The 144179-nt window shown below is 37.5% G+C and overlaps 1 protein-coding gene across 2 annotated transcripts; it reads left to right on the top strand.

Moving 5' to 3' along the window:
• The first annotated feature begins 45920 nt into the window (after window positions 1-45920).
• Window positions 45921-112652, top strand: GLRA3 (glycine receptor alpha 3). 2 transcript variants are annotated; one of them, XM_054169000.1, is made up of 10 exons: window positions 45921-46377; window positions 64492-64619; window positions 70675-70742; window positions 87126-87349; window positions 91217-91299; window positions 99299-99436; window positions 103189-103403; window positions 105241-105387; window positions 109629-109748; window positions 112283-112652. In XM_054169000.1, exons 1-10 carry the CDS (start codon window positions 46259-46261, stop codon window positions 112550-112552), a joined length of 1512 nt encoding a protein of 503 aa, XP_054024975.1. In that variant the 5' UTR covers window positions 45921-46258; the 3' UTR covers window positions 112553-112652. The 2 variants fall into 2 exon arrangements, with proteins under 2 accessions (XP_054024975.1, XP_054024910.1); XM_054168935.1 differs by lacking the exon at window positions 109629-109748.
• Window positions 112653-144179: the final 31527 nt, after the last annotated feature.

The raw sequence follows: 144179 nt of genomic DNA, 5'->3' as shown, positions 1-144179 counted from the left end.
ATCAATGAATTTGTCTTAAAAACCTAGCTACATGCTTGGCTTTAATCTCAACAGGCTACTCATTTATACAGTGAAATGCTCAGAAGCTGACTAATCACATTACAAATTCCCATCAGAATATATTTATAAATGCATGCTTCTTTTAAAACAACAGTGCATGTGGAAGCCACTGTAATCACCTGCAGCACAATATCACAACTTAAAGATGATTTATTGGAAGTTGCAAGCAGGCACAGCTGGAAGCAATTGTGAGAACTAGCCAGTCAGAATTTGCCTGCCTTCCCACTCCTTATTCAGTGATAGCCATATAAAATAAGATTGAAGGAAAAGCAAACATTTTACTTCTGCAATGATCATTACCACACATCTCAATGCAAAACAACATTCTAAGCAAAATCTTCAATATCTATACAAATAAACAAAAATGACCAAGCAGGTATGCTTCAGCTCTCTGGTTTCTCCAACAGCTATTGAGATCTTTTCATAGACACAGGCACTGAGCAAGGTGTGAATCACACCTATTTCAACAGTGCTGGAAACAGCTAAGACAAGTTAGGAAAGCCTGTGACAGCCTGAACAATAACCAACTTATCAGTCTTTATGACTTTCCTATATAACCAGCTAAAGCTTAAAAGCATACTAGATGTAAATAACATGGGTCAGAAAGTAGAATAAACACAGGAAGAAGGAATATAACTGAGAAGTAAATGAACTGTCGATAAAAATTCATGAAGTAAAGAGCTAACAAACAAACACATGAAAAAGAAATTGTCCAAGACTGGTGAAGCACACAAAATCATTATTTGCCATTTGTAAATATGAATCGAGTCTGTGCTTAACTGATAAAAATCACTGAGCAAGTGGGATGCCCAGAACATTTAAAGTGGCAGATTCTGGGACAGAGAGTAGCTCAATATCTAAGAAACATCTCTCCTTAAACTTATTCTTTTGTGGAAAAACTGCTATCCTTCCACCCCCCATTGTCATTATTTTCTATGTCAATGTCCATCAACAGCCATTAATACCTCTTCCCTAGCTTGCTGAGGTTGAATACCTACATTTCAGCCTTTTAATTCACTGTATTAGAAATTAACATTAAATTTATATTGTTTACAAATAATAAAATAAATTTTAAGTTATATAATCTAAATTGACAGTTTGGTGCAAGAGAAAGCTCTTGGGGGGGGAAAAAACAGCACCAACAAAAAACGTGAGATGGGTGGTCTACAGACAGTTAATATTCCCTTACAGAAGTGAGATACCAACAGAATGGGTTTCACCCTTTGTTATAAATTTGCACTTACTATTAGTCAAATGCATTCTTTGATTATGAAGCTTCATTGTGAAGCTATACAGCAAAAGTAAAAACACCTTAGCAACCACTAAAGTAATCGACAAAAGGAGAGCAGTAGGGTTAGATGAAATTTATTAAGCTTTAATAGTGTTCTGAATATGTTTCATAGGGATAAAATATTGACTCAGGGCAAGCAGCTTAAATCATAATAAATATTATTCAGTACATAGACAGCAAAGAGTAGGAAAAACAATTATGAATTCAGTTTCTTACCAGCATTCACTAAGAGCAAGTGCACAAAGAGAAATCAATATAAGAGATTGACTGAAGAAACGTAATCATGTCTTGCTGAGCTATTTAAAAATTATATGCCAGGCCATCAGTTCTGACAACTAAATTTAAAAACCAACAGAACCCCACAACAAATCAACACCACCAAACCTCAATACAAACACAACAGATACAACCTGTTGCTGTACAGCCCTGGAGGAATGATTTTAAACAATGAAAAACCACACACGCGAAAACACAACCACAAAACCCCACCAAAGCAAGCCCACAAATAAAACAAAACAGAACATTTACAAAAATAAACCCAAAACAACCAAATCAAACAACAACCAAAAAGAACCAAAACACCAAATTAAACAAAAACAAACCTTTCAACTGACAATGCATGACAATACAGATGAACACACTTAAGGCTCAGCAGTACCTGAAAATTAGAATCCTGTTTACTCCAACCAATACATCACTTTCTGCTCCATAGCATTACTTCTATAGAAGGAAGCCAGTATCTTATCTAACTCTATTCTGGAAACAAGTTTTTTGGTTTGGTTTGGTTGGTTGGCTGCTTTATTTCATTGCTGTTGCTGTTCAAACTGCTTTCAGTGACCAAAAATCTGAATACATAAACACCAGGGCTTAGCACCATGACTATAACTAACATAGAATAATTTAGTCAATCTTTTTCATTCTGTTCCCAGATGACATTGTTGGAGGTGATACTGTCACAAAAAACCCCAACTGTTAACACTAAGTTGATAAAGTCATGAGTGTCAACCAGTAGACTTCATCATGAATACCCATAGTTTTTACTACATTGAATAGTACAGAGGCTTTGGACACACCGGCAGTCAAAATGAGGTTGATGCCCATAAACAGAAAAAGGAACATGAAAGGTCATGTTGAATAAAAACATGTGCCATGTAATATCCAAATCTTAGCCAAGACCCAGGAAATGTAAGTCAAATCAAGTAACAAGATGTCTCCATTGCAAGGTCCTGTGTCCCATTATACTTTGTAACTGATATTTCAGAAGATTTTTCAAGTAGTTGTCTACAGACTTGCATAATTGCTCATAATACACTTTCTCCAAGAGCCACACAACTACTTTGCCACCACTAGCTGCTTTATAAGTCTTATACTCAACATAAGCCTTCAAAGTTTACATCAGAATCAACAGCTAATATCAGCATAGTTTAAGCATAGCTTAAAGTTTTTTATTCTGAAGACTAGGAATCTATGTTTTTTTAAAAACTCCCCCTTTTGAATCACTTTGAATTATTCTCTTCTGTGCTGGAATACATCTCTTTCAATTGAATCCCCTTAACTGAGCAGAAAATCATGTTAAGTGTCTGCTGTTACTGAACTTTATGTACTGGATACATCTCATCAAAATTTAATGATTTAAAAATAGAGTGCCCCCTGTAAGTTAGTCAAATAGTGGAAAAAGACTGGAGTTTCTCAGTTCATTGATTTTTCACAGCCATATATTCTCTATGGTAAGTTAACTTTATGAAGGTGCTTTTCCCTCCTTCCACAATTACAGCCTAAATCATGAGATTTGGTAAACTAGCAAAAATGTTAAGCATTTTATGTCAGTGAAGATAATTCTTATGTACAGTACTTAGAGCAACTATTCACATCAATATTTTATTGAGTGGAAAAAGTGACATTTTCAAGATGACATAGATGTTTGGAGCAATAACAGATGTGTGGAAACAAATCTAAGCAAATAAGTGTAATTAATATAGTAATTACTTTTTCCTATAGCAGATACCCAAACCCAAGGATTTTTGGCCAGCAAAGAAAACCTAAGTAAACATGTAATATATATAGAAACTCCAACTCTTATTTGCTTGTTTAGATTTGGTGTTTCCCACTAGAACACAACAGCTTCTTAGGGAAACATTTTAAATTTCCAGTGTTGAATATTGGATGTACAGTATATACATCATTTCCAGAAACCTTGTTTTAAAGGGTTAATTAAAGGAAACTGGCCCAAAAGTGCCATTTACACTGGTGAGAATACCACAGGCATTCCTGAACAGCCACTGTTCTCAATATCACACTGAACTTGCTGCCTCAGAGCAAAACCCTTCTATATAGTTCTGTGATAGGTTATAGAAGCATGGAACTGCTTCAATTGCAAAAGACCTCTAGGACCACCATGGCCATTAAACCATGTCCTTAAGTACCATGTCTACACATTTTTTTTAACACCTCCAGGGATGGTAACTCTATCATCTCCCTGAGCATCCTATTCCAATGGCTGACCACTATTTCAGTAACTTTTCCCAATATCCAATCTAAACAAGCCTTGGCACAATCTGAGGTTGTTTCCTTTCATTCTATCACTTGTAAGGGCATAGAACTGGAGAAATGCTGCAGTGACAACATCTCTGATGACTATGCTTATAGATTTAAGGTATATCACTCTGATTTTTAAACATCTGCCTCTTTTAGTTATATTTATCTCTTGCACCTAAGTGAAGGGAGACTTTCTAAGGTTTACATTGTAATTTGTCTTGGTATCTTATTACCCAGTAAAAGATGTAGCTGCCTTTCTACAGGATATGTGTACGACTTTGTCATTAATTCTGGGCTTCAGAGCAATTGCTTGTTGGGTGGAGAGCCCCAACTCATGCTCATCACTGCTAATAAAACTGTGTGTTGGTGTCATGGTCTTCACATATCTGACACACTATGAAATCATTTTGTCCCCTTGTGCAGATGCAATATCTACCCTCATCCTGCAACAACTATCAACAGCAGTATGTGCTCATGTGGTCAAAATGGGCAACAAACTCCCACTTCACAAGGTTTACAGCTCAGCAGCTCTCAGTAGCTGCAGCTTATTTCAAATGCTACAGCATGCTTTCCCAGTGATTTGAACAACTGATTTGCTATGCAAACCTACACACTTCTGTTTCCTTTTAATGTAATCTAAAGTACTGCAATTGGGTTAATCAGTTACTACCCCTTGAGCAGTTATCATAGGTAAATCATATTTTAATTTTTTTTAATGGGTAGGATGAATAATTTTTAAATTTTTTTAAAGTCTTTGCTATCTCAGGTCCTTAGGTATTTTTAGGTCCTATGTTAAGCACACAATCACACTTATCCACAAATGTAAAATTTCCTATTATCCATATTGATTGCAAATGAGTGCATTTTTCAGGACACGACAAGTACAAGGTCAAACAAGCCACTAAGTGACACAACTTATACCAAAAAAACTTATCTTGCATAAAGTGTAAAAATAGCCTTTTTACCTCATCAACCATCTATAGGCAGGATGCTTCCCAGATTCTATCTGCCAAATGTAGTTCCCTACATCCTTGAAGCAAGCCAGTCTTCAGTTGTGTCCACAATTTTGTACTGTTCCTATCTGGATTATTCATGGGCCCTAACAGAGGGCAAAGACAACTGTTGAAATCCTCATGACTCAGAACAAACCAGGAAGGACTTTTAGCATGATAAATGGGCCCTGGGAGAAGAAAACTATGCAAAGACAGCTTGGCAAATTTGGGTGCAAGAGGAAAACCACAGACTCAGAATAGGTTCTCAACTGTGTTTTAGTGTGAGGATGAAGGCTACATACTAACAAAACTTGAGAAAAACTAACAGCAAACACAGAAACAAAAAATATTAAGCACTTTACTTGCTCTGATGCAAAAATGGTTTTGGGTACTGCAAAGTAAACTGTACACTCCCTGGTCACTTGGAACAAGTGCAGAAATTACACACATAGGTACCATCTTACAAGTACTTTTATACAAAACCAAGACAACTATAACTCTCTGATGAGTCCCACACAGGGAAGTGTTCACAACTGGCATCTACCAACACCAATCTTTAATATGCCTATCTCATGAAAACTTTCTTTACAAAGTGATTTTTAGAGTTTGGCAGCTGCTATGGTTTTAGTACCAACCAATCTTCTTATATAGAGAAACACAATTACTATCTACAGTAATTATAGCTAGCAATGGCTACCACTGGCTACCACCCCTTTCCTAAAAACAACTGCAGAGGGAAATGAAATAATTTGAGATATTTGAATAGCCTACCCAAGCCCAGGTGGATCAAGTTATTCACATTGATCAGTAATGTTAGGTTTAAGATGCTTGTTTCTCCAAGATTATAGTCCATGCATATGAGCATGAGTTTGACAGTTTAAATATAGTACCACAGAAATCTGACAATTGCCTAAAGCACTATTAATTATTCTATTGTAAGAAAGCTTCACTTTCAGTCCCAGTTGCAAAATTTTAAATACCAAAATAAAGTCTTCTCTATTACCTGCTGAAAAACCTTCATTTAAAAAAATAAAGTACATAAATTTTTATTTTGTTGAATGAGATAATTTGGGACAAGTGTGTGAGGACAGAAAACATAAATGCTTTATTCTGCAAGTTGTTATTGCTGTGCTAGGGTTAGTTGGCAACACTAAAGAGAACAGTTCCGAGGTCATAGAGTCCCTGAAGATCTACCTATAATGCCCAATTTGTTGATGTATCAATTTTTTTTAAATTACATCTTCACACTGCTATGGCACTTTGACCCAAAGGATGAGAAATGGAAAAAACAAAAAACCAAAAAACTAACAGATCTTTATTTGTTTCACTGCCCTGAATCTATTTGTGAGCTTTGGTAAAATTTCCTCCCAAAGATAAGTCTCTTCGCACAAAGAAACAGACCAAAAGCCTTTATTTTACCTTTACACAGCTCCTGGTAGCCACTGAAATCAACTGAAGGGAACCAGAGACATCAGAAAGCACAAGAACTGTTATCTTCACTTGTTTGCATTAGAAAACAACTGTCACAAGTGGGGCACTAAGGAATACACTGCACAGTTCATGATTTCCTATCAGTTAATTATAAATCTCATTTATAAGTATCTTCTTCCTGAAGAAGAGTCATTAGGTCCTCTGTATCATCTCAACCACTTGCAGTCTATTATCATGCTGAAAATAAATTGGAAAAGATAAAAATTGGCAAATAAATCATACAGTGTTAAGCTGCAGACTTAAAATCAGTCTTCACAAAGGAAATTATTTTTTCCTATAAAAAGTTATTCTGATTCCAGAGTTGTGTTATCTTACAATGAAAACACAAACACAAACAAACAGAAGAGTAGCCTCTGTGATGCTAGAAGAAATAATTCATGATATTTCCTGTATTTATTCTTCATTGTACTATTTATATTCTGGACACTAGTTTTGCATTAATTTAGAGAACATTACTTTTGTTTGGTTGGGTTTTTTTCTGGTTTGGTTCCACTCCCTTAAGCATTTTTGTGGCTCTGCTCTGGACTCTTTCAAGCAGTTCCTTGTCCTTCTTGAATTGAGGGGCCCAGAACTGGACACAATATTCCAGATGCAGCCTCATCAGGGCAAAGCAGAGGGGGAGGAGAACCTCTTTTGACCTACTAACCACAGCCCTTCTAATACACCCCAGAATGGCATTGCCCTTCATGGCCACAAGAGCACATTGCTGGCTCATGGTCAACCTTCCATCCACTAGGACCTCCATGTCCTTTTTGCCTTCACTGCTCTCCAGCAGGTCAGTCCCCAACCTATACTGCTCCATGGGATTGTTCTTTCCCAGGTGCAAGACTCTACACTTGCCCTTGTTGAATTTGATTAAATTTCTCCCCACCAACTCTCCAGCCTAAGTGTTATTGAATAGCAGCACAACCAGAACTGGTTGTGTAAATAAAAAGATTGTGTCATCTTAATGAAATAAAGTAGGTAGAGCAGATGGCACAGAGATTGACTCTCACTTGTCAAGTAAGGTGGGGAAATATAGAGGTTGTATTTTGGATCTGTGAAAACAGTTTTCCTCAAGAGAAGCCTGTATGCTGTGTGGGGCACACAGACTGACTCTCTTCCAGAATGCGCTGTTGTACATACACATTTGCAGTTCCTCACTAAGATACTTGCAATTCCTCAGTGCAACTCTTCTGTGATACCAGACAAGCAAAGTCAAATTCAGGAAAACCCCCTGAGACATTTTATCTACAACTGAACTATAGGGGGTTTAACCAAATAAGGTTCAGTTGTCACTGTTGATTCAACTGTCAAATAAAAGGAGGCCTGTTTGGTGAAGTAAGCTGACTTTGCCAAAAGCAAGAGCAAATAATGGACAGGGGTTCATTGTCTGTTTTAAAATAGCATAGTCACTTATAAAGATAGAGTCTAAATAGCATTGTTTTATAGGTTGTTTAATCAAAGGCAAAATAGTGCTCTACCTTCTGATATAGAATCGAGTCCAAATATTATTCAGTTGCTCCAAGTTATTCTACCTGAAATAGCTTTCAAGTATCTAGCCTGGTACAGGCTATTTACTACTGTAAATGCTTAGAAGCTTTAAGGACATGAGACTAGATAGCTCACACTATTGTGGATAATTCTTTTGTAAACAGAACACAAGTGGATTTTTGTTCAGCTTTCATTATTTGTCAGTTGTGAATCTTAGCACTGTTTGGTATCATCACCAGCTGTGAAGGAAGAAATTAAAAGACAACAGCTCTACACCATTCAGGATTTTTCTGAATAGTGGCTTTCTTCCTGACAGGATATTTGATGTTGCTTTTAACCTCTGATACTCTGATATACAGTAAATGGGGAAAAGTGATGCAGAAAATACATCTGTTAGCAAGCTTTACTTTCTGATATCAGAAATCTGATTTTTTTCCCCCCAAACCATATTAAAAGCTACTTTCTGAGAGCAATGCTTTAAAAAAAAAAAAAAAACATATATATATACATATATACTCACACTTTGTTAACTGCTTTGTTAAAATAGGATCTTGAAGAAACCAGATTACTTTCTTCTTCGATTTGTAGCTCCAGAAACTTTTCAGAAGAATCAGATTTTTCATGGTAGTCAGACTTTCAAACATTAGGCTATGAAGTTCCCACTTTTAAAGCCTGTAAAGAAAATTCTCTTCTAACAGCAGTACCCAGAGCCTCATTTATGTGTTGGGGTCACTAAGTCTAGCAGGAACTAACAGGTTGCATTTACCAAGCACTTTGTTTAAAAGACTTCAACACTAGGAGTTCGAGATAGAACAAGAGTGAGCTAATTAAAATTGAGAGCATTTATGAATTGAGAGAAACATTCTTTTAACCCAAAAATTGGCTTGAAAGGTCAATGATGGCTCTATTTTCACAATGGAACTTTTGAAAGAGAAAGCTTCTAGTTTACATTCATGTTAATCCTGCAGTAAAAATCTGGCTTTATGTTTGTGCTGTGTTACCAAGTTCATATTCACACTATTTAAATAATATTAAATTTTACACTTATTATTTCAATATACTCAGAAAAGAGTACCATGGATTCCAATACTAATTTTAGGTTATTAAATACCATGACATCAGGATCCATGAGTACCTGGAGGGGCATTTTTAATGTGATGGCAATACAGAAGGCACTGAATTTTCCTCAAGCAGAGCTAAGTACCATTATGAGTATTACTGACCTTTAAAGATATATTTTCACCCCTTTACCCTTTTTTCTCTCTTCACATCATTATATCTTAGACCTACAACCTTCCTAATTAGCTGAAATGGACATCTTTACAGACATAGTATATCTGTTTTCTGTACTTTATGCAGTATGTAATTTTACTGAATTTGTTGCAGCTGGAAAAATAGATGTCAGATGTGTCTAAGCACCCCTACAATTATCATACATTCACCTATGGTCTGCAGGCAAGGGACATGTTTTACAAATGCATTCTTTTTGCATCAACCTCACTTAAGCAGGATACATAAAGTGGTCTGTGGTCCTCACTGAACCAGCTAAATTCCAGAAAACTTCATTGGTGCAACTTCATCAGCAGAAGTTACTCCAGGAACAGAGACTGTCTTTGAAAACCAAATGCAAGTTCAGTAACGGGTTAAAAAGCATCTTCCAAAGTTGGCATAGCTATAGCTTAAGCCATACAATATGAAAAAGCCACTGCAGGTGCCTTGTTATGTACTATTTTGCTGCTTACACTCTGTAATGATAAGTGTTTAGAATAAGCTTTTCTGATGAAGTAGAAGTAAAAGAAAATTTTAAGAAACTGACCTTTCAGACACATAGTATCCGAAAGCAACACCAAAAAAGACCTTACAAACATCTGCAAAGTGGACTATTGAAGTTATTCAAGCATAGGATTATTGTATAGGTAAGTCAGATAATTTTTACGCTGACATTTTATCTCTCTATAAGATTCTATTTATCCGTCTACACCACAAATCTGAATGTAGAATCAATGCCTAAGCACAAAAAGTCTGTAAATTAAACAACACAAATATTCCCTAAAGGCTTACAGAGCACATCGTGTTTTAGGACAACAAAGAATGTTCTTCTCACATTATAGGCTACAGAAGTTTTCTTTCACCACAGATTTTGTGGTGCTTTTGACTTTTCTGAACTGTGGTGTTTGGAGTTTGTGTGACTTTTAACTCCATAAACTGTTTTCACTAGTGAAGCATAATGGACAGTCATCAGAATGTCTATACTGTAGGCTATTCCTACTGAAGTCAAAAACATTGTGTTGTGTTTGAAAGTCATGGCTCTGTTGAACGGAGGCATTAAACAGAGGCTCAAGGAACTAGCAACAGCTATTGGCAGATACCAACAGTATCTTTTTAAACCTAGAGGCCTCCACTGGTTTAAACAGAAAGAGCTTTGGAGTCCCCAGTTCCAGGCAGAAGTTTTGCAAGTAGACTATTTTATAAAATTAAAACTGCCTTCACTGTCTCCTTAGTAATACTAATAATACTTTAACTCAAAGTTTCACATAGCCCATCTAATTAATTAAAGCAGATAATTTTACTGGGTTTTTAATTACAAATATACACACACACACATATATATACACACATACAAGAAAATCAGAGAATTAGGTGAACTAATTCTTTGCATTAAAAAAAAACAACACCCAAACCACTACAAAACTGATACAAATCACTATTTGTCTACAGATGTAGCTCAGCCAGTGTATTTTTTGACATAATCACTGAGGTGTGAAATTAACAATTGAACCAATAAATTGGACTTTTTATCTTCTTAGCTTCCAGAATATTTCTTATAAAGCTTTATCAGTAGAACAAACCAAAATAGTAGAGTGCTACAATGGGAAAAAGAGACTAAAGGTCCTTTAGCAACCTTCAAAAGCAGTGATTACCAAGGAAAAATAACATTAGATTTCTTTTAGTTTAGCAGCAGTTGGCTCCCTTTAGATTTCCCAAGTGCAGGTCTTAAAAGAAAAGCCTTTCTAGCAGTGGTAGAGCTTCTACCAACTATGATTCATAGCCTTGAAGTTTTTATTTAGCTGGGCTGCATAAAAGGATAAAAACAAAACAGAAAATAAAACTGACAACAACCACCACAAGAAAAAAAAGGTGAAAAAACAACTCTTTTGTGTGCCTTGAGGTAAGGGTAAACTGATTACTGTTGTTCAATATAACCATATACTTAGTTTGGTTAGAAGACCAATCAATGTGATGACACCTATGTTCATAGGAGATGCACTTCTATTAAAAGAAACCACTCAAATAAAACCCCACAAAACTAAACCTCCCCACTTTTATATCTTGTAGCCATTCTTCTCCCCTGCTGCCAGTATCTGCAAAAATGAACCATTACACTGCCACAAATCTGATACATTTCAGACTCCAATATGACTAAAACTGTATCTTTAGCTTTTATCCAAATATTGTGACTGCTTTTGTAACATCACAAAAAGGACAAAACTGAATCTACACACACCAGAGTTGGTAACTAGCTGAAAACTCACCAGGAAGACACCAGCACCACCAGGTTAAAATCTCTCCTTTCCTTTGTAAAATGTAGCTTTATCAATTTTGCACCACACAAAACCATACTGCATGAAAGCACCACTTTTATTCACTAGCCACATTTGAGTCATTTAGCTTTTTGTGAATGGTGCTTTGTGCATCAGAAGCTGCAGCAGGAAAAAGTGATTCTATTCTTCAGATACTGGAATATTTATTGGACATTTGTCCCTGTAAGGTAGCTTTCATTCAGCTACACTAGAAATTGCAGATATATGGTTCAAAATGCACCAGAGCTTGCCTTGGGTATGTGTTAGACTGTCCTGATTATATAATGTCTTCAGCACTGCCATTTAACTACATGCCTGTGGTCCCAATCATGATGCAAGAAAGCTTTCCTCTTTCATTGCATTTCCAGATGAGAAAAACAGAAGTCAAACTGATTTACCTCTAGCTGATATTGTAGTACAGTTCCCTTTCTTAGAGGCTAAAAATCTCAGACTTTGTGATGAGCAGTAAAAATAGGTAGTTCCTTACTTGTAAAGGCTATCCTAGATGAGACAGAGCTGTTTTAATCTGACCTCTTCCAAATGTGAGAGTTCATTATCAGACCTCAGGTTTAGTACTATGAATATCAGTGTCACCTTGCCTCAAACAACCTTTGTGGGATTGTCTGAGCAGTACTGTGATGGTGCTTGGCTGGCTGATCCGTTTCATCAAAAGACTCAGTGACATATACATTAGGTAACAGTATGTTCCTTTAATAGCTGCTGTAATATATTAGGACACTCTCCTTTTATCACATCAACCTATTTTAAAGCATTATTTCCACTTGAATGACATAGAGCAAGACTATACTTGCCTAAGGTAATATGAATATATTATCTTGTGGTAGCATTAAGATAAATGTGTGACACCTTTTTGAGCAATACTCTGCAATGAGACTGTATAAACAAGAGCTGCAAGCCATTTGCTTTGAAAAGTTCAGGACCTGCAGCAGTCTAGAAGGAATTACAGGGAAAGTCAAAGAAAAGAGCTAAATAGGTTGGGTTTGAGGGGGGAAGGAAAAAAAAAGGAGAGCAGAGGAAAGAAAGGTGTACAAGTAATAAGTTCTTTAGAGACAGTAAAACTCATTAAATCCTGAATAAACCCAAAAGTCTTCATGAATAAAAACTTTATAGAAAATCTTTCATTTAAGAGTGCTACCAAATGGAGAAGCATAAGCAGAGACCATTTCTACCAGATGCTATAATACAGAGGACTTCACATTTCTCACAGGTATCTTGGCTTTAGGAAAAAAAATGCTGCTTGCTTTGGGAAAGCAAAAATAGCAGCCCCTGAATACTGTAAACACAGGCAGAGTGAGAGCATGGAGGCAGTCGTGATGCCACTAATGATGAATGACTTGAGGTCTGAAATGGTCCAAAGAGCCCAGATTTCTCTCTTAAAGCTTCATAATGTGCATGAGTTTCCCAGACAACAGAGCAAGAGTGCTTCCTCTGCTCCACTGAGGCTCTGAGCACTCATGCAAATACTACAGGTCTGTGCTATCTCTCCAGGTCATGTTACCCCACCAACTTCTGAGGATCTGCATTCTTCACGCTATGCATCTATGCCAGTTCAGATCATTGCTAATGATTTTTACGTTCAGTTTGTCCTATTAAATAAAATTAGATTCTATTCATGTGGACTCAAGTGAAAAAAGTAGCCACCTAATTCAATAACATTGCTGTCATACCACTTTTATTCACTAGCCTCATGTTGCAGAAGGCTTGAAAAAAAAAAAAAGTCAATAATTCATTCTGTTTTCTAACAATTTCTAGGGATGATGAAAATCATTTAGTGAAATTGTCAGATATATTGTATTAGTTCACATGATATTATTCTGCAACCAAGGAACTTACAAAATTTGATTCTTGTGTATTAATATTGTTTATTAATATTACATCTAAGGCACCAATTAAACCAATATAGATAGAGTCAATGACTAAAATTTACATCTGTCCCTAACTGGGGCTGTGTTGCTGACACTATAGCTAGAAAGCTACAGAGCTGAAGCAAAACATTTGAGAACCACTTACTGTGTTTTCCTGACAAAAACCTAGGCATTGCTTGGAGCAGGTTAGCAAAATAAAACACATTTTAATGGTTGTGTGACAGGAACTGGGCACAAAGTAAATGCCTGTGTGCAGAATTCCTTTTGTCTTCTGCTGCTGTTATCCTTGCAGTATCCTCTGGCAACACCCTTTGGGTGTTCCTCCTTACCTTAACTGCCAGCACCCATGTCTGTTTGCAATAATTTTAACATTTTGTAAGCCCACAAGTTTCTTCTAGGTTATTCTCCTCATAACCTCTCGGTCTTTCAGCTGCTTTTTGCTGATGGTTTCTTAGCTTCGTGAAAACATAAGTCCTACAGCTGCTCTTTGTTAACACTTCTCACATCTTCATACTTCTTTTCTTTCCGTTTCATACCATCATCATCTTCATAATTTTCAGGACACATTAAAAACAAGTATGCTGTTAATTGTACCAGCAGCTCCTTTGAGAGTATGGAGTGGAGTGAGATTTCACCTCACAATCCCCAATTTGTTCCTCAAGATCTACAGAAAGACATCAAAACCGCATTTGCCTACAGTTTCAGCTTACCCAAAGAGAAACATTTTCTCTATGCTACACTCATCTTAGGACTCACTGTTTTACAGTGTTTGCATGTAGAAAAAAAGGGTACCACCAAGACTGCCAAATTATTCACCATTTTTACTGATATTTTCCCAAATTCCCTCTATTCCCATATCAATAAAAAGAGTTAATAATTTTGTATTAATATGCTGCCAGGATACAAGGCCTCTCATGAACTTTATTTCAGGTTATTAATATTGCTGTCACATGCAGTCATCCCATTCCTAAAACATTCTATACATGAAGGAAAAAAAAAAAGGGGTGGGGGTGGGGGTGGGAAATAACCTGTAGCAAAACCAGAGCAGAAGTCTTAGAAAATCTCATGGGAAAAAGAAACACAAAACCTGCACCTAAGATGATGCACATCAGCCTGCCATGAAAGTGTCAGTGGAAGAGAAATTCTGGAAAAGTTCACACTAAATTACTGCCAGGTGGAAGGATTAGCAAAAGCAAGACCACACCTCCTATATAGGTTCCTTTCCTTCTACTATTGCTTATATTTTTATATATAACAGGCACACACATAATATACGTCAGATATTAAATACACTTTTGTTCTGCACTGTGAGTGCAAGATTTGTCTTTATGATAACATTTTATGCTAGGAAATCAGACATAATTTACTCATAAACTTGATTTTTGAGGATGGTGTTTGAAGACTAATAAAAAATCAGTTTTAAAATCTCAAATTGTTCACAAAGTCATACAGAATCATAGAATTGCCTGGTTGGAAAAGACCTTATCATCCAATCCAGCCATAACCTAACATCTCCCTGTACATAACTGTAAGACTACGTCCATAAGCTCCTCATCCAAATGTCTTTTAAACGCCTCCAGTGATGACACCACCACTATCCTGGGCAGCTTTTTCCAGGGTCTGATGACCCTTTTGGTGATGAAATTTTTCCTAACATTCAGACTAAACCTCCCTAGATGCAATTCGCATTAATTGCCTCTCATTTTATCACTTGTTACCTGGGAGAAGCAGTTGGCCCCACTTCACTACAACCTCCTTTCTGGTAGTTGTGGAGAGCAATGAGATCTCCCATCAGCCTCCTTTAAAAGGTAGTGTAGTCCAACACCCTCACAGTGAGCAGGGACATCTTTAACTAGATGAGGTTGATCAGAGCCCCATCCAACCTGACCTTCGATGTTTCCAGGTATTTGGGGTTTCTACCACCTCGTGAGCAACATGTTCCAGTGTTTTGCCAACCTCATTGTAAAAAAAATGTCTTCCTTGTAACTAGTTTAAGTATCATAGTATCAGTCTACGCTTCTTTAGTTTAAAAAGATTACAGGCCCTGCTATAAAGATTGTCTCCATCTTGAAGTACTGAAGGCCTCAATAAGGTCTTCTCAGAGCCTTCCCCAGGATGAACAATCCTAACTTTCCCATCCTTTCTCTATAGGAGAGGTGTGCCATTCCTTCAATAATTTCTGTGGCCCTCCTCTGGGCCCACTCCTGACTTGTAGAATAGGTTTCAGCCTGTAGAGGATGTGGGAGTACTGGGGGATAAGCAGGTGGACATGAGCTGGCAATGTGCTTACAGCCCAAAAGGCCATCCCTACCATGGGCTGCACCAAAAGAACTGAGGCCAGCTGGCTAACAGAGGCAATTCTGATGCTCTGCTGAAACTCTACCTGGATCAGTAGTGACAGTGATGTAATCTCCATTGAGTGATTTGGGTTGATATTAATTTGGTATGTATTTTATTGCTGTTCTTTTCATTAAAGCTCACTTAGTTTTCTTTTTCCAGTCCATAAATTTTTCTCCCTATTTCCCGTTTCAAAGGGAGAGGGGTTAATAGAGAGCATCTGTCATTTCTCTAGTGGCTGGCCCAAACCTAAGCTTTGACATATATTTTTGTCATTTGGGAGCTAACAGAGACAAATATTTAAGATCTTCAGATCTGTGTAATTAAGTTGCATCAATATATTTCAGTACAATTGTAGAATATCTACAGCTAGCTGAAAATATTTTTCATTAGGAGGACACAAGCATTGCATTGACCTAAAATGGCAAATTGTTTTATTTGAGCAAGCTCAATTAAAAAAACAAGCCAACATACAAATCACACAAAACAAACTCACAAATACGCCTTTCCTAGTACAACAGGTGTTACCCTTCCCATACACTGAAGTACAGATACTGGAATCTAGCTTTGCTTTCTCTTACGTAACATACTCAACACTTGTCCAGCATAATAAAACTCCTAAATCTTTTCAATTTATGTAACATATGAGTTCTTGAAATTACATTTGAGATTATGAGTAATCTCAAATCAAATCCTGCTGATATATGTTGGGCCTCTGTCTCGGTCCAAAGAGGAAAAGAGACTCAGTTCTTTTTGAACGTTCCCGTGTTATGAAATTAGAGGCACAAATGAGCCCAAAATATCAACAGTGAGGCTGTTCATTAACAGAATAAAGTGGGTGGAACAGAAGAAGGGAGAAAGGGGGAAACAGAGAGACAGAGAATAGGAAAGGAATTACATTACCACCACCACCCCCAACCCAGACCCAAGATGATTTGGGTTAGTGGAGGAAGGGTGCTGCCGCTTTGACTTGGAGGAGATGTCATCCTTGTTGGCTTGTGCTGTCCACCCTGGAGGATGGGAGGGAGAGATCCCAAAGTCCAAGTCCTTCTCTGAGCATCCTCCAACATGTAGTCTCTTCAGTAAAGATGTCTTTTCCCTTCTCCATGAGTTATAGCAGACATAATTTAGGGCATGGCTTTGCTGGTTGTGGTGAAGAGAGGGTTCCTGGACTGTTTCCAGGCAGCAAGAGGTCTTCTCCAGACCAGGCATTGCTCAGGTCTTTTATACAGTTGTTTAGTTCTTCACATTTTACCTGCCCATACACATGTTACACATCAGGGGCTTATCATGCCAGGTCCATTGCCCTTTTCACCACCCTCCCTTTCTGGGGTAGCTGATGGGTAGAGATTTTTTTGTCTATGCACATTCCAGAGAGTTGTTATCCAGTGGCATCAGCCCACTACACATCAGCTATTGTCTGGGTGAGGAGCAAAGGTAATTTTATCTTTGTTGATTCACATCAAGAGAGACAAGATTTAGTCTCTTACAGCCTCCTTAAAAGTCAGTAGTATGCTACAGGAGACATTTTTCCCCATAATGATTGTTAAATTATGGATAGAAATCAAATTAAAGGTTTCATGTTAGAAACTTTAGTAACAGATATTTCTTACACAGGGGATGAACAATCTTGGTGTAGAGGTGAGAAGAGATTAAGGGGAGAAAGGCTAAACATGAATGGCAACCCATGAGAAAAGAAGAGTTTGTATGCGTGTCATCAAGGAGGCTGCCCTCTGCTCTTCCAAGAGGTGCAGGAGCCAGACTGTGACAGTTTTAGGCTGCGCCTTTTATGTGGTGGGAGGATTAAACCTTCACACTACCAAACTGACACTGGTTGTTTTTTCAGAAAGTTTTTCCAGCCTGTTCTCAGTGTACATATTATCAATCTCTTTAAAACACTAGTAGTCCCTGGCACTGGGAATATATTCAAACCCACATTTCAGTTGCAGAAAGTAGCAGGCTGCTAATAGCCAAGCAAAAGACCGTGCTTCATAATAGAAAGCAGTGGTTATGTCAGCAAAAACATCCGTGTTTGTACAAAATGCAGATGCTTCTATCTAAGGAAGAGGAGAAGAAAAAGACTGTAACAACTTGGGAAGGTGGATAAGAAATATATTCATAAATAGATGTGTGAGAATATAAGTAAGAAACAAGATGATATTCATCCTACTAAGCTGTGAAACAGCTTCACAAAAGAAAGTTATGGTCTTATCTCTTCATTGTTTTTTTTCCCCTGCCAGTTGTTTCACAAAGGGTTTATGTGGGTATGCCTTATTAGATACTTCTGTGTACCGTTAGCCTGGAAAACCAGATTTAGGCCACTGTAGTTAACCCTCCTATGTTCTGGGTTTTTTTGAAAGGGAAATTTGATTTCTGATGTCCTAGATGTTTCAGACTTCAGCTCTGAGTGCTCTTTAGAAAGCCAAATATTCATCAACTCGATCACAAATTCCTATGGTTGTAATTATCACTAAGCAGCAATTTCAGTAATTTTTCTTCAAATCCTTGGTGTGTCAGGGGAGGCTTTCTTTGCTTGTTTCCAGCTTTACTTTGAGCTAATAACACCCAAATAATACCATTGGTAGAAATGTTAGCCTGGAGAAAATTTCCTCCCTGCTCAAAGTCTATACACAGAATTCTTTCCCTGGCTAATATTAAGACCACTCATGAACAATCTCTCATAAAACTCTTATACTTCCAACTGAACTGAAATTTCCCAAATGGTTCACTAGTCCCTGAGCACTCAGAAGACCAACACAGAACTGACTGCATGACCACAAAAATATTAAGCCTCAATTTTTCATAATAAAGTTTTAAAATGTCAGTGAAATAAATGACAACTGATTTAGCATCAGCTATTAAGATGTGATTAAGCCATGAATCATTGCAACAATAAACAAGTCTGACCTATACTCATTTCTTGTTGTGCCTGCCTTGTGGCTACTGAGCAGTAATTTTCTTTTTGTATCTCACCTGTTTGTGATCCTGGACCTTGCAATGGAGTGCTAAATCTGGCTCATTAATCATTCACCTATTCCAACATTTATTCAAAAAAAGGTATTACATGATATTTGAAATGTACTAAAAGCAAATCTAAGCCAAACTACTGGATGGAAGGTTTCATTCTTCACATATAAAAAAAAAAAACTTCCTTCACATATTCTTTCTAAAAACATTTTTTCAGAAAAGAAAAAAAAAATGTTTAAGAATTTATTTACTTTCAAAATTTTGCTACTGTGGCAGTTTGGGCTGGGTGCCTCCTGCTGCTGCCACATGGGGTGCACCTCCGGTGCTCTGGGTGTCCAGCCCAGTGGGTGGACACAGGAAGCTGCATATTTCGTTCCCATAATGTCCTGCTCCCTACAAATCTATCAGCAAGGTCTTACACTTCTTCTTTCTTCCCTCGCGGCTCCTGTGGGAGATGCTCCCTATCTGGTAATGGAGGGGGAGTTATCTCAAGGACTCTTGGGCCTGGCTAAGCCTAATGCCATTCCCCCCCTTCTCCTCCTGGCAATCTCAGACCTGGCCAGCTGAGATTAGCCTAACAGCGGGGAGTGGGGAAGAAAGAGCCCTGAGGGTTTTGGGTATACCCTCAGATAGGGAGAAGGGAAATGCTGGGATATTTCTGGGTGTGCTGTAAGGGACTCTGTATGCTTTGGGATCTCTTTTGTCACTGTGCTTGTAGCTCTCTGTAAAACATTCACTGCTTTTCCATTTAAATTTTCCATCACTTCTGTAATTCGTTTGTGTGAGTCTCATTTTTAATTATCTGGTGGGAGGCAAGAGAGGATCGGCCTTCCAGCCTGGTACAGCCGCTCAGCACAGAGCTTTATATTGCTATAAGATTGTATACATGATGTTAAGATTCAGGGCTCAAAACCAGAAATAGCTTGCTGGAATACATCTTTGTCTTATAGTTGTGCCATACTGAAACTTGTCAGAAGCAAGACCAAGCTCAACAAGGACTTGCCACAAAATGTATCTTAGAGATTACATGAGGTTTCCCAAAGTAAATGGGGAGGAAGTCTGTTTTTCTGATGTAAAACATGATTTAGTAGATTCTGCATGTGGCCAAGAGGCAGCTGTGTGATGTTTTATAAAGATAGACATCTTCATTTATTCTGCTGGACTATATAGCATAGAAGGGTTTCAATATGGTTATACACTGACTTGCTAGCAGCCTTGAAAAACTTTCTGGATTTTGATTAATAGTAAGGGATATTTTTCAACAGCTAGTTGTATATCACTTGTTTTGGTAACTATAGAGCTACACCAACAAGTTGGAGGAAGTCCTAAGCAGCAAACATTTCCATTTTAATCTGCTCTGGAGCAAGCTATGAAACTCTTTATTTTCCCCTAGTAAGGGATTTGACCTAGCAAAATCAGGTCAGAGGGAACACAGAAAGAACGTGAGATTGTCAGATTGACACACAAGTGCATTTAATAACAGTGAAATTCACTGAGCTGTTGTTAAGCACTTCAGATTACTTTGGTAAATCTGGATAAAAGTAAATACAAATAAACTCATAGCTCTCTTCCTTTACTACAAGGCATAGCTCGCTCATTTCATAAATAATTCTGGGGCCAGCAATCACCATTTCCTACAAGGAATCACTGGTAACCCCAAAACCATGTAACAGTGGAAAAAGGTTTTTTTGCCAAAAGTTTTTATAGTATTTCCAGTTCCTAAAGAGCATACCTGAAGGCTCTGTTGGGGAAAAAATAACCACTCATTAACAAACATTGTCTGTTCTACTACACAGAATAATATATAATAGGTGGTTAAATGTATTTCTAGATTTTGCTTGGTAAAGCACTACCTTGCAGACCTATCTATGACCAGGACTATCTTGGGAAAAAAGATAATGTACAGAAGTACTCAGAAGAGTAAGTTTAAATATCAATCACAGCATTTATATGAAAGTGCAAATAAAGTAGAATCTATATGAAAGCCTGGAAAGAGGAATAATTTCAAAAAAAGCAGTGTGCACAACTTTTCTCCCATTTCAAAATACTTGTATTCTAGTGAGACAACAGAGGGCCATAAAAAGATAGTGGAAATTAAGTTGCCTTTCCTCTATCAGCTTAAAGCAGAAGAAATGAAAGAAAATTTCTCCCCCTATCATTGTGCACATTCCTATTATTCCTATCACTTCTGTTCAATGCAAGAATTTCCACCAGCATAAGAAGTAACTGTAGAAATGTATTAATTATTATAAATCATTTAGCTTTTCACAAATACAAACACACTTAATGTGTTATAAAAACCCAGGCTGTTATAAATTATTAATTTGTAGAAGGAACCATTTGGAAGATCCTAAATATCACCATTTTAAGAGTGTTTCATGTCATGTCCACTTGCAGATACACTTGCTGGTCTAAATCTGTCAGTTACCAACATGATATAGTAGTATCCCAGAATAACAAGTTTAAAAGATTTTTAGATCATCTAAACCCTTATCTTAGTCTCTACCAAGTTTTTATTTGAAAATTAACAGAGTTTACTTTTTGTGTGTGTGTGTAAACTCCTGTAGCCAAGATAGGTATTAAAATCCTCAGTTGGAATAACCTTTGTTTTTTTCAGGTTTTGGGACTTAACCTACCAGCATCACATGTTCAAGTGTACCTGTTAACTCAATTCTGGATAGGGTACCTGAGTCACATTTACCTGGCAGTAGAGATGTCAACAACATTGACAAATAAGGCTATCAAAGACAACCTATGCATTTGCAAATCAAGATGCAATCAAGAATTACTCCAGGGCAGAGGACTCAGAATAAAGTGAACATTCACTGAGGAACATTAACTGAAGACCACAGCTGATATGCACAGTTGACTTCCTGGGGATTCCGTATGGAGTAACGAAAATATAATACAGAAGGACAGTTGCATAAAAAAGTTAATGAGTTAAGTTCTTAATATACCCAAATTGGGTAATTTATTTGCTATTGTGCACTTAAATGACTTAGGAGTCTGGAACAGTATAAGAGCAGCAATAGAAAGGGTTTCTGCTAGCTAGGAATAACTGCTGCAAAGGGAAACCACTATTGACCTGGGGTATTTCACTGGTGCTATCACAGAAACAGTGCAATTTTCCAATAAGGAGCACAGCTTCCATGGCAATTAAGAAAGAGACCAATGTGAATAACAACTATAGTCTCTTTTGCATTGTGGTGTTCACATAGATCTGTGTGTGGCCAAGAGGTAGTACTGGTCATTACAATTCAAGCCTCGGTACCATGATGAGATATAGATTGCATACTAGTAGACAGTATGATCTATGATAACCGCCTGCAGCTGAAATACTACATTCAGTTGCCTCATTTCAGCAAAAGTCAACCTTAGGTTAAGGTCATTTGCAAAGCTGGGTAAAGAGATTCATACACAAAGACTGCTTGTCAAGTCCCCAGACTACACACAGAAGTATCATAGCAAGTTCTATGTAGCAGGTCTACTGAAAATAAGTACTTTCCCTTCATCAACTCCCACAGGGTAATGCCTGATTTCAGGTTAGAACTCGTTGCATTTACTGTTTCCTAAAATGACCACAGTTGCAGGGTAGTGCAGATCAGGCTGAATAGGGAAGAAAACCACACACACACACACACACAAAAAAAAGCAACCAAAAAACCCCATCCAAACTAACAACAATATGAAAAACAAACAAAACCTGACAATGAAACAAAACAAATAAAACAACAACAAAAACAAACACCATCACCAAAACCAAACCTTCAAACAAGCCAACCAAAAAAACCCCAAACAAACAATACCACCACAACCCCAACACCATACCAAATGCAACCAAATTCTCCCTAGACACTTCCCTTTTCTTCCATTTTATATTGTCTTTTTAGTATGGACTCTGAAATTCCCTCTTCTTTCTTCAGTGCCTTCACCTTGTTTGGTCTCTCTGAATGAAGCTTAAGAAGTTTCAAATGTGTAGGGTTTTTTTCCTTCTTTTTAATTAAATAAGCCTTGCCTCTTAGTTACCAACCAAAAGAAAGTTGCAGCAAAAGATTTTTCAGACCTACTACAAAAATAATCAACAACCAAACAAGAAAAAAAGAAAAAACAGCATGTATCTTTCAGTATGATTTTAAAATGCTCTTACATTAATCTCATTACTACCCTTTCAATTAAAACACTCTGTTCATTTGTTAGAGTATAATCTCTAAGGGAAAGAAAAAAAAAAGAAAAAAGCTTTAAAGAAGCATGAAAACAAATAGAAAACAAAAACACGATCACAAGAAGCATTTCCACTGGCTGTGAAAGACACTCCAAAATGAACTGTCTGGTCATGAAATGAAATCTCTTTGAAATTCATTAAGTCAGACACTATCAGCCCAGTTCTACAATTCTGACTCAGGCAAAACTGTCATTGACGTCAGTGAAAGCTTTGCCTTTATGAAAAAGTGAGAATGGATTTCAGGACTGAAACCTAGTTGTGTTTCATTTCATTACCATCTTACCTCACAAACAAAAATCCCATTAAAATCAGAATGATATTCTGGTCTAAAGGAAAAACTGCACATCCACAGAACACAAAACAAGCCTCCTATGAGCTGCAGTGGAATTTTATTGTGGCCTTTATTTTAACTTTCCGTTAGATGTCAGGACAGTGCAGAAATCAACATATATTTTCTTTATGAGTGTTGGCTTCTCTCAAAGTGATTTATGAAAACAGATCTGCTACTAGAAGTGCTGTAGGGTAGACAGAAGGTTGTAGGGAACACACCAACACACTAAAGAAGAGACTAAAGAAAAATGGGCAAGAACAAAGCATGTATAAAAAAAAGGGGGGGGGGGGAGTATAGGGATATTCAAGTATTTAACATTTTCTTAAGAGTCCATGAACACAGAAGCAGCCATTCCATTTTGCACTTATGGTAAGGAAAAAGGTAGAGTAGCTATTCAATTAAAAGGACTTTCTTCCAGAACTCAGATAATATTTGTGATTATAGACCTTTACCTTTCAAGAATTCAGCGTTTGATGATTGTTTAACTTGCAGCTATGCCAGGTGATTTTAAAATTAACAACTCCACAGAGCTGCAATAGCGTGCTCTATGATATTTTCAAAGACATTTTGTTAAAGATTTTCAACCCCCCCCCCAAACATGGGCATCAATAGTGTCAGTATGACAAGTTTAAGATTCACGCCACTGTATACAAGCCTGTTACTTTCTTGAATGTGCAAGATCAAAATAGAAATACAACAAAACACAAAATGCAACTTAAAAAAATAAAACTCTATAAAAGGTATTTTTACGTGCATCTTAGATACTCTATGTCCAGAAACTGAAAACAAACAAACAAACAAACAACAAACAATAAAAAGTTTGAGGGCACATAATCAAGTTAAGCAAAAAGTTACTTGGCAACCTTAAAATAAGTTTGTTTAGAAAGCTGCTCATTGTAACAGAAAATTTAATTAATTTAAAGGATGTATTCACTTGTTAACTTCAAAGGAAAAAATTGTATTTCGATTATCTCTTGGAGACAATTCTCTTCTTTGGACAGAGTTCTAAGTAATTATTTCAGTCCTTTGTACTGTTTGATGTTCAGTATATTCCTGCTTCCTTGATATATCTGTTTTCACCATGTATTTTTCAATATCTGCTGGAGGAGGGAAAGAAATAAAGCTGGAGAAGAACTTAGTATTTTCAGCAGTTACTTGATGATCTATTCACATGAAGAAATCAAATAGTGATTAAAAAAGTATACTTAGTAGATCTTATAAGTTGAACTCAGTCTTTTGTGTCCTAAGGTAAATTGAGGCACTTTGTATCTTGAGAGAGACAGCTTCCCTTATTTTGTTTCATTGCTTATATATCCTTTAGAGAGGGGCTTATCCCAGGGAATTCTTCTACAATATACTGTAAAGCAGAGCCAGGTTAAGGAAACAATATAGGAATATACAACAAGTCCTCTTTGAATTGATACAAGCCAGGGGGTGTTGCTGAGCAGCTAGAATCTTTAATAAAATGCTTTTCTATGCAACTCACAGACATAATCTCCACAACAGTGTGCCTTCCAGCACTTGTTCTGCAAAGGAATACCTAGCAGGCATTTCTTTGTTATGTTGTTTGCCCAGAGAAGTGGTAGTCTCCATCCTTAGAAATATTCAAAAGCTTTCTGGATATGGTCCTAGGCAATCTACTGGACCTGGCAAATTTCAGAGGTCCTGAGACTAAAATTCAACAGTTAATGATGATCAAATAACACTCCGGTATCTGGATTATTTTCCCTTCTGAAGTGAAGTACTGGGAACTATCTTATTAGTATTTCTAGTCTGATGTGTACTGCTTTTCCAAAATTTGTTTTATATATGCACATTTATTTCTACATAGATACCACAATTGTAAATCTTTAATGCATGTCTCTCAAAACCTGAGAAAAGAGGCACTTATTTGGCATTTGTCTCCCCACACCACCTCAGTACAGTTATTCAAGTTTTGTCTGGTAGAAGATCCATTCAATACATCCTAAGCTGTAATGCAACTGTATCTGTGTGACCAATGTGTTAGTATTAATTCTTGAGGCAGATCAGCCAGTTTCTTCTTCCTGTTTAGCTAAATAAAAGTCTGTCTTTGTGTATCATGTTGCTATGTGCATAGAGATTGCTCATGGGAAGCATAAGCACATGAAATCAAAGGACATTGTTATAAACTAGCTCAGTATTTCACTCCACAGCCACTAAACTGTTATAAGTAGATTCCCTTCCAATAATATTTAATCCTGCTGAATTCCATTATATTTCTCACCCTGGGAATTATCTGTGTTTTGCCTGCATTAGACTGCAGTACAGCACTCCTGAAGCAGGAAAGCAAAGATTTCAGTTACCCAGCTGAGAATTTGCTTAGTTACATACTTAGAATTGAGAATAGCAGTAACACCTGCAGCAGGTGGAGATCTGGCAGTCTTGGTTATTTTGCAAGTTTGAAACCTTTTGCCTGTCAGAGGCAAGCTGTGACTTCTTCCACATGTACTGGTACAAAGCTGCTGTTTCTACTCAGACAGCATAGATGCTGTTTAGCCAAAAGCTTGAACAGGCATCTCACTGAACACACTGGAGAAATCACTTCAGATAATAACCCATCCTCTTAAAGGGATTTTATAAACTCATAGCACATTAACAGCTTTCCCTGTTACATACTACTTGAAAATTGGCCGTCAGGCAACAGTGTCCGCAATCTCAAGTGCAACACCACATTAGAGTCCAGTTAGAAGTAGCAATAACAACAGATAAGTGCTTACAGTCTCCAACAGGCAGAAACTCCTGAGTATATGGGGAATCAGTACACACTAATTTTTACAGGATTTGAAGAAGTTCCTCCAAGGCTTTGGTGAAATATTTTTGCATTAAATCTCATTTACACTATCCAGGAAAAGAAAAACAAACAAACCAACCAACCCAAAAACCTGACATGAAGACATTTCAGGATTTGCTTGCATTTTTCTCTCTCTATCCCTCAGCTGAAAATCAAGCATTGGGAATTCTTTTCGCAGACCTCATAAGCCATTGAAAATTGCAGACATGTTTTCTCTTTGGGAAGGGAAGCTTTGTGAATCTGACAGATTTTTGGATAGTGACAAATCTCATTTGTAAGAGGATAACATCAAAGAAAGAACTCAATCAATTTTCCTAGATTAAATAAAGTACATTCAGCACCTTTCAGCTGCTGTTTAGCTTTTTCATTAGACTTTGTCCTACCATCTGCTGGATGCTAAGTAGAGGACAAATATATATTTTTCAAAGCTAGTTCACATCTCTTCTTTCTGAGGAAATGTGTACAAATGCTTACAAGTTTCCCCAATGGACTAACTTCATGTTTAATAGTCATTACTTCTTCAGCTCCTGTTTTCCACTAGAGAAAACAAAAAGTAACAACTTTGCTAAGAAAAACTACAGAGAAAGCACATTATTTTCCCAGTCAGTTCACTTTGCTAAATGCAGAGATGCTTGCTTTGTATCTACTTAGTGTCCTCAGCAGTTTGGTGTAAGAACCACACAATATAAATTAGCTTTCACAAAGTAAGAGATGCAAAAAAATTATCTGGGAAATAATCTTCTACTGAAAGGTAAACTATGAGTCTCTTAGAGTCCCTCATTTTAAATGCATAATTAATTTCACAGGCTGCTTTGGAAAGCCACTCTCAGACTTTATCTGGACTCACCTTGCCTAAAGTTTTTTGTTTCTCAGTTATTTTTATGAGCTGGCAAGGAGTTCTATTCAGCATTGCCATGGCAGAATGGTCCTATCTTAGAGCTAGTTAGATAAGGGAAATAGTACAAGCATTTCTGTGAACAAATAGAGCTGACACAAAATGGGCAGTTTGTAGCTCGTTTCACTATCTGCAAAGCAAATGATCTCAGGTAAGTATTCAATTGGTCTTCAATTATAGTTGAGTGACAAGTTACCAGTGGGAAAAAAAAACCACAACAAAACCACACAAACAAAGCAACAACAAAACAAAAAAAAAAAAGTCCAACCCCAAAGCAACCTACAAAAAAAAAAACACAAATAAAAAAACCAACCCCACAACAAAAACAACAAACCCCACACACCAAAAATAACCAAACCAGATTTCAAAACTGTTATCTTAAGAAAAGCTTTCTCTAGCCTCTGCAGTAAACAACCAACCTTCAGAAGTCACTAACAGGAATGATCAACAGCTAAAAATAGTCAGCATGAACCCCAATACAGAACAAATCTTGTAAAGGTTATTTTTTTCACAGGAATCATAGAAAAGCTCAGGTTGGAAGGGACCTTGATAGATCATCTGGTCTTGCCTTTTATGCAGAAGGAAGCCTAGATGAGATTAACTAGGTCCTGTACAGTTACAGCATAAAAATCATCAGTGATGAGAACCATCACATTCCTGGAGAGGTTGATCCTAGAATCATAGGGATATTCACACAAGAATTCTGAAATTCCTCCCATTTGCCTTCTTCCAATAAATAGTAGGTATAGGAGAGAAAGGAAAAAACAACACACACAAGCAACAACCAACACACAACACCACAAAAAACCTTTATATAGTTTGACACATTTATATACCATAGTTGTATCTTTAAACCATTTTGAATACTATGATGAATAAAAGAAAACTGTAGGGCACTGAGCCATCTTCCTTATTGTATCACAGAACCACCAAGGTTGGAAGAGACCCCAAAGATCATCAAGTCCAACCTGTCACCCAAGACCTCATGACTAAACCACGGCACAAAGTACCATGTCCAATCCCCTCTTGAACACCTCCAGGGATGGTGACTCCACCACCTCCCTGGGCAGCCCATTCCAATGCCTAACAACTCTCTCGGTGACTTTCTCCTCACCTCAAGTCTAAACTTCTGTTAAGATGAGCTCCTTGCAAATAACTTATTTTCACCAAAAAAAAAAAAGTTTCAAAGAGCTGATTTTGCCCTTCTTAAGGCTAGAAAAATCTAGTTCCCTGTAATGTTAAGATCCAAAGGTATACTGATTTCAGAGAGAACTTTATTTCCCTCTCACAAACTTTGTGAGATGTCCACACTGTAAGCTGAGGATGGCATCCAGACATTCATCCTTCCCATAAGACATTATGGCTAAATAATCCAAATAGCCACCGAGTACCTTTGCTATTGATTCTAGTAACCCAACAATTCTTCCACTTCACATTTGTTTCACCTAACAGCCTTCACTTATTTAAAACAGGTTGCTACAGGTACCTAGGCATACATGATACTTAGAACACATTGTTCTTAAATAATAATCCAAAATGTACTACCTTTAAGAAAGAGTACTGGGAGACAAGAATCAAACTGGTTATATTGAATAGAAAGGTGTTTTTTTTCCTCAAAGCACACTGCTTGATCTCACCTTCCATCAATTTTAAATACAATCATTTAAATAAAACATAACAGTAAAAACATAACAGCCAGGCTAAGCAGACAGACTTCTAAAGCTTTCCTTCTCTCTGTACCCACTATAGCATTATGGAAAAAATATTTAGCATCCTGCTTTAATATTGAAAGACAAATAATTATTACAGTGGAATTCTTTATTGCTCAGGTATTTGGAACAGCATTTTTTGGTGATATTCACAGATTTCAGTAACACCTATATTTACTCTAGTCATTGCTAACCTTTGTGAGATACTGAAATGGATTCCAAAACAAGTAAACAATTTACTAATGCCTGGGGAAGTAAAGAATTGAGATGCTTTCAAAAATCTGGTACAAATTATGATGGATTTGGTTTTATGTGTATTTTGTATTAGCACTTCCTTACAAACATAGCACATGGGGTTTTTTGCCCCCCCCCCCGCCCCCCCTTTTTTGTGTGTGTGTGTGTGTGCTAATAGAGCTCATGAAAATTTGTCTGTTACTACCACTGCCAAATGCTGTTCAATGAAGTAGAGGTAGTATTCATTTTTCCTAAATGTTTTGCCTTATCTGCTATCAAGGATGTCTTGAAAGCTTCAACAGTTTTGATGAATGTGATTTTTTTTTTTTCCCCCAAGCAGTTTCTATACAGCAAAAACATCTTCTCTAGGATAAGTATCTTGACATTCATGAAAAATGTGTAGTGTTTCTAGCAGGTCAGACCTACCTGGAAGTCCTATGTATTAGTAATATCTCATAGAGGGATTTCTTTCATCCATCATTGGGGATGTATTCAAAAAGCTGAATAGATCTTGCATCTATATTCAGTCAGCTATGCCAGGAAGCAGATAAATTTTAGTACCATTTTAGACTTTGGAATGGAAAAAATGAAATAACAATGCATTATAACAGATTTTTAAATAAAACTATACAGATTCTCGTTATTAGAGAGCATTACTGTTCAAATGATTTGGAGACAATTAGGTGGTTCTGAGAAATAAAAAACTACACCTTTGCTAACTTCCATATTTCATTCTATTTTCCTACAAGTGGCATGAAGCAGTGCCAAAGAGACAAGAATAAAACTATTGACAGCATCAGTTTCAGTCTGCACTCCTGAAGATTACATTCTAACCCTACTGAGGCCCAAGAAATGCACAGCAGCCTAATTTACTTTTTGCCATTACTGCACTCCTGTTCCCTTGGAAATAAGCCTCGTATTGTTACACAGCTTAAGTGCCAAAGTGACATGCTACATCTATAATGTAAAGCTATTTACATTTGTATTGATGTTTTCATACTGCTTCTTTTATTTCAAGGAAGAGGTCACAAAATCCACTACAGGATTACTCACCAGCCTCAGACTATTTGAACTCTGTACATTTACATCTCCAGAAAGTATGACTCACTTTACAACATTTCTGCACACAGATCACAGCTCCCTATCACCAGGTATGAAAGGATTTGAAACTAATCCATCATAGTCTCGTCTGTTCCAACACCTGAAATTTTGGGGAGATAAAGTTGGACTCATGTGAAGATGCACATTAAGACTTCTCTATTCTGTAGAAAATAAAACAACTTGCCAAGCAAATAGCACATAAATATTATTTTTAAAAACAATGAAAAATAAACATGGTTAAGTGGTCAAGCATTAAAAGAGACTTCTGTGACAATCACTGAGTCTACTGAATATATAAACAACACATCACAAGTGAATGGTTCCCTCCTCTGCCTTCAAACTATCACAAACATCTCATAAGTAGGTGACAAGCAGTATGAGTTTTTTTGCAAGGAAGAGGTGTGTATATAAGGGAGTTAATGCAAAAGAGTCACAGAATTTGTGCCAGCCCATTAATCATACCTCTTCATTGTGCACAGCCATCAGAAGTGTCCATCTTGCTGTGCAATTTGTTTTAGTGACTAAAGAAATACTTAAGTTGATGATAGCAGCAACTAAATCAAACTCCATTACCTGAAGTATTAAAGTCACAGCAAAATGCAGCCCATGGAGTCTCACTGTTCAAAACATGCCATGTGAAAACATCCTCTGAAATAGCACTCAATGACTGTGCAACTGTTTGCACACAGAGCAGACCACACTTCCTTCTCCATGAGGCACTACCACAGAGGCTTTCATATGCCTCTGCTTTGCAAGTACCTACACAATGGCAAAGCAGATATATTCTGAGTACAGGAAAAAAATGCGTAAGTGGGAGTCCACTTCCCAGCATTTATCCTTTTAAAGTAGTTACATTAATAAGTTCACAACTTAGTTTTATCTATTAATGTAAAAATCTCAATGAAGATACTACCATTCTTCACCATAGGAAAACATTTGTTTAAATGAAGCATTGAAATAAGAAATCTCAGCTGCCCTGCAATTTTGTACTACCTAATGAGCTTACTACAAATTAAAGAATGCACTTCTGTAAATTTTCCATGCAGTGCCTGCTGGTTTCTGAAATTCAGCAAAGTCAGTTCACACACTTACTTTCTTAATAAGTTAGAAAGCTGATGTGGAACAAGAATGTGTGAAATACATAAAATATGTCATTTACTGAAAGGGCATGTGTCTGTATGTGTCATTTGCTGCTTCTACAGAGTCTTTGAACTAATGTTGCAATTACGGCAAAAAAGGGACGTGCAAATTCTAAAATTATCTCCATTCAGTATCACATAGAAGCAACAGAAAATAAGTACTTCCTTGCAAACATGAAAAATCATTAATTCAAGATGAGGTGTTCCCCCCCCCCCCCCCCCCCCCCCCCCCCCCCCCCCCCCTTTGTTTAATGGCATTTCAGATAGAACTTGGTGCTACATCGCACTTAAGCATACAGCATACATGTATCCAAATCGCAAATACACACAATTCAGGCCATGTAACTAAGACAGGTAGTACAAGCTATCCCAACTCTCTTCTGCCTACACTTTCAGTCTACTGACTACAGTCCAGTGCTGCATAGCCGCCCCAGACTCCTCCCCTTAACTGTCTGAGGGTCACTCAAACCTCCTGCTGGTGAAGTATCTAGGAGCATCAAGTTCAGTAACTGGATCATCCAAGATCAAAATAATTGTTATACTGGATCATAAAATAGGCATAGCGACATGAAAGTAAGTATTTTTATTCACTTATATTATCCTAAAAGTCAACTCAATGAGACACAGTTTCTAGATGCTTTAAAAGGTGGGATGCATCACAAGCATTACCAGCACATACATGTAGGAAATACTGGCGAACAGAGACTTAAAAAACAACAACACAACACTACTATACATAAAACAATACAATTATCTATTTTATACAACAAGGAATAGTAGTTGGGAAATGAGACGAGTACCATCACTGGAGGTGTTCAGGAAGAGACTGGATGGGGTGCTTGGTGCCATGGTTTAGTTGATGAGATAGTGTTGGATGATAGGTTGGACTTTGGACTCAATGATCTCAAAGGTCTTTTCCAACCTGGTTAATTCTTTTCTATTCTAAGGGAAAAGCCTTTGGCTACAGTGCATTTGGAGGGAAAAAACAGTTTCTCCATCACTTTATCTTCAAGCACATACAAGTTACAGGAACAGCAGTTAGCCTTTAGATCTGTGCGTTTTAAGACAAACACAAAAGAAAAAGAAAAGAAAAAGTTTCATTATCTTGCTTGTTAACAATGTAATCTTTAACCCGTAAATGTATCAGAAAGCATACTTATGAAGTCACATTTTAAAGAATGAAACAAGATATAAATAATAAGAGCTACTCTGTAATCAACATCTGATAGAGTGCCATTACTGAAAAAACTTCTTCGCTTCAATCTTAAGAAAACCCCACACAAATCCAAGCCACTGTAAGAGTAATATGCCAAATATGCAAGCACAATAGTTTTCCTCTGTCCTTCCTCTTAAAATATTACAATGAATTGCACATCTGACTGAACATAAGATTATTTATTGGATAGGGACTTATCCAGACATATCAGAATCACCAATCAGGAAAGGATTATAATCTTCACAATTTTATGAAGACAGCTATTGACTTTGAATTACTTCCAGCTATACAGTTTCTTATCAGTAAGATTTTGGATTCAGCAACTTCATGTTCATGACCACTTGGGCTCCAAACTGAACTTTAAAAACACATTTCATATTTGATTAAATGTTTTAAATATGCATGCTCAACAGTTTATGAAATGTTTTCAATTTCATAAAATTGTTTGGGTTAAGATCATCAAGTACAACCATAAATATAACATTGCCAAGTCCACCATTAAACCACATACCTAAGCACCATATCTACACATCTCTTAAATAACTACAGGGACGGCAATTCCACCAATTCCCTGGGAAGCCTGTTGCAATGCTAGACAACCCTTTCAATGAATAAGGTTTTTCTAGTAATCAATTTGAACCTTTCTTGGTGCAGCTCAAAGCCGTCTCCTCTTGTCCTATCACTAGTTACTTGGGATTAGACATCCACACCCACCTCACTATAACCTCCACTCAGGTAGCTGTAGACAATGAGAAGGTCTCCCCTCAGCCTACTTTGCTCCAGACTAAGCAACCCCAGTTCCCTCAGCTGCTCCCTTGCCCCTATAACACCTGTTCTCTAGACCCTTCATCAACTTCATTACCCTTTTTTTCAGAACCCTCCAGCACTTTGAGATCTTCCTTACAGTGAGGGCTCTAAACCTGAACACATTAATTGAGGTGCAGCCTCACCAGTGCCAAGTCTGAGGAGGATGACCACTTCCCTAGTCATGCTGGCCACACTACCAGTGCAATCTAGTGTTTAATACTTAAAGCTAAATCCTACATGTTTTGTTTTTTTATGCACAAGAGCTGAAGAACTGTCCCACAGGCCACATGTCTCAATCCTAGAGGAGTGAGCCTTACAAGGTGGACAGACTTGTTCTATAACACAAGTGAAACAAGTCACTTGGAGTAGCAGGTCAATCTCAGTTCTTTCAATTTTCTAATATTAAAAACTCTTTGTGCACAAACCCTTCAACAGCTTTAACATTCCAGAAAGTTTAAGCTTTCAACATTTGCAGGATGTTTTCGAATTATACCCCTACATGACACAACTACACAATGCACTACCCCTCCCTCCTTCCCAGATAGGCACAGCTATAAAAAAAATCCCATTAAAATACAATTATTTGGCAGTCCTTAAGTCAAACAAAGAGAAACGATATAGAAATGTATCGACGATGGAGATTGGAGTCAATACAGCTGACCAATATGATCGAGTATTGTTCCTTTATTGTTCCAGTATTGGTGGGGGTGGGGAGGGGAGGGAGTACTTCTACAACTTATATAAACTCAGCCTTGTTGGCATGGCTTCATTGGTTCCCTGTGAGTGACCACACATGGCACTATTATAGATTATTGGTCCAACTATTAACAACACGCAAGGTTGTTGATGCAGGTGCATGTCCTGTTGTCGCAAGATAACTTTCTATGTTTATAGCTATCAGTGTCCTGCTTTAGTTACATGCTGCAGGCACAGCACTGTTTTGCTACACTGCTACCTGGCTCTGCACTTATGCTGAGCATGGCCTACCACCATGTCAGGCTCTAGGCTTGCACTGCCAGATTGCTCACACTGCTCGTCGCTGGCATTGCCACAGAAATGCATCTTCAAAGACTTCCTTAGAACCTTCCACAAAAAAGCAATTTGCCACACACAAATAGAAATCGAACAGTGAGTGGAATGAGAGTAGCACAGCTTCTACAAACACCTAGTAGTCAATTATTGAAACAATCTTCTCCCACTAGCAAGCTGCTGTTAAGACAGACATATAGGAGCACATATGTATACGCAGCCTACCACTTCAGTTACACATCTGAGTTTTACACCATATTGTGCCTGGTCATAGGAAAGTGCCTGCACTCTGGTACCACTTTCCTGTTTGTTCACATCAGTTCAGTGACCTCTGCTTAATTCCACTTTGCTATTGTTTCCATTCAGGCTGGAAGTGAAGCCACTTTAAAAGTCTTCTTTTAGGGTAAGGGAGGAAAGGCAACAACCAGCAACTCCTACCAGAAAAAAAAATAATCAGAATATAGTTGCAAAACCAATGCAGACTTAGTTGGTGTTAATGCAGCATTTCCTAACAGCCATGTCATAAGCCTTTTCCAGTATGTTCTTCCTCTCTCCACATCTGTATTTCAGTGATGAATAGCACTGTCTGGTAGAGAGCATTACATAAGAGAAAAACCAAGCAATGAGTTTTTTTCAGGGGAAAAAAAAAATTAAAATAACCCAAACAGATAATTAAACACAATTCTTTTCACAGATATCAATTACAGATATTGCAAACACAACCTAAGGAGTAAGACAGTGAAAGCTTAAGTTAGGAGGTAGGTGAATTTGAGAATTAATATAACTAAATAAGCAAGCAGAGAAATAACAGCAGTGTGAGCAGACCTGTGCATTTTTCATAGTAGCTAGTTAAATCTTGTCAGCACAACCTCCTCTCCCATTAGCACTGCCTTCTCAGCACAGTAAGCCACAAATTGGAATAGAAAGAAAAGATGACAGGGTAGAAGAGACTTTCTCCAAACTCTTTGTACTCAAGAAACAGCTGCAACTATAACCCAGCTAACCAAGTGCCCCAACATCCAAAACTAGAATGGAATTTCTCAAGATTTCAAAACATCACTAAACTTTGTCAGAGAAGCACATTACAAGCCATCAATCCTATTAAGCTTCCTTACCTTAAAAATCATTATACATAGAAGATCTCTGTACTTCAAAGATACTCACAAAACTAAACCAAAGCATACACAGGAAGCTACCTCGTCCCAAGGGACCTTCAGAAAACCATAGAGCCAAAGAACAAATAGCAGCTCAGCAACAAGAAGCATTTCATTAAAAGCAAGCAAACAAAAACCAACAAACAAAAAAACCCACCACCACCCAAAAAACCAACCAAACAAACAAACAAAACCAAAAACACAAAAGGAAACAAAACAAACAAACCCACAACAAACCAAGCCACAAACAAACCACAAAACCATCTGTTAATTACCTTTTTGAGAGGCTGTACCACTTCAGCAGGTCAGAGCATCAGAAGAGCACACTTTATCTGTTCTTCCTTTAACACATAGAATATAGAACACATAGAATAAACCAGGTTGGAAGAGACCCTCAAGATCATCGTGTCCAACCCATGAACCTATCCACCACCTAAACAACTAACCCATGGCACCTAAAGCAATGAAAGGAGCAGTAACTGGGAGCAGGAGTTTTTAGTTACCTCATTAATTTAATTCACCTGCTGAATGTCTGATTCTTCCTGTAGTTGCATTAGCAACTGGAGTGTGAATTAGAGCAGAGTGATAGAGTGTATTTTTAGGAAGAAATAATCTGGAGACACTTTCCTCCTCCAAAAGTGAGGGTCCTTGTAATATTTTATTAGCAGTTTTTCTCAAGACCTCTTTTGTAGGAGATAAGTTTTTGCTTCAGGATGTTCAAAAATCTTAGACATGTTTTGTATAAACATCTTGAATTTTGTTCTTCCTTTGACATGATGCTTATTAAAATGTTTAAAAAGCAATATCCATCATCAATAGATTGTGGTTGTGTATGGTGCCTGTATGAGAAGCATGTCAGCATTCAAATTAGAAGAATAATATTAATAAACTCACACATTTTTGCACTATACATTTTTGCATTAATAAATATGTATTAGTATTGAAAAAAAAAAAAAGAATTTAATTCAGTCAGGCATATCAATTTGTTTAATACTTCTAGTCTGAAAACTAGACACGAATCTATACCATTGAAGCTGACAGGAGAGGAATAAACCAATGGAGAATATATTCTCTGAGAGCTGCCATCACCAGTATAATTTTCAAAGCCATCAAAGCACGGATATGGGTAAAATGAGCTGCATACAGCGTTGCCAAATATCCACAGCCTGGCCTTTTGTAGGATCAAAGTAGGTGTACAGCACTAGCATGTGAGAACAGAAGCTTCTCATACCCACTTTTCAATGCACTTTCACAGTTTTCATTTCCTAAAAGCTCAGAGGATTCCAGCAACTCATAGAGAAAGACATCATGGAGCTGTGAGGGCTGGCTGACCCTGGAGAGCCAAGGACCAAGAGCATACTCAGTGCAAATCATGACCTCTCTGATGTTCTGCAGTCCCACAGCACTTGACCGGGATGGGCATAGTCATATGGTAGTAACAAGGTCCATCAACAGTGCCAGACATGGCAAGGGGGTGAACTATGTCTAGTGGGGGGACCCAAGAGAAGACTGAAGGAAGTGCTATAGCACAGGGGCAGCCTGAAGGAGCAAGAGACAAAATCAGAGACTGATACATCTGCAACATAGCTCACTCTGGGACTGAAGGCTCAGTCAAACTTAAATGGGGCTCTTGGGCCCACATGAAGGGTTGTTCTGCATCAAGGAGGTGTTGGTTCTTTTGGGATCTCAGTGAGAAAGGCACTGACACTTAAAGCTGGCTAATGGGTTTAGTAAGTAAGAGGTGGAAATAACAGAAAAAGTCGTAGTAATCTTATGTCCCGCATGATGCTGAGTGTGGCTTGAGGCCCCACATGTCAGGGTCACTAATACTCTCTAGTACACTCAGAACCATGACCTGAACATACAGGATCACACCACACTATTCAGGGCACTTGAGAGGCCTGAAATTTTATTCCTTGCCTACTCATAATTCCCAGTCATTTGAAATGCATCAAATAAATTAAGGTCATATAGGAACACCAAAGCTTGAAGGCCGTTACACATCTGAACTGCCTTTGCTACAGTTTTGAATATGCTTTGAAAGAAACACTCTTTTTTACATCCTGACCACTTTTTCACTTTATTGTCAGCCTTATCAAACTGTAGCAGCATCTATTCATACTTGGGTTAGTGTTTTCAGTAGATTAAAACAGCAGCTAGTAGCTAAAGCAATGCAAGAGTGTCTTCCAGTCCTGCACATCAGGCATGTTTTTCCAGACATGGCTGTGGTAGAACAGGGACAGACAAGGGAGCCTTGGCCACTAGGATTTATCATTGGAAAATCAATAGAGGACTTACACAGACAATAAAATTGGCATCAAATTGAATAAAATAGCTACACCACACTATGAGCTCTGAAGAACATAAATGAAGGACTAAGATTGGCAAGATGTTCTAAATGAATACCACATATTTCCCAAATAGTGTTTTGATATTTCCTCACGTACTGAGAAAGTTATTTTTTTCAAGGAAGTACTGGTGCCTTTCTATAGAGTCCAAAACTGACCTTATGCAGAATATTGCATTTTATTCTCATAATTTATTTTTGAGAAAGAGAAATTCAAAGTGGAAAATAAGGTGAGAAAACCTGCTCAGGAGACTGGAAGAGATTGCTTCATTTGGTAAATGTATTTGCTCAGGTTAAATCAAAGGAAGGAAAAAAATAATGTTGAAAAAAATAACAAACACAAAAAAACCACCAACAACCAAACATAAAACTGTATGTGAATTTAAACATACCAGGGACTGAAATTAGAAAAAAAAATTAAATTCTAATTATGGAAAGAGAGAGATACTATCCCTGTAGGAGCAGCAGCAGAAAAGGGGTTAGATATTGTTACAAAGTATCTTATATTTGCCAAATTGTGGAAGACTTTTCATGGTGCTATTAACCCAAATAGCTGTGGACTAACACTAATGTCTCAGAAGTCAATTTCCAGATCTATGTTCAGCTTCACTCCACACACAGAAAAACCACTGTGCTGGAGAAACACAGGATCTTATTAAGTAGAGTGAGTAGTGACATCAAGGAAGTTCATATCCTGTTCCCTTCCCTCCACTTTCCTACCATGACGTATTTCAGAATGTCTCTTCTTATTGCAGGGGGTTTGGACTAGATGAACTTTAATGGTCCCTTCCAATCCAGTGCACTCTATGATTCTATAACTGGGCTAAGGCAGAGCACCACCATAGCATGTCTACTGGTGTTGCCAAGTTATTTCAAGCTGGCTCAACTATCTTTATAGTCTACTACACTGAATCTGGTAGAAGAATAGTTTGGTTTCCAATTTTGAATACCAGTGCTTATAAAGTAGACCTCCAAACTAAGCTACTCCAAGTTTTACATTTCAGACTCTCTTCCCAGATCTTTATAAAGGACCCCCTGCAAGTTAAGTCAGTCATACAGGAACTCAAAGTGTTTTTGACAGTTTATATAGCTCATAATCATCTTATTAGATTTATGTCTTTTCTCTGCCCTTATGCTAGATGTAATGCTAGCTGTAGTATGTACAGTCAGTACAAACATTGGAGCTGAGCCCAGACCATGGCAAGAAAAAGAAAGGACAGTTAGTGGGAGATTTTCCACTTTGGTCTACATCTTCAGTATTCAGCCTCTCTCTAAATTCATACTTGTGTTTGTTAACTTCCAGACCATGCTGCAAAATCTATATACTCTTCAAGGCAAATGAGAAAACTGGTGTAAAGCATAGCAGGCTGAGAAAATCTGGGCTTCCAGATTTGATTCCTTCCATTTCACATACACCAGCTGTCACTACAACTTTGCTGCATCTGTTCAATGGCACTGAGAAGTGCTTATTCAGAAGGCGGGGGGGAGGAATGGAAGAAGAGGCGAAGGGCTTAAATTTTAATGTAAAATACTCTGATGGAAATAAATTTAGTCCAACATACCTGAACCCCTGTCTCTAAGCACAAGCATCAATACAGCCTAAAATACAAAACACTGAAGTGCGCCTGTAATAATTCCACTCATGACAAGATCCACACATTTTCAGCTATACCATTAAAATGGCCTCAGCCAACACTACATTTTACACATGCAAGCAATTGTATTTCTGTCATCAAAATCCATGGGAGTTAATTTATGTAGGTACAGTTTCTCAGAATTAACTTTTTGAATCCATTACTATCCCAAGAGCAAAGAAGAAAAATCAAACAAACAAAAAACCCCCAAACCAACAAAACACTCAAATAGAAGAGACAGTTTCACACTTGGAAAATGGCAGGCTACTCCAGATATTTAAGCATTGTGCTGCAATGATTACAAGGAGTAATTAAATTTAAAAAGGGGAGTGCTCACTAACCAGCAGGAGCTGCCTCCCTTGAGGCTCGAGACAGCAAAATATTCAAAGGGCTGCTGACTCTGGTGGAACAGCTCACTTGCTTTGAGCTAAGCAGTGTTTAATGGATTAAAGCCTTGATTAAAAAACGGAGCTAATAACAAAGTATGAAATGAGTTTGAAAATCTTTCTTGGACTCTCTGCATAATGGTTCATAGCCCCCCTTTTTTTAGACCACTGTTTGTTCTGTTCTTTTTTGTAAAACAAAAAGAAAATACTAACTTCCCATTGCCTCTCCTTATCTAACAAACTTCTGTTTATATGCACATAAAGAAAAGCCCATATTTTGCTCCGAGGCACTCAAGACACTACAGTGAATATAAACATATCAGCTACACCTCAGCACTCTTTTCTAGCAATGATTACTTACAGAGTACAAATTTACACTGCATTTATATTCTTATTTGTCTTAATATAAAATGAATACATATGCACAGGTTTTGTAAACATAACGACTAATATTTAATAATGTTGTATTATTGTTAACATACATATGAAACATTAATCTGAAATATACATATTTTATTAACATTGGATAAGCTCTGGCACGTAGAGTAAAATACAGCCCATGTATTGACATTTTAATTTCTTCCATTACTACAACCTACACCCCCCCCACCCCTCATCCTCTCACTCCCCCGCCAAGATTAGCTTCTCATATAGTTTAGTACAGACAGAAGGAACATGATGGACAGGAGAATATCAGTTGTCACTGGAACTGGGGAACTCCTATCCGAATTAAGAGAGCTAAGGCTTAAGATAGAGGATTCTTGAGAGGAAACATTATCCAAAGAAAAACACATCCAATCTGTTGGTCACAGCTTGGACTGATGAATTAAATACCCATGAAGTAGAACCAATTTCTTTGTATGTATCCAGAAATCAAAGGCAACAGCAAACACTTCAGAAAAACAGACTAAAAGGTCTGTTTATTTTAGTTACCCCAAAACTTGCTTTTGAGGTAATACATTTTGAAGAATGTTATGTTACAGCCTTGTGATAAGTATGCATATTTCTTATGGAGAAATTTGCCAAATGCTCTTATGTAGGCTCCTCACTTGATATTCAGAAACTGAAATATGTTGCTAAGCCTCTTGTTGCTTATTGAAGTACACTGAACATCTACATTTATTTTTTTAAAGTGATTTTACTTCCATATTTTAAAGTTGGCCTTTCTATTTTAGGACTGTGTTTATCAAAAAGCATCTAATCTATTTGTAGTTTTGTTTTAGTAATAGGTCAAAGCCTCTGGGGTTTCACACTTGAATGAATTACATCCTGGGGAATCCTGTGTACTGAGAAAGCCAGATTAATTAACATAATCAAACATGTCTCAGTAAAACTGGGATCTAAAACTACAGTGATGTCATATCCCATCACAACACCCTCTTAAAATGCTGGAAATGTTCAAACTGGCAATGCAAGTGTGGTAAAGAGCACAAATGTGAGATCTTTATTCCTTACCATTTCAATTCTGTCGGCTTGACCAGTATTTGCAAGGTCAATTTACTGCTTTTCTAAAAATGTAAATAACTTTAACTTTGTAGTTGAATATTGTGTGTTTATAGATTCACATGTTTTAACACTGGAGCCATTGCTGAATTTAACTTCTAAATCTCAAGGCTCATCAAACTTTACCCAGCGGCTTCTGGATCAAACCCAGAACATACAGCTGACCTAAATTTAAGGACTTTAAATGGCGATCAGTACCGCTCCCTCTTTAGTTGTTTCAATCTTTAAATTGCTTCAAAGTAGGATTTTTTTTTTCTGTTCTGAATTAATCTTTTATCACTTTTCAATCTTGCTAATTTACTACCTCTACGTATTAAAAAAATTACCTTCACTTTGTAACCTTTTTTTTTCATCATGAACATGTCTAAAGACATTTCTAAACCTTTTTGCCCCCTTTTTCAAGCTAAACTGCTTTAATTTTATGTTAGGAAAAGTATTCCAAACTATAATGTTCTTGTAGCTCTTTTCAGAAACCTTTCAAATTTGTCAGCAGCTTTCTTACAGAATGATTATTTAAACATATTAAACCATAACATACTCAAGGATTTGACACACTTAAAATGACAATAACTTCTCCTGACTACTGCTATGATTAGATTGTCTTAATATTACACAAGGACTCTGTCACACCAAAAAGAACATTCAGTAATTCTTCAATCCATAGCTGCACATTGGCTTCTCCATATGAATACTGCTGCACAGCTGCATGATCTTGCATTCAGTTGTACAAATTGTGTGTCGCTAAAGTGAGCCGCTCTAAAATACTGACCTACGCTTATCTCTTGCCGAGTACAAAAATCCTTTGAGTTTTCAGGAGGGAAACATTCCTGATGGGGGTCATAACAGTAGATTACTTTGTTGTTGTTGTTTTGTTTTGTTTTAATTCCCCAAAATGGGGATGCTTGTTCTTGCAGCTTTTCCCAAAAACCTTTCAAATTTGTCAGCAGCTTTCTTCCAGAATGATTATTACATTTGGGTGCCTTGAGAAGAGTGTGACCAGCACATTGAGGGAAGTTATATTCCCTGTCTGCTTTGACCTAGTGAGGCCACATTTGGAGAACTGTGTCCAGTTCTGAGTTCTGGTCTTCCCAGATCAAGACAGACAAGGAGAGTATCCTTCTTACAAGGAGAGGCTGAGAGAGACCTAGCATTGTTTAGCCTGGAGAAGAGGGGATCTTATCAATGCTTATAAATATCTAAAAGGTGGGTGTGAAGAGGATGGGGCTGAACTTTTTTCAGCAGTGCCCAGAAACAAAACAAGGGACAACAGGTATATACTGGAGGTGTTTAGGAAGAGACTGGATGGGGTGGTTGGTGCCATGGTTTAGTTGATTAGATAGTGTTGGATGACAGGCCGGACTCGGTGATCTCAAAGGTCTTTTCCAACCTGGTTAATTCTATTCTATTCTATTCTATTCTATTCTATTATATTCTATTCTATTCTATTCTATTCTATTCTATCCTATCCTATCCTATCCTATCCTATTCTATCCTATCCTATCCTTTCTATCCTATCCTATTCTAATTCTATTCTAAACATATTTTGAGGGTGAGCACTGGTACAGGCTTCCACGGAGGTTGTGGAGTGTCTTTCTCTGGAGAGATTCAAAATCTGCCTGGACTTATTCCTGTGAAATCTGCTCTAGGTGAACCTGCTTTAGCAGGAGGTTTGGACTAGATGATCTCCAGAGGTGCCTTCCAACCCCTACCACTCTATGATTCTGTGAAGAACATTATTATCTATGGATTTAATTTTAAAATGGATGTTTAAACATATCTCACCTTTCAGTTTACTGCATCAATAAGAAGCACTTAGAGATACCATAAAGACTCAACATAGCCATCTGTTCAGCTTTGTATAACAGCAGGTAACTCTACCTGTAGTGACATAGAAAGAATAAAAAACAAGTGTGCTCTTATGGCTCCAATCTCATTGAATTGAGGAGTAAGTGCTTCAGTGCTTTCTTGGACTGGAACTTTTTGTAAATCAAAGCAAATTGTTTGAATCCACTCAGAAAAGAGTATTTTAATATTCAACAGTACCCATATGAAAATTTTAAAAAACTTGAAAACAGCATTTGTATTTAGCAGAATAAAATTATGCAATAGCAAAGTTTTTGCTTAAAGCACAAGCAAGTGTAAGTTTTTCCAGTGGGGACTTGGGGAAGTTCTAACTCTGCTTATCTGAAGTATAATCTGTACTTATAATTTATAGAACTGTTTCTATAGGAGAACTGGAGAATTTGTGCTGGTAGTTTTAACTAATTGCATCATAAGAAAAATGCACTTGCCTCAGTCCAAATAAATGAAATGTCAGACCAGTTCACTGTTGACACACATAACTGCACAAACATAAACACCACCTGGAGAAGCAAATTCATTAGTTATTTTGAGCGGAAAGATAAGAATCAATTGTTCTTAATATACAAAGGAAGTATTCCACACCAGTTCTGGGGAGCACCAGCACGGACAGACTGTCCTTAGCAAATAGAGGGCTTATTTAGTTTGTTTGCTATTATGTTTTCAGGTAAGGATTTAAATAGGTTCTTTTCATGATTACCGTTTCCACCCAGGGCTAAAGGGAGAACAAAAGGATAAACGTTTTGAAAAGTGGACCTAGAAACTCTGAATACTGAATACAGAGAGTCTTTGAACCACTACTATTAAAGGAAAAAACTTCAGGGACAGAGGAAATAAGTTAGTGATATTATACAATATTCTTCAGCTATGGACTTGATGGGTATCAACAAAGAAATCTAAACTGGATCTGAAATATGTAGCAGGTATCATTACTTAGTGATACATGCTGGAACAACCTTGAAGAGCTAAAACATTAATAAGGATATGCTAAAAATGGAAAATGTGAGTTAAGGCGCAAAAATGTAAGTTTGAAGCAAAAAGGACAACAGACTTGCAGCTGGAACGTGGGATTGCTTTAAAAGATTTCTAATTAAATACTCTATTTCTGACACATACCTTATCCTTAGAAATAAGAACTGCATAAAATCCCTGTTTCTTGTTTCTTTCCTGCATGTACTGTGCACAATGATAATCTGTTGTTTTCTATTCTGTGGAAAAAGTTGATGTATATTTCTGTCTTTCTTCTTGGGTTTTTGCTGGGTTTTTGCTGTTCTTTCCCCCTGTAATTTGTTTATTATACTTCCTTAAAATTTCAGTTTCTTTTGCTCTGCTTCATGCCTTTTATCACATCTGCTTCCTTCTTCAGCATTTGATCTCTCTTACAGCTTCATAATAGTTTAAATAAGACTCTGGCCTGAGATAATGATGTAGGCTGTGCAACTAGAGGAGCTGCAGAGCTAGTGGGGCTGTCTGACATGAATTAGTGGCTACAGGAAAAAGCATGTCAGGAAATTATACTGAGGCAAATACTGGGATATGACCAGACAGATACATTTCACATAAGCAGAGATCTGTCCCTGAACTGATCCCAGATTTCTCCTTCCATTGACTCTCCCAGACATGATAGAATCATAGAATGCACTGAGTTGGAAGAGCCCTTTAAAGGTCATCTATCTAGTCCAACCTCCCTGCAGTAAGGAGAGACATCCCCAACTAGATCAGGTTGCCTAGAGCCCCCCCAAACCTTGTTTGAATGTCTCTGGGAATGGGACCTCCCTGGGCAAGCTGTTCCAGTGTTCTACTGCCCTCATAGTAAAGAATTTCTTCCTAATTTCCAGTCTAAATCTACCCTTCACTAGTTTAAAACCTTCACCACTTGTCCTATTGCTACACACCCTTATAAACAGTCCCTCTCCAGCTTTCTTGTAGGCCCCTTTCAGATACTGGATGGCTGCTATAAGGCATCCCCAGAGCCTTCTCTTCTCCAGGCTGAACAATCCCAACTGTCTCAGCATGTAGGTGTTCAAAAGGTATTGCCTTTTAGACTCACAGAGGGTATCTCTACTTCACAATTTCAGATGTATTCTCCTCTTCTGACTCTGTCCAGGTAAAGCCCTTCCTTACAAACCTTTCATTTTACTTCATGTACAAACCACACAGATTACTGCAAGACTCTCAATACTTCCCAGTATCAACTAATAAATCCTTACCCTTTTCTAATGCAAGCAGCTCCTGGCTTGCATGAAGCGCCATTTGGGAACTCTAACTACAATCATTTACTTTTCTGCTGTCACCTGTATTCGTAACGTTGTTTCTTGTTCCTCCTTTCTCTAGTGAGTAACATTCCTGTTTTCTTACAATGTTCCTTCTCTGGTTCCCTCAGTCCCTTCCATTCTCCTCCCCAGCGAAATTAGCCAACTCTTTCGGTTTCTCTCATGGCACCAGAGCAGCTCTCTTTTCCAATTAGTGGACTAAAACAGGATATACTTTTCCTATGTCCATCAACACTCCTTTTTTCCCCCATTTCTGAAGGGGGAAAAAAAAAAAAAGCACAGCAGTAAGGCCTACAGGCAAAGTAGACAAACTTTCACCCCTCTTTTCTCAGAGACCCAAGGCACGGAGATTTCACCCGAGCCTTTGAACGCAGCTTGCCCCGCGCAGGTGTTCCCACCGGGCCCTTCTCTCCGGGCCAGGATGCGCAGACAGCGGCTGCTTTGCTCAACCAGGGACTGCTCTGACGAGCCTCAGCCAAACCCCATTCCACGCTCCCGATGAGGCCGTCTCCCCTTTCAGGGGCAGCCCTTCCAGGGCGCCCCCTCGCCGCCGCCGTCCACGGTCCCGCCCCGCCGGCCTCACCAGCTACAGCGCACTCCGAGGGGGCGGCCGTGGCCAGCCCCCGCCCCGCCGCCGGGGCCGCCGCCCCCCCCCCTCAAGTCGCCCAGGATGCGGCCGGCGGCGGGGTGCTGGCTGCTGGCAGGAGCCGGGGGCGAGCAGGCAGAGAGGTGGGGTCCCGCCGCCGCCGAGGCTCAGCGCTGCCGCCGCGGCTGGGATTAAGCTCCCACTCGGCGGCGATGCGGAGCGGCGGGGCGGGAGCGGCGGGGCCCAGCGGGAGTGCGCGGGCTGTCGCCGGGCGCTAGGAGGGCGCGGAACGGAGCCGCCGGAGCTCTCCAGGGTGCTGGGGCGCCGGCCTCCCGCGGGGAGCCGAGCTTCGCTTGCGTCCACCGCCCGAGCTGCGCCTAGTCGCGCAGCGCAGCGGAGCCCCGCCGATGCCTCGAACACGACCGCTCCAGGGCTCCACGGTGGTGCCGAGCAGCATGGCCCGGATTAGGTACCTCCGTGCTGCTGTCTCGGGATTTTATCTGTGGGAAGCCGCGGTACTGCTCAGGTGAGTTTTGCTCTTTGGGGTAGAGAAGGTACACTGGCCAGTTTTCTCGGGCGGCCGAAACGCCCGGGACTCGCGCAGCGAGCGGCTGTGGTCGCTGCCTTTCCTCGCCGCTAACGCCTGGCTACCTTCGGCAGCCAGACTGGGCACGGAAAAGGAATGCGTGGGGTTTGCGCCGTAAATGAGTTTGTAACCTTTCATTACCGCGAATTTGATTCTGCATTTTACAAGCTGAACACTGTGCATTTCCTTCAGCTGTCTGTACTCAGGGTTTCCCTATTTGATCAGTGAATTTTATCCCTGTTTTTAGCAGGAAATGTAACAGTGGTTATCTTAAAAATTCTTAACGGTGCCACGTGTCAATATTTTAAAGTTACAGGAGATAATCTGAGTTGGTAAAATACAGATTTATTGCTATTGGTTATTTTCAGTAAAGGGAAAAATGAGGGATTACATTCAGGCAGAGAAGTCTTTTACAGAAACCAAAGAAATGATCACGGAGTGAACAGAGGATATGGTCTAGGCAATTTCCCTTAAGAGGGAAAACATCTGCTGTGCCACTGACATTTGTAAAAAATGGCAACGTATCTACAAATTATGACCTGAGTTCACACTCATGTGACTGAGGTTCATACAGCTTTTTCTGCCCAGCAGCACACCTTTTCTGTCTAAAGTAATGTTATGGTATCAGTGCAATCATTCTTTTAATACATAGCTCTGAAAGTGTGGTGATAGCAGGCTAAAATAAACTTGACTCCTCCATTTAAAGGTGAGGGAAAACTTTCAAAGGAAAAATCAGATAACTAACAAAGCAGGCATGAATGTCAGCATGTATTCACTGCTAATGCAGAGTGAGGCATGTTTGTTAACATTCTAGCTCTGTGTCACAACGAACAGACTATGGCAGATAACATGACAATGCCAGATAACATGACAATGCCAGACCGTTTTAAGAATCACATTGTTACTTGACAAAGATAAAAAAGGAAACTTATGTTGGAAAAGTGGTTTTCCAAAAAGAGTTTGGAGATTTTACATGGAAGGGTTTTAATAATGGTGCACAAAGTTAAAACTGGGTCAAATGGTGTGGGATTAAATGACACTGGGAGAAAAGAGTAAATGTGTTTACATTACCATTTAAATTTTCCAGTTGCACTGAGTCTTTAATGTTCAGAGTAGATGACCAAGCCCCTGTGTAGTGTAGGCAATACAAGGAGCATGGTGTTAGTATTGCTCTACTTCAGTATACTTACAGACTTATTTTTTCTCTGCATGCTATTTAAAGGCCATCCTACTCTTGCATGATTAATCCTCTATTTTAATGATATTAAACCACATATTAGGGACTGTTAGTGACTTTAGGTCTAGCAATAATACCTGAGAAATCAGAGTCCATTCAAGACACACTACAGTCTTCACTGTGCTTTACAATGTAACAAGTGGGGGGAAAGAAGGAAAAAAACCCAAGGTTAAAAATAATAAAACCTGTAAAATTCCTGGAGCAATTACTTCTAGTTCTTTTACAACTTAAGCCTTGTGAAATTATTTCCATTAGTGCAAATGGAACAGGGAATAGCGAGACTCAGCTTCCACTCTCTGTGCAACACACAGCCCCCAACCTTAGCACCTATATAATACTCTGAATGAAACGATGAATGTGCTGCAAATTCCTAGGTGCAAACCTCGTTTTACTTCCTCAAACACTGTAGAAAAAAGGAATGTATCTTCTCTTACATTGTACAGCATCAAAATGTTTCTGCTTTTCATTAACACACACTGAAGGCTGTGTGAAAAGACTGAATGAACCTGACAGTAAAAACTCTTATTTCTTGTCCAACAGCCCCGAGGCTGTTTAAAGTGATCATTTAAATCTTAGGCTTGCCTGTGAAGACAGATGTTTAGTTTTGTTTTCAATATGGGTCAGTGGTGTATTTGAGGACTGGGAGAAAAGCTATAATCAGGCCTAAATAAAAAAAATAAAATAATAAATAAAGTATTTATTAATGACTTCCAGGCCAAGTCCCAGTGTGATACTGAGAGTAGAAATGCAAAAATGAGGGTGAAAGCTAGGGGACATAATTTAATAGAGCCTAAAAATAACTGTAATTCACTACCAGAAAAGGAAAATGAAGCTGTAATAATCTCTAAGACTGAATATTCCTATGAATTTTCATTAAAGTAATAGCATAAACAAAAATTCCTCTAGATTTGCATGGCAAGAGGTCATGCTGAGAGCAAGATCATACTCGTAGAGTCAACATGAAGATCATATTTATGAGCACGTTTCATGACATCTCTCAAACTTGCATGGACAACAGCACAGATCTATTAGAACTACACAGTTAGTTCTTTCTGGGGACTCTGCTTTCTCCTTAAAGCATGTAGCTATTTTATATGCACACCTGTGTATGGGGAAAGCACAGAATGAAAAGGTAGGTGGCACTGTGTAAATGCAAAATAGATTCTCCCTATATAATATTTCTTTAGTTATGCAAATTAGCATACACCAATTTTCAGGCTATGACTAGGTTATTACCTCTTTCCTTGTTCTGTTCACTGCCCCATTGCCTTTATTTTGAAGAAAAGAGTATCACAGAGATAGATAATGGCACTTAGAGACCAGATTCTTGTGGAAAAGATCTTCGCACTATTTAACTCTGGGGCACATCTCAGCTCACAGTTAACTGCTTTTGAAATTATTCCTGCATTACATTGCAAATTTATTTCAGATGAATAGCTTTAAGAAGCGGAAGTCAGCATTAGTTTCCCCAAATAATGAAAAATGAAAAAAGAAAACAGCTAAAAATATATTAAGTATTATATACTATCACAAATATGTTTGACGATATTTTCAGATGTTCTAATGGGAATTCAGCATCTTATTAATAATATAGAATACAGAATTAACCAGGTTGGAAAAGACCTTTGAGATCATCAAGTCCAACCTATCACCCAACACCATCTAATCAACTCAACCATGGCACCAAGTGCCTCATCCAGGCTCTTCCTAAACACCTCCAGGGATGGTGACTCCACCACCTCCCTGGGCAGTACATTCCCATGGCCAATCTCTCTTGCTGGGAAGAATTTCTTCCTCACCTCCAGCCTAAACCTTCCCTGGCACAGCTTGAGACTGTGTCCTCTTGTTCTGGTGCTGGTTGCCTCATCCAGTCTCTTTTTAAATGCCTCCAGTGATGGTGACTCCACCACCTCCCTGGGCAGCACATTTCAATGGCCAGTAACTCTTTCTGTAAAGACCTTCTTCCTAACATCCAGCCTAAACTTCCCCTGGTGCAGCTTGAGATTGTGTCCTCTTGTTCTGTCACAGGCTGTCTGGGAGAAGAGACCAACCCCCACCTGGCTACAATCACCCTTCAGGTAGTTGTAGATGGCAATAAGGTCTCCCCTGAACCTCCTCTTCTCCAGGCTAAACAATCCCAGCTCCCTCAGCCTCTCCTCATAGGATTTGTGCTCCAAACCCCTCACCAGCTTTGTTGCCCTTCTCTGGATATGTTCCAGCAAGTCAGAATCTTTCCTAAACTGAGGGGGCCCAGAACTGGACACAGTACTCGAGGTGTGGCTTAACCAGAGCTGAGTACAGGGGCACAATGACTTCCCTGCTCCTGCTGGCCACACTATTCCTGATGCAGGCTAGGGTGCTATTGGCCTTCTTGGCCACCTAGGCACACTGCTGGCTCATGTTTAGCCTACTGTGAACCAGTACCCCCAGGTCCCTTTCTGCCTGGCCACTCTCCAACCACTCTGACCCCAGCCTGTAGCACTGCATGGAGTTGTTGTGGCCAATGTGTAGAACCTGGCACATGGATGTGTTGGACTCTGCCCATCTGTCCAGCCTCTCAAGCTCCCTCTGCAGTGCCCACCCACAGATCAACACCTGCCCCCAGCTTGGTGTCATCTGCAAACTTACTGATGATGGACTCAATCCCCTCATCCAGATCACCAATAAAGATATTGAACAGGATAGGGCCCAACACTGATCCCTGGGGGACACCACTAGTGAATGGCTGCCAGCTGGATGTGGCACCATTCACCACCACTCCCTGGGCCCAGCCCTCCAGCCAGTTCCAAACCGAGCACAGAATGCTGCTGTCCAAGCTGAAGACTGCCAGCTTGGCCAGGAGTTTGCTATGGGGCATGGTGTCAAAGGCCTTGATGAAGTCCAGGTAGAACACATCCATAGCCAGCCCCACATCCACCAGGTTGGTCACCTGAGTTATGCCTACAATATTGTCCAAGAAATAAAAGTGTCAATTAAAATCAGGATGGGAAAAAAATAGTATGTGAAAGAAAATGTCACATTTCAGGATGAGAGCACTGAGGCACAATACCTTTCCTCATCAGCCCAGACTCAGTTTGAAAAGATTTTGTAGGATAAATCAGTCAACAGAGTCCAGGTCCTAATGAAAAAGGTTTCCTATATCTCAGGGAGTGGCAAGGGAAGGGAAGGTGAGCTGGTAGTTTACCTTCACAGAAAGGCAGGCAGGAACAGGAGCCTATCAACAAAGTTTGCAGTCCTGCAGCACCTGTGCAGAAGCAGAGTAGATCCAGTACAAAAACCAGTTCAGATTTACAAGCAAAGCTGGTAGTGATGAGGCAGGTCCAAGGTTATGCCCAAAAGTCAGGACATCACATCAAGCTCCGGGTCAGAATTAGGAAGGTGGGAGGCCAGGTAAAGTTGTACTTCCACAGTAGCTTGCACAGAGACCAAAAGCATCTCACCAGCACTCTGGAGGTTAAAAATAACAATAACAAAAAAAAATTAAAATCCCAGCTCCTGAGAGAAGAGGGGTGAATCCCTGCTAAAGCTTTTACAGCTTATCAAACAGCTCTCTTTCAAAGTTGTGCTACTGTATTATTGGAGCTGGTACCCCTGGCATGAAGGATGTATGCTCAGGGTCCTTATAGATGTTAGGAGGAGAGCATTCCAGTTCCCTTGCAGGGGATGGGGGGAAAGCATAGACAGGCATTTTACTTTCCAAAATTCCAAACAAAAAGGAGGTGGGATTTCCTGTGAGCAAGAGTATGTTACTCAAATTCTCTTGTATTTCAACTATACCATTGAAAATACCGAAATCCCTTTGAATAAAATACAGGCTTTGTCATGAGTAAAAATTTAGTCAGAACTTTTGCAATCCATTCTTTATTTCTATGAAAAAAAATAGTTGTTGGTTTTTTTTAAATTTATTTTATTCCCATCTTTGTAATTTGTAGAAAGAATTAGAAGCAGATTTTTGAGTTTATAATGTTATAAACTAAGTAGATTAGCTCACACCAATTAGAAACTTGAATCCTTCAGTTTTTACTGTGCTAGTGACATTTTCTTACTTTTAACCTCTCCTAATTAGTTTCTAGACAATTGATGTTAACAACAGCTGAAAGCAAGTAATATTGTGAGATAAGTGCTATGCTTCTGTATGATGAAAAATGTAATAGCTCCTCTATCAGGTTACTCTTGTCCAGATATACTAGGAATCATGGCAATTAGAGAAAATGAAAATCTTTATAAGATTAGAGCTTCTTATTTTAACAGATTTAGCATACAAGCTTCAAATGACCTTACTGAGTATTATGTAATAATACCTATGGGGAATTATTCCCACAAATCAGCTTTTCAGCAATGAACAATGAACAGCCCTTCTGTGTAGAGTTGCATCTTCTCCTTTTCATTGCTTTTCCCACTGATCACCATAATGTTTGTTGGGAGAGTCATTAAAAGAAGTTAGTAACCGATATGTAGACATTGTGAACAGATTGAGTAAAAGGCACCTTTTGGAAGCTATCAACTCTCAAGCAAGCAGGAAAGGACACAAGTAGAAACTATATGTAACAAGAATGCAGGACCAAAGCAGAAGAATGAGAAGAGCAGTCTGCAATGTAAAGTCAAGAGAAAAGGCAAAACCCTTTGAGACTGCACTTTTTTCTAGCTTAGACTGTAAACCATCATTTTTTGTGGGTTTTGAAGCTGTATGATCCATCCTGATTTTCAGATCCTGCATTAATACAAATGCTAGGTATTGAAAGCAAAAAGAAAGAAAAGAAGTACAAATCTAGACAGCATATGATTATAAAAGAATGAATTTTGTTATTGCTCTTCCAGCTGTCTGTCTAATGAATTCCTTCAGTGTTATTCAACAGCAAATGGGGTAAATATACTTAGTCTACATTGCAGTGGACTTTCTATATAACAAACACTTTCTGTGTAATTTTGCTATACCACATACCAATCCATTATTCCTCTAGACTTACTATAGATGCACAAAATAGGCAGGGACAGTGGGTAGAGTCAGGGCAATTTCTACATAGGAACTTCCCTAAGGAAGATCAGTCCTCTTCAATATTGTTATTACTGAAGTTTCTATTTGGTGACATGAAACATTTGTGAAATGCAGTTTCCAGGGGGAACAGTTTGAGAGAACAGAAAATATAGAAAAAAATCAAGAAGGCTGTAGTCTAGGGCTGTTGAAATAGTGGAGCTGCACAGGTAATGGGGAAATAGAATAGAATAGAGTAGAGTAGAGTAGAGTAGAGTAGAGTAGAATAGAATAGAATAGAATAGAATAGAATAGAATAGAATAGAATAGAATAGAATAGAATAGAATAGAATAGACCAGGTTGGAAGAGACCTTCATGATCATCATGTCCAACCCATCAACCAATCCAACCCACCTAAACAACTAAACCATGGCATCAAGCACCCCATCAAGTCTCCTCCTGAACACCTCCAATGATGGTGACTCCACCACCTCCCCAGCCAGCCCATTCCAATGGGCAATCACTCTGTATAGAACTTCTTCCTAACATCCAGCCTAAACCTCCACTGGCACAGCAATATAAATCAATGGCTACAGGGAAAAGTAAGCCAGCAGATTAGCCTGAGACTGTCCCAGTGAAACAATAGCAAACAAAGGAGTACCGCATTATCTCAAAAATGTAAGGTTGAGTTAATTGCTATTAACCTGTATGTGATTCATATAGCAAAAACTAATTCAGAAGCTGCACCAGGGGAAGTTTAGGCTCGAGGTGAGGAGAAAGTTCTTCACTGAGACAGTTGTTAGGCATTGGAATGGGCTGCCCAGGGAGGTGGTGGAGTCACCATCCCTGGAGGTGTTCAAGAAGGGATTGGACGTGGCACTTGGTGCCCTGGTTTAGTCATGAGGTGACTGGTTGTGGTGACGGGTTGGACTTGATGATCTTTGAGGTCTCTTCCAATCCTGGGGATTCTGTGATTCTGTCATCATCAACAAAATCAGTGCAGCCATGATGCTGAAAAAAGCTAACTAGCGTTTTAACTCATCTTGATTAAAATTCAAGCTGCAGTTATAACTACACTACCTGTCTTAATATTTTGCCCTTTTCTCCATTCCATCTTTGGTATAAAATATATATAAAATAGAGTTGATATTAAAAAATGTGATAGTTGAATACCTACCCATTTCACCTTTGCCCAAGGCTTCACATAATATGTACATTTTGCATGAGACTTCACTATGGCTAGAATTTATCTTCAGTTTCTTTTTCTCCCCTTCAGAATTTTGAAAGGTGAAATATGAGCCCAATGTAATCCTTCATTGCTTCTCTGAAGATCCACAAGTACCAGAATATATAATTTCCAAGATGACTTTCTGTAAAATTATTTGATTATAAATTTGTATTAATTTTTACCTATTAACTTTAATTTCATAGCTAACCACTCAGGAGAAAAGCCTTGCACATATAGTTATACTCGACATAGTTCTTCAGAAAATCGGGGTGTTTTTAAAATTGCTACTAATTTAAGTCCTAGTGAGTGACTGCAGAGCTTAGTTTTGGGATGCAGTCAGACTTGATTAGTAAAAACATCCTGAGTTTTTGTCCTGCTAAGGCTTTTAATTTCAAAAACATTTCTAAAATGCACTGTTATCTGTTAGATGCAGTAGTACACAAGTGTGTCCATGCTCTGGGCATATGTAGGCAAAGACATACTCATCTGCAGGGACCAACTAAACTTCCAGTTTTATGAGCAATATATCTGCTGGCTAAGGGTGCCCTACTAGATAGATAAAATAAATGTCACAAAATGGTAACTTGCTGGCAAAAGCAGGGTAAAACTTTTTTTTTTGAAGGGAATACCAAAAATGTTGAAATCAGTCATGACTGAAGCACTGATTTCACACAGCTAAATTATGATGAACTAAAGCATTCTAAGGTAAATGTTAATTCTGTGCCTAAACATCTGAGTCATGTTTTCCCTGACACTATAGCATCAGATGCAGCAGTATTAGAATGAAAATCAAAGTGGACAGATTTCATCATCACATCTGGACCACATCCTATAAAATATTTCTTTTAAATAAATAGTAAATGTTCTCAAAGCTTTTTGCAAAGTTTCTGGGTTTGTTATTGTTTGGTTGGTTTTTTGTTTTTAAAAAGCAAATTTATCAGTTTGCTTTAACCCTTAATTTTCAAGAGTTAAAGTAAAATAAACTATCTTCTGTTTTGCTTCAGTTCCTGCACACTAAGGATTGAATACAGAATTGTTTTGAACATGATACTGAATTTTTTTGCTACATAAAGTGAATATTAAGTGCACCCACCTGAGACAATAAGCCATGATTACAGAAAGTACAATACAGTAGAGAACTGGAATAAAACATGCTATTTGCAAGCAGTTTCTCCATATACATGTTAAAATTTTACCTCCAAACCTCATCCCAAATACTAGCACTGTGCAATCTATATATCTCTTTACCTAATTTCCTTGTTCCTGAACACAGATCTTTGGATGCAAGAGTACTCAAATTTTCATCGGTAATCAGAACCTAAGCACAAATGAGTTGTTTAGATTCCCTAACAGTTACCAGAATGCATTTTTTTTTTTTTTTTCATCCTTTTGAACTGTGCTTACTCCTTCAGAAGAGGAAGTGTCTTGTACACCAGAACTCTGTTTTGGGGGTGGTTCTCAATGCCTTCACAATCTTCCAAGGAAGGGATACTCTACCTGGACCTTGTGAAGTCCGGTGCCCAGGATAGGATGTGCAGGAAGTGTCAGCAGAATGGTGCAGGTCATGATCTCTGCTTCACCTAGCATATTTCCATTTGTTTATATGAAGCTTAGAAGACTCAGATAATTAAGGGTGTTGGATACATGGCATGATCAAATAAAATATGTATCTGAGAGGAAGCTTAAGTATCACTTTCTGTATGTGAAGGAGAACGTGTGTAGAGGACCAGGATCATTTTGGTGGAAACACGAAAAGCTAGGAGCACTGTCTTTTAACCTTCCCATTATTTTCTCTGACTTACTCAGTAAGGAATATGCTTCAGTGCATACATTAGAAATACTGGTTTCTGTCATTATGTGGCATGAAGACTGCCACTCTTACCATCACCCTGAAGCTCAACGCTATTCCTTAAAGAAAATCTTATGTTGAATTATATAGTGTTGACTCTGGATAGAATTAATCAAAAAGAAAAAAAATTACTTAATCCATGTATCTCATGTAAATGATACAGTTGGTTGAACATCACCACTCCTGTCACAGAAAATTCCAGAGCTCTGTAAAGATTGCATTACTTTTTCTACACACAAAAGGAGGTTTAAATTGCAGAAAGCAGGAAAAATCTCTGTCACTTCTGTGGGGAAAATAGTCAGAGAAGTTTTTAAAAATTAGAAACTGAGACTCCACCTTCAGTTCACATCAACATTAGAAAACTGATTGCCTCTGACAGAATAGAAAGGGCACTGGACAATATTCCATCCCAGCCTGGCAGCATTTCATTAAAGCAACATTGAAATGGATATGTTTCTGTAAAAATCTTATTTCAATAAATTACTATTTTTCCAACTAGAACATTTTCTATTAATTGAAAATCCTTAGTCAGTAGTAATAACACAGTATCTGCACTATAATTAGCTGACTAATCAGAATAAACAATTTAATGAGAAGTATTTTGGGAAATAACTTTATCCAGCACTGAGTTCTATTTACTGCTAAGTTTTGACTTCTCTGGGCTCTAGTCCTGCTTGTTGAAATACTTTATTTTAAGGTGAGGCTATTTTCAGGCTATTTTCCACTTTCCTCTAACTAAACTTATGTCTTACCAAGCTTACTTTGGAGAAAATATCTTGTCTTCTAAACTGCCATCTGACATGCTCATGGAAAATACAGGACAACACTTGTACTGATGACACAAGTAGAGCTTCCCTAGAGCAAATGCAATAGTGTTTAATTGAATTGTGCTTCAGTCTTAAAAAGCCCTACAGTTTTAATTCAAAATCAGAGTTTTGCTAAACCTCAATAATTTCATTCTATCTGAAGATTTTTATGAATAGTAAAATAATTGTTTGAGAGGAAACATATCAAAGAACGCCACTTCTCAATTTCAGCTACGGTTTTCAACTCCTAAAAATGGATTTAAAAAGCAAAACAAGATAAAGGGGGAACAGAAGACATGGCATTCTAAATGGTCATTAATTATGATTACAATAAATATGTTTCTTCTGCAAATCTACACTTCAGTGGACACTGTTCCTGTTTATATTGAGTGACAGTACAGCAACCTAATATATGCAAAGTAAATTGATGGAGCAATGCCATAGTAGTAAAATATCTATCTAGAGAGTAAATTACTAGAAAACATAGTAATAGGCATCTCTACAATTTTAATGTACATTTTGGGATGCATTCAAAATACATGATCAACCAAGCATCTATAATCTGTAGAATTCTATTTTCAGTATTCGCAGCTTGCCCCTAGATTTGGGAAGAGTTTGCATTGTAGTTTTTTGATGTGTTTTTTTGTTTTGTTTTGTTTTTCCCTTTCTTTCTTTCTTTCTTTTTTCTTCTTTTCTGTCAGGTCAAAGTTTAATTTCAATTAATTCTCCTTTCAATCTAATGTTGAGTCATTGACATCAGTTAAACCATTATTCATTATGGTAAAGAAAGCCACTATTCAGTTCCTGCACAAGTTCAATTGGTTAGAGGAATCATTGATTAATCACAAAAATCTGTGTAACTGTTTAGCTCTGACATGCTTTTATAGAAGCATATGTGGTGTTATAAAAGATAGTCTTCTAAAATTATTTTACTTGATCGTTTTACAATCTATCCTTTTCTCCAATGAATTCTCTCCATTATTCAATTGATATGCAAATTCATTTTTATAATGAGATACTAATTCAAGTTCAGACTACTATAAATTAGTGATTTACAGTTTCTATTGTCAAAGATATTCCATTCCTTTTAGCCAAGGTTATCTATTAAAAACCCCCTTCCAAACAGTTAATTGAATTTTGTGAAGATCTGCCTATCTTTAATTCAAAGATGCCAGAATATCATCCATGCAGTAGATCTTTGGAAGAGTGAGAGATTTGTCAGAATTTAAATATTTGAAATATTCCCTGCTCCTTGTATAGGTGTTTGATTGTTGATTGAACAAATCAAGAAACAGCAAGAGACTTAAGATCTGACTGTAGAACATTTATAAAAATAAGCTATACAACAGGCACAAAAGACTTCTAAGGAGGTAGGGGTTTCTGGAAATACAAATATTGAAGAGTTAAAATTCATAAAATATCTTAAGAAAATTCACATGCTGCATGACTGAAATTGGCAACAGTAAACTTGTCTTAAATGGGAAAGCAAAATTAGACCTGTGGTTTATTGAATACATTAATTAAACAGAAAGCCATGCCTGTAGGATTACAAAGAATGCTGACAAATTAGTTTTCTTCCTTTACCCCAAGAGATTTTTTTTCTTTCCAAAGGGGGGCTGCAAAGCATTGTGTTTATATCTGTATATGTAGTGAGTCACAAATAATTATATATACAAATTTATCCTCACCTAGAATGTAAGCCCTTTGACCTGGAGAATGGTGATAGGTCAGATTGGCTTAATCGGAAGGCTTAAAATCCTGTTATTATTCCCTCTCTGTTAAGAAAATTTGAAACAGTCCACAAGCTTTTTTTAAAGCTATAGCCCATGAAGTGATTAAGCTCTAAACATTATACCATTTTTACTTCAATAACAAACAAGACTGGAGGAAGACCGGAGGGCTGGAAGGCGTTCTCAATTGTAGCAATAATGGAGAAAAGCTATGACAAGATAAAAATATCAGGTATATCATTTAAAAAAAATGCTTGTAACCATTGCCTAAGCTACAATGAGCACTAAATGCAATGATACTTCAGACACTGAAAGAGAAAAAATGCATTTTTTTTTAATCTAAATCTGAAAAGATATTTTAAATACTTGCATTGAAATGCAATCCCATATATTTAGCATGCAGTCTTCCTCTCTAAACTACTAAATTAACAGAGTGGATCATTTGTCATCTTAATAGAAATCTATTGCTTGTTGCACAAAAATATTGTTAAGACAAAAATGTGTCTTGATCTGATACTATTTATCTCTGCAGCATGATATTGAAAAATTAATCTGACCATTTGAATTTATTCAAAATAAGAGGATAAAATTCCCTCCTTGCATTAACCTTGAATAGTAGAAGAAGGTAATACTACCTAATTCAGGCATCTAAACTAGAAGTTCATTTACTCTGGGTTCATGAGGTAGATAATGTAAAGAGACTGAGTCCTCCAAATTGTAATTCAGAGAAGGAGATGAATTTTGAGTCTTGTTTTCCTCCTCAGAAGCAAGTTTCTGTGTGAGCTAGAATGGGGCAGCAGTGAGAGCTGATGCTGTATATCACTTTCAGGACTGGGTTTGTGCAGCTGTGACCCTCTGATACAGCTCTTGGCTTTTTAGGACAGCCCTGGCTTTTTGTGAGTCAATATTGCTGATGAATGGCTTTCAGTAAGAGAAGTCGATTTGTTTTCTATTTTCTGTTAAGGATTTTGCTTTCCAGTAGAGTGGAGAGGTTGTTTTTAAAACTGCATTGCAATTTTAAAAAATACTTGCCTTAAACATATTCATTCCCCTTCTGAGCTGCCATTCCACAATATCTGCCTCATCTGCAAGGCTTTTAAAAGTTCAAGTTGTGCATTGAAATAAAACACAGAGAACTGCATTTCTCTTCTGACACAGCTATCTCAGACACCCAGTCTAAACTCGTGAACATCTGTGTCATGCTACTTGACTGAACAAATGAATTATAATGAAAAACTGTGCACAAATCTAGTAAAACCTTAGTTTTATCCACACCAAAAAAATAATGAAATTAGTATTGTTTATGCCTTACCTTGACATTGATTTTTTTTTTTTTGGCCTAAAATTGAAAGCAGTTTTTATGATTCTGATAGGGCAGTATTTATCAATTCTCTACAAACAAGGAAAACACTTTAATTTGGATGGGCTTGAGACCTTCAGTGGTCATTCTTGTTAATGTTTGGCTGTAATTATGAGCCGTCACATTCTGGAACATTTTTCTTTCAAAAAGGTATTTTTGTCGGGTTTATGTTCACTCTTGCAAATTAATAGATCAGATTAGAGACATTCCCTTTACCCAAAAAAACCCCAAAAAATAAAAATCATGTGCTTCTAATTTTATCAAACTTAATACTCACTTTAATCCTACCAACTCCATTAATCCTAACAAGTATATTTTATGAAAAGATCTATATCACGCAGAAGAGGTTTTAAAGACTGTTTTCATACCACAAAATCTTATTGATACAATTTTGAAAGTGCAGTTATCAAGGTACTGTCGGATGATCGACATCACCAGTTTGAGAAACATTTCATTGTAGCAGACCTTGTTAATTACATGTTTACGCTGCATAATTTTTACTTTAAAATTTATGAATTTTAACACCATTACATACAGTTACAGAATCAAGATAATTAGTCATGAGATTAATTAATCTAACCATTATTTGTGAACCAGTGAATAAATACCAATGCAGATAAATTTACTGATATCCTTTTTGGTATTATTGTTTGTGAGATGCAGCTGAGTGTGTATCGACTGGCTGCATTTTTAGCTTTCCTTATGAGTGTGTAATCAATTTCTTGAGATTGTCCACAAAGCTTTTTAATGTAAAGTGTACTAAAGTCATTCAGACATCAGCTGGAGGCAATGGTCCACAAACACAGGATCCAGTTGCTCATGGGGTTTTATCACACTTTCTGTCCAAAAGATTAGACTAATTAATGACATGAAAGAGCCATCAGACCATCATAATACATGCAAAGTATAACAGTTCCATAGTATGCATTCTAAGATGAAATATGAAACTTCTGCTTCTTTAAATGGCTAAGATGGATTGTGGTTGAGATGAAAGAAAGAATTTCTGATCAGATGAGAAAAATCAGCAAGCCAAATACGACAGTAACCTGGTGTTGATACAAGAGTTTCTAGATTAAATACACATGCAGTTTTATTATGGAAGGAAGAAAATGAACATGCCATCTAATTCAAAGCTAACTGGTATTGATTGTATTTAAAAGTAACTTAGTGATACTCTGGAGACTGCTTTCAGAATGACTTGGATAAATTAGGGGACTGCTCTAACCTGGGCTTAGAAATGTTCTTTCTCTCCAGGAAGTTTCTAGTGGAAGGTATCACTACAGCACAGCATATTCTTATCTCTGTCATTCACAGGTAGCAGCAGCAAACTGGGGAGTGTCATCAAGTGCTATAAGATGTAATTCCTTCCTTCACATTTTGCCTGTACTATTCTTATTAAGTCCTTCTGGAGGACTACAATCTGTCTTGTACAAATGTTGACAGTAGCCCATACTTTTTTTTCTTCAATATTTGCAAATAAACATTCTTTTATAATTAAAAAATCACACCAAATACAATTTTTAAGAACCCATGTTGAAAAGGTTGAGAAGAGAAACCAGTAAAAACAGTACTTACTATAGCACACAAATGATACAAGACTTTCAAAGCTGTACAACTGAAAATGCTTCTGAAAAGATAGCTTTAAAAATAAAGCATATATAAAGCACTTTCATTTGTAAAATTTGTGCTGTAGCAAAAATGTGCAGAAATTTGAGGCACATAGAAAAGAGGTAATTTATGAGTAGGAATACAGTGATTCTTAAAAAACCAACCAACCAACCAACCAACCAACCTATGGGAATGCTATCTGATTTTTGTAGGTTTAAATGTTTTAAACAAGGAAACAGTTGTGGAGATTGCAAAATTCCCTTTGAAAAGTTGCTCTCAATCATTTCCCTTTGAAGAACAAGAAGAGAGTAAGATTTCTTCTCACAAACATGCCTACTTTAAATAGACATTTCAGGAGCATGGATTCATGTGCCATGCTTTCTATTCCTAGCTAAATTGCCAGCTTGTAGATGAGATCTCCCATTTAAATTCTGTAGATTTTGGTGCTCTAGCTGCATATCTGTGTTAGCTGTTTCTATTAATTTTTTTCTTCCAGACTTCTGTAATACCAGTTATTTTAAAGCCCTAAAAGAATAATAATGCAAAACATATCCTCAGTAGAGGGATTAGAAAGGATCTGAATCCCATCATAGTCATACACATTGCAATATCCTAATATCTAGCTCCATCTTGACACACAAAGGCTTTTCAATCTCAACTCAAAGTGCTATACTATTCCTGAACTGAAGTTTTTCAGTAGCTGAAAGCCATTTAGTTTATGCTGTTTCTTTCATGACAATGTTACCATTTAGCTTAAAATTCTTTCCTCCTTGCAGATGCATGTCAGAGATAGAGCACTAGCACATTTTCTCCTAGCAGTGTTCCATCTCTGATATTAAGATGCCTGTAGTTTACAGATAACTCAAATGCAGTTTCCAGTGTAGAGCTTAATTCCATACTGTGCAAGGAGATGATGCTTGCAACTGCTGGGTAAGTCAAATACCCAGCTGTGAAAAGAACTGAGCTAAATGGGCCAACATGACCACATGTAACCTTCAACCCAGATTACAGGTTACAGTACAGGCAACTGTAAACCTGCAACCCAGACTCTGCATAGAAGGACTCCAAGATGACAATATTTTTCACTTTGAACTATACCTATTGCTTCTCTTCCTTAAGATCTTTAAGGTCACAGTGTCCTTTGGCAGTCTGAAGATTTCTCCATGAGACTTGCAATGTCTACTCTGAATTTATTCTGCTTTTCTATGTATCACAGGTCACTCCTTTTCACCAAGCCAGCCATATATTGAGCACAATGCCTTATATTTTGCTAAACTGTGTCTTACAGAAAGCTTAACTGTCTTGGTTGCTACACTTGGATCCTCTGTTATCTTTATTGTTAAACTGTGTGCCTAAATTTCCATTTGAATTTGTCTCACTGATTTTTCTTCTGCCTCTCTTTGAATAATGTCCAGTGTTTTCTGCCCCTTTGATGTATTTACAGAGTTTGGTTGTGCTATTTTGCAATATTCTTTTTGATAAACTAAGCTCATTGCGCTCATGAAGTCTCTTAATTTCTTTGTTACTTTTCTTAATGCTTTGACATCATTTTAAAACTTGGACACAGGATTTGACACAGTGTCCCCAACCTGGTCTCATTAATACAAAATTTTAAGTGACCTTCGCGCTTCTACTTTTTCAAATCTTTCCACGCCGCTGGATAGCACAGTAGTGCTGTGACAGCTGTACCACAACAGTGCTCAGGTGTTCAGCATAAATTCTGAATCCTTCTTAGACTCACATTCCCAATTTATCAATATCAATATTTATACCTGTGTCAATGGTGTTGGGTTTTTTTTTCTTTTCTTTTTTTTTTTTCTTTTAATTCTTAGTTTTAAACCATCAGTGACTTTCTATTTTCTTTCCTGATGGTAGATGTCAGTGCTGAACATAATTCTTACTATAACTCCCCACAGTAGCTGCTTCTCTAGAATTTAGGATGTGTGTGCTGATGTAGAGAAGCTGCACCTTGACTTTTCTGGGCTGCTTCTTACTCTCTAACATTTATATTCCATGGTAAATGTCTTCAGCTTGACCTAACAGTTTCTGACTCAAAAACCAGTTTCAGTAGGTCATGCACTCTCAGAGACCTGTGATTCAGGGTGTTTTCCTATCTCGGTTCATTAAATTCTGATTTCTCAGTCTTCAAGGCCTGATTCACAGCTCATCTCTCCTGAAGTTTTAGGTGAACACTGATTTAACAGCCAGAATAGATCAAAGACAGAAGTAATTATAGCCCTGGTGATTCTGATTTTCTTTTCACCTCTAGTTTTGTGTAAGTTTATTTGGAACAAAACCTTTTACCCAAATTTTTGATGGTGTAAATTCAGCCTACGTAACAAATCACTATTACTATTATACAATGCTTGACAACATTTTTGAGACTCCAAGAGCCACAAATAGTTACACTGTATATCACAATGTTACTCACAATTTTATTTGTATATATATTTACTGACTACTGTAACTCAAGTAAGAGTTCGAAAACAGTAAAGACCTTTCAATTGGGTCCACATGGCTGGTCACAGTGTTGATATCCCTCACTCTTAGCGTGTGTAGTGCACATTTTAGAATGTCAGTGAGAGTTCTGCATGAGTATGGAGAGGAGGCTATAGGAGATGACATTTGCCATGTGGCACGGAGATAAAAATTTTGCCCTAAAATAGTTCCTCCTGTAAGTTGTTGGGCTTTTTCCACCACAGCAGGCACTTTTGTTTTAACAGATAATGACTCTCTATGACTGTTAAAGAATACCATTTGCCAACAGAGTGTTCGATATTTTGTATTATGTCTAAACACCAACATAAACTATTTGCTGAACAAAAGTGGTGGTAGTATTACTATCCTATGAACTATGCTTACTACTTTTTTCCTGATGTAGCCTTCTGTTACACCACACCCAGTTAGACAGACCAATCCTAACTGAACTCAATATTACATCATTCCATATGCACAACTCTTGTGTAGATGACTTTACAATGGATGGTTGACTGAAAGTTTTATTAATCTTCAAAAATCCTGAGGAAGAGGTAACAGTAACCTGTAACTATGCAGCTTAGCAAAATACAATTTGCATATAAAATGTCTGTTTCTTTGCTACTATTATTTTTGAAACATAAACTAGCTTGAAAGTCAGTCTCAGCTTTCCTATTTTCTTGTTCACACAAGAATGAACTAAGTGATTGACTGTAAAATTCATGTTTCCATAACAAAATCTCTAACAAAATGTTCTGTTCTGGTTTTTTGTTTTCCCTTGCTACTAGCTTGGTAGCCACAAAGGAAACAGACAGTGCAAGATCTCGTAGCATGCCAATGTCGCCATCCGATTTCCTGGATAAGCTAATGGGCAGGATGTCAGGCTACGATGCAAGGATCAGACCAAATTTCAAAGGTAAATTCAAACCTAAACTTTCAGGGTTTAAGTATTTCAGTATGTCTTCTCACACAAATGCTGTTTCTGGAATAAATATGAAAATGAAGTATGCACTAAAAAGTATTTGTTTTTTTCCCTTTCATTCCTATGACAGTTCATGTCAGTTCTAATGTGCTCTACTCCTGCCATTTTCACATCCACCCAAATGCAGATCTTTTGGAAATTTAGCTTATCACAGAATGCTATCACTGTCACTATTATCAATAGATTTGAATTGTCTAATACAGTTTGGTTTTATTTTGCTTTCCTGAAATGCATGTTAATGGATTCATCTTTCCACCTTGGAGCCTGAAGCACTCCAGAAAGCAAGTTCCATGAAAGAGAGGCCAAATATTCATACCTGCCTGTTCCTAACTAGAAGGAAGTGCATGTTAATGATATGTCAATCACATTTGAGAGACTTTATCTTAGTTGTGTATTACCAAACCTGTTTCTCACTCCAGTGTCGCAGCTGTGCTTTTAAAAGGCGAAAGGGACCATCTTTCTTCATGTTGCTTTCCCTGTTCTCAGTACTCCACTGAAACTGCTGGTTTCAAATACCTGGAATTGTCTCTTAGCATGTGCCTTTTAGGCACTTATCACAAAGGATATTCAAAGAAGTAAAAAATCCAAGGTTTGCAAATGCAATGATTACATCTTCTGAAGGTCTTCCTGCAAACCATATTATCCAGATGCAGACATTCAAAAATAGGATATTTAATGAAAGGTTATGCACACTGTAATGTTATACAAATATGTATGCTATTTTACAGACAAAGACCACCCATTCTAACTTTTACAGCCTAGGAAGCTTAGGCAAACTTATCTATTCATTTTTTTCAAATGCAAAGAGTTACAAGAATATAGTGGAACTATATTTCACTGTGTTTCTGAATTGTTAAATTGAGTTATCAATCCTTTGAAAGAGTAAATGTATTGTGATCAAAAATACATTATTCTTTTCCTTAGCTGCTTCCTCTTGTGCCTAACTTCTTGAGTTCAAGAGATTTCTTCTTTACATACAACGTTTCACTATGAGGCAGTTCTACTCCCTGTTTACTACAAAAATTGTCCTTCAAGCAGACAGGCCTACCTCCTTTAAGTCATCTGTTACACTGCCTTTCCATCCTAATTCTTATTCAGTACTAGATTTTATCATTTTCCAACATCTTCAGGTCCCAGAAACTTAAGTGGTTATGACTCTAAAGCCATTGCTGTTTCCTGGTTTAGCCAGAATTTGCCCAGACTGATTCATAAGAACCAAGTAGCTTGTAAAATTACTTCCTTGTCAGTAAACCATAAAAAGTTGGTATTACATATATAAACTTATTGCCCAGGATTTACTGCAGCTGGAAATGCTTTGCTTTTAAGTAGTTAATTATGTTGATATTTCTTAGAAAATGATAAAGATGCACTGGAAATTCAAATACATCGATAAATGATTTACAGCAGCGATCAGTATCACTGACAACCATACAGTTGGACTTTCCTTTCTGGAGGTATTTTGAAGAATATTCCAGTGCCTGGCCTGCTGGAGTGTTAACATGTCAAATAATATTTTCAAAGCAACCCAAAACATTGTATTTCTAAAATTGTCATCTTATATGAATGGAAACTCTTGTATTTTCTGCTCCTCATTAAAGCTACCTTGACTTGTTGCCATTGTATACTCATTACTGTGCAAACCACAGGTTCAACATAAGGTAAAGCTGTAGTAGGCAAAAGAAGATCTCAGGTAAAAACAAAGCACTGCAGTTTTTCCTCTTCTTTAACTCTTCTCAAGTCCTGCAAGCAAGCATTTAAAAATGAGAAGTTTATCACTTAGCAGTTGTTTTGGAGATTGAGTTTTGGAGTGCGTCTTGGACACCATACAATCACAATCTGCTGATGGGGCTATGATGAAGAATAGGCAGATGGTATGGAGATTAGCAAATTCAATACAGTACTTCTTGAAAGCATAATTCAAAAGATTTACAGCCTTGTTTTGTAACTATTGAAATTTAAAGAGACAAAACCTAATTTGACATTGTTCTTTTTCAAAAAGTGTACTTTCTAAATCTTCTGAGACAGCTATGCAGTTTGAACAAATCTGCCCAGAATGATTCAAATCTGTCACAAAGAATAAGTTTCTCCTTAAGTGACTTTGCCACTTTCTGGTTAGTTTTATTACTTCAAGTGCTGGGGCTTAATGCCTTTTTGAGTTTTTAATCTGGCAATAGTTTTCAGAATCAGAACAAGAACTACTACGAGAACTCAAACAATATTTTAAAATAATTTGTTCTTCCAATAAAATTCTGGTATAGACAAGGTTTTAAACTACCAATTTTAGTCATAATTTGACTAAGTGCTCTGCTTTTGGATAAGGAATTCTGCCTGTCTGTTCTTGTACAACAGAAATTATAATAGAGAAGATGGACTGTAATATTTTTGGTATAGGATAAAGCATAAAATTAAGATCTCTTATAAAAATTTTTGTTCCAGTTACAAAATATTTTTATTTTCAGTACATCAAGCGTATACCAAGGTGCTTCTCCTACTACAAAGATTCAGTGCAAATCCATGGAGTGCCTTACCAGCAATCACCTCATACTTTGAAAATTTGCTATTTATGCCTAATGTTAAAAAAACTTTAAAGCAAAAGGCCTTTAAGGACTGTCTCTCACTTCTAACAACCTTAAAAAGCCTTTGACAAGATCATGTTGAAAAGTTTTTGAGACTCCAAATAAACTATTTCAGTTAATTATATATTTAAATTAATATTTAAGTTATAGATTGCCTTTGTCCACATACTCATCAGCTCTTTCAGAGAGAGCTGCAGTAGATCTGAAACATGTTCAGCAAAAGTAATCACTTCCCCTTGTTGATCTTCGTTAGGTATCTCCCCACCCAATACTCTGTCCTGTCCAAATCTCACTGCACAGTCACTCCACCCAGTTTTGTATCATCAGTAAACTTTCTGAAGGTACACTCTGTTCCTTCTTTGAGGTCATTGATGATTATAGTCAACAAGACTGGACCCAGTACTGACCCATGGAGAACACTGGGGATGTTCTAGACTCTCTGCCATTGATCACAACCCTCTCATTAGTCCACCTCACTGTCCTCTCATCTAACTCACATTTCTTAAGCTTCCCTATGAGGATCATGTGGGAGACAGTGCTGAAGCTGAGGTAAAAAAATCATCCATTGCTCTCCTCTTATCTATCCAGCCACTCATGCCATCATAGAAGGCTATCAAATTGGTCAAGCATGATTTATCTCTGTGGTTAATCCATGTTGCCCACTCATGATAACTTTCTTTTCTGCATGCTTAGAGATGGCCTCCAGAATGAGCTGTTCCATGACCCCTGCAGGGATAGATGTGAGGCTGACTGGCCTGTAGTTTTATGAGTCCTCCTTCTTACCCTTTTGGAAGACTAAAGTGACACTGGCTTTCCTCCAGTCCTCAGGCACCCATTCTGTTTTCCATGACCTGTCGAAGATGATGGATAGTGGCTTAGCAATAGCATCTACCAGCTCCCTCAACACATTAGCTCATCCCATCAGGGTCCATAATATTCACCCATATCTTGTAATCATAACAATTCTTATAATTTCTACCAGTCTGGTGGGTACAGAGGTAAGGTTCACAGGGATAGAGTTGATCATCAGTATTATCCACCATCGTACCTCAAGCCCGTTTTTCTTTTTTTAATTAAACTTATACTTGCTGGACAAGGTAGCCATTTCCACTGATACCAAAACTGACATGTGATAACTGACTCAGTGATTCCTATTTCCACAGTTTTGCAAAGATTTTTATAAGGTATGGCTTGATTGAACCTCAGTCCGTCAGTTTGCTCCTATTTGCTTTGCCTGAAATGTCTTCTAAAGTCCTCATACATTCTTCCATCAGAATGGCTCCAGTATTTGACACAGCTAGCAACTAGAAACACAAAGCCTCCATTTAATTTTTCTGCTCTGAGCTTCTTATCTTTCATGGATACTTTTATATCTTAATAATCTTCTCCTACCTTCACTTTCCAGATCTTGGCAAGATTCTGTTCTTAACACCTTACAGATAGTTATCATTGTTAGTGTTCCTGTCTCTAGTGAGTTCCAGTTTGGGGTTTTTTGTTTGTGGGATTTTTTTGTTTGGTGTGGTGGTTGTTGTTGTTTAATTATTATTATTCCTGTATTTAATGTATGTTCAGCGTTCTTGTGGTTTGCATTCCCTGTGGTTTCCTGTTCATGTGTGCTTCTTTTTGACCACGTTTTGCAAAGTTCATTTTTACTCTTTACACTATCTTTAAGTAATCTTTCCACCATTTACAATCTGCTTTTATCTTCTCCTTTTATGTTCCTTTCAACTAGCTGTTAACTATATTCCTGCAATGCTGCTTTTGAAATTAAGCATCAGCATTGTGGTGATTTAGAGCTTTTTCTTCATAAAAGCAGCTAACGTTTTTGGATAAATTGAACTTAAAATTTGAAGTGTAGGACTATGTTCAACAAGGTAACATCATACCGAAGTGGAAATGATGACAAATATTACAACAGGGAAGTTTTTGTCAGGAAAGCTGCCTTGCAAACAAATTATCTAACATGTCCAGGAAGCATAGTACTCTCTTGGACAGTTTTTAGTGACTCTGCCTTTTTTTTTGTCACTCTGTTTTTTGGGGGTTTTGTTTTGTTGTGTTTTTTTTTTTCTTGATCATTTTCAGGAGTTGTCAATGACAAAATTTACTGAATTCTAAGTACAGATACACTGGATATGCTCAACAGCTCTAAATAAGTAACCAAGTATCAAAGTGAAAACACTGTCAAAGTAACTGCAGAGTGATGCCTCCTTACCTGAGAATTCTGCTCCATAAGTGTAGTCTTGTGTATTATTAATGATTGAAGAACACACAGTGATTTTTTCCCCAAATTGCCATAAAGTACATCAAAATAATGATTGCCTTGAGGAAAGAAAATTGGATGTTCCAAGTTGCATCCTGCTTTTTAATGGATGTTCAGATTCTTTGTGTACATTGGTCACTTTAGATTTGCTAGCTGCAAAGCATGAGCAGAAGCAGACAACTTCTAACTTCAGCAATCCTAGAAAAGAAATAATTGCATAAGGGTTCATAAGACTAGCACTCAAATTCCCTGTATAGATCTTTCATTATTAGTGACTGCTTTGCACTGCTAAAAGACCTCCAGTGCTGAACTGGGTTATTGATACAAAAATATCAAGGTGCGGGAGAGTGACAGAAAGACCTTGTGATGGAAATAAATCTTCTTTCCATTGTACAGAGAATAAAGTTGATAAGAAATAATGGAGCAATTCACATGCTCTATCACAATGTCATTTTTACAGAAACGTTCAGAGAAATAATTTAAAACCTTCTCCATGAAGAGACAAATCATTGTTCAGTTATCATCATGACTGCCCTGACACTACTGATGCTTCAAAATTGCAAGATAAGACAGAACAACAGTTGATTGAAGGCCTGTGGTAACAGAAAATTCAGTTTAAATAGATCCTTAACCTTTTTGTGGATTTAAGAGAAATAAGAATAGAATCTAAGTAATTTGTTTCTTATCCACATTTTTCCTGCAAGCAGTGGCGATAAGAGCAGCAATATTTTTCTGTAACCAGTGATGACAGATAACATGAAAGAGAGCAGCTGCTTAGAGTGAAAAAGGTGACTTTCATCTCTAAGTGTTGTAACAAATGGCATACAGTTCTCACTGAAACACATAAAAATGCTTTTTACTACTTATTTCAGATGGAAGTTTGATTATTTTGTATAGAATAATCTGCACAGTTTCATACCAAACTTTCTCTTTTATTGCAAGAAGTGGCCAGTCAAGCAGTGTAACTTAGAGAAAAATCAAAAGGAAAATTATTACAAAACCTTCAATTTAATTTTGCATTAAATAAGACGTGAATGTAGACTTATTTCTTCTTAAATAAATAAACATTGTTTCATAATGGTTTGTATTTTATAGTCACTGCATAAGCAATGATTTTGGAACAAGGACTGGGTTTTTTTTTTCTCTTTTGCAGGCCCTCCAGTTAATGTCACATGCAACATATTTATAAACAGCTTTGGATCCATTGCAGAGACAACCATGGTAAGATATTTTACCTCAAAAAATGTTTAAAGTTTGAGTTAAATATGATCAATGGGCTTAAATCCTAGTGAGGCTTCTCTTCACAGGAAGCTAAAGAAGGAAACCTACATCTGAGAACAGAAAATGAGAACACTTACTTTAGCAATTGCTTGGTGGTTTTTTTTTGGTTGGTTGGTTGATTGGTTAGCCACAACAACCCCATGCAGAGCTACAGGCTGGGGTCAGAGTGGCTGGAGAGCTGCCAAACAGAGAGGGACCTGGGAGTGCTGACTGACAGCTGCCTAAACATGAGCCAGCAGTGTGCCCAGGTGGCCAAGGCGGCCAATGGCATCCTGGCCTGCATCAAGAATAGTGTGGCCAGCAGGAGTAGGGAAGTCATTGTGCCCCTGTACTCTGCACTGTTTAGGCCACACCTTGAGTACTGTGTCCAGTTCTGGGCCCCTCAGTTTAAGAAGGACATTGAGACACTTGAACGTGTCCAGAGAAGGGCAACGAGGCTGGGGAGAGGCCTCAAGCACAAGCCCTACGAGGAGAGGCTGAGGGAGCTGGGACTGTTTAGCCTGGAGAAGAAGAGGCTCAGGGGAGACCTTATTGACATCTACAACTACCTGAATGGTGGTTGTAGCCAGGAGGGGGTTGGTCTCTTCTCCCATGCAACCAGCATCAGAACAAGAGGACAGTCTCAAGCTGCTCCAGGGGAAGTTTAGGCTCGAGGTGAGGAGAAAGTTCTTCACTGAGATAGTCGTTAGCCATTGGAATGGGCTGCCCAGGGAGGTGGTGGAGTCACCACCCCTGGAGGTGTTCAAGAGAGGATTGGATGTGGCACTTAGTGCCATGGTTTAGTCATGAGGTCTGTGTTGACAGGTTGGACTTGATGATCTTTGAGGTCTCTTCCAGCCTAGGTGATTCTGTGATTCTGTGGTTGGGTTTTTTTTCCTAACAGAAAATCTGTCATTATACCATCCATCGCACAAGTAAAAGTAAAGCCAATGGTTGGGTTGTTTTTTTAATATCTCCATAAGTTTTATCTGACAGTTGTAGTGAACTCATTTTTAATTAATTTGTTTCTATGGTGTTCAAACTTTCCAACCTAAAAAATCTCAATTCATGAAGTTATTTTGTTAATATTTATTTTATAATTTTGGTATATACAGTGCATATGGGGATGTATGCTTTATTTTTAAATTCCTTCTTCCATAGACCTATTGCACAGAGAGAATAACTAAAACAGTGATCTGGTATGTAAGATTTCATTACAAATTCTTAACGTGGGGTAAACAAGTCGATCACATACATTCTGTATATCTACTTACAGTTTGTATGTTAAAGAAAGGCAGAAGGTTGAGTACAAAAAGGCTGTAAATTTTAAGAAGATAAGCAGATAGAGTCTAAAGACAGTAAAACCAGATATTGAACTGTGAATGAACGGAAATAACTTGGGTAATCTTATTTAACAGGTGAAACAGAGTAATAACTTGGAGCACAGGTTTACTCATTAAAATTTGTGGAAAGAAAGGATATTCATAGATTCGTAAAAAGGTTTGCATTGGAAGGAACCTTAAAGAGCATCTAGTGCTAACCCTTCTGCCATGGGCAGGGACACTTCGAACTAGACTGGCTTGTTCAAGGTCTCATCCATCCTGGCTTTGAACACCTACAGGGAGGGGGCATCCACAACCTCCAGTGTCTCACCATACTCACTGTAAAGAATTTCTTCTTAATATCCAGTCTAAATCTGCCCTCTTTGATCTTCATTGCATTCTCTCTCAGTATATCACTACAAGGCCTTGCAAAAAGTACCTTCCTAGCTTTCTTGTAGGCCCCCTTCAGGTACTGGAAGGCCACTGTAAGGTCTCCTTGAAGTCATCTTTTCTCCAGGCTGAACACTGGTTACACTTCTTTTGATACAGACCAGAATATGATTGACGCTCCGGGCTGCAAGTGCACATTGCCAGCTCATGTTGAGTTTTTCATCAACTGACATTCCCCAAGTCCTTCTCCTTGAGGCTGCTCCTGAGCCACTCCTTGACCGGCCTGTATTTGTGCTTTGGATTGTACCAACACAGGTGTAGGACCTTGCACTTGACCCTGTAGAATTTCATTAAATTGGCTTGGGCCCACCTCTCAGCCATGTCCAAGTCCCTCTGGATGGCATCCCTTCCCTCCAGTGTGTCAGCTGGACCATAGAGCTTGGAATCATCTGCAAACTTGCTAAGGGTGCCCTGAATCCCACTGTTCCATACTGCTGCAAAGCGGTCCCAGTACCAACCCCTGAGCCATGCTACTTGTCACTGGTTTCCATTTGGACGCTGCGCCATTGATCTCAACTCTCTGAATGTGGCCATCCAGCCAGTTCCTTATCCAGTGAGTGGTCTACCCTTCAAATCCATACTTTTCCAATTTGGTGGCCAGGATGTCATGCAGCAGAGTGTCACGTAGATGACATCATTTGCTATTTCTGTATCAACTGATGCTGTAACTCCATCATAGAAAGTCACTAAGTTCATCAGGCATGTCTGCCCTTGATGATGTCATGTTGGTTACCAACAAGCACCTCATCTTCATTTTCCATATGCCTTAGCAAAGCCTTCAGAAGGATCTGCTCCATAATCTTGCCAGGCACAGTGATAAGACTGGCCTATAGTTTTCAGGCATTCTTTCTCCATACAAGTGCATTACATATTTTTATATAAGGCAAATAAGCACTTTTGGAAACTGTTATGCAGTAATTTGGGGACTGAGAAAGTTAAAACATATAGGTAAAGGCAGAACTGAGAAAATACAGAGGTATGAAGGGAGTTATAAGGTCAAAATATAGCAAATAAAGAAAGATGAAGGCAAAAGTCACCATTCTGAGTTGCAGGTAAGAGCTAAAGCCAGACTTTTGAATATAGCCAAGGCGATGTAGCTAGGAAAATCATAAAGTCAAATACTTATTACCCCTCTCTCCAAACTGATATTCACAGCTGCCTCATCTACCTTGGAACACAGTGGTAGAGGTTACTGAGAAAGGCAGATTATTTGTTTTTCAGGTAGAAAATTACTTTCATTTGCATTTGGGTGCTTTGCCAGATTGCAAATCCTAAACAGATTGACATGGCATCCCAGGGGATTTATTCAGGTTCTATCAGAGGATTAAGCAATACCCACATGATTAGAATAGTGCTCCACAGCTACTTTTTGATGGCAAGCTTTGTGAATCTGGTGCAAAGCAGAAGGCAGACCACAGGGTGAGTAAAGGGCAATTAGATCACTATAAAAAGAATATTAGAAAACTGAAGTTGCTACCACTTAAAAAAAGTCCTGAATTTAGAAAGAGGGTGTCTGGGTTCACATCTCAAGTGTGAGAAGTAAAAACGTTTCCTTCCAGTGCAATTTAGTAAGCCAGTTCAATACTTTGATTTTATAGTGAAGTTACATTCTGTTCCTTGTTGCCTTGAAAGCAAATTAAAATAGTTGAGACAGACTACAACCTGATCTGTAACAAGTGTTTCCACGTAGTATGTTATAGAAAAGACCAAATCTGGTCAGAACCAAAGGGGCTTTTGTTCTGTCAATTATATGTATTCACAAACTGGATCATTAAGCACAACTGTGGCCTTAGGACAAGTGCTGCCTTCGTGATACTGGTATGGTGTTTATAATCTGTTCATTGGTACAGTCCAAAACAGACTTTTGTTTCTGGTCTGCAGCTGTTGACATCTCAGAGACTCAAATCCTCCTTTGCAGAAGAACAAATGCTTTTGTGTAGATAGGACTTTTCATTGTGTATTTTATTAGTTTTACTTCTCCTGAATGCTGAAGATGAACATCTTCTTAAAAAACATTAAAATCTTTCTATATTGTAATTTAATTCAAAAGAATCTTCCATTATTTTGCAAGCTGAATTTCTGCATTATGGAACAAATTCATTTACTGCAGTTCAGCATTTTACCAGTTATCATTATTTTACTAGTTTTATTTAATGTAGTCCAGTTATCATTATTTTACCAATTTTATTTAATGTAGTCCTTAAAATTCAGGTAGTTATATCTTAACATTCAGTTTCTTTTTGTGCATAGAATGACTCACTAGAACAATTTATTAGTCTCAAAAAGGTTTTCTATATTCTTGATAAATTATGTTTTCAAGCAGTAAACAAAAGAGCTTAAGTAATCAGCTAGTGCAGAATAAAACCTGGCCACTAAGTAGTGCCTTGAAGTCTCGCTGATATCCAATAATAATCAGAATAATGAGCTCTAAAGGGGTCTGAGTGCAGGAAGACACGTTCTTGCCTGTCGTTGCAATTGCACCTAGCACTGTCAGTTTCTCTCCTTCCGGTCTCTCCTTCGCTATTCTTCCACTGATTGTTAAAATCTTTGAGCTCCCTCTGCTGCCTCGGTTTTGTATAACGCAGTAAACAGAAATATGTTCAAAAAACAAAGCAAGCAGGATGGCTACAAAGTAGCCCAGTGCCGACTTTGCATTACCGGACTTCAGGGTTCTCAGTAAGAAAGAGGAGTTGCTCAGCGTGCAGTGCGAAGTAAGTGTGCAGCAGGAAGTAGCTTTCAGGCAAGTGTGTTCTAATTTGCACATGCTTAATTCCCGTATACGCCTGGATGCATTCCTGTGTGACCTGCTCTAGGTGGTCCTGCTCTAGCAGGGGATTTGGACTAGATGATCTTTTGAGGTCCCTTCCAACCCTTAACATTCTGTGACTCTGATTCTTAAACTCATACACCTGGTCTAACCAATCAGGAGAGATGGTCAAACCAAATAAAAAAGGGACCTTAATTTGGTTTACAGCTTGAAACTCTGTAAACTGCTTAATTTTTTTTTTTTCATTGTTAAGTTTTTGGGTTGGGTTTATTGTGTTTGCTTGGTTGGAGGTTTGGTGGGGTTTTTTGTTTGTTGTGTTTCTTTGGTCAGGATTTTTTTGGTGGAGGTTTTTTTGTGTGTGTTTTGTTTTAAACACACATCGTTCAACCTATTACAGTTATTTCATATTCAATTTCTTTGTCTCAAAAGACAAGCAAGATGGTTCACAGTGAGGAAATGCTGTGCTACTTCTTGCATGGAATATGTGATTCTAGTTGAACCTAAGTAATTTTATGTGATCCTATGAAGAACCTAATGTATATCATATATGCTCTGAGGAGGTAGAGAAAAAGTAAATCACAACATAAAAACCTCCCTTAAACAAAATTTCATCAGCAGCGTGACTTAAAGTCAGGCCTTGCAAATCTTCACACACTGTTAAGCTGAATGGCAATACCTGATTTGTATCTCTTTCAACAGCATTCACAAAGTAAGGATTTCACACTCATCTTCTAGCCAAGTAAGGATTTAGAAATCTTGAAGAACAGGAGATTAAAAACAAAAAGAAAGAAAGAAAGAAAAATGGAAGCTTAGAATAAAATAACTATTTCATTGTATGTTCTTGAATCCAGGAAACATGTGCTGAAAAAATTCTCCAGTATGAACACTTTAAATAAGGCATTAATTTTTAAATTCTTTCCTTGAATCAGTTTGACTTATTTTGGCATCATTTAACGATTCAGTTGTGCTCTCATGTCTTCATTCTATTCTGAATGCTTCATGCACTCTGGGTGTGCATTTTTAATTACAATAGCCAAAGTAATCATTCAGCATGAAGAGCTGTGTCCTCAGACTTTTTATGCATCACACCTGTACTGCAAAGATATATCCTAAATCATATTTAAAAAAAAAAAAAGTTGAAACCATATTATAATACTTTCTAAAGTAAAATCATATCATTTATCAAAAGAGCTGTTTACTGCACAGCATTTTTCCTTTTCCAAAGATAATATGCAGCGTGCTATCAAATACGGTGATTAAGAGCTGGTAGAACAAGTATGGTGAGACCACAATTCAGCCTTTTGTTTTCTTTAAAAGCCAATACAGTTACAGGAAGGTGTGGGCTGAAAATGTAGTTTTTACTAACATGCCCCGCCCTGTGTCATTGCTGGCATTGTAAAGATGGTGCCAGATGTTCCCCAACTCCCCTCCAAATCCTTCTATATTTTAGTACAAATGTATACAACATCAGAGCTCACCATATCTGAGGCACTTTGATTTCTTCAACAGCACAAAATAACTCTTTTGACTCCAGAATCTGCCTCACTTTCTCAGCAGGCCCAGTCATCTCCTACAGCACAGAAAATGGATTCTGTACCTTTGTTCACTGCCAAAGCACTTTTCTTTCTTCATCTATATTCATCATCTTACCCAGGGAGATCCACATGCTGGATTTACCGAACACGTACCTCTAGACAGGGGTCTACACATTGTCATCCTCCCTCTTCTTTCCAAATTTCAGGTAAACCCAGCTCACAAGTTCTCTGCTTCTGTCTCAAGAGCAGCTTGAAGAGGCTTTTATTTTCTCAACACAGAATCACAGAATGTTAGGGCTTAGAACAGATTTCTGGAGATCTAGTCCAACTCCATCCTGCTAAAGCAGGTTCACTTAGAGCAGGTTGCACAGGATCACATCCAGGCTGGCTTTGAAGATCTAGAGAGAAGGCGGCTCCACCATCTTTCAGGGCAGCCTGTTCCAGTGTTCTGTCCCCCTCAAAGTAAAGAAGTTTTTCCTTATGTTTAGGTGGAACTTACTGCATTCCAGTTTGTGCCCATTGCCCCTTGTCCTATCACTGGGCACCACTGGGAAGAGACTGGCTCCATCCTCTTGACACCCATCCTTTTGATATTCGTGAGCTTCATGCAGGGCAATCGACACAGTGAAGCCAACAAACACCAACTCCCTCTACCTGCAGCCTTCTCTGCAGTTTGGAAAGGTCCCAGCTTGTAGGCCTTTATGAAAAGAAAAAAAATAATAATCAAACCCCAAACTTGCTCAGGGCATGTCTTATCACAATTAGGAAGATATTGAAGGTGAACTAAAACCAAATACATTGAATACAAGTAACTGAGAAAATGTGCATTCATTATCTCTTCTTTACCTATTTTTAATGATAAATAATAATGAAAAATCTTCAAAAGCACTTATGAAGAATATGAATTTATTCCCTTGCTTGAAAAAATAAGCTTTTTATTGCCCCCCCCCCCTTTTTTTTTAATGCTGTCTGATCATTTAGTCACTAGATTTCTTCTTCAGTAAATAGGTTTCCAAAAGCTAACTGTGTAGGAACACATGTAAGCTAATTTATTGGCATAAGAAGATTAAAGAAAATTTCTAGTCTCTTTCCATTCATAAACATTGTGTTACAATGCCTGATCTCTCACAAGCATTTTTAGTTACTCTGTCTTCTTTTATAGATTTAAATTGAATGAAGGTTTAGCTGCTTAATTCATAGTAGTATTGAAAGGATAGTTGAACAGATAGAACATTAAACGTTTGACGTCGCTACATAGTCTTTCTTAGTTCCCTGTTTTGCAATATATTTTTCCTTGTTGTTGTGATTGTTATGAAACTGGCTACTCTATAGTTTCAGAAAACTGAACATATAAAATACATCATTTGCATGCCTTGAAAAGAATATATATTTTATATAAGATATAATAAATGAACTCATTCCTTTTGAAAGTATATGTTTGTACTTTACACAATTAAGTCTCATTCATTTTGGATAATTTTACTGCAGTTTTTAGATATTTATCCTGACTTTATAGTGTAATAAGATTGTTTTCCAGCTTAGCAAAATGTAGAGAAAATGTTTCATGTCTGTGCCTGTGACTACTGTTCTGGTATCACTGTCATATTACATACTATGGGTATTTGAGATGGGTATTAGAGGACACAGTCTCAGGCTGCGTCAGGGGAGGTTTAGGCTGGAGGTTAGGAGGAAGTTTTACACAGAGAGAGTGATTGCCCACTGGAATGGGCTACCTGAGGAGGTGGTGGGGTCACCGTCACTGGGGGTGTTCAGGGCGAGGCTTGACAGGATGCTTGGTTGCATGGTTTAGTTGATTAGGTGGTGTTGGATGATAGGTTGGAAACAATGATCTTGGAAGTCTCTTCCAACCTGGTCTATTCTATTCTATTCTACCAAAATAAGGTTAGGATTGGTTTTTCACTGAGTACCCTCTAATTCCACCCTCTTCATCATCTACCTAGTGGAAGCCCATTAACTTGACATTTCTTTCTGTCTTGCTACTCATCTAGGTACACATGCATTGGTTCACAAAGTTAATTTCTTCATGAAAGGAGCAGGTTAGCAAGTGGATACTGAATGGAGTTTGTGTCTGCTCAAGTTTTTAGTTGCCTAAGTGTATTTAGTGTATTTAGATACTGATTTAATAATTCCTGAGCCATGAGTTTTGTAGGCTGGTAGACATACAGGATTGAAGGAGATGTGCATCTTTTTGAACTACCAGCCAAAAGGCAGAATATCATAAGGCTTTTAAAATGTGACTAGATATCTTTGTGTGGACATATAGATTGTTCCCTTTCTCCTTAGTACTGGAACAGTTCAAATGCACAGTAGCTTTTCTGTGTCGGTATGGCATCAGTGTACAACCTCTACAACAACACAATTTTCCTGACAGACATCTCGGTGTGCTTCATACCTATCAATAAATTTAAAAGCAACTCATACCTAGTGAAGTTTGTTTAAAGTTAGACATTCATCCCTTTTCGTAGCCCATTTTAGCAGTTGCTTAAGCTGCTGGAGTTAGCAGGCCCTGCTTCTGGACTTGGGCTAATTCTGGCTTATTTTTTATTTTACTCTATTTACTCTATTCTAAACAATGTTGTATTTACCTACCTACACAAGAAAATCTGAGGCAAAAGTTAGTCTGGAATTCCCAAATTCCTATTTGATCTAATTGCATTATATTCCCTTGAGTAGATGAAACAGATGATGTCAAATATGTTTTCAATAAAGATTTCCTCTATTAGCCCATCCAGTCACTCACTGAAACCAGTCATATTCTAGGTGCTAACCAATAAAATGTATTAATAGCAATATGTAATATATAGCACCAAAAATTCATCTGAACAAATGAATAATCTCAGAGAAACTCAGCTCTTCACTTAGCAAGAAATGCCTTCTGCTGTTAGAGCAAAAACATCTTCAGGGACACATTATCTTCCTGCCGAAAAAAAGAACAGAATCTTTTGTCAGCTGAGAATATTGCAAAGATCAGTGAAGACAGAGGATTAGTGGATGATGTTTGTGCATGTAATTTTCATGTCCATTTTCATCTAATCCCTTATACCTCTGCTTGAAAGTGCAAACATTTTAAAAGCCCCTGATCTGAAGCTTAACAACAACAAAAAAAAGCAATTACATTGAACAAGTTGCAATGTGTCATTTTTGTGTGATGCATCAGGAGTTGGGAACACATAGCTTCCATTAAGAATGGAATTAGTATATTCAGTCATCAAGTAATAAATATTCTGTAATATGCATTAAGAGCTGCAACAAACATTATTATACCGGTATAATAGTATATCAGTACTATGTTTTATTATTTTAAGAACAAACAGCCTATATATTCACTACCTTTGACTTTTGATATGACAACTATTTCTGAGCATAGAAAATTAAATCCAGACGTTACAGATAATAAACAAGAAAATAAGTAAATAAAAACAACCAAAAAAAAACCCCTCCACACTAAAATTAACTAAACATTTTCATTTTGCAATCTTTCTATCCTGAAACCTATGGAAAATAAGTAGATTGATTTTGAATGTTTTGTAATAAAGAGAAGCAAGTCAGAAGTTACAAATAAAGAAGTCTTTACAGAAACTACTGACTGCGTTCCTCTTCTTTTAGGTATGGGTTGAATGACAAAGGCTGATACTTCTTTACTAATAAGCATCCTATAAGTGACTCTATACTTTCAGTATGGAAAAGATTGAACTGGAATAGTTACAGAAAAGTGCTCCTCCTCCAAACCTTTAGCAGTGATGCTGAAATGTTACTGAGCCTAGAGAAAAAGATGGCAAGTGATGTTCATCTGTCCCAGGAAGAACATTAACAGAGGCCATATCACTTCAGAATCCAAGGGCACCAAAGCAGTTTACTCACCTAGGAATAGCATTTGGTGCACAAAGTATTGTATATGCTTATTTGCTGAATTTGCCAAGTAAGTTCTAGTTCCATTGACTTCAAATGAGTATTGCTAGGCAGTCATTGGATTGAAACTGCAACAGAATTAGGCAAAATTGACAAAAAGTACAGCTTTTACAAAACTTCACAGGGCACCCACCCAGACACTTAGCAGTTCAGAAGCATGAGGAAAACAAAAGCAAACAAACCCAAATAACCTCTGAAATATGAAAAATATTGATTTTTTTAAAAAGCATTTTATACATCCATGGACAAAGAGAGCTCTTCATCCAAAATCCATCGATCTTTTCTGAATAGCTCAAGTAATTTCCTAAAGCTTGCTGAAATCAGAGGGAAGTTAGCCCTCACTCAAATCCCCAAACCATCTGGCCTGTTCTGCTTAATGGAGGGGGTAAGAGTACCCCCCATTTTCAAACTAGCCTAGGATTAGAACTTTTATCCAGGAACCAAACAGGCCTTACTGCTCATCCTCAGCTTGCAAAGGCTCAAATGTAGACATCCTAATCACCAATGAAGTGCTTAGCCAATTAACTTAAGGCAGAACTCTTATTCCAGCATGATAACAGTAAAATTATCCTTAGTTTTACCCACTGCCAAAAAAGTATCTCAAATTGCAGGTTTTTCAGAGACTGAGATAACTTCAGAAAACCTGAGCAGTAAAAATTAATGTGTTATATATTGCAGGAATAGCTTTTCAGGCACAGCAGTGAGAATGAGGAAGCAAACCTGAGAAAGAAGACAACTATGACAGCTTGTAATCATCAAAGCCCTGCATGATACTACCTTTGTATTAATATAACAAAACTCCAAATGATTCTTCATTTTGAGAAATTTTCTCTGATGTTTTCCTAAAGAAGAAAAAAACACCACAATTAATTCTAGCTGTGGTAACCAGGAAAGTATGTTACAAGGGGAAAACATACCCTAGAAAGTGGGGGGTTGGGGGAAGAAGTTAGTATTGTCTTTACTGCTGTTCCACTTGAGCAGCCTGGTCTACTAGAAGGTGTCCCTACCCCCCACCGGTGGGCTGGAAATAGATGATCTTAAAGGTCATTTCCAACTCGAACCATTCTATCTGTGACCGTTTGAGGCTGTGCCTTTAAGAACAAACAGTGCTGAAACACACTGGCTAAATGTTTTCAGTACTAGAACCAAAACATTCTGATATTCTAAATGAATTTCACTGGTGGATAGACAAAATGCAACTTTAGATTGTGGAGCAGTTGGAATTTTTTTTTTCCTCAGTTCAGTTCGGTTTGGGAGTTGGGGGAGTTTGGTGTTTCAGCCTGTTCTCCCTGCCTGCTCTCTCTGCGAACTGCTGGAGTTGGCCTTCAGATAAGCAAACAGTAATCCTGCATGGGCTTTTGAAGCTTACTAACAACTCTTTTCCTTAGTAACTTGCCTTTCTTTCTCTCTATCCCCTTTTTGGGGAAAAAGGGAGGTAGGGGGGGAGAGAGGGGGTTCCAAGGAGGGGATCCCTCCCTGGGGAGGGATTTTTGCTGTGTTATTTCTCTTTGCTGTATATTTCTGTGTATATATTGTAAATACCTGTATATATTGTGTTATATATAACCTGCTTTCCATATATGCTTGTAAATATATAGCTTGGCACTTCGACTGGGTTAGCTGTGGTTTCTTACTCTGTGGAGGAGAGAGAGCTAAGCCCTCTCTCAACCTACCACACTATCCTTCTATGATTCTATAGCAATAGTAGCAATAGCAGGTTTAGTACTATACGGGATTATGCAGCACTCATCTGATTCAGAGAACAACTATTTTCTGCTTGGTTTTTGGTCTCTTCCCCCCCCCCCCCCATAATATTACATAAAACATTAAAGGTAAAATTGTTCAAGGATTTTAATAACCGTCTTTAACAAGTTACATCCAGGTTAAGTAGGCAAAGTATATTGAAGATAAAATGCATAAGATAACCATAATATTTTGTAGAGCAAAGAAACAAAATGTAAACTAAAGTGACACATGCTCTACAACAATCCTTTTTAGGTTGGTGCATGGTGGGTGTTGCCATTTCACTAGCAACTAGATACCTGATAACTCAGCACCTGGGTTTTGGGGGGTGGGGAGCGGTTGGGGGTTTTTTGAGGGGAAGGGTTGGGGTTTTTTGTGGGCTTTTTTGTGGTTTTGGTGGTGTGGGGTTTTTTTGGTTGGTTGGTTGGTTGGTGTTTTGGTTTCTTTGGAGAGGGTGAGAGTAGTGAAGAGTGATAATAGACTCGGACAACTGTATGACCAATAGTCTTGTTCCCTGTGGGGTAATAATCAAATTCAATAAAACAAATAGCCCTCTATAGTTAGAAAATTCTACTTTGTAATGTCTTAAAAGTCATTGGTTACATTTTTAGGCCAGAATTACCTTGGATCTTACTATTCCTGATAGATATTCCTCTACCTTGGAACATTTGCTTAATTAAAAAAACCCTCCTGTAGCCTTCATGATTCTAGTAGTTCCCTCTAGTTCTGCCTTGACTTTTACTCCAGGACACCCTGCTGATTTTCATTCCTTCAACCTTTATGTGAACAGCTGTTTCCAGTATGTGAGATCTTCCTAGGAAGAAGGATCATATCCAGCTTTTATTGAAAAGGACAATAGTTACCAGGTTAAAAAAAAAAATTCTTGACAAGAGTGAATTTTTTCCCTAGTACTTTTAAATGCACTCTTTGCATCATTCTTTGAAAGTCCATAAGATTTCCATGTTAACATTTTACAATGAGCTAGAACAAATAAATCAATCAAACAAATAAATCACTTGACTATGTTTTGCAAGAGACAAGTCTAGATTTCACTTAGATATATTCATTGAAATTATAACAGTACTTAGAAGTGCAATAGATAGTGTTCTGGAAGGTTATTCATTTTTACATGAAAATTTGACTATTTGGTTCAGGTGACAGCATTCAAAAATTATGAAGCAGGTGGTATGCAATGTTCAAATAAAGGGCACATTTTGGATATTTGCTTTTGTATGTCTCATGGATCCAAACAGATTCCACATACAGTGCATATTAAAAACACATTGAAGAAACCAGTGAGAGTTAGGCAATTAATATCTCAAGGATTTGTACAAAAATTTCTGTAAAGTAGTCTAGCTTCTGTATGATATGGGAATATAGCTCTATCTGTATCAGCATAATGAAGAAGAAATCAACATTCTGCACATATTTTAGGTTTCACTGTGTGCTGGAAATTGGAAATCCAAATGTCGGTACTGGGGTTCACAATGGTTTCGGCATGAAGAGCAAAGACCAATTAGCTGATCTCCCAGACTTTATATTACTGAGGCCTATGAAGTAGATGAGCAGTATCCTCACCTTAAGTTCACCCTGTGGCTAAGGGTTTTGAAGGACAGTAGTGCAATTGCAGGCCCATAAAGTGACCTCATTTTGTAGGACCAGTGTACAGCAGCTGTTCAGATATGTCAGCCTTGAGGTTACACAAGTGGCTGTGGAAGTCACCACAACTTAAATGATGATTTCTTTCTCCCCTGAAGGAACCTCCCCATCACAGAGCTATTTGAGTTGGGAGTCACTCTTCCAGACAAGTAGCACATGAGAATAGTAATCCTATTGTAGGAAAACAAAGCAATTCTCACAGTTTAATTATGGTCTCTGTGTTTGCATCAGACAACCCTGCTTGCTTAAAGCAGTTAAGCCTTATGCTCACAATGTGTAATTATAAACTGAGATGATGAATACTTGTCTGTCTTACAACAGCAGTCAAATGTGTCTTTTGATAGATTAAGGACTAAGGATGCATAACGAGAAGCACATTAAGTCACTTTCCAGGGAAGAGAACAATGAAAAATTGCTTCAGCTGCATCACTGAAAAAATTAACTAGGATTTCATCTTATAAGTTAGAAACAATATAAACCAATACAATTTAGGCAAACTGACATACAAAATAACTTCATATAACCTGTAACATATTCCTTCATTTGTCTTCCATTATTTTTGTCTCCTCTTTTCACTACACATATTTCACCTGGCTTGAGAAGCCTTTTACCTTCTAAGTAGTCCTATTCTTGAACTCATCATATTCTGTAGAGAAAAGTAGAATAAGTGGACATACTTCACATTATACAAATCAAAAGGTAAAGATTGCATTTGTCTGAAGTGCAGAGGAAGTCCTGAGAGCGGCAGCATTCACACCCAGTGCCCCAGGTTTGGAGCAATAGCTGCCTTCAGTGCAAGTATTCCACATGTTGAGGCAGGCATTAGAGCTGCCACCGCTCCCACATCCTGCTTCTTCCTGGTGTTTTGATTGTATACAGGAACTGTACTGGTACTACGTGGTATTTGCCATATAATGCAAAGAAATGAGGGTATTTTAAGAGGGATTATGTCTTCTTGATGCTTGAAAGACACCCAAAGCTCTGTTCTGTGAACACTGAAGCACAAGCTTGTCTAAGAGTCTTGTCTCATTTTATAAAAATAAGTATGTTTCTACATCTGTAAAGTACAAATCCCTGGCTCTGGTTTCATCGCACCATGGTGCTAATTATGAAAAATAACAGCAGCTTCTCTTAAAAAATTTGTATGGCTCTCAAAATTGTCACTAGCCATGATGTCCTTTTCTGAAAGGGACATTAGCAAAATAAACTTTTTCTTTTTTATTTAGTGCAAATGGGTAACAAATCCTATGCTTCTGCCACCTGTTATTTAATATTATATTATTCCATTTGGCCAGAGAGTCTTTTTATGTCTGAAATAATTTGATTTTCTAGGTGTAGTTTTCCACTTACTGGCTTTGTCCGGAAAATTATAAGGTTGTATGAATATAAAATCTCAACTGAGGCTTAATATGATATGCAGGATTTTCCGATTGTCAAGCAAAAAATGTTTGTTAAGCATGTTTAGAGCATTTGGCTACCTTAATTCAAGCTGACTAATTAAATTGATCAAACCAGCATGATGCTGAAGATATAAAAAGACCCTCTGCTTCTCATGAGTAAATGTTATATACTGATGCTCTTGTTCTTTATTATATATGTTGGCATGATTCACACAACCATATGACTGCATGTTTCAAGCTTCATAAGACCAAATATTAATATGATACTGATTTCTACACCAATGGCTCTCTAGCTACATATTCTAACCACTAGTAAATACCACCCAATTGTATTGCTCAGCCTTGAAAACTTCATTTCCCATTCTGACTCAAAGTTTTCTCTTTTTGTAGTTAGTTTTCATTGATTTTAACAATTACATTCAAAATTGTCCTGTAAGCTCTAACAATGAACTTACATTTCCCCTCTGCACCTAACACGCCTTTGTTTCTGTTTTTATCTTCTTTCATTAATGTAGTAATGCAAATGAGGAATATCACAGAATCATAGAATTAATAAGGTTAGAAAAGACCTCAAAGGACATCAAATCCAACCTGTCACCCAAGACCTCATGACTACTAAACCATGGCACCAAGTGCCACATCCAATCCCTTTTTGAACACCCCAAGGGGTGGTGACTCCACCACCTCACTGGAGAGCCCATTCCAATGGCTAACAACTCTCTGTGAAGAACTTCCTCCTCACCTCAAGCCCAATATTATATCTTCCAAAAGTATAGTACTTATGTGCTTATGCTTAGTATCTTAATGGTCTTAGTTCTTCATGTAATGAAGTGCAAATACTCACTTATTTAAAAGTGAGATTGGTAAAGTTTCAAGAAAGCGTCCAGTCATAAAACACAACGTTGTTTCTGACACCAAAATGACTTCCGGAAGCTTGAATCATTCCACTTGTCTTATTCATAAAAGCACCCTTGATCAAGGCAGGACTGTCTGTAGGAATTAAGGTGACTCATCTTGTACCTGAGCTAATTTTCCATAAGGACTTACATGATAGTTGCCATATTTGAACAGGGGATGAACTTGTCCTGCTCAGACATCTGTATGGCAAGTTACTGCTCACACAATTTTCAATCAGGAACTGAGGCACAAAAAACGTTGTGGGTCTAAAATATGTAAGGATTAGAGGGAAAACTCACTGCTTGAGAGGAAAGTGGAAATGTCCCCACCAGAAGCTAGGTAACAATAAGTCTCTTTATGCTTCTCTCATTTTAATTTCAAAACAAAGCTACTGTGAGGGTAGAATTACCTGGAATTACATGCACTATAAGTGGAGGCTTGATTTCTATGAGACTGCCCTAAAATGCATCTCTCTTCTTATCCGTTGTATTCCTGATAATACAAATAGGTATCATGCTGGCATTCAGCTAAGTAATTCTTTTGTCATCCACAGATGGACAGGGGATTACATGGTTAAGAAATGAAATAAAAGCTAAATCCCTGTGTTTGATAAAGCTTTGTTTGTTTTCTCTTTCATTCAGGATTACCGAGTGAACATCTTTCTCCGTCAGAATTGGAACGATCCACGCCTCGCGTACAGTGAATATCCAGATGACTCTTTAGACTTAGATCCATCCATGCTGGATTCAATTTGGAAACCTGATTTGTTTTTTGCCAATGAAAAAGGTGCCAACTTTCACGAAGTTACAACAGATAATAAGCTGCTACGAATCTTCAAAAATGGAAATGTACTTTATTCCATCAGGTGAGTCTCTAAGCAGATTTTGATTTTCTTTTTTCAGATAGAGGCTCAAAAATATACCTAAGAATTACTGAGATATCTTCAGTTGCTGGGCATTTGGAACTATCACAAAAGTAGTGATTTTTGAATAAACATTTAGTCTTCATTGTTAATACTAGAATAAAAAATGATCCTTCACTAGGCATGTTCATAGTAAAAGCAGTAAGAAAAGTATCTTTCCTATTTTAAAACTGTGGTGGGTTGAAATTACCCCCCCCAGCTAATTTGGAGAACTACCCTCCCCAAAATAAAATTGCCAGACAAGCTCAGTGGGATGGAAGCAAAGGCAGCTATTACTTACAAGCAAGCTACAATCTGGAAATAGGAAATGCAATGAATATGTACAAAATGCACAATGTTTACATGTATTCACAATTTATAGACAATACAAGAACCCCCCTGGACAAAACCGGGGGGTTACCAGTAGCTTCACCTTCTCCGCCCTCTTCCCCTCTGTACAAGGGAAAAGAGAAAAGCAGAGAGTTGTTAGTACTTAGCCACAACAGCAATGCAGCCAAGGTCACCAACAGCTAAGCAAAAGCTACCAACTCATATCCCCTAAAGTAAGGAAGTTGAAGAGACAAAGTTACCTTACACAACTAACTTTATGTTAGTTATCAGACCGATGAGATTATGTAGACCTTATCATTATTTTCCCTTCATATCCAATGGTAATTTAGAACAGAACAGAACAGAATAGAATAAACCAGGTTGGAAGAGACCTTCAAGATCATCGTGTCCAACCTATCATCCAACACCACCTAATCAACTAAACCATGGAACCAAGCATCCTGTCAAGCCTCGCCCTGAACACCCACAGCGACGGCGACCCCACCACCTCCTTGGGCAGCCCATTCCAATGGGCAATCACTCTCTCTGTGTAAAACTTCCTCCTAACCTCCAGCCTAAACCTCCCCTGACGCAGCCTGAGACTGTGTCCTCTTGTTCTGGTACTGGTTGCCTGGGAGAAGAGACCAACCTCTGCCTCACTACAACCCCCCTTCAGGTAGTTGTAGAGAGCAATAACGTCACCCCTGAGTCTCCTCCTCTCCAGGCTAAGCAATCCCAGCTCCCTCAGTCTCCTCATAGGGCTTGTGCTCCAAGCCCCTCACATTCTACCACTTTCTACTCAAAATCTGTGGAAAATTTACTAGGCATCAGCCTAAATCTGCCACAAAACCACAAATACTAACTCTGGAGGAGCTAGGATAATTGCACAGAGCAAATAATCCTCAAGTATTATAAACAGAGTTGGCCTGTGTACAAGTTTCACATGCTGTGACCTTTAGTGCTATTTCTTTTTCATCTATTTGGGTACTGCAGTCAGACTTCAACATGGAAAAATGACTTGTTTGAGGAAGCACAACATGTAAACAATAGTTCACTTACAGCTGGAAATGGAGAGAAAAGTGGAAACTAAACTCTTGAAAAATGTTTTAAAAGCTGTAAGCAGCAATCATAAGTATTGACAAAACCTGGTTATCCTACTTCTTTTCTCCCCATTTTCCTTTTATTAATACAGACATTAATATCTTCAACAACTTCACCTAATTGGAAATACATTGGATGTAAGTATATTAATGTCTCATTAGACATTATATAAATTTGGTATTAATACAGTGACCTACTTGTATAAAATGTTACATTTTCCAATATAAATACACCTCTTGTCCACTTAAGTCTTTTTCCTTGCATGCTTTCATGACACTTCATTAACAGGTAACTGGCCTTTTTGAACATGAATCTATAAACAGTGTGTATACTAAGAGAAAAACATTTGTGACTTACATGGTTGTATCAGTGGCATGGGAGTTTCCTTCCTCCCTCCTTCCAGTGCAAGTGTAGAGCCTCTTGTCAAGCTTACACAGAGAAGCAGTTGGGTTAAAATTCCTGCAAGCATTTCAGATCCAGAAGTTAGTCTGCCAGCTGAAGAACAAAATCATTCTTCAGCATTGCAACATGTATTCTGTCACTAGAAACAGATGGAAAGCAAGTAAAAAGGATTCCTTCTCCAGTCCCAAGTAGAAAGCAGAGCTAAATCAATTTTCTCCAGACAGAATCATCCTGAGAGCCATTGGCAGTCACTCCACTCTAATCAAATAACTATTCCTCCTTGTCCTATTCGCTCAAGATACGTACACCAGAGACACCATCACATAACTGAAACAATTTTGGATTGTAAATTCAGTAGAATTCATACCAAGGTCATGGTCACATCAAATTAGGGTGGAAGGGATAGGAGGCAGGGAGGTGGAATATTATTACATTAAACTATAAAATCACATAATTACTGTGATGAAAGCAGATGCCAGATTGCTTTTGTGTTTCTTATGGAGGCAGAAAGTAGGTTGCTATGATTTAATTAAGAACTATTACAATTTCTGAAACAGACTTAAAATCCCATAATTAGCATCTGGTTGAGTTATGTGGATTTGAGTCAGTTAAGCTTTTGCTGAGAGGAGACATGCTACTTGTGTGCTGATAGTAAAAAGGGAAAAAAAAAAAAAAAAAAAGAAAAAAGGCTCAATAGATTTTCTTTTTCCTTTCATTCTTTAATATTTCCTCCTCCCCTACTTGCATTGGAACAATTCAGACAGGAAAGTAATGAGTAGGTTTCAGCTCCCAGTGTAATGAGTACGTAACATGAAATAATAAAATAGTTACTGAAGAACAAAGTAAAGTCCAGGTGTATCCTCTCTGAAATGACCTGCCATGTTACTAGCCTACTAGTTGGATTTTTGCATTTGGGACCATTTTTAAGAGCAGGAAAATAGGTGTGAGTGCCTCCTTTGGACTCTTCCTCTGCAGCTATCACTGTCAAGCTAAACAGAAGTTACAATAACCAAGAAGCTTTGGAGAATGGAAAAGAAAAAAAATACATTGATACTTGCTGCCTACTGCCCACTTACCTTTAGTTCTGATGCTAAAATCAGGGGAATATGTTTAAAAGAGTTGGAGGGGGGGATTAGACCACAGCCATTCTAGAAAAGCCTTATATGGAAGGAATTGCACTTAACCCCCTCAGCTTTTTGGACAAATTGTGTTAGCTGAACTGCTAAATGAATATGGGGCAAAGTTTCATGGAAGTTATTTGCCAGCAAGAAGAAAGGTGCAGTCATGATCCTGAATGATGAATGGATAACCAGATATGCCCAGGGAGGCAAAAAAAATGTGTTTTTACCTCTTATAGTCTTCTTTCTCATTCCACTGAAAAGTAGCACTCTAAAGATAAGCTATTGTGTCGATATAATGTGTAAAACAAAGAAACAACCTTTTGCCTATAGGTTGCAAAGTATTTCAGAGAAGTTATCAGGACTACCGTGAAACAGCTTCAGTTCAAAATTGCAGGCACGTTTCAATCTACCATCAATATCAGAAAATGTTATCCTAAACCTTTGTGCTGGCAATTTAAACACCTTATTTTAGTCCAATAACACATAAATTACTTTCCCACTAAGATTTACAGCTGACATCTGTTACAAAATTCTTGCAAATCTGGGTAAATTTTATGTCAAGGATATGATATTTTGTAATAGTACAATAATTCTGCCCTAGCTCAAGAAATATGCCTTTAGAGTTCCTCGTAAAGTTAGGTAACACTGCTGAGGAATGTATTTTTCTGAAAGTCTGTAATTTTTTTCCCCCTCCATTGTCAAGTTAGGCTCACGGGGTGAAGTGGGTTCAGCTAATATGCATCCCTTCTGAGAACTTTCTAATGAAAAAAAAGTGTTTTCTTCTATGTCTAATGGCATCCAGTGTTTTCATGCATTCTTCCTGTGCAGTTCTATGACATTTGTGGTCTATTTTTAACATTTTTCTGTGTTCTTTCAGATTGACTTTAATACTGTCCTGTCCGATGGATCTCAAAAATTTTCCAATGGATGTGCAAACATGTATAATGCAGCTGGAAAGCTGTAAGTTTGCGTAATGTATTAGCCTACAAATACTTCTGTAGGGATTACAATAGCTAAGCAGGAGGTAAAAAGACCACTTGCAGTGGTACAAGAACTCTCTATTTTGCCAAAAGCATCTGTGAAACAAACATGATGTTCAAAGGAAGAGATTGTTTCATCCTTACTTGTATTTAAAACCAACAGTTTGGTGAAAATCTAAAGCTACTACTAAACTTAAGTACCCAATGACAGTTCATCTGTATGCAAAATTTATACATATAGGGATTCACCATTAAATCTTCCCTATGTTCACATATACAGGGGGACAGTAATGTGGGAGAGAATAAAGAAAACATGAGAATAACTTAAAGAAGTGATTTATGCGATTTATGTGAATATCCTGAAATCAGTAACAACTCAGCGTTCTTAAAAGCTGGAAAGAAGGTAATATATACCAAGTCCCCGCTCTTCAGATTCCTGCCCTAGCTATTCAGCATGCCTTACATGTTACAGCTACCTATCTGTAGCTATCACCTAATCATCCTAGAAGGGATTAGGGAAAGGGTTTACCAGAAGGGAGAATTGTAGAAAATCGCAAACTGCATATGTGTGAATGCATATACTGATACACACAGATTATGTCGCAGCACTCACCTTCTCAGCTGTGGCAGTGCCTTGACTCAGTGGAACACTCCTCATAAAATCTTGGGATGGGCTGAAGAGCTTTCCATAATGAGAAGGAAGAAATCCATAAGCGATGTCATGTAGCTAGGGATAAAATGTGAATATGAACTGATCATCTGTAACACCAGAACAAAATTCTAGCGTCTTCCCAAGACTCTGGGCCTAAAGGAATTGGTAGTAGCATAGATAGCTTGACACAAAGCAAAACATGGAAAGAATAAAGGACCCAACAGCTTTCTAGGGCAGAAAAGATCAGACAGTTTGACCAAATCTGGTGTTACGGTAGAATGCAAATCACGGCATCTCTTCACAAAGCTTGCTTTGCATTATATACTAATATTCTGATGGGAATAGAAGGTAAAATGAGTTTAAACAAGACAGGCCTTGCAGAATTATGTTTCAGTTAATAGCAATACTTTTTATATGAAATAAAATCAGCATTCATTAACCCATCATATATTGTACTTATCTCCCTTGATACCTTACTTAGAACATAAAAGAGGATGGAAAGCATGTAGCACTATCCTGTTTCAAGGCACACACCAAAGGTTCTGTCTGATACTATCATCAGAGATAACACAGGATGTGTGAGGAGAAAGGCACAGAGATGCATTAAATTCTTGTAATATGAAGTGTTTGGGAATTGCCTTTACCCTTAAAATGAAGGGGCTTCAGAACACCTTCCTAGCAGAAAAATCCTCCTAATGTTGTGAAGAACAAAACACAATTAAGTGGATTTTGAAATGCTCTAGCAATCTGACATTTGGGAAAATTTGTGTCAGGAGAAAACCAGATAAATAGCAAGTATCCTTCTTCATATCAGATCTAGATATGAAGTTTCAGAATCATTCAGTAAAATATTTCAGAATATATTTTTCTGCATATAGAAAGAACATACTGGAATACTCAAAATATATATCAGAAGCACAATATATATAATTTGATTAAAAGTAGTTCTTAGTGTGTTTCTTTTTTTACTGGAACAAAGCAGCATCTGATAGAAGGGGAAGATAATTATCCCTCAGTGTGGCAAAACTGTTGGTTGTATGGATAATGGTATGCTTTGACAAAGAATTTACAGGAGGAGTATAAACACCAGGTCTATCCTTCATTACAAAGGCCAGTAATATTATAAAGCAGCCTTTCAATATGCCGGCAATGGTTGAACCTGACAGCAGAAATTTTCTTGACTAAAATGGAGATGCTTATTTGCTGCAAATGTCAAGAAATTTAGGGCAATATGATATATTCAGCATTTAAACAAAACTCCAGTCAACCCAAGCAGATAATTCTAATAATAACCTATATGTCACTTCATAATTTATGTGACTAAATAAAACATTGATAAGGCAGTTGTATCAGAGGACATAGAGATGGCATGTATATTCATCATATGTAATTATGCTTCAAAGTACCATAGTGCTTGACCAAACAATCAAAAGCTATAATTTCTTAGCATCAACAAAATAATTGTTTAAAAATTATTAAATTTGTTATTTATTAAATTATTACTTTATTATTGTTATTAAACTATTACTTTAATGACTTCATAAAGCTCAGCTGTATTTTGCCTCTTTCAGGCCTTGTGAGAACAGGTCCTACAGCAACTGAGCATTCTTGAACAAACGGGCATCTGTTTTGCTTTAAAGAAACCTCGCAGGAACTCACAATTCCCCCAAATTTCACCACATGGAACCAATACTTGTTAGCTGGATAGCATTGTTCTACTGTATTTTCCAGTAGAATGCTTCACTTAAGTATTTTTTTTTATCATTCAGTTCAGTGGAAATAAATTCCCTGCTGCACACTCATGTAGAGTGAGGCAGTGTTCACAGACGACCTGAACAAAATGCAAATGAGTTTTTCAAAGCCTGATAGTTACAGAGAAAGATCAGATTTGATTTCACAAAGGAAGTTACAAGTAATAAAGCTTTCTCCATATTGCCTTGTCTAATTCTATTTTATCTGTAACTCCAGACACTGTAGAATAGAAATTATGAACAAAAGAGCTGTCCTGAGACAGGAACTCTTGCATCGTATAGTGGCTCTAGCTATACCCACATATCTGATAGTGGAAAAACCAGTTAGGTTTGCAAGACAGCAGTTCCTTGAAATGACTGTGGGATAGATCTAAAGAAGATAGGCACAATGACATAACTTCCAAACTCCTAGACCTCTAAGAGTTCACCTCAAAAGCTGTTTCTTTATGTAGGAAGGGAAACAGACACTTCGGATGAGTTACCAGAAATAACTACATGCCCTACAGGAGAGTAACTAGCTAAAAAAAGTTTTCTGTGAGTCTGATCTCTGATCAGTTTCTAAAACTTGGGAAAGGATGAGCAGAAACATTCAAATTTCAGAGTCTCTGGCTAAGAACAGCCATCCAATTACCTTTAAAATTATAGAAGAAAAAAGGAAGATGGGTGCATTTAGCATTTTCCCAGGCTTCTTATCAAATCTCCAGAGGTGAGAACTGACATAACCCTGAGAGCCTGAATCCATCCAAGCATCTCTAATTTCTAGGCCACAGTATCATACTCTTCTGTGGCTGTCTGGCTTAACATTTTCTGTTGCATAGTAAGACAATTTGAATAGAAGGATCAAAGCACTGTCTGAGGAAGTTAAAATTGTGGGGTTTCAAAGCACAGTCTTTTCATGTCCTGAATAAATGATCTGATCATCAGGTTCTGTTGTAAAAAACAAAGTGGTTGCAGGAGGAAAACAGCAGCAGCCAGGCTTCCATATGTTTGTTTTTAAAGTGATGATCACTGCTGCTTTTTCCACTAAGTGTCAAGTTGGGTAGGACATTGTACAATTATGAATTTACAAGGCCTGTATTTCTCACAGCTTCTTTACATTGTATCTGATCTTGCAAGCCTTGCTCCTGCATGTGTCACTGAATAAACTAGACTTTTTCTACCAAATCAAAAAATCACAGAATTAACCAGGTTGGAAAAGACTTTAGAGATCATGTCCAACCTTTCACCCAACACCATTTAATCAACTAAACCATGGCACTGAGTGCCCCATCCGGTCTCTTCTTAAACACTTCCAATGATGGTGACTCCATCACCTCCCTGGGTAGCCCATGCCAATGGCCAATCACGCTTTCTGTGAAAAGTTCTTCCTAACATCCAGCCCAAACTTCCCCTGGCACAACTTGAGACTCTGTCCTCTTCTGTCACAGGTTGCCTGGGAGAAGAGACCAAATCCACCTAGCTACAGCCTCCTTTCAGGTAGTTGTAGAGAGCAATAAGGTCTCCCCTGAGCCTCCTCTTCTTCAGGCAGCCTCATCTTCTTGCTCTTTCTAACTAAACTTACACCAAGTTGCTATGATGCTGTTAAATGAATAATACAACTTACTTACTCACAGTCTCTAAATTGGAGATTGTGCAAATGGAAAGATTGGTAAGCAGGCTGCAGCAATACCAGCTACTGCATTACAGAAAATTTTGTGCCCGTTGTTCCTTTCCCACAACAGCACAAGGACACCATAAGAAAGATGATAGAACTGGAGTATATTTGTTATCTGCCAGGGAACATCAGGTGTCTACCTGAATGACAGTAATTATGGACAGACAAGATCAATGCTTGCCTGTGTCTGAACACATGAAAACCATACATATTCTCTCCTTTCTGTTTCAGTAGCACAAAAGTTGTCACAATTGTGGTTTTAGGCTATGCCTTTGTAATTCTGGTTAAACCAGAACAACAACTCATTCTGCATATGAGTGACTCTGCTCACTGTGCTTATCTGAAGTGAGACTTGACACAGCTACAGAGATCTATGTATTTGTAGTTCCCAGCTCTTGACCAATGCAGGAGGTAAGGACAGTAGTAAGCGTGCAACCACTGTTGAACCCACAGGAACTACTATAAAGTGACAGCTGAAAATCTGTCAGTAAGAAATCTGAGATGTGGTATAAGTCTGGGCCCAAAATATTATTCTTCTCTGAAATTCAGGCTAATAAATCTGTAAATCCCAAGGCAGAGGTTCCATCAGATGGCTTAAAGTGTAGTACAGGAGGCAGATCCTTCACAAAACAGGCCAGAAATACATAGAATAAAATCCTTCTTTCTTGGAGCTGCAGCATAAATTTAGCCTTGAAATGCATCACAGCTATTTCTGAATCTAATATATTTAGTGTGTCATGTATATTAGCAGAATTTATTCTAACCTCAAGCCAAAACCAGATTCATTAGCTCTATCATGTCTTTCCCCTGCTATGTTGCTTGGAATTTCAGGCACAACTTAAACCTCTGCCAGGTTCTTAGGAACAGTAACGTGAAGGCAGCCTATCCTGGAGGCTCACTGCAGGGATACCTAACAGAAGAGTAGTAAAATGACCCTAGTCAGCATGACTGTAGCCCTTGCCTCATCTGGATGCATATTGAAATGCTTGGTTTGCTGAATACATCCAAGGTTACTCTCGGACCTGTACCTGATTAAAGTGTTGGGAATGGACTTTAGAAAAATCAGTGGGGTTAAAAGAACTATAAAATAAATTCTGTGGTGAAACCAAACTCTCTTGTACAAAAATGCTAAATATTCAGATCAGTTGCTTCATGCCTTTCATGTGTTTATTGAACAAGAGGAAACAAGTTAGGTTTTAAGATGCCTGTAGGTATTGTAAAGTGACACAAAGAAAGCATGGTCTTCCTGAATAAAACAAACTGATAAGCAAGTTTACACAATATATTGGTATTAGGCTGAGTCACAAGTTTACGCAAAAATTCTATTCTTCATGGCTTGGAATGATACTCTAAGGCCAGTCAAAAGAACTTAGCACATAGGAGTATGTCAGAAGTAAAAATGGTTGCATCTTGGAATTACCAAGACAGTTGTGGTGCAAACTCCCCAAAATGAGTTGTCTCTTAAAAAAGACTTGTTTGCTGGGAGGCTACAGTGCCACACATACACTCAGCTCTTAAGTTCTCCTGAGAAATACTCACTCTAGCAGCCTTTTCCTCCTGGGATGGTAGCCTTGTTTGCTTTCGCATTACAGACATGCAAGATCTCAGACTCTGGGTTAAGAGAAATTATTAATGTAACCTAACCAGTCCTGTAACTTCTGAAACACTGTTGTTCAACATACCATGTTTTTTTCTGTCCTTTCTTTGCAGTTCTATGATGACACCACTTACATTTGTATGATTAGTAGTACGTCTGTAGATTTAAGTAAGAGCAAACTCCTGGGCAGTAGCCAGACAACATATACATTGCAAAATTCACCCAGAGCAGCTGGGTCTACCCCCTAATAATTTGGCACCTCTAGTTCCTTTCTCAACTTTCATCCATTTACACTCTTCAAACACAAAACCTGGTGCACTGCATTTCAGTGACAGAAGTCCTTACTACCTGGTTTAGTTTAGGTGGACCTGGTCATGTCTACTAGATGCCATTGCTTTCAACTAAAAGGGTCACTGCTCTTCTGTCCAGTGACTGTTTGTCCTTTTCAACAGTAAAATGTAGCCACTAAGATTTTCCTCCATAAACACCGTATTTTGTAATCATTGGTAAGAAAAGTACCTGGCAGCAGTTTATAATAAAAATTAAAACTCCTTTCTAGTGGGAGGCTGAATATCATGTTGGGTTGCAGCAAATGGAAATAAGAAAGATGCGTATGTTCTGCTCAAAAAGCAGCAGGAGGAGAGATAATGTATTAAGATGAGCAGTAAGAATTTACAAAGAATAGGAATAATCATGTAGCAAAGCTTTATCCTGAAAGACAGGTGTGCTCAGAAATAAATTGACAATTGTTTTTTCCAGACACAGACTGGGACTAGCTTCAGGCATGCACACCACATCTCCTATGAAAAGCAGAATACAAGGATAGCAAGGCACAGAGAGAAGACATCTTGCACTCAAGTCTTCTCCTAAGAATTCGGAATTCAAGAGCTAAGCACATAACATTTACTACAGAATAAGCTCCATACATATATAAGTGACATAACTTTAAAAATTTAGTATGTGTACTTGATAAAGCATTCTTCTGATTTGTCTTTAGGTCATCTCTTTCTATGCTTTTAGAGTTCAGTGGAATGCCACTGAAGTTATTTCCCTAGGCAAAAGACAGTGCCCTTTTGATGGACAAGTTAAAGATATAGGAAATACAATTAAGTATTGTCTTTGCTAATTTTACAGATTAAATAAAATTATCAATAAACTACAAAGCTCATTACTACAGTAACATTTGGCATGGCCTTCTGTAGTATAGAAAGTGTAAGGAGGAGAACCTAGAAAAAGATATAATGAGGGAGATAGGGTTTCTGTTGGTGTGAATCTGAACTTGAAAAGCTGCAAGACATGATTCCTCATTCTGTGACATTGTCATGACTTTGTTCCTCATTTTCCCTCAAATTCAAGGTCCTAGATTATGTCAACTCCCTTGCCATCTAGTTTCTATGGATTCATATTTATGGACCTAATGGCACAACAAAAATACAGTTATCTGTCCCTTAGAATAACTAGAGAAACAACATGTTCTTTGTAACTACCACATATTTAACTTCTTACAAGATGGAGAACGTATTTAACAATACAACACAGTGCAAGTTTCTACTGGTAACCAAGTATCTGTTCAGAATAAAGTCTTCATATTTCAAGCCCACAGTTTGCTGAGAAGGTGATCCAATCATATAACTATTCTTTACTGCTTTGTTTGCACAGTAATAACCACATAATGCAATACAGCTTTTTGGATGTCTTATCACACAGGCTGTTTAGAAAATATGCACCATGTATCTCTAATCTTTACCAGCAGACCAATATCAGCAAGAAGCACTTAGACTGCTTCTTAAAGTTATTTTATAGAATGATGATTGATAATTGTTACTGAAAGGTTAAAAGGCATTCCAGTTATCAGTAGGTATACTCAACAGGTCATTAGCATTGAGCTAAAACAGAAAGGAAGTACTGAAGAAGCAAAATACCTTTCAATCACCTGTATGATTTAGATGTAAAAGTTCCTTCCTTACCCTTCTGGTTAAATCTATTCTATATGGCTCAAGCACTTTTGTCATTCAAACTGTTACAACAATAGAAGCTCTCTAGTTTTAGATTTCAGTCTAAAATCTCATGTTGTCCAAATACCTTCATGGACTGGGAAGGGTAAGATTTTCCCAGGCACATAGGAGAATTTGGTGTTTAGCTCATTTTGATGCTTTTGTAATTCCATCAACAGACACTATGTGATTAACAGGTGCAATCAGACTTCCTGTTTTATCTCCTCTTTATGACATTTACTTAAGTCATCACTATTTAGTATGCCCTTGCTTTTCAAAGTCTGGAACTGCCTTAGCTTATTTCTGGGGGTTTGTTGGTTTTGTTTTTTAGTTGGATACACAATGAATGATCTAATTTTTGAATGGCAAGAGAAGGGAGCAGTTCAAGTAGCAGAAGGTCTCACTCTGCCACAGTTTCTGTTGAAAGAAGAAAAGGATTTATGTTACTGCACCAAGCACTACAATACAGGTAGGAAAGCATATTAGCAATTAAACCTGTGATTTTGGAGAGTTTGGTGTTGGTTTGGGGTTTTTTCCTAAATATTCTTACTGAACTCAAAAATATTAAAATGTACAGGTACACTGTACAGGATAACACAGACTGAAATAACTGACAGCGAAACAATCGCTTGAAAGCTGGTCAAAGCTACTTCAAGAAACTTCAGAAAATAGTTAAAATAATTTAGAAGAAATTTGGTCAGGAGTTATTTTTACAGTGGATTACATGGCCACAACTAGACTGTAGGATCTGAAGCACTGTTAAAATCTAAAGGATCATCAGCTGTGCACTAAGCATGGCCTGGCTTAGTCAGGAAAGAGGGACACAGGGTTGCCAAGCCAGCTGCCCTCGTTCTTATGGCAACAAGGCAATGCAAACAAGCTGAAAGCATTCTTAGTGTATACTGGCCTTTGAGTTGAAGCCTGAGGTTTGGGGGTTATTTTTAAAGCTTTTTAAAAATTATTTTTCATTGTAAAAAGTCATATTAATAATTGGATAATCACAAATATAATAATCCTCAATAAAGTCTAAGAATGCATAGCTTCCATCTTCTTAGGGGGAAAAGCCCTAGAACTCTGTCATTCTAATCCATAGCTCTTAATTTCTTCTCTCCAATATGATGCTTAAGAGATTAAGCATATCTTGAAACTAGTTTAGTATACATTTATTTGAATTCTGCAAAAATGGCAAAAGGGATGAAGGGATTCACGAGGAATGTCCTGTGGCAATCAAAATTAAGGAAGAATGCTTTTCAACATGAGTTTTATCAAAGTGCTGCCATGGAGCCCTAAGGGAATGAAAAGCTGTCTAATAATTCCCATTCAGAGTAGGGAGATATTGACAGAGATATTTTGAAGCATTCCCCAAAAGAAGCTGGAAATATATAATGTGCACATTTACTGTACAAACCCTTAAAAACTTTCAAAAAATGGAGATACAGATCCTATAGCAGGGTAAATTTTTTTTTCATTCAAAAATCTCTTTGTAAATTATAATAATAAAATTAATATTTTTATTTTAACCATTATCTCTATGACAAATAAGATAATTTTATTTTTCTTATTTTGCTCCATCTCCTCTGTTTTTTGGTTTGTTTGTTTTTTAGGATTTTCATGCTTTTGTGCCATTTTAGCATATGCCTGTAACTATACTGCTATAACCTGTAAAGTGAGATTAACAACTGAGAATTTGTCACAGAAAACACCCTCATTTTTGCAAAGTTCAGCTGGACAATATAATGTATCAAAAAAATCTCTATGCAAGGAGTCAAAACGTTATTGTGGTACTTAATCTGATGTTGAACACAGACCTGTTTTAAAATGTCAGAAATTCCAGTGATTTCCAAACATTGCATCCAAAGCTGAACTGCACATGCTTGTTTGAGAACTTTCATTAAACCAGTATTTTTGAGCCATTCCTACATACATACCTACATTTCAAGCCTGCTTAAGTTGCTATTAATAGTGAAGCATGCTAGACCTAGGTACAACACACTACGTTGCATAGGGTTAACTTAAGTCTACCGTCTTTTTCACTGTGCCCATAAACTGAGCTGAGAAGTAGAAGCAACAGAGGTTACTAACTGTATGGAAGGTCTCATGTCTCTCAAAACATGCCTACAAGACAAGTGTGCTTATCCCCACAGTGACCCTCCCCCATTAAGAGGTGGGGAGACCCATAAATGAAAATGGATTTAACAAAACTGCAAAATAAACACCAGCATAAATAAGATAAAGTTCTACTCAGCCCAGCAAATGCACAACTGCCATAATAAACAGGAAAGCAGTCCTTAATAGCAGGAGAAGGAAGAAGAGCAGGGTCAGGAGAACCTCAAGTAACAAGCACACACCACACACACCCTGCCTCAGCAGCCTTCCCACTTTATAATGAGCATGATATTTATGGTATAGGATACACCTGTGAGCCAGCTATGCGAGATGCCCTGGCTGACTCAAAACTTCCAGTGACCTGCACCATGTGGCTGGCCTATTATTGTCTTAAAAAAAAACCCAAACCAGGATAATGTTCTAGACACTGACTCCTATGAAAAGCCACTCATATATTCTGGGGGAAAGGAAAATTATATAGACTGACCAGAATATACATTTGTCCACTATCATTTTGGTTTCAGCATGAACATTGCATGGAAATCATGCCAACCTTGCAGATCTCACATTGTAACCAAAGAACATGTGTTATGAGAGTAAAATGTGCAAATATGTACCAGTACATTCACTTCACATGCATAGAGCATTCAGCAAGGTAACACTTTCAGTCTGTATCACAGTAGACTCCCTGGTTGGGCTAAATTTATAAACCCAAAGAATGTTACCTTTGTTTCAGGAAGCCCTCAACAGGTGGTGTTTCTTTTGTATTACAAAAGCCTGTCTATTGTAAGCATTGCGCATTGTATGCATTAGCTTTAGTCTGTGTTAATTTGTTACTCAGCTTCAGCAAAACTGCACCACCAAGTTTCACATAGTCCTCCTAGCCACTTTCTGTGAATCCACAGTGCATATAAAAATGAACAAGAGCTTACTTTTTATGTACTGGGAAGGAATTATTAGAGTAATGCTCTTAGCTGCTTGTCTCTCCCCAACTGAGACAACTTCATGGGCATGTCTCTTTTGATCCATTCAACCATCTGCTGAAAGATTCAACTACAGCTAACTGGCTTTTAATTCAAAATGGAAGAGAAAGGGAGTCAACAGCTGTATGCTGGCTTCAGCTGGGACGCAACTGCACAACCTCTGCTGACTGCTTCCTAGCTGAAGCTCACATCTGCTAGTGGAAAGGTCAGGGTTTTTCCATTCTGCTTCGTTTAGCTAGGTTTATGCCGGTGGTTCTGATCTCAGCCAGGAAGGTCAAAAATTAACACCAACCTTCTCACATTCAGACCAGTCACTGCTACAACTGCACTGCCAAGACTGACTTCCAACTAGTGCTTTTCTCCCCTGCTGTCTAATGGGATCAGTTCAAGATCTGAGACACAATCTACAGTTTACAGGATCAAAAAAAGATAAAAAAATCTGGGTCAGAGAAAAAAAGATAAGGTTTTGGCATTTCTGTGAGCAAACAATATCAGTGGAAGTTCCTTGGTATTCTGTATGTGGAAAAATTAGGTGATTTAATTAGCTTCCTAAAGTTGCCTGATCTGAAGTCCTCTCTTTGTGTTTGAATGTTGATCATTATATTTTTGAATGGGGATAAAAGGAGAGATTTAGGGAATCTTCTGTTGCTAACTTACTGCCCACACTGATCACACTACATTTTCCCCAAATTAAATGGATTTCTAAAAGAATAAATGTAAGCTTAAAATTGGATCAAAAGATAAAAGAGGTTTTATACAATGAATAAGCAAGCCTTTTGTTTGCATACAGCAATTCCAAACAATAAGTGGAAGAACAAGTGTGATCACACAGAGAAAATTTCCTACGTCATAATGAGTTGTGTTTTGGTCATTATAAAGAAGGAAGATTTTCAGAAGTTATCAAACTCCTAAATTTTCAGGTTTTCTGTCCCCTTTATTTCCAGTAGATGATCCTGTTGTAACGGTGACTTTGCATATTAAAAATCACTGAAGAGAAATGAAAACATTCATCTTTCATTAGAGAACAAATGTTTAACAGAGTGAATTATTTAGATTGTGCACTGGTTGCTGACAATGAAAACCATTCTATTTCTATATAATATTTTTAATATTTCTCCTTTGTTATGAAAAGGAAAGTTTACATGTATTGAAGTCCGATTCCACCTTGAGAGGCAGATGGGTTACTATCTCATCCAGATGTACATACCAAGTCTCTTGATTGTCATTCTCTCCTGGGTTTCATTTTGGATCAACATGGATGCAGCTCCAGCCAGGGTGGCTTTAGGCATAACAACTGTACTGACCATGACAACACAAAGCTCAGGTTCAAGAGCATCTCTTCCAAAGGTAGGCAGAATTTCCTTTGTTTTTACCATATTAGTACAAAGTCAATGATATATGACAAATAGACTCCATCAGTCAACCTTATGTGTTTTAAATATTAGCATTTAATCATCTTCAAAAAAAAAGGTAAATAACTTTGAAATATATTGAGGTTTTTTTGAGTCACCAATCAAATATATTCTATTTCTCCCATCTAAATTATTTAAACCACCACATATAAATTCCATAAACCTCAGCAAGTAATGAAAGCAATGTTATTCAGCACTATATAAATGCTGCTTAGAGACTAACTGCCTCAACCTGTTTGCAGACCTCAGTATCTGAAGACATGCTAGCAGAAATTACTGAATTTCTGAAGATCATAGTTTCCCACTTGTTCTCAATGTTATTGCTTTCTCATAACCTGCCTTCCTGTTTTCTGACTTGTCATTGCTCTAAAGATTTTTTTTTTTCTTCATTTTAAGAGTTATTCTTTGACCATCTTCATGTGCCATTGTAGCTAATAGAGATATAATGTACAAAATGACCAACCAACCAAAGTCCACATCTGCATTAGTTTTAACATGGTATTTCTAGGTTGGCCAATTAATACTTTTCCTAAGCAAAATAGATATACCTAACAAAGGTGAGTGTCCTTTGTGCCTCAAATGTATGGAATCTGTGCCAGGGGAGGTTTAGGCTGGGTATTAGGAAATACTTCTTCACTGAAAGGGTTATCAAACATTGGGATGGTTTTCCCAGGGCAGTGGTGCAGTCACCATCCCTAGGGGTGTTCAAGCAGCATGTGAACCTGGCACTTTGGGGCATAGTTTAGTGTTGACCCTTCAGAGCTGGGTTGAAGGTTGGACTGAATGATCTTTGAGGTCTCCTTCAACGAGATATATTCTGTAAATGCATTTGAATGTAGCATAAACAAATAAGAAAATAGAATGCTGTAAAACCTCAGAAAAGCAAGTTTGTAAAAGGTTACCAGAAAGAGCTAACAATGTTTTTTATCACATTTTTGAAGCCTGAAGCTAGCTATGTTGGCCTGTATGAATTACCTCTTGTAAATCTGCACACAGAGAGGGAACAGACTATACTTTCCTGGTTCAGATTACATTCTGCAGTTGATCTTGGCAATAAAGGATTGCAGTCAGTTCATCTACTTTGTAAACAATTTTCAATACTTCCACTGTGAGAGTGATTGCCCACTGGAATGGGCTGCCTGAGGAGGTGGTGGGGTCGCCGTCGCTGGGGGTGTTCAGGGTGAGGCTTGACAGGATGCTTGGTTCCATGGTTTAGTTGATTGGGTGGTGTTGGATGATAGGTTGGACACGATGATCTCGAAGGTCTCTTCCAACCGGGTTTATTCTATTCTATTCTAAAATCACAGCACTAATTTTAAACTATATCTTTGATTTGTTATGCCTATATTAGCGGAGAATGAGCATATCCGTGTTCTCCACCTCCTTTCTTCTATCTAGTTTCTATTCCAGGAACGGAATTTCCAGCAGTCCCACTATAAAAAATTCTCTGGGTCATTCTCTGGGTATCATTCACAGATCTCAGGAAGAGATTGTGTTTCTTGTGGATTCTTTGGTTGGTGATAAAATACACAGTACACTAGGAGGAAATGTTAGTGACATAAACAGTAGACATATTTTATGAAAGACTATAATAAATAATATTCAAGACTTAGATTGAATGGTTGTCCCTCTTATTAGCTAGCTTTCATGTTGTGTTTTGTTTGATAAAAGTAGTGTGTGGATATGGAGATATTAATGCACTTGACATGAAATATTAAACTTCACTTCTGTGTTTTTAACATATTCTGTCTTCTGCTCTATTCTCTCCATAGGTGTCATATGTGAAAGCAATTGATATCTGGATGGCTGTATGTCTTCTCTTTGTGTTTTCTGCACTTTTGGAGTACGCAGCTGTAAACTTTGTGTCAAGGCAGCATAAAGAACTTCTGCGATTCCGCCGCAAGAGGAAGAAGAACAAGGTAAAAATAACATATTCACAACTTTGAGAGATTGACTTATGCCAAGATACAGGGTTAGTTTGGTAAGCATACTGCAGCTAAAAAGGGCAATATCAATAAAGTGGCAGCACAGAATGAAATTTGCTATAGGCAGAGGGTCATAGCAACTACGCACTGCATAAATTCATCTTGCATTCTCAAAAGAGGGATTTAAATGAGGCAGGGGCCATGTGGGAGCCATCTGCACAACCACGAATTTCACTGTTAGAAAAGTTATACTTCAATGGATGAATATTACTGGTATTTGCAGCAGTTTGTATGACACTGAAATTCAATGAATAATGTTTCCTAATTTCATTCTAACATTCAGTTCAAAGCCCTAGCTGTATTTCACATAAATGTGGTTTTTTAATACAAAGCATACTTATTCAATTAATATTATTGGTGGAAGAACAAATATTTTACTTTAAAAGGCTTAGAAGTATTTTTTTCCTTCTCTTTCTGTCATGTTAGCTTAGTATAAATTGTTCATACAAGTAATAAGGCACTTTAATACAGCAATAGTTATTAATATGTAATGTGTAGCTGAAGCTGTCTAATCTCTAGTAAAATAAGTCACTACCAATGTGCAAAGTCAAGCTGCAAGATTACAGGTTTGAATTCTGAAGTATGCATACAGCAGTTCTCTGAAAGCTGCTTTAAGGTTTGGAATGAGAAGAATGTCACAGACTTTTAAGGCATAGGGGGCAGCTGGGTCACCCCAATGCATCATGTATCACACACAAAGTGCTATAGTAAATGATGTGACTATACTTCTGCCCATTTCTTTCTCACCATGTATTATAGTGTCTTCTGGATCTCAGGCAAATTTACCATATTCAACTTTAGTGATATCTTTATAATTACTCAAGTACATGGCAGTTATTTTAACCACAAGGTTAAAAATTGTCAGGTAACATTACCTTCCTCCCTCAAGATCAACCCAAATCTCTCTCCAGCTCCCTCTTAAAAGACTTCAAGCTCACCAATGACATACTTTCAGTAGTCACAATCAATCAAATTTCAGTTTAGAGGTATGTGAGGAATGAAACACAATATACAAAACAATTCTAAGAGTGGACCACTTAACAAAAAAGTATGCACGTGGATAGTGTCACAGACTTAAGTGTTTTTTTGGATGAGTGCTTGTCATTGTGGTATTTCTGAACTCAAAAGTCCTTATTCTAATTTTACACTTCATTAGACAGTCTTCTATCTTCAGGTAAGTTGCCTGCTAGGTTATTATAAAATTAGAGGATTACATTTGGAGACTGCAGAGTCTAAAGTAAATTATCATGTACTACACTTTTTTCTGAAGATAAAAGACATTCATTTCAATGAATTTCTTCACAGCATAACCAGGTGAGGCCATATGGTTTGCCTTTTCTCCCTGTATCCATATGTTTCATCATGAGACAGGTTTCTTAGCCTAAATTTATCAAAAAGCCAACACCTTTATTTTCATGCAAGGTAATGATTTTAAGAAACAGACATTTTTCTGAAAAAAATTAACTAAACATTTCTTGACTGACTCCAATTCCACGTAGACTTAGGGAATACCCCTTCTCAAGCTCTGAAAACAGCTCAGCTAATTGCTTCTCTCTTCTCAATGTTGTATTAAACCACTCCTTGCCCAACAAATATAACAGAACTTGAAATATTGCACCATGGAGATTTTATCTCTTCCAAACAATTGGATTGCATCCTAGACCCTCTGGTACACAAATAATAAGAAATGATGTCTTATGGATTATGGAAAGCAGTTAATAACTAGTCTTCCTTATCACAAATGTTATTATTTGTTCACCACAGTTTTTAACATGTAATGTAGACCCATAGGTTTGTAAGTCAAATTAACTTGTGTTTCCTTCCTCTTTTGTATTTCTCAAAGTCAGTTACTGTAGTTCATAATAATAGGACAAAGAGCCATGGGCTCTCAGGAATTAGATTGTGTTGACTTTATAAAACTACCGTATATAAACAAATGCTCATTTGACCAAAAGATGCATTAAAAAGTTAGGTTAAAAGGCTGTGTATAAAATAAACTTCAGGGGCTCGCTTGAGCATTAAATGCTGTCCTAGTCAGTATTTATGTCCAAATAGATTACAGAAATAGAGCAGTTAAGGTAACATATTAGATTTTTTTCATCCTGTATGATTACCATCTTGGGACATTTTGCTAGGATTAGGTTTTTCTACCTGATTAATTCCAACTAATTAATACAGGGTTTTTTGGCACTGGCATTTTATCTGCAAGGGTATGGAAAAAATCCTAGTGATTCAGAAGTCCAACATTAGATGGCTCTGGAAATGTTTCATTTCAGGTGTATGTTGGCAGAAGAGAACATGTATGGGTAATATCTAATAGCAATGTCACCTGAAGAATTTTTGAAGTCTGCTTTCTTTGCAATTAAAGAATAGTTGCAAGAAACATTTACTTTCATCAAGTAACCATAACAATGGCCAGACTATTGAATTTCAATGCTGGAATGCCCTTGAAAGGTCAGTTAATCCATTTTCCTGACCTAAGTCAGCTACACCTAATTCATCTCAGTTCTAAAGCTCCCCTGCAATCTATACCAATGGTTTAGAAAGTTGGGTTTGTATTCATGTCTTTTTTGGCCTCTCATGGCTTGTTTAGAAGGGACACAGAACAGACTACTTCACTCTTTTATAGAGCCATTTGCACATTTCCATTGAGTCTTTTTTTCCTTAAGTATTCTCAGTCGGTACAGTCTTTTTTTGCTCATTCTCATTTCCCATCTCTGGAAATTCTCCTAATATCATATAACTCCTAAAAAACTCTCTTTGCAGCATGAAGCCTAACCAGTAACATTGGAGAGCAGCCAAAGGATCACATCATTCAAATTACACTCTTGTTTATCCAAACCAGTTTGCCATTTGCCTCTTTAATGACAGCATGGTATTAACCCATAACAAGATTGTGACCTTCCCTAACTCCCAGGTCCTTTTTCCAGAACTACTGCAGAACCATCATATGTTTCTGAAGTTGATTGCTCCTGGCTAAATGTAGTTTTTTCCCAGGTTAAAGTTTGTTGTAAATTTAATCAAAACTATGGATTATTCCTTTTCAGTGCTGATTAAATGCATAGGGGAACTGAAATCTCTCTCCTAAGAATAGTAAGAAGTCAGATAAAACCCCTGCAGTTGAGAAACGTAGCAAACAAAACAGGAGCTGCTGAGTTTTATAGAAAATCATGCAGTTATACAAAATATTATGTACAGAGCTATGTCAAGACATATTGTCATTAAAGCTCATCTATCCTTGCCATTTTCCATATGCTTTTTCCACTGAAGTCACTGCCTCTTTTTAACACCATCTAGTACATTTGCAGCCTTCCTTCCCAGACAAGAGTAATAGCAGCATCAAGGGCAATTCTTAGATAGAACTGCACCCCCTGGCTATCTTGTTTGTTTTTTTTTTTAATGGTTGTAAGCATGGTTCCAAATAACAGAAAGGCAAATCTCTTTCCAGAGGGCCAATCCAATTGGCACAGAATTAACAAAAATTGTGACGTTTCTGGGATTGTACTATAAATAAATGTATAAATTATCAGTGCTATTGCAAAATGAAATACAACCTGCTGTTCCCCAATAGGCATTGCAGTAGATACAGGAGATATTTCAAAGAAGGTCTAATTTATTTATGGTTACACAAATGGTATAATGAATTCTGAGAACAAGGGAACTTTGGTTCCAAATCTGAGACTTCAATTGCTAGTCAGTATATGATCCGGAATCTCTTTGTCTCTGTCAGTGAAAAAAAGCCTGACACAATTATTTCACAAATAACTTCATAATGTGATGGAAGCATTTCTTCAGAAGGAATGAGTATTAATTATTCATTTGCATATACATTCCTTTTGAGCTTGAAAGACAAAAGAGAAAAAAAAGGCAGAATTAGAAGGCACATGGGGATATTGAACCATACCTACAATCACTGCTTTCTCTTAGTTGCATTTACACTGTATATGGAAAAACATTAATTGTGTACATATATTGCATAATGCTTTGATTTTAGATTATCTCTAAATAGATTTAGTTTTCAAGAATAGCCAATTTTTAAATTCTATTTTCAAAAATCTAAGGATTGCACTATCTTTAGTGAGGAAAACAGATGTGCAAGCTAGATTGTGTTTAATGGTAATCATACCTCTTTCCTTTTGTTTTCTTTTTGGCCAACCCACCCGTTTTGAGGAAAGTATTTTGAGGGAGTTCTTGATGGAAATGAAATCAGTGAATCATTGCAGCATAGCAATGGCTTGAGATGTACAGGACCTATAGACGGGACTTTACCTCAAATCTACAGTACAAATTTAAGGGTAAACAACAAAGATGATGTCCCATTTGTCATAATGTGATATCCAATCATAAACAGAGGCCCTATCCTTTTGTCTGAAATGATGTCTTCCCATGTGAACTCCATATGCCTTCATTGCTACCTGTATGTGATGACGTGAAATGTTAATAGAGGTACCTGTCCTCTTAATTTTATAATCCATTTTGATCTGCTTAAATATGGAATAAACATAGCATTAAAATTTTACTTTCTGTGACTTCAAAGGAACAGTGACATCAGTTCAAGGTGAGATCGTTTGCTGCCAGATCAGCATTTAAAACCAAGCGGCTTGAAGTGCAAAACTATTTGACACTTTTCTTCTCAAAAATAAACACTAAGAAATAGTTCAAATAATGGAAGAAAAGGCCTCAATAAGTCTCCAAGCTGCTACCATAGCCTACAGTCAAAAGGCTGTGGAGATATTTTTAGTTCTTAAACACAGTACCCATAAAGAGAAATGTATTATCACAAATATGAACGGAAAACAGCATAATCGCAGGGCTGCAGAAACTGACAGTGTTCTGTTATAACTTAGTATTTTGCAGAACAGTGCTCACAGAAAAATAAAATAATTGAAAGTATTTCCTTCAAGTCTCCAAAGAATTCTAACTTTCTAAATAAAATCCATTCTTTAATTACAACAATTTTAATAGAGATGATAAATACTTATATGTTGCCGTAAGCAGGATGAATGATAAAAACAGAGTGTGATTGATACTTTATAAAAATGCTTTCAAAAAAGCACTCAAAAGTTAATACAAATAGTAGGAATAACTGCATCTTTGCTGCTGTGTACAAGGACCCTTGGATATGAACTAGAGGCCAAAAATGATGATTTTTCTCCATTATGAACCTGCTGGAAAACTGGCAGAACCACAGATTGGATATTCCAGCTGGTACCCCAGAAAAGTTATGTTGGTACCTGACACAATGTAATGCCCTTTCATGAATATCTGTTAGCCCTAGCGCTTTGGTCTGACTGGGGGCTTCACACATCCTGTCTGCCTCTACGGAAACACCATCCAACAGGCACTAAGCAGAAATGATAGATTCCTAAAAGGATCTTCCCACCACTTCAGCAGTAGCAGAGAACTTTTCCAATCAACCTGAGCACAGACTAAATTCAGCAGGGTTGCACGCAAAAAAGTACACAGAGACTTAGCCTTTAAAACCATTCTAGGGGACTCGTCAATTCAAAGCAGATACAGTAGAGTTTTAACATATAGGGCCTCCTCCTGAAAAATACCAGATTGAAAGATGCTACTCAGAAAAATTGATTTATCATCTTTTTGAGCCTGTGCAGTCGTAAGTATTATTTTCTGAACAACATGAAACATGAAAGTATTTAAGCCCTGAATTCTATGTATGCAGGTGTTTAAATGGCAAGTTTAAGTTAAACTCTTACAGTCCATGTGTCTGTAATTCCTGTTTTATAGAAAATCATGCATCCTGAAATACAAACTACAACCCTTCTGGAATATAACTACTGTAAAGATGTTACTTAACATTTTCTGACAGGAAAACTAAACTATTATAGTTGTTTGGTTTATCACGTCATCAAATAACAATCCTATCATTTTGTATTCCTGTTATTTGTTTTCCCACTGAAGTCAGCATTTTTTTTCCTCCTTTTCTTTCACATCAATTTTCCTTTATTTTTTTATTTTAGTCTACAAATATATTCAATTTACACATTTGAAAAAGTATTGCAGTTGAGTGATAAATACAGCATCTGTGTGATGACTACAGTTCTGCCAACTAGTTCAGTTCAAACTTAGTAACTGATCAGCATATTTTTGTAGCTATTAAATAAACTTTTATTTTTAATAACAAAGTAATTAACAGTGGTCCTGCCAGCAAACCATTTTCGGATTTTCCAGGCAGATTTTTCCTGAGCTGACAGAAGAATAGTTCAGAAGAAAAATCTGGCCTATAGCTTTCAAAGACTTTGTTTTAAACAGAGATGCTTTACCATTGTCTTTATCTGATATATTCAGAGGCAACAGCAGAAATAAGGCATGCAGATAAGATTACTAAATATGCAATGACCAAATAGGTAGAATTCTCACTAACAGAATTAACATAAGCATCATCAGTGCTAGTATGCTGGGTATCTCTAGAGGCCAGGGTTCCATTTGGTTAAGCAGTGTATGGAGTTAATGACTGTTGTCTAAAAGACCAGTTTGAAGCTTGCCTACTTGAAGACTGTGTATATTTACTCTAAATGGGAAAAACTAAGACAAATCAGAAGTTGTGTGCCTGATTAACACTAGTTTACTAAGATTTCTCTTTAAGTAGATTACATAATATATAAACAAATAGGAAAATACTGTGCTTTTTAAAGATGCTGCAATATTCGTGACAGACACTAATAATTTTAACCACTGAAGCTGTGGATTCTAGAAGTCACTGAGGTAATGGTACAATATTTTCTATTTAACAGCTGGTAAGTTTTCTGGAAAAAAAAAAAAGTCTTCCTTTGTATTTTTTGTGTTTTGTTTTTCCCTTTTTTAACAGGATGATGATGCAAGGGACAGTCAGTTTAGCTTTACAGCATATGGAGTGAGCCCATGTGTGCAAGCAAAAGATGGAGTGACACAAAAGGGGCCAAACAATCCCGTTCAAGCTGCACCAAAAAGCCCTGAGGAAATGAGAAAGGTATTCATTGACCGGGCTAAGAAGATAGACACAATATCCAGAGCTTGTTTCCCATTAGCCTTTCTGATTTTCAATATTTTTTACTGGGTAATTTACAAAATCATCAGGCATGAGGACATTCATCAATAATAAGATTAAGACTTGCTGTGTGTACAGATATGGCTGCCATGTTCAACAGGAAGCTTTCTGTTAGGAGTGCATATTGAAGGAGTGACTAGGGGGAGTTAAAAGCATTAAGTGGTTTTAAAAACAAACAAAACAATCCTTCATGGCCTACAATGCCCAGCCACAAGGGAATGAAAGGAAGCTACACCTACTATTGCAAACTTTGTGTCAACCTGAATATTAACAACTTTTGCATTGTAAATCACTCTCTACCCAAGACTTACTGCCAAGTACTTATACATACAGCTGCATAGTGGTATAATTGTACAGTACTCTTTGGTGTTCCTCATTTTTTTTTTTTAGATTCTGGTGTGTTTTTAATGAAAAATAAATGGATCCAGAACACCCAAAGTATATCCCACAGTATTACAGAACAGATCATTGTTTGTAACATTTATTTCTATTTAACAAGATAATGACAATTTACTAATTTGAGATTATAGTTTTAATGCCTTCTTCTTGTCTTAAGGACAGTACCTGTGATTTTTCAATGCATACATTTGGCACGTTGAAGTTACATAGTCTATTCAATATACTTCTTATTACCATTCCCCTGGAAGGTGTGTGTGTTGAAATACCTCAGACAGCATGATGTATCTATGGCCTAACAGCCTGCATATCACATGGGAAATATGGTAAAATTTGTGAAGTGTTGATTCCTGCAAAGGATATTTTTTTTTTCCTTTTAATTACTTATTGAAGTTTCAATTGTCAACATTTATTTCTCCTTTTTATAATTTTGAAAGGGTTTATTTCTCAATAGATAAAACTCATACAGCTTATGAGATAGACAAACAGTCAAAATTTTGCAGCACTTCATTTCAGTTGAACTTGATGATCTTAGAGGTCTTTTCCAACCTTAATGAATCTGTGATTCTGTGATCTTGGTTCAACGCAAAGAGGTCTTGGACCAAAACTAAATGCAAATAGTCAACTGCTTCACTGAAACATTTGGAAGATAAATACATCTGTGTTTATACACAGTTATCTCCTACATGTTACATAAATAAATGAAGCTTATTTTATGAATATAGCAAGTATTTCTGACACTCTTTGAAGTACATTGCTATGACTCAGACACTGGCTAAGAAGCACTTCACAACTTTGGGAAAACATGCAGATTTTCTAAAACACAAGAAAATACCTGGATGATCTTTTATTTTATTATTCACAATTAAAGAACAATTATTTAAAATCTTAGAGAGATTTTCCCATTTTAGGATTAAACAAATAAGTAATATCAGTTGCTTCTTTGGTAAGACTATAGAACACATTTATGGCATAGCTTGTAGGCAAGGGTTTACTTTTGCCTATATTGTCTATGGCAAAACAAACACATGAGAAGATGGGGAAATCTGACATTTAGAATTACTAGATGCTTTAAGTCCAGTAGCTGAGGCTGTTTCTCATTACAACATATTTTTATTTTGAACATGTTTTAAGCTTTTGTTTTGTCACTCAGAATATGCATACAAAAGCAAAATCAGATGGAGGCAAACATCTGGTGCACTGCCAAAGGCATGGTGCATATGAAGTAACAGAAGCAATGTAACTGCACTGAGGATTATTATATAGCAGCCTTCGGTTTGCTTTGGTTTGTTGTTTTCCTGCAAGGAGTAGTTAGAGTCTAAAATAGTACCTCTCAGATTTTGTTCAGCTCTGTCAAAAGAAGCTGTATAATCTTCCTTTATTATTAAAACAGTATTTTTTTAAAATAGCTTTGCTGCATTTATGGTCTGAAATGAATTCAATTCACTGTAAGCAGTTGTTTGTTTGGGTGTTTGTTTTTTTTTTTTTCTGAGACTGTCTTGTTTTCATTGATTACATTCATGTTTGAAAAAATCCTGTTCACTTATAAAGGTGCTTATCTGTGTCATGGGGTATCATGTACTAATAGCTGATGTTTCAGTTAGGTTATATGGTTATATTTGTGTCTCAAAGTTATCGGTAGCCATATCACATGAGAAGATATGTTAACTTCCATCTGCTATCAGCAAGTCAACGGTATTTTAAGGACTGTTTAAAGTTCTGTATCCATAATCATGGGGCAATCGTAAGAAATTACATTATTATTCAGCCTCATCATTCTTCTTTCCACCTAAAGCACTTGACTTGCATTCAGTAAGGTGCATTAAAAAATACTGGCTCATATCAGAATAACTCCTGGATATTCTAGTTTATAACACTCCAGAACCTGATTCACATTGCCTCTTTCCCAATCATTCAGTGGTCTGTTGCTCTCACATGTGCAGTACTTCCTTGTTTTGAAACTGTAATAAATTTCAATACAGCAGAAGTAAATTTCTTTCTTTAAGGCAGAAAGGGTCTCTCAAATATAGAAATCAGGCAGGAAATCACAAAAGTGATAGAAGAGAGACTGGATTACAACACTGGCAAAATGTAATAGGGAGTCAGAAGGAATGCAAATTGTTAAGCAAGATGGACAAGATCCTCCTTTCATATGTAAACATTACCTCAGTGAAGGGGGAAAACCCTTCTGCCACATTTCTCTGAATAAAGTATGCTAACCTAAGAAAAAGTTACACTATATAGCATATACAAATAAAAAGCTTAATCTACATTATCTTTTTTTGTGACCACCCTAATGAATTCCTACTTCTATGTTCTGTTTAAAATACAAATAAATCTGTAGAGTTAGTGACTGGACTTGGTGTCTAGTCTTGTCAAGATGTATCTCTTCAGCCATGTACTATGGTGAGAGAGAAGAGAACGTTAAGACCTGGCCAATGGAAAGATAATCTCTTCCGCTTTAGTTATATTTGCACTTATTTCTTTTCCATTGGCCATATTTACCTATAATGCTCAATCTTTCAACAGGGAACATTAAAAATAGACAAATGTTTAAAACATCCTTATGAAGACTGTACAAAGCTGAGACTTTTGGTTTTTATTTAGCAATCTGTTGTAGCAAAAGTACCTCAAACAGAAAAGCAAAACCCACCTCATTATGATGTTTTCAAATGCACATAACATTTTCCATGTCATTCTGTAAGTAAGATTTTCAATTTTTATGTAATGGAACCAAGATCTCTTCTGAACTAAAGAGTTTGCATTTTGAGGTTTTTCCCCCTGCATTGGAATCATAACATTTGCAAGGTAACAGAAGCATCTGCAGTCCATTAAATAATGTGGTTTTCAGAAGAGAGCAGAACTTAATCTAAATGAAATTTAAATTTTCTGAAATTACTTAATGTAAAGTCATGTGGTAAAGAAAGAAGTGTTATTTGAGATAAGAAATTTCAAGGCCTGCTATTCACCACCAGCTAGAGAAAAAGTCCAGAAATGCCAGCCCTCCCCTCTGCACAAAGCTGGAATCAACAGCTGCTGGATCAGCCAAAATTAGTGTGGGAGATGATTCTTTCATAACTGTATAATGAACATTAAGAAGATGCAAAATTTCAATGATAATCTGCAGTATTAGACCAACACCACTTTACCTGACTTATTATTCACTGTGGGTGCAGACCACCTGCTCTTCAGGTCATGTTTTCATGGTCTTTGTAGACCAGCCCTATAAAACCGAAATACTGGCACTATAAGGTCATTGCAATACAATTAGAGGGAGAAAATATGATCTGGAGCAATATTCCAGTAACATTGCTACCAAAGAACTGACGCAGTCACCATTAATGGGAAAGAAGGAATCATGAAGGCATCCTTTGTACTTTTTTCCCCATCCCCCAGTATCATCTCCATAGGTAATGCTTGTTCAGATAAAAACATCTGCAGAGGGAAACAGTTTATGTCAACTGCTGCTAAGTACATACACACACACACACCAGTAGTTTCTACCTGTGTGGATAAAGAATTAAATTTCACACCATCCACTTTCTTAATTAAAAGGGAAGGATGATACAAGATGGAAAGCATGTGTTGTATATAGCATAGTAGGAACTACAGGGAGAGAAAAAGCCCAAAGCAGTGTCTGGAACCTCTTATATAATGGTCTTTAATTTCTGCACTAGAGAGAGAGAGATGTGGTCAAATCCATGACACCCCTTGTAAGGCAAAATACTTCAGGACCTTGAGAGAATAAGAAAGGTCCCTTAGAGGAGCAGTAGCTAGAGTGAGATACCACAATACCAAATTCCTGCTTAGATTCTGAAAACCGAATACATTTTATTTTTAAAACTGTATACAAATATCAACAAAATAAGCTGACTTTTTTCTTACTAATGCTGATAAATTAGAGGAGACTTGAAGGAGAATGGGAAGAAGGGGTACTAGTATTTTACTATTTGGAATTTAGCTATTTTAACACATTCTACTTTCAAGAGCTTTTGACAGCAAGCACAATAATTTAAGCAGGTTAGGGGAATTCAGAAAGAATACGAGAATTATTTTCAGCTCAAACATATCAGATTTCTTTGGATTCTCTTTATCAGAATTTGTTTCAAAACCATGTTATAGGCTGCTTTATAAAGAAACTTTATGAAGTGTGAGAGATGATTTTGTTTAGTCACTAGGAAGACTTATATTTAGGTGATTTAGATATGCACTTTACATTTAAGGAGTAAGCTATTGCTTCCACTTTGTATTATAAACCCTTACAGAACTGTAGATTGACAACATAGATAAATAAATATAATAAACTGTACAAAAACTTCTATTTTTAACAGTAGGGAAAGATACAAAAAGTCTTCCTTAAATAAAGTTATTTTTAGCAATAATTTTATATCAGATGGAAATAAATTTATTTATACAGTTCCCAGCCCAAACTGAGATGGTTGGTTGCAAAAGATATATATACTTCATGTAACATTTCTGCTCTCAATTGAACTGTCATAGGAATTAATCTAACCCAATCCAACAGAGCAGAATTTGGCCTTAAACTGTGAAACTGCTGAATGAGCTACTAATTTTTACAGCACCCTTGGAAGGTAGTAAAATAAATTTATCCACATTTTGCTGTGTAATCATATGGTTATTTATATGAGAACAGTATCAGATCATTATGGATTTTTTTCCTTTTCGAGACAACCAAGAAGAAAAGTACAGATCATAAATCAAACTACTCGTTAACAGGAGAAAGAGTATTCTGGTTTAGGGAAGCTGTGGAAAAGGTGCCTTCAGGCAACACACATCACCTACTACTGAAATACTATCAGTATTCAAGAAAGACTTGTGGAAGCAGGTTAAATGGCTAGAAGTGGTGGTTTAAGTGCCAGAAAAGAGTTGGTTCATCTTGTATTCTTGAATATTACTGCACTTTCATCCTTGTGAAATACGCAAGAAACATTTCATGGACTCAAGTAGCTACTGATCTTCCATGAATGTGTAATTTGTAAGTTAACAAAAAGAAATTGTGCCATAAGCTTTTGACATAAAGATTTAATAAGATAAGAAAAAAAAAAAAATACTTTGTGTGTTAGTGATCCCAGATTTTTAAAAGGCTACTGTAAGGAAAATAATGAAATCATGTGGTAATGTATTAACAACTTGTCTGTGAGTTTTCAAATGTTCTTCTGCAAATTCTGTCTGATGGCAATTTCATCTCAAGGTACTTTTTTTTTGTTTTGGAAAAAACTCTGTAAATGTTTTTGCATGGACTTGATTGAATTCCTTTTTATTGTATTGAAGTATTATATTGCACTTAAACTGACATTCGTTGCAGGCAGAAGTGCTAAAATACGTGAAATTTGCAGTGTCACCCACGTTATTGTAGATATTTTGTTCAAAAAAAATAAACTTAACTTTTTACAGAAATCATGCAATTATGTTTATGCTAATGTAGCCAACGGGTTTAAAGCCACAAGAGGAACTAACTGTCAGTACCATCGGCAAAAAAAATACGAAGCCCTCAACAGCATTTCAGGTAAATGCCCATTCAATATTTTTGGAGTGAAAACCTGAGAGAGAAGGAACAGGGTGCTTTCAGTTGTTATATTATTCAGATTAAGATTCAAAATACTTCAATTGCATTTATGAAACACAAAAAAATTATGTTTTCAGGGAGGATGATGGTGGGTGGCAGGCACTGAATTATGAGTTTGATCTTCCAAGGCTTCCTTTGCAATGAGTGAACAACTTGGGGGGGAACACACACACCATAGAAAAAAAGTAGCATATCTTAAAGAGATCATTATGTGCTTGCATTGCATAAATTGCACAATCCTCTCAACAGAATTATGGAAAAACATCAAATACCCTCTTTTTCATGTTTACATCTATCTGCCTAATTATATTTTAAACAAAATATTTGAATCCATATGGTCCATGCAGTGGAATTTTTTTTTCCCTAGTATCTTATTCTCTATCCACTAGCAGAATTTGAGAACACTTGTTTTCTGAATAAGATACTAGCATGTTATTTTAAAACTCTGGATGACCATCTGCCAACTAGAATTAGAGGGAAAAAACCTTCATTTCTGGAAATAAATGAAACCTTTTAAAAACACAGGTACTATACATCCAAACTGATAATATCAAGTATATTACACATACAATATTTTGTCAGTGACAACAATTAGATACTTCAGCATTTTCTTCATAGACTCAAAGTCATAGAATGGTTGAGGTTGGAGTAGACCTCTGGAGGTCATCTGATTCCTCTGCTCAAGCAGAGCCTCCTAATGCCAGTTGCCCAGAAGCTTCTTCAGACTGCATTTGAATATCTCCAAGGATAAAAGACTCAAAAGCTTCTGTAGGCAACCTGTGCCAGTCTCAGTCACCCTCCAAGCAAAAAAGTGTTTTCTGACATTCAAAGAGAACATTCTGAGTTTCAGTTTGTGCCCATTACATCTGGTCCTGTTACTGAGCATGCTCTATCCATTTTTACACAAACTGGTAAGATTCCCCCAGAACTGGGCACAGTGTGGTCCTATCAGTGCTGAGCAGATAGAAAGGATCACCTCCCCTGGCCTGATGACATTACTGCTAATGTAGCCAAAGACAGCACAGGTCCTACAGGACCCTCAGGTCTTTCTCTGCACACCTGCTCTCCAGTTGGCTATCCCTCTGCATACAATGGTGCACAGGGTTGTTGCTCCCTAGGTGCAGGACATTGTACTTTCTCTTACAGTACTGCAAAAACATTTCTTATAACATTAGGTTCTGTTTAACTAATCTGCACTTAGAAACACCTCATGAGCGTAGACTGAAGTCTACTTGTCATGTTCTAATTCTTCACAAGCCAATTCTTATCACACCTGCCCTGAAAACCAGCATGTTACATGTACATGTTTAGTCCTAGGTTATTCTCCTTAGACATGTTCAATAGGTAGAGAAGACATTAAAACAGTTGTCTTTAAAAGCACATGGTACTGCAGCTTGTTTGTCATTGCATGCAGTAGGAGTAAGTTTCATGTACTTGTATTAGAACAGAGTAAGTCCATATATTGTTAGAATTTGGCTGAATGTATTTAATTTAAAAGGATGGTAGGAATTCTTGCAAGTTTCAGTTATGCTTGATTTGCCTATGTATGAAACAGGTTTTTCTTCCCATCCTATTCTTGTTTTACTGCAGCAATAGCAGGAAAGGATAAATTACACCACAAGATGGCGCTCTCTCATACCTATGGGGGCTATCATGGATGCCTGCAGTTTGTTCAAGGAAATAAATTTTAGTTAATACATTTTTCACGTGGAAACTGACACTCATTAAGTAGTACACTCATAAAACCCAACCATTATTCATGATAAAAATCACACCTCAGTTTAGAAGTGATGCAAACGCTGAGGTGATGCTGTGTTAGCAACAGAAACAGCTGAGATGTTAAGAAGAAAACCCAAGGGTTTATGGCTAAATGCATGTATGAAAACACAGGTTTGTGTACCTGAATATAAATGATATTTTATTACAGAAACCAATGATGTACTCTTTCTTTCAGATCTGTTTGATAAATACTACTACAGATGTGATTTTGTCCAACAGAAAATGAATGGCTAGCTAATTCTTAAAACACTTTTTACAAAACTAAAGAGGAAATCAATGATTTACATGCTGCTTCTAGAGCTGAAACTGGAAAACCTTCAAAGTAGACTCCCTATGTTAAGGATGCCTTAAGAGCACAGTTACCGTACAATTACATCAGTTACTAACTATGCAAAAAACAGCTACTGCTTTATGCTGTAGTCTACCTGGACTTCAGCAAGGCCTTTGACACCATTCCCCATAGCAAACTTCTGGCCAAGCTGGCAGCCCATGGCTTGGACTGCAGAACTCTGTGCTGGGTTAGGAACTGGCTGGAAGGCCGAGCCCAGAGCGTGGTGGTGAAAGGTGCCACATCCAGCCGGAGGCCAGTCACTAGTGGTGTCCCCCAGGGATCAGTGCTGGGCCCCATCCTGTTCAATATCTTTATTGATGATGTGGATGAGGGGATTGAGTCCATCATCAGTAAATTTGCAGATGACACCAAGCTGGGGGCAGGTGTTGATCTGTTAGAGGGTAGGAGGGCTCTGCAGAGGGAGCTTGAGAGGCTGGACAGATGGGCAAAGTCCAACTTGATGAGATTTAACACATCTAAGTGCCAGGTTCTACACATTGGCCACAACAACCCCATGCAGTGCTACAGGCTGGGGACAGAGTTGCTGGAGAGCAGCCAGGCAGAAATGGATCTGGTTGATAGTAGGCTAGACATGAGCCAGCAGTGTGCCCACGTGGCCAAGAAAGCCAATGGCATCCTGGTCTGTATCAGGAACAGTGTGGCCAGCAGGAGCAGGGAGGTCATTCTCCCCCTGTACACAACTCTTAGACCAAGTCCCTGAGCACATCATCTATACATCTTTTAAATGCCTCCAGGGATGGTGACTCCACCACCTCCCTGTTCAAACCTTGATGACCCATTTGGAGAGGAAATTTTTCCTAATATCCAACCTGAACTTTCCCTGGTGCAACTGGAAGACATTTCCTCTTGTCATGTCCCTCTTGACCTGAGAGAAGAAGTCAATCCACACCTGGCCCCAACCTCCTTTCAGGGAGCTGTAGAGAGCAATGAAGCCTCCTCTCAGCCTCCTCTTCCCCAGGCTGAACACCCCCAGTTCTCTCAGCTGCTTCTCTCCATCCCTGTTCTCCAGACCCTTCCCCAGCTTTGATGCCCTTCTCTGGACCTGCTCCAGCCCCTCAGTGTCCTTCTGGGGAGTGAGGGCCCCAAAACTGACCCCAGCACTCAAGGTGCCCTCACCAGGGCTGAGTCCAGGGTACAATCTCTTTCTGGGTCCTGCTGGCCACACCACTGCTGATCCAGATGAGGATGCATGAGAAGGAGTGAAAAGACACCTTGAGAGAAGAAGGAAAAAGGGGGGAAAAAAGCACAGAATGGAAACCTGTTGACACAATTTCTAGTGGCAACCATGCTGAATATATTGATCTCACTGCTCTTTGGAGGTCTCATTCAGGTCTCATTCTAGTGCTGGCAACCTGGTTAGAATATCCTATTGCTCAGTGTGATCTGGATGCCAACATCTTCCTGTTGGAAGTGTCTCTAATGGGACTGCTTTCAGAATTCTTGCCTTTGATCAAGGCAAGAATAAATTTTGGGCACAATAACTTGCCTTCTTGTCAGCTATGTTTGCTACACTTCTCCCATTAAACACATTATAAAAGAAAAGAAGAAGAATGAAAAGGGGGGGGGGGGGGGGGGGGGGGGGGGGAGGGAAGAAGGAGAGAAGAAAGTGATAATAAAACACACAGATTTAGAGTCACAGAATCATAGAATTGTTTGGATTGGAAAAGCCCTCTAAGGTCATCCAATCCAACCAGCAGTCCAACACCACCATGGCCCCAAGGGCCACAGCCACATATTTCTGGACCACCCCTAGGGATGGGGACTCCACCATCTCCCTGGGCAGCCTGTTCCAATCCCTGACTCCTCCTGCAGCAAAGAAATGTTTCCAGTGTCCAACCTAACCTTCCCCTGGCACCCCTTCAGGCCATTTCAAGGAGTCAGTTTTATCCACATTCAAAGGCAGACATCCCCTCAAAAGAGGACAATGCCATGCTTTAGTCTTGCTAAAGGGGAACAGGACCTCCAGGGACTGGGACCATCCTACACTCTGCCCAAACAGCTCCTGCTCCTCCACCACCACCCTTTCTGCACCCATCCCAGACTCAAGGGCAAAGCCCTCAACCAGCCAAGATACCACACAGAAGAGCTCAGCCCCAGAAAGGAGACTCAGCCAGCACACATAAATGATATTGATGAAGCAAGCAACCCTCTTCCTACCTAGCCGGGGGGCCACCAGGCCCCCCGGCCTTTGTCCCCTCCCCCCAAATCACATGGTGTGCACCATGGGGACTCACCAGAGATGAGAGGAGGATCCTCAGCCCAGATGGGCTCAGCTTAGAGCTTCTGCCTTTCCTGGGGGGAAATAAAAAGGGGAATGGGTGGGGAGGGCAAAGTGGCCACACCTGGGGTAGGAGGAGACTCCAACAGAGCCCAGGTGCTCTGGGATTGGAGAGGTTGGGGGATGGTGTGGAAAAGGGGCAGACTGTGAAACCAGTGTTACTGAAAAAAAATTATATTAAAATATTATTAAAATATGAATTTTTTATTTCTAGTGATTGCTGGATGCTTAATATGGCTACTTTCAGTATGTTTCACCACTCTTGGATATTAGATAATTTACTGACAAACCCAAACATGATTTTGATAGGCCAATATTAAGTTCAATAAACAAAAAACCCACACAGCTTCTGCTAAGGTAACTGGATAGCATTATCATCTCAGTAAACTATCTCAGCCTGGGGAGGAATTTTTTGGGGTTGTTATCCTGCTCATCTGTGTGTGGGGGAGGGGTCTTGCTTCTGAGAGCAGGCTGTGTGAAGCCAGGACACTGCTGTGCTGCAGATGAGCCAATGGGTTTAGTTAGCAGAGTTGAACTCTCCTACAGATGAACAGAGGCAGTACATGTCACAATGAACCCTGTGGTCCCTCCTGCGTGAGTATGGAGATGATATGAGTATGAGATGGAAACCCTTTGTTCTACAGGCACAAGCACATGAGTTACAAAGAAAAGTAAAGAGAAGAGAGCGTTCTTCCAGGGTCCAACTTGATGGCATTTAACAAGTCCAACAGCCACAACAACCCCATGCAGCACTACAGGCTGGGGTTGGAGTGGCTGGAGAGCAGCCAGGCAGAAAGGGACCTGGGGGTACTGGTTGATAGTAGGCTAGACATGAGCCAGCAGTGTGCCCAGGTAGCCAAGAAGGCCAATGGCATCCTGGCCAGTATCAGGAATAGTGTGGCTAGCAGGAGCAGGGAGGTCATTCTGCCCCTGTACTCAGCACTGGTTAGGCCATACCTGGAGTACTGTGTCCTGTTCTGGGCCCCTCAGTTTAAGAAAGACATTGAGATACTTGAACATGTCCAGAGAAGGACAATGAGGCTGGTGAGAGGTCTCAAACACAAGACCTGTAAGGTGAAGTTGAGGGAGCTGGGGAGCTGGAGAAGAGGAGCTTCACAGGAGACCTTATTGCTGTCTACAACTACTTGAAGGGAGATGGTAGCCAGGTGGGGGTTGGTCTCTTCTCCCAGGCAAGCAGCACTGGAACAAGTGGACACAGTCTCAAGCTGCACCAAGGGAGGTTTAGGCTGGATGTTAGGAAGAAGTTCTTCACAGAAAGAGTGATTGGCCATTGGAATGGGCTGCCCAGGGAGGTGGTGGAGTCACTGTCCCTGGAGGTGTTCAAAAAAGGATTGGACATGGCACTTTAAGCCACGGTTTAGTTGTCATGAGGTGTTAGGTATTAGGTAACAGGTTGGACTTGATGATCTCTGAGGTCTTTTCCAACCTGGCTGATTCTGTGATTCTGTAAATGCAAAGAAAGAAACACATACAGCTTTTACTGAGGAACATGTAACTTTGTATTATCTCATATCTAAGATGAGGTGATCACACACACTCCACCAATGTACACAATACAAATCTGTCACTCAGCCTGTAGATTGTTGTGTCATCACCTCTCATTTTACTAGAAGACTTCACCCATTCACCAAACAAATATGGAAACAGCAGCAAGAACACTGTGAACTTTGATCTGAAATGATACTGAGGATATTATTAGAGATAAATGCTACAGAATAGTTACAGACTAGAATAGATACTACAGTGTACCACTAACATCCATTTACCATTTGTTGTTAATTTCTCAAGAGGTTAGAACATACCTTCTCTTTCAGGATTTAGATGTGAGATAAATGAGACTGTGATGAAGACTATTCATTTTTAATGTAATACTAGACAATAAATTATTTGCCAAAAGTTATAGAATGATGTATTTAAGGATCATAGCAGTATTTATAATTTAAAAATCAATGAGTATGATCTGTTGTACTCTTTTTTCCCCCCCAGGCTTTACCCAGCTGAACTGTTTTGATATAAGAACCAGCTGTTTTATATTTAACTGCATTGTCAATAAAAGCAGCTCAATAAAAATTAAACAGTAAGAGCATATCTCAGTTCACAGTATCACAGTATCACTAAGGTTGGAAGAGACCTCAAAGATCATCGAGTCCAAGTTCAATGATAAAACTTTCAATTTGGTATAAATGTGGTCAGATGTAATACAGAAACAAATTTTGCCAACACATAGTTAAGAAAAAATAAATTTTAAAGCACTTTCAGAAGTGTCCTATCCCTTTTTCACTAGCCTGAGATTTACTTAAGTACTAAGTTTAAAAAAAAAAACAAACCAAAAAAACCCAAAAAACTACCAAAACTCAACAATGACAAAAAAAAAAACCCTTAATTTTTTTAAATTACAAATATATGGGAACAAATAACTTTGAGAAGAGTTTTGAAGCAGTACCAACACAACTCCTAGGTGAAGAAACAGGGAAAATAGGGTTTTTTCCCTCTGTCTCTGTCTTTTCTCCCCAGCAGCTTTTTATCTCATGGCAAATCTGTGGCACCAGGATGTTCTTGGAGAATGGGCATCTGTGAAGCTAGGACATTCTTGAAGGACTTTGCTCTATAGCTGCAGTGCAAGGCAGCGTTTATTCAAGTGCCACCTAGGCTACCAGCTGTGACAGAAGGATTTCTGTGTTTAGGTAAACCTCTGATGGTATAAGAAAGTCCCTTGCTGAGAGCTCTTTGCATACTGACCTCAGTTATTTCAGCTCTGGTTTAATTCTTTTATTCCTTAATGAAACCATCAGAATGATACCATTTTGAGATATAATACATTCCAATAGCACCCTCTGATATAAAGCCATTGAACTGGTTTGTTATCCCTGGTCCCATTCTAATTATTTCTCTGCTCTGATTAGTAACCACTTGCACAACAGATGCTTTGTCTTCCAGATTATCAAACTCCTAATACTTAATTTCTACCTGCATCACTTTCAGTAAGAATTACAAGAAAACTCAGGTACTTAGATAACTTCCTCATATATTCCTTCCATTACCACCTAACCCTGGAAACAATTCAAGATTGGTTTTCAGTGTTTGCATATCTACATTACCTGAGGTCTTCTATGAGCACATTTTTCACTACATATTTTTGAAGTATTAAACTCATGCCTAAATCCTATTAAAAATTATTTATTTCTCCCTTGGCCTCACCTGAAGGGTTCAGTTTCTTTGGGATGCCCAAAGGGACTGCTGTTAAAAATCTCTGAAAACATTCAGAAAATCCTATATGCTCTATTTTCCTTTCCAAGCTCATAATCTCTCCTGAATCTGTACTAATTCTAATGCAACCTTATGGCATTGTCTAACATACGTGACGTGGCTACAGGGTAATCCCACGGCATAGACAGTGCTTGCTGATCTGTGAATTTTACAAGGTTGTTTAACCTTTTTAATATTAACACAGCATATTTTACTTGTAGAATTCAGAGCAACATAGTCTGCATGTTTCTTATGGAATGTGCAAAATGTTTTTTCCACTGTGACAGAAACGGTTAGTGTTTTACATAATTCGTTCAATGTCTAACAGTTTTCTACTTCAGGGTCAGATTTAAGCCTGAGAAAGCACAGAAGTCCAGGTTTGTTTGTCCCTGCCAGGCTCTATACACATCAGTCACAATTTACATGTGTATTGCTGTTTTATGGCTCCAGATAAAATAGATCTACCGTCACAAAACCCGAGTGTAAAAATTCACAAGCTATGCTCACATATTCATCTTGAATAAAAAAAAAATAAATCTATAAAAAGTTATTCTATCATTGATTTTTAGGCAAGGCTGTCCTACCACAGCATGATCTAATTTTCATGAAATCCAATGGAAAATTAACCTAAGTAGTTTTCCTCCAAAGCTTCCTCTAAAGCTTTATCTGCAGCTTTCTTCTGTTAGTGACTTGCGCATGCCTACCCAGATATTCCAGAGTAAACAGAGCTTTCAGCAGGAACAAATACAAACTGTGAGAAGTGTACTGGAGGACGCCAGCCTTACTGAAGTGATGAAAATGGTTTGTTTATATTCACAACAGAGCATTTATGTGCTACTTTGAGTGCCTGTGAGTGCACTAAAATGCAGCTTTCTAACAGAGTTGTCCACCCACGTAACATTTTCACAGTAGTATATCTACAACAACAACAAAAAAGGAAAATATGTTATTCTCTCCCTCTCTGCTAATGTTTTATTTGGCATATTCTTTCTTTACTCCACATTTCTTTACTCTTTTATTCAAGACCAAAAAAAATTTCCAGTTCACTTATTCTTTCCTCACAGATCACAGTTTCCAGACTTTAAATTCCTGTTGCTACTCCCTTTATGTACTTTTCAGCTAGTCTTCCACCTATCTTGGAGAGTAAAACACAAAACTAAACAAAGTATCCTGGCCAAAGCCGTATTATCACAATGCAGAGCAGAGGGATTACTCCACACTTTGTATATTGGGTTCTATTTATGCATTTTCGTTTTGATAGCAGCATGTCTCTGCTATTAGTGTTCAGCATGTGAGCTATACTAATCCACAAATTCCCTTCTGTGGACAAGTTATTCTCTTGTTTTGCTTACTAGAGCAAAATATTCTGCTCAATTCAAGAGTGAAGTGACATGAAAAAAAAAAAAAGCAATTTGAATCTTTAACAAGGAATAAGAGGCCCCTTTTAAAATTCCTTTTCCAGCTTTATAAGATATTTTGGAAGGTTTTAAGACTGTATTGGTAGACCCGTCCCCAGTCACTGAGTAATGATAAGCTTGACTGTCACAATCCAGCTACACACTATTCCTATGCTGTACTAACAGTATTTTTAAGGAAGAAAGCACGAAATTGTTGAGTAAATATTTATTTGAAGTAATCTATTGCTTTCATAGAATAACATCTTTAATTGCTGATTAAAACACTGACACATGTATATTCCAGTCTTAAAGCAATGAGTCTCAACTCATGCAAAAACTTGCTTTTAAGTGAGACATGGAAGGCCACAGAGTGTCACCAAAATGCAGTGGTAAAGTCCAGTGAAACAAACAACTATGATTATTACTACAGGCTTGGTTTAATTTTTTTTCATCAATAACTTTTGGGGACTGTGTGAGAAATAGCAAATAGTTGAAAAAGTTATTAAGGAAAATAATGACTCATTGTGAGATAATTGTGAAGTTTCTGTATTCTCTTACAGCCATATCAACTACATAATTTTTCAGAAATGACAGTTCAATGTCAAGGCAAAACCAAGCTAATAACCTCATGGACACAACACCATTGCAACTGGCATTATACAGAAGCTGAGACTAATATTGTGTTGCTGAAAGCATATTCACTTTTCCCTGAACATATCCTTTGACTGTTCACTGGCTCAAGTGCCAAACTTAGAGCCCTACATCTGTGATCATTAATGTTATTAATCTTACAACTAATAAGGAGTTAAAAACAGCTTCTATTCCCCTGAAGCTTTTCCTGGGGAGGTAGAGAGTAAGCTAAACATAGTATTTTAAATGCCACATTCATAACATTCTTTGACCATAGTCCCAACAGCTGTATTAGTGCTATCCCCAAGAGGCAGTGTCATTCATGGAAAGATAGATGGAATAAAGCCCTTTGCATAATGTGTAGTCAGAAAATATGTAGTATTGCTACAGGAAGCTGTGTTTAAAGATTTCTTTCACTACTTTTAAAGACATAGTTGAATTTTTTGAGTTTTTGTATAATTTCAGTAATATAACATAGTAAAACAGCAAAACAGTTTAACATCCTTGCAACTGGGTTTACAATACTTCTAAGAGCACACCCACACTGCTTTTCCCTCCTTCCTGTTGCTAAGCCAAAGGTGGTCAGAATCAATACTTTATTTTTCTCTGAATGTGCCAAACTTTTCAGCATGTCAAGAATCATTAAATGGAATTACTAGTTATTTCAGAAAGCACATGGGGAAGAAAAGACCTACCTAGATATTCTTTCAAAATCCCTAAATGTCAGCTAATCCAGATGCTCCAGATTTAAAACATCTGAAGAACATTACTAACCCAATGCTAAGATTCTCACTGAAGTATTAAAGACACAAATAAGATAATATACCTTCTTCTCATTGCCTTTGCTCTTATGTAGTTATTAGCTGTGTACAATGTGTTTGCAAGATGTTAATTTTAAATTGAGAGGGAGAGCAGTGGAGTATTTTATTTATCAAAAGCAAGCTCTGCTGTAAGTTGGAGACTGATGTGATATTAGCTTGTTGAAGTTCACTGTGGACTATTTCTTCAGTTAAGCACTTCATTAGGAAAAGATACTATCAATTGGTGAAGGTGAGTTGTCCTTTTCCTTCTATCTTCCATACCATCTCTGATTGCTAAGTGATAGAGAGAACACAAGGTTACATGCCCTCAGGGAAGTACAGTAATTAACAATTAATAATTTATGGGGAATTTCAAGATTGCAAGAATTCTTTTGTTCTCTTCACCCACTCTTATTTTTCTCATAAGGTTCTTTTATTGTGTTGTGGTTCATGCTGAACAGCTTTCATATTTTACTACATATACTGAATTATGTGACGGAACTGTTTCAGTAATGCTCTATGTGCAGTGCAGAAGGATACGTACTGTGTTGTAAAAGGATTGTAGGCAGAATACATTATAAAGCATGATAAAAAGCACTCCACTGGAATTTTTGGGGTTTTTTCCCCAAGGAGTTTGACATTATTGTATTTATTCTTATCTCATGCAAGAGGTTGCTGTTATTTCACTCTTTTACATGCTCATAATGGTGTAACTGGCAACAAAAACAGAGAATAGAGAAGAAGGGCTGATTGTGACCAGGGACAAGTCCAGCAGAAATTTAGCCAAACAGCTGTTGTGGGTGTTGCTCTAAGAAAACCTCTCTGAAGACTGGAAACAAAATAACTGCTTGGAAATTTATTGTAATTTTTACAATAATGTAACCATTTGTTTTGATTTTGATTTTTTTTTTAACAGCAACAGAAGGACAGAGTGAAAAAGGAAGAAGGCACAACTGAATTTTCTTATATGGATGAAGCCTCAATAAAACATATTACACTGTATGTGTGTACACCTCAGTGGTTCTGGGCTTCTGTAGTGCCAGAGCCATTATCAGATCATAGGTGAACATATTCACAGTAGGAACTCTTTCTGAGAAGTAGCTGCAGCTGATAAAGTTACATTTAACAGCTACTGCCTGGTCAGTCCTTTGACTACTTTACAATCACAAGGCTCAATGCCAGATCAGTATTGCCAGTACATGCCATCTATCACAGCAAATTCTGCAACTCTCAGTTACTCCATGGCTTAGAATTCTGTTTCATAACTGAAAATATGTAAAACAGTTTCCATAAACTTCTTAATGATCTTGTATACTGGAGGAGAAGGGAGGGACTGGTTTTCACTCAATAGTATAAAACAGTATCTTAAAATTCTGCTATAAACTGTAAGCTTGTTAGATGGAAATGCCCAGTGCCCAAAAAGAAGGTCTGAAAGATCACTATAGAGTGACAGCAAATGTTCACGTGTTCCAAGTGAGAAAAATGTGAAAGGAAACATCAGTGGATATAGTTTTATTAGGAAAATATTCCATTCAACAGTCCTGAGAATGTTCTCACTACCTGTGTTCAGTAACCTCAAACAGATCCAGAGTATTTGGGTTACAAGAAGAATATGAAATTTATCTTTCTTTTGGCTCAAAGAGCCAAATCTTTTAAATTTGGTGATATAAACTGCAAGGATATGTGACTGATCTCCGCAAAATGAGCACATCCTTATAATTCTGATGAGGGATGAACATCTAGGGAAAAAAAAAAGAATAAAAAAGAAAGAAAAACAATTATTTGAACTAAGAAAGAATGTAATAAAATAAAATAAATAAATAAGGTAAAATAAATTTAGTCATTAGTATTTTAGGCTCTTTTCTTACAGAAGAAACAGTTCCAACCTATAGAGCATTCAAGATTTGAAACAGGTTTGCAGTGAAAGCAATAGAGGTAAAAGCCTTCACAAAGAGAACTCATTTTTTGATATGTAATATGATTGCCTACAGCAAAATAAGATTTCTGTCAATGACTAAGTAATTTTCTTCTGGCCTGCTGTTACCTTTACACACATATGCATATGCAGATAAAATTTATAATACATAGAAAGTGCATGTTATTGTAAAATACATTTTCTCCACATCAATGTGTAGCATCTGTTCACGTGTCTATAGACACGTGAAGAGCAAATAAAATATGCAAAGTTTTGGCTAGGAGTTAAATGTCATAACCTGTTGTCACTGCAAAGCAAAATATGTACTCAGGGTGTATAGTCCTGAGTCAGTATTTTTATTGACATTAAGCTGTTATACAATAATTTTATTTTAGATAAACACAATGGCAAAGAACAAATATATTTTCCCAGGAACTAGTTAGGATGTTGTGTACCTTAGCATACCTTGAAAACAGTGTGTAATCTAGGAGTGACTCACTAGGGCACCAGCTTCAGACAATGTTAAATTCCTGCCCTGCCATGGCCTTATGATTAGTCAGAAGAAAGCCAAGTGGGGCCTATTTTAACTATTGTTAGTTCAGTCATGGTGTTGATGGAATTACTCGCTACACTGTGTGTGGTGTAGTCTTCAAGACAGACCAGCAACCCACTGACAGCGACGGAGGTGATCTCATTCCTTCCACCCTCCTCCCTGATGCCCAAATACACAGCCCTGCCCTCTCCTTCATACCAGCTATGTGTCTGCCCTAATTAAGCTCACTATGTTTATCATTTCTGCTTTACCAATACAATCAGGGAAGGAACAGTCTACTCTAGATGCTTAAAGTCTGGACCACGGCAGGTAAGGCTATGTCTTTTAGTATAAAATGTTCTTCGTTCAGTTCAGTTGTTTGAAACTGCATTCACAATCTACAAATGGGATGAAAAGTTATATTTGTCAAGAGAAATAACACTGTTTTCTCAAATCTCAGGCAATCATTTTGTAAAAATACTGAGAAGCAGATAGAAAAGGTAATTTGTCCAGGATTATACTAAAAAAATGCACTTATTTACACAATCTATTTCTAGTAAACTATTAATCTTTAGATCTAAATTTCTTACAGAGAAATGTGCGTGCATTTGTCAGTGTACTTTATGTATTTAAACTAAAAAATAATTGAGTTTTTCATTTCATATTTTGAAACCCATGATTAACATTTATATCTGACATTAATAAAAAACCCACAGAGTTGGTGAATTTTTATTCTGAATAAGGAGGGGAAGGAGAAAGGGCATACACAAACTACTTTGTTTAGTTGCTTGGGATTAGATTTGTCTTGTACTTAGAAGAAATTCTCATGAGAGGAATTAGTATGTTGAGTAGGTCTTATAAATCTCAGGTTGTTAGGAACCTTAATACTAGTGACAATTAGCTAATCAACATGACAAATAACCAACCATAATATGCTTTTTAGTTACACTGAAAGAGTTTTGTCTGCCTGTATGCAGGAATGCAGCAAAATATTCATTACGCAGTCACCCTTGACTGACACGAGGCATTACAAAACCCTGAATGAAGCTAGACCATCATTTACCTACATAGAAGTTGTTCTCAGCTTTGAGATGATTATTTACAATACGTTCATTCAGTTTATTCAGTTTTAAGTAATAGGGGAAAAAAAAAGAAACAAAAAGTATCTCTGCTTATTGACTTGACATTTTTTATTTGGGTGGCTAATGTGAGGTTCCCACATCACTAACAAAATGTCAAAATAGAGATAACCTAGTGGCTGCCGAACACTTTTAATTCCCATTAGTGACAAGAGTCATTTAACTTCTTGTGGCTGGCATCATGTCTATGACACAAATCTATTTTCATTTGCTATTTAATTTCATGGTACTTGCGCTCTAGTAGCAACTACATTTTTTATTTTTTGTACTATGTAGCAGAGTATATTAAAACACATTTATTCTGGAATAATAGCACAAATAGCAGGCATCTCTTACAGGCCCAGTTATAGATTATGAATGTGCATTAAATTCTTCCAGAATCACTTTTAGGAGCAATGAAAAGCTAAAGCTACTGGCTCAGAACTACAAATGAGTAAGCTGATTTCAAATTGTCATTTAATGCACTCCATACACAAACAAGTCTGAGCCAGTGCATATCGTATTCATCCCAACAATTGCCCCTCTGGATTCAGAGTGATGACCAAACCAACTACTAAAAGAGTTAATAGTATTTTCTCTGTAGCACTACAGGGTTTCTTGGATATTTTTAATGGAACAGAAAAAATTTACAGTATTTCTTGGACCTGCCGACAAAGTCCCTGCTCAAGACCTTTCTCAGGCTAGCAGTTTGAAAGCTCTGTTTCTCAAGTGCCTAAGCAGCTCTCTTCCAAGTGAGCTAGGTTAGTTTAAACAACTAGACTTTAACTGGTTCATTATGACTGAATTGGTCCCAGGAATGAATATACAAATATTTCAGCTAGCAGCAAAGCTGAAGGAACAGTAGTCTCTGGCAGGATTCCACAATACACATCCACAATTAGAATATTCTCTTCTATCCACAGAGCTGCTGCTGAAAGTAACAGAGCCCTAAATGGCCAGTCTTCAATGGCATACATTAATTAAGGTATTCTCCTCCAGGTCAATTGTAGCCAGGCTACTGCTTTTGTGATGAGGAACCATTGCCTCAAGCCCAACCTGAGAGGCAGGGATAAGCCATCAGGCTTGCTATATCCAGCACACCCAGGTAAACTTCAGCTGTTCCATCACTGCTACTGCAAAATTGAATCCAGACATCATCATTAAAAATCTGAGGTTTTTACTTCATTATATTCTGTATTTTTAAACTGTATCCAATTGGTTTACAAATACAGTGCCTTTTCTACAATACTGGTCACCATATTATCTAACAGTGCCATCTGTATTTATAAAATTCCTCTGTGAAAAGAAAAGGAATTTTTTCCTATATATGAACACAAAGACTATCAATAAATACCCAGAGAAATTATTTTAAAACATCAAATTGAGGAAGAGCCTAAGGGAGATCAACAGAGGAAGTTACGTTGAGTCAACAGCAGCATCAGGGTCCAACCTTAAATTTGTAAGTGAAGTAATGATAAAATAAGAAAAAATTGATTAATTTCATATTTTAATTTACTGCCTTCATTCATCTACTTTATGTTCAGTCTTAGCCACTCCCAATAGGAATAAAACAGTGAAAGACAGGCAGTTGGAACAACCTTCCCTTCTCTTCTTAATGACTCAACTGCTGCTTACTGTGCATTTTATTAATATTATTTTTCAATGCAACAAAGTAAATTTGTGTTGATTTATTTGCATTTTTTGTATCTAATTGATTGAAGAAATTCTCTCACAACAGACTGTGCATATTAAACAGCTCTATGACATTATTCAAGCGCAATTTCATTGGGTTTCTTTTCCAATTCTCCTTTTTAGTTATGCTTTGTTTATTGTTCCTTGCCAAAGAATGAAATGCTCTCTTTTTTCTGGAATGCTAATAGGACTAGTTATCATCAGACCCGTGGGTCTACATATTAAGATATGGTTGTTGTGCCTCAGCAAATAGATTACAATCAAATATTTATCAGTAACATATGTTTCCAATTCCATAGCTATTTGTGTTGAGAGGTTTCCCATCGTGAAAAGAATTATGTGAAAAGCACAAGTGGTGGAGGTAATATTGTTGTGCTATGTTATGAGTCAGACTGGATGGATTCAAAACACATGACTTTCTCTTAAGAAACACTGGCCTAAATTAATGAAAATCCTCTATATACATGTGCTTTTGTAGAGCTTATAACATATGGGATGAAATTCTGTCATCCGATCACAAGTGTTAAATACTCTTTTTCTCTTCCTTCACTCTAAACTGTATGTACCCTAAACTACAAATTTATGTGTTTGTTTCTTATGATGCAGGCATATGATGCCTGCAGTCAGAATAACTTCTTTAGGTTCTTCCTTCACAAAGAGTCAATGGTAAGCTTCTGTGTCTTCATGTGACTTCAGAAAGCTCTATCTTGCACTGCAGTAAACAGCGAAGTCCAAAATTCAAGTTATAGATTCCAGCTGCACTATCAATGGAATCAAAACTTTGGGGTTTTTAATTCATCCTCTGGTATTTTCAGCTGTATTCTGCCCTTGTTGCCATTTCCTCAAATTACAGTGCTCAAACATTAATTTCTTTCATGAATACCATCCATTTTCCATATCTGCATGAAGGCAGATGGAGTGTTTTATGACCCAAACAAACAAAAACAATCACTTTTCTCAAAAGTGATGAGTTCAAGTACTTCTGTAAGCGCAGAAAGATTTCTTTTTCTTTTTTTTTTTTTGGGGGGGGGGAGGGGTATGGCACAGAGTTTTAAACCTTGCTTTCTCACTATCATGTCAATTGCTCTTAGGAATATAAAGAGTGAGGGGAGAAAAAGACCAAAAGAAAAAGACCAAACTTATGGTTGAAGTGCCCTGTTGGAGTGGATAGGTCTGAAACTTGAAATGAATTATTCTTTTAGGAATTCAGATTTTTTTTCCTTGAAAAGGCAGAAAGATTTTGCTCATATCTTGTTTCCCCCTTTTTTTTGTTTTGGTTTTGTTTGGTCTTGTATGGTTTTAACTTTACCCTGGAAACACATCAGTGAGCTGCCTGTGCTATTGACTGCAAAAGAGGTATTTGTTATATTCCTTGATAAGTGCATTTTAAGAGAGAACATAGTGTACATGAATTTGAATTCATGTCTTGGGGGGCAGGAGCCAGGGGAAAGTGGTGGTGTGCTTGAGAGAAATAAAATACGATTCTTGTGCAAATCAGAGAGAGATAACACTTCTCCTGAACCTTTTTCTTCTATCATTACCTCACCAGTTTCATCTGCTCATTTGAATGACTTGTCAACTTAGTATCAGAAGGCTGATGGACTATTGTCTCTTGCTTGATCTTATTCTCTCAAAACCACATGAGAGGTTGGTTTTGGTACCACTGAAGAGTCTGATTACCTGTTATAAATACCTCGTTTCACATGATCTAGGAGATGAGGATTGAGAAATCTGTCACTCTGAAAATTCATGTTATAGAGGAGCAAAATGGTACACAAAAGATTCTGCAAAATAGATTTAATTCTTGTGGTCTTCTGCTAAGTTAAAACAAGCATTTCTTAAGCCTGAAGCGATCTCCTAAATTTAGAGTTCTCTTTGCCCTCAGTTGTTTACATATTCTTGTGGACAGTATGAAAACCAGAAATATAATAAGTTCATTGTTACATGTTAAATTTATACTCAGCAAACTTGCCAAGAGTGTTTCCAGTTGACTTAGAAGCTATTGCCTTGGAAAACAGGATATTAAAATGCTTGCTGACAATTTTGTTTCTCCTGGAAAAAAAAAAAAAGAATCAAGGGAAGCCTTCCCTGAACTGTCATACGATGATAATGAATATGCATCTCAAATCACATTTTGTTCTTGTTAAAACACACATGAAATTGATGAATTACTGATATTCATAACTTTGTCTTCTGAGTTCCAAAAATAAAATGCTTTTTGGTTCAAAACATCATTAACTTCAAGATTTGTTATGCTATGCTTTTGCCATTTTGCACCCATCATTGCTTCTATAAATAATTATTTGATGCTATCAAACAAAGAAAGTAATCAGCCTTGTAGAAAATATTTAAGAATATAAAAGCTTAATAGGATTCTCATTTGTTTTGCAAGACTGATGTATATAAGGCACTGCTTATACTAAAAGCATCTTTGCTTGGGGACTGCAAGATTATTTCAGGTTTTATGATTCCCAATGATAACTATAATGAATAATCTCATTACTGGTATTGTTCAGATTCTGCTTTTATTAAATTAAACAGCTTTATATGGACAATATATCTGAATATATTTGAAGGGGGCCTACAAGAAGGCTGGGGAGGGACTTCTCAGGATATCAGGTTATAGGACTAGGGGGAATGGAATGAAGCTGGAGGTGGGGAGATTCAGGCTGGACGTGAGGAGGAAGTTCTTCACCATGAGAGTGGTGAAGCCCTGGAATGGGTTGTCCAGGGAGGTGGTTGGGGCGCCATCCATGCAGGTGTTTAAGACCAGGCTGGACAAGGCTCTGGCCAGCCTGATCTAGTGTGGGGTGTCCCTGCCCAAGGCAGGGGGGTTGGAACTAGATGATCCTTTTGGTCCTTTCCAACCCTGACTGATACTATGATACTATGACAAGATATATGTCATAATTGACTAGAAGTTAGGTTCTTTACCAATAAAAAAATAAATAATTCATGGATAAAAAGCTTCATACCACAGATAGAGAGAAAATATTAAACATTATATGAAATTTGTCTCAGAGGATAATAACTTGTTGCACTTTGCCTTTCTAGATAAAGCTAGCTATGTCAAGATTTTTTTAAATGCTTTCATTTTTAAAATTATTCTTTTTAATCGTAAATATATTTCTAAACAGCAAGGAACATGAGCGAACTGCAGTTCAAGACAGTGTGCAACTACTCTTGTTTTATTGCTTTCCATAATCATTATTTATTTTTTTTTTAACATAAGAAATATATCTGCTCTGTGAATTGAATCTGCATAACAGCATAGATGGTAGGAAGATTCTACCTGCAAGGCAGACCTTGAACGTTAACACACAGTGACAAAAACTCATAAAAATTTATGTGAAATCAGGTCTACTCCTCTTCCACTCAATAGACTTGTAAAAATTACCCTGGAATGGAGGTGAAATTACATTTGGGTTTGCTCCAGATAATAATAATAATTTTCAAATACAAATCTAGAATTTTCTAGAGGCTGAGAAGAAGGCTTTAAACATAACTGAGCCATGCTAACTTAGACCACAGGCCCATGCAATCCAGTAGTCTGTGACTAGACACAATAACACAGGTGTAGAGAAAGTGTAACAGGAAAAGCACATATCTAGCGTGAGTATTCTTGATTACCAATTTTGTGCCAGTATTTCTGAACTGTAGGACTGTTATCCTATACATTTGTTCAAGTTTCTTCTCTTGGAGCAGATAAAAAATGGGGGTACCTACAGCATCTGTAGGATGCAGTTTCATGGTTTAATTATGCATTGCATAGTTTTTGATTGTACTTCGGGAACACCAGGAATTTCTCAGGTGTGGATTGTTTTCATCATACAACATGTTTTGTTTTGTTTTGATTTTGTTCCTCATCATACTATCTAAATAAAAATTATATCAACTTGGTACCATATACTGACATTCCAACCTGATTTTCTGTGAAAGCTGCTCTCCTTTTTGAAGAGACAGATGTTTTTCACCTCCAAATATATTACACTTTGGGGTTCTTTTTTGTCCATTCTGACTTTGTATTCCTAAAAACTGACTGGTCACAAAGACGGCTCTTGGTTTTTAAGGCAGAACTAAGTAGAATATTGTAATATAAAGCACTCATTTCTGATAACACTCTGTTCTCTTTTTTTTTTTTGTCATTGGCTCCTTAATTCAGTGTTAGTGTCTCAAATACATGGTCTATCCCTCTATATTAAGCATATAAAAACATAAACCAAGAAATTAAAAGTCTGTTCCCTGTGGCTCTAAGGCGACTACTGTTGTCTGAATTTATTGGACACATTCCAATTTCGAATCTTATCATCTGTGAAACTTCCAAAACATACAGAGCTTGCCCCTCTACCCTGAAACTGATTTACTGTTATTGTTACTAAAAAAACAGTGGAAGTCGCATCAGGTCTTAGATATAGTTTCTAAAATATAATTAGTATCATATTATCACATACTTTTTTTTTTTCCCTTCAGCTTGTTTATATAACCAGAAATCATCCAAACCCACACTGTAAGTATTTTCTGAAATTTAAAAGATATCATTATTCTCTGTATTTCTAATTAGAAAACAAACTGAAGCATATACAGAACTAGCAAACAAACAAGCTGACTCACAACTGTATCAGGGCTCATCCACTTTCAGTTATATAACTAACTGGGCAAACTGCAAGCATAATGCTTCACCCTCTATGCAATTTTGCATTTCATATAATCATAGAACTGTTTCATTTGGAAAAGACCTGTAAGATCACCGAGTACAACCATTAGCCTAATACCACCATGGCCATTAAACTATGTTCTGATGAGCTATGTCTACACATTCTTTTAATACCTCCAGGGACTACGTCTCTACCACCTCCCTGGGCAACCTATTCCAATGCCTGGCTATACTTTCAGTAAGTAAATTTTTGCTAAAATCCAATTTAAACATCCACTGGTGTAAGTTGAGGCCCTTTCTTCTCATTCTATTACTTGATACTTGGGAAAAGAGACAGACCCCCACCACCTTTCTTTCAGGTAGCTATAGACAACAATGAGGTCTCCCCTCAGCCTCTTTTTCAGACTAAACAATCCCAGTTCCCTCAGCCACTTCTCATAGGACGTGTTCTCCATGCCCTTAACTAGCTTTATTGCCCTTCTCTGGACATGGTCCAGCAACTCAATGTCCTTCTTGTAGTGAGGGGCCCAAAACCAAACACAGTATTTGATGTGTGGCCTCATCACTGCTGAGAATAGGGGCAAGATCACTTCCCTACTCCTCCTGGCCACACCATTCCTAATCAGTTTGGTCTCTTTCCAGAGATTCCAAGGTGATTCAGTCTCATTAGGTACTTTTTAGACATGAAACTAAATTAAATTACAAAGTATCATATGATCTAGATTTTTGAAGTCTCTGTGTACAGGACTTTAGAGCATTGGCTGTACCTCTGACGTGATGACATGACCTCTGTACCTCTGACATGACCCTTAGTAAATAATTACTCTACATTTTGCAGCTTAGAACAACTAGGTGAACATAAACACAGCCTACACAGAAAAACCCTGTTTATTGGATAACTTGACTAAGATAAAGAGTGAATTTATACATTTTTACCAAAAAAAAAAAAAAGTAAAGCAAAAATTCTAGAAAAACTCAGTATTTTAAACAAACCCTTTCATTTTCAATTCACAAAATAACAGATAGTCTTGTAATTTCAAGGAAATCCAAGGAAAATTCTGAGTCAGCTTAATTTAAAGCTTTGATCTACGCACAATCAAAATGTTGCTCCAAGATGTGTAAGTGGTGAAGTAAGCTAAGTTCAGCACAAGTAGAATTTAACCTTGAAGAACTAATGCAAACTACATCTTGTTTTCACTACAATTACTGATCTGAAATTTTGGCACTCTTCAAAAAAATATACTTCAAAACTGGGATGTTTCTATTTGGGAAATACAGTGAGTCATGCTGAAGGTTATACTGATAACTGAAATGAAATGTTAAGTGTTACTAGGTAACTGATAAGAGACTGACCTGCTGCCATGGAACCACCAATTCAAAATACAATCTACAAGAAAAGAGGGGAAAAACAAAAAATCAATTTATATTATCCTAAAAATATGAGATTTTTGTTTTATAATTAATATTAATTAAAATAATAATTGCTGTTCATTTAATCTAACAGACTAATTCTTGAGCTATTATTTTTATCAATTTATATTTTGCATTAAGTTCATGGGTTATTGATAATCATAAGACAAGTTGAGAATACAAAGAGCTAAAAATCTCCTATTTTGCAATGTAGTGTTTACATACATCTGTGCATGTGTATGTCTGTATACATGCACATAAACTGTACCACATATATTGGCAACCTGAAATCTTTGTTATTCTTATAAGCCTGCAGGAGACAGCAATTATTTTGCAAGAAGTCAAGAGCTTCATTTGTATTCTTAGGAGACTGGAAATGTATGGGGTGCTATGGGCAAGTTACCATGGTATGATTCACAGAGAAAAGGTGCAATTGGATTGACAATGTCTATCTAGACTGTTTGCCCTAACTGCAAGACAAGTAACTTTCTGCATCTTAGATGCATTGCTGTATCCCCTGCCTTCTCACAGTCATAACTAACATAATGAGACAATGTTTTCCTACGTTGTTTGTCTTCCATAACAACAACAAAAAACCCCAGTAATGCGTAATATTGAACAGTTATTACTAAATGAGTAATTTTCTGTCATAATAAAAACCCCCACAAGATTAATTACAGCATGTTCTAGCTCCAGCATTTGGAATCTTGCCATTTGCTAAATATGTTTTCTGTTAACTTTCTTGAAAACAGGTAAAGCCTGCTAGTTTTATTTAGATACTAGTTCCTGTATGTTTTCTTAACAATCTTAGCTGTATTGTTTGTCTACCCTGTAGCATCATTAATTCTTTAGATTCCACAAACTCTCTACTGCAACATGAACATATTCTCAACAAAAGAACAGACAAAAAACACTAAAACAAGAAAAAAAAGCAAGCTCTTGCTAAAAAGATAAGGATTGGCTATATACATGGAACAAAACCCTACTGCATGCAGCTCTCTAAGCTGGAAACACCACCTTCATAAAGATCTTGACAGCAAGACTCACTCAGACTGATGGGGGGAGGGCCTCAAATTCCAAAATGCAGGCTGTGAGCCACAAAGTATTTAGCAACTGCTTAATTTGAAGCAAGCAAGTAGTCCAAATGACTGTAAGCTCCATGTGCCCGACTCTACCTGTCTGCCAACTTAACTTACTTGCCTGCCTGCAGCTAGCAAAACCTCTTCCAAGCATGAAAGCCATTTTCATGGATGTGTCTTCACTTGGAAACAAGGTGTGTCTTCATCTGGTAACAAATGCCTCGTAAATTCCCAATGAAGACAGGCAATTTGCAGCTTTCACACATTAGTAATTCACCATTGCTGCAGCAAAGATCCAGCTTGATCCCCAAATTCATACTGAAATTATGAACTGAGTTATCTTCATTAGGACTTTGCTGGTAATCTTAGTTATTATATGCTAGCTAAACTGAGTAAAGAACCCTTGATCTTTTGGAGACAATGAGATGTATGAAACAGCTTACCTGTTTACCTGAGATGTAAATTGGGATCCATCTAAGAAAAAAGTCTATTAATGATGGCATTCAGAACAGACTGGTGATCTTCCTGATCTCATTGTCACAAAAGAACTATTAGGACACAAATAACTCATAGTTCATAACACCTAAAAGGGGAGGATTAAGTGTGGAAAGGACCATTCTTGGCAAAATTTGCTTATTAGACTGAATCATATCAGGATTTTCTTTTTTTTTTTTTTTCCTGGCAAGCAATCCATAGGTTTACATTGTTTTAAAAATCTAAGGTAAGTTTCTGGTGATTTGCCTTATTTTCCTAATGAAACATACTCATGTAATATTCCTAGAATCCCGTTTGGTTTATTTTGGGGGTTTTTGTTTGTTTGTTTTTCAGTGATTTCCTGTTTCATTACTTTAGAAAATGGTAATTTGGGAGGGAGTGGATTTATTGCTGGTTTTGCTTTGCTTTATATAGAGTTGTAGAGCTATGCTGATGTAAAAACTTAGTAGAGGCAAGTTACTTTTAGGTAAAACAGATTAGGTCAGCAGTATGCCTTCAGGTCTCTTTTTTTATACATGCATTTATTTACCTGGTAGAAAAGCTAATGTTTCTTGTCACTGTGTGCATTTTGCTTGTAGTAATTAGCCTAAGGTAAAAGCTTACTTAATGAAAGCCAGGCTAATATTTTTATAATTATGGTTTTTGGTGTGGTGGCTGCATGGAGTTGGTAAGAGTCTGATGCCTGCTCTGGCAGTAGTGTGAAATTTTTAGTGTTTAGTAAATGCTAATAAGTTCCCTTTTCCCTTTCAAGTGAACCTGGCAGGGAATCAAGTAAATTTCTGTGATGCTTTCAGATTAACTTTTTTTTCTCAGATCATGTCTCTAAGTACATTCTGACTAAAAGTTTGCAGCAACTCTGTGCTTTGTCCTACAGTACCACACCTTTCACATGGCTCCTGAATAGAGCAAGCAAAGTCAGTGTAAACCTAGAAAAAAAACAAACATTGACATAAAAGCTCATACACAATAATCATTAAATGGACTTTTTGCATATTATTTTAATTAATGTAGTTAAAAGGCAGATTCACTCAGTAATTTCCAGTATGTAAGCACACATGGTTTATTCATACTCCTTATTAATCACATTAATAACTTTCTTTGACACTTTTCATCTTTGAAATGTGTTAATCAGACATGTTGGCAGACTGCTTATATGTAGCAGAGAATCAAAGTTAGACAAATTTGTTAAGAATGTCAGTGTAAATGAATCAGTTTCAATAAAGTATCTATTGATATGCACTAACAGAGAAACTAATCTTATTTACAAGAATAAATATAAATAAGTAGACAAAATAAATAGTGAACCACAACTGAATATGGAAAACTATAAACCCATGGATTCAAATTAATGTTGGTAACCCAATATCCTCATTCTAAAAGATAAAGAAGGTAGCTAGGGAAAAGCAAGTACAGGGAAAGCTCAGATTGTGTTTTATCTAATACTTGCCTGACTTCAACTACTTTCAGTTTACAGACTTTCTTGAATGTGATGTAGTTCATCTGTTTAATAAGCTCTCTCAAGTACTTTTATCACATTTCTAAGCATTGTTACAGTTGTCTGCTTGAGCCCATGTTGATTTTTTGAATACAAAACATCCTTTGACAAAAAGTTCAAAAGATATACAACCACACTGCATGATTAACCACCTGCTTCTTAAACTAGGGTTGTATCAGCTTTACACATTAGCCCCTAGCTCTTGGTGTTCAGTTTAATCATTAGGGGTACTGATGCCATTCCATATCTCTGATCACACTTTGTGTTCTTCGAGTCTTCACGATTACTGTTGCTGGCCTATGTTCTGCTGCAGTGAGATGAGAAAAAAAATCACAATATTCTAGGAGAAAATGCATTTACAAAGTGGCATAAATATTTATTTAACATTTGCTCTTTCTTCCTTTTGTAATAATTCTTAACATTTCTTTTTAGCCACTGCTGAATGTTAAGCTGATGTTTTGACAGAACTATTTATCATAGAGAGCCAGTTCACCAGTAAGTGGTAATATCAAAGTTGCAGACTGCCAGTTCACATGTGGAGCTAGGATTGCTTTTCCAAATGTGCATCATCCTGCTTATATTTACAACAAATGTCAATGTTCCCTTGATGATACAGTCACTTAGACTTTTAAGGTCTCTTTGCTATCTTCAAACAATGTAATGTGAAAGGTGTTTCAGTCACCAAAAATATCATTTTGCATCATTTATATCATTTATAACTATGTGGATGACCACAGTTGCAGTGGAACTACAACAGTAATAACTCTCTCTTGTAAGAAAAATACATTCTTTTAATTTTGTT

Source organism: Dryobates pubescens, chromosome 1 (assembly GCF_014839835.1).
Source record: "Dryobates pubescens isolate bDryPub1 chromosome 1, bDryPub1.pri, whole genome shotgun sequence".
NCBI lineage: Eukaryota > Metazoa > Chordata > Aves > Piciformes > Picidae > Dryobates > Dryobates pubescens.
The sequence above is the reverse complement of the archived record's forward strand: the minus strand, read 5'-3'. Positions and strand labels throughout refer to the sequence as shown.

Bases quoted from the DNA above. Each gene is read 5' to 3' on its own strand.
- GLRA3 (XM_054169000.1), top strand. From the start codon at position 46,259: ATGCCTCGAACACGACCGCTCCAGGGCTCCACGGTGGTGCCGAGCAGC. The intron at 64,620-70,674 runs GTAAATTCAAAC...TCTCTTTTGCAG, and splicing joins GATCAGACCAAATTTCAAAG to GCCCTCCAGTTAATGTCACA. The intron at 105,388-109,628 runs GTAAAAATAACA...TTTTGAGGAAAG, and splicing joins GCAAGAGGAAGAAGAACAAG to TATTTTGAGGGAGTTCTTGA.